At 47.6% G+C, this 130,311-nt stretch overlaps 3 protein-coding genes across 13 annotated transcripts; 1 reads left to right on the plus strand and 2 right to left on the minus strand.

The window, feature by feature from the left end:
- Window positions 1–5,299: 5,299 nt before the first annotated feature.
- Kansl3 (KAT8 regulatory NSL complex subunit 3) lies at window positions 5,300–38,547 on the minus strand. 8 transcript variants are annotated; one of them, XM_032900921.1, is made up of 21 exons: window positions 38,445–38,547; window positions 37,144–37,414; window positions 34,936–35,106; window positions 25,093–25,183; window positions 24,764–24,949; window positions 21,641–21,772; window positions 21,121–21,237; window positions 20,797–20,898; window positions 20,622–20,693; window positions 19,122–19,196; window positions 18,771–18,928; window positions 16,645–16,708; window positions 15,906–16,263; window positions 14,576–14,653; window positions 13,213–13,404; window positions 12,662–12,743; window positions 12,170–12,300; window positions 11,290–11,399; window positions 10,709–10,931; window positions 10,288–10,421; window positions 5,300–6,750 (listed from the first exon to the last, which is right to left on the minus strand). In XM_032900921.1, exons 2-21 carry the CDS (start codon window positions 37,356–37,358, stop codon window positions 6,730–6,732), a joined length of 2,712 nt encoding a protein of 903 aa, XP_032756812.1. In that variant the 5' UTR covers window positions 37,359–37,414; window positions 38,445–38,547; the 3' UTR covers window positions 5,300–6,729. The 8 variants fall into 8 exon arrangements, with proteins under 8 accessions (XP_032756812.1, XP_032756815.1, XP_032756813.1 ...); XM_032900924.1 differs by having other exon boundaries at window positions 37,125–37,414; window positions 38,445–38,466; XM_032900922.1 differs by lacking the exon at window positions 38,445–38,547 and adding an exon at window positions 38,003–38,292.
- A 2,228-nt stretch (window positions 38,548–40,775) lies between these two features.
- On the plus strand, window positions 40,776–92,852 carry Fer1l5 (fer-1 like family member 5). Its single transcript, XM_032900919.1, has 53 exons — window positions 40,776–40,860; window positions 42,363–42,415; window positions 43,222–43,313; window positions 43,851–43,959; window positions 45,346–45,400; window positions 46,242–46,345; window positions 46,589–46,717; window positions 47,649–47,711; window positions 48,748–48,798; window positions 51,536–51,566; window positions 53,565–53,680; window positions 54,012–54,132; window positions 54,799–54,851; window positions 56,149–56,217; window positions 58,035–58,078; window positions 58,166–58,248; window positions 58,341–58,435; window positions 59,565–59,696; window positions 61,158–61,335; window positions 72,108–72,232; window positions 72,981–73,081; window positions 73,735–73,912; window positions 73,997–74,152; window positions 75,176–75,304; window positions 77,764–77,927; window positions 78,173–78,287; window positions 79,230–79,332; window positions 79,753–79,928; window positions 80,025–80,195; window positions 80,380–80,512; window positions 80,611–80,688; window positions 82,018–82,199; window positions 82,410–82,571; window positions 82,831–82,935; window positions 83,935–84,081; window positions 84,157–84,319; window positions 84,498–84,523; window positions 86,236–86,286; window positions 86,393–86,497; window positions 87,133–87,252; window positions 87,710–87,871; window positions 88,061–88,152; window positions 88,489–88,659; window positions 88,822–88,970; window positions 89,204–89,343; window positions 90,413–90,501; window positions 90,723–90,818; window positions 90,973–91,114; window positions 91,312–91,411; window positions 91,492–91,682; window positions 91,845–91,954; window positions 92,206–92,353; window positions 92,464–92,852. The coding sequence occupies exons 1-53, from the start codon at window positions 40,776–40,778 to the stop codon at window positions 92,647–92,649; spliced, it is 6,129 nt and encodes a 2,042-aa protein (XP_032756810.1). The 3' UTR covers window positions 92,650–92,852.
- Window positions 92,853–93,955: 1,103 nt separating this feature from the next.
- Window positions 93,956–117,122, minus strand: Lman2l (lectin, mannose binding 2 like). Of its 4 annotated transcripts, XM_032900929.1 has the most exons (9): window positions 116,912–117,122; window positions 115,427–115,545; window positions 112,014–112,131; window positions 111,176–111,258; window positions 99,780–99,812; window positions 98,645–98,806; window positions 98,451–98,565; window positions 95,568–95,687; window positions 93,956–95,243 (listed from the first exon to the last, which is right to left on the minus strand). In XM_032900929.1, exons 1-9 carry the CDS (start codon window positions 117,099–117,101, stop codon window positions 95,101–95,103), a joined length of 1,083 nt encoding a protein of 360 aa, XP_032756820.1. In that variant the 5' UTR covers window positions 117,102–117,122; the 3' UTR covers window positions 93,956–95,100. The 4 variants fall into 4 exon arrangements, with proteins under 4 accessions (XP_032756820.1, XP_032756821.1, XP_032756823.1 ...); XM_032900930.1 differs by lacking the exon at window positions 99,780–99,812; XM_032900932.1 differs by lacking the exons at window positions 99,780–99,812; window positions 111,176–111,258; window positions 116,912–117,122 and having other exon boundaries at window positions 115,456–115,543.
- Between the last annotated feature and the right edge of the window lie 13,189 nt (window positions 117,123–130,311).

Here is a 130,311-nt window from a genome sequence, read left to right on the forward strand (position 1 = left end):
GCAAGATGAAACCCAACGCTTCCAATGAAAACTATAGACATAAACAAGGCTCCAGCTGTCGCCCCCTCTGTGGTCAGCCTGGACACACACACACCTGAGAACCGACTACAGCGCCACACACCCATTCCAGGTGCAGTGATGTCAGTGAGGGTGGAGGATGAGGGGATCTGCCCAAGCCCGGAGTTAACAAGGCCACAAAGCTCCTCATGGTGTTAGAGGGACACTGTGAGGACAACCATGACCACTTTCCTATTCCAGGCAGGCTAGCATCTGCAGCCCTGCTGGGGAGCCAAAATTCCTCCTGCACCGGAAGTAAAGAGGAGCCTCCGCCCCATGTGAGGGTCCAGGAAAGCCAGGCATCGGTACAGGTACGAGCCCTCCACCCACCCTGGGCAGTCACCTTCAGGGCAGAGTCAGACAAAGGCTGAGGAGACACAATGTCTAAACCAGACCTAGGGTTTCAGAAGTTTCATTCAAAACCACCCTAAGAGCGAAACAGGAACAGATGAAGAAAAATTCTCAGCATGAACAAGAGGACAGCTAACATGCCAACACTGAGATCACACACACACACACACACACACACACACACACACACACACACACACACACATCAAAATCAAAATAGATTCATAATAGGCAGGATGGCACACAAAGCCAGAAGACAGCACAGAGAGACCTATCTCAGAAATTAACAAAAAAAAAAAAAAAAAAGAAAGAAAGAAAAAAATGGAATCACTCGTGCCAGCCTTCCAAAAGTAACTAGAGTTTGGGCTTGTATGTAGGCTGCCTGACACCATCTAGACATACACAGTTATCACGTTGGCTGCCTCCGGTACTTCTTCCAGGCACAGCGTATTTCCAGAATTTTCATTCCCAAAGGATGTTGAAGAATTTGTTGCTGATTGACCTTTAGAAGCATGGCTACATGAAGCTCTCCGAACAGAAGAGGAACAGTGAACAGAGTCCCAGAGCATCAGCAGGAAAGACTCAGGGAGAGGTGAAAATTGGATTAACCACGACACTTTTTTGATTCAAATTATCTCTGACTGAAAACTCCCCCAAGTCCTGCCTGGCGAGGCCCTGAAAGTTCAGACGTCTGTACTGGGAGTGGGAGGAGGGGCCCATCGTGGAGTCTGAGTACAGTGTGGTATGGCACGGGGCTGTGGCAGAAAGCCTTGGCTGGACTTTCAGCACCATAAAACAAGTCAGAGCATATGATGTAACACCTCAGGGTACACATCAGAAAGGCTGTATAAGGAGATACAATCAGAGACACTATAGTTCAATCAAAACTGCATTGTAAAAAAAAAAAAAAAATTCAAGCAACCCACACTGGCAGGAGAAAAGAAAAGAAACAGTACAACAGAAAACAGGAACTAAAGGGCCGACGAGAGTCCTGACATATCTGTAATTATGTGTAACGGGAATAGTCTGCAGCCACCAATTGAAAGACCGTCAGAGGGAAAATCACATGCTGAACGCAGTCAGTCCACTAGACATTCACGTCTCATATAATCATATCGGTAAATTTAAACAGAGAGGGGCCGAGTGCACCTCGGTGTGTGTAGGCCCTGGGCTCTGTCTTAGGAAGAGGGCGTGGGGGCTGAGAGAGAAAGAGAAACTAAGATTTCGGGTGAGGGTTAAAAGCAACACATAGGGACCTTACCTAATGATAACTAGGTCAACCCGGGGAATAAAATAATCCCAAGTGTGTTTGTACAAATCACAGACATGTAAAGACTGTGAGCAAAGCGTACAGAGCTGAAGAGATTGTAGCTGCTGATTCCAACACCACCCTGATGGAACAACATGGCTGACTACCACGAGGGCCGGAGAATATGACTGTGAGCACACACTGACCTCTACAGAACCTAACAGCACCAGCGTAAGCATCCCTTATGTGTCCATAGAACGTGGGGCAAAGTGGATCACGTCCAGACCATAAGCAGCTCTCAATAAATATGGAAGACCAAGTGAGCCACTGTCTGCACACTGTTAGATGGACGAGAGGCATCACGTGCTCATGAGGAGACTGGATGGTGGGTGCCTCATGTGCTGCTGCTGGAAATGTAAAATGCCACAGCCACTCTAGATCACAGTTAAGACAGTTTCTTAGAAAACTAAAACTTTGCCACAGGACCCAGTAGTCTTACTTCTGGATGCTCACCTAAAAACTTGCATGCAATCACTTGCTGCCGCTAGAGGCTTCGAGCTCTCCGGCCCCAAGGCAGAAGCAAGACGATAGAATGTCCTGTTATAGAAAGCATGGGGGGGGGGTGTTGGGGATTTAGCTCAGTGGTAGAGCGCTTGCCTAGCAACCACAAGGCCCTGGGTTCGGTCCCCAGCTCCTAAAAAAAAAGAAAGCACGGGGATAACTGCAGACAGTGTGTTCCTGCTGAGGCTCAAGGAGGGTAAATGGTGTGTCAAAGCTAAGATGCGGGACACTGGGACAAACGTGGCATCTCGTGGGGACAAGAATTCCGTCAGGGCGCGACAGCTGCTGTGGCGACATCCAGTTAATCTTGAAGATTTCAATGATCAATCCTAAAGTGTAATGCATGCTCCTGTCGCAAACTGAGAAAGAGGGTCCGTCAACAGGCTAATGCTCATGCCGTGCCGCACGACGGACATTCCCCAGCAATAAAAGGGACGAGCTATATTAAACCGTCACAAGACTTGGACAGACATCATAGGAATTACACTGAGGGGAAGACAATCTCAAAGGTCATGCTCTGTACAGTTCTATTTCTGCATTATTCTATTTAGAGAGTAGGAGGGATTAGTGCTCGCTATGGGCTGAGGTGGGCGGTGACTATCAAGGGGCAGGCAAGAACTCTGCACAGAGGGAACAGTTAGGTCTTGGCTGTGGTTCTGAGAACAGAGTCAGAGAACCACACACATATTGAACCAACATTCACTTGTTAAAAAAAAACACCCGTATGTACATGTCATGGCACCGTGGTGGTCAGAGAACAGCTACGGGAGCCGGTTCTCACTTCCAACCTTGTTGAGGCAGGGGCTTGTCTCTGGCTGCGATGTTCTCTGGCTAGCTAGCCCACAAGCTTCCAGGCGCTCCTTCCTGTAGGAGTGCTGAGGGTACGTACTCATGTATGTAACCAATCCAGCTTTTTATGTGGGCTCTGGGGAGGCAAGCTTGGGTCATCAGGCTAGTTCAGCACTTTTACCCTGAGTCATCTCTCCAGCCCTCAATTTTCTAATTTTGGTGTACTAGTTAGGTGAAATGCAAGCCCTGGGGGAAAGCTGGTAAGGGTAAGCAAGCCCTATACTACCACTTTTTTTTTCTCCAGTAGCAAGCCTCTTTTTATTATTATTATTAGATATATTTCTTTTTTTTTTTTTTTTTTGTTTTGTTTTTTGGTTCTTTTTTTTTTCGGAGCTGGGGACCGAACCCAGGGCCTTGTGCTTCCTAGGTAAGCACTCTACCACTGAGCTAAATCCCCAGCCCCTAGATATATTTCTTTACTTACATTTCAAATCTTATTCCCTTTCCTGGTTTCCTGTCCATAAGCCCCTATCCCTCCCCATCCCCCCCCTTACTGCCCCCCCCCACTCTTAAAGCACACACAGCAGAACTCGTGTCTTCTTTTACAAAGGCAGTAGTAGGATCTGAGCGACTCATTGGCTTAGGCGACTGGGTGGGGCAAGAACCAGTCCTAAGTGGCTCAGGTCAACAGAACTGTGTCTTTGTGTTTTAAACTGAGAGATGGGGACTCATCAAGAAGTCTGTACTAGACAAGTCCTATGGCACCAGGGAAAAAAAAATCTAATTCTGAGGGGCTGGAGAGATGGCTCAGCAGTTAAGAGCATACACAAGGCAGGAAGCTATGTGAGTTCTGTGCCAGCCTGGGCTGAGTAAGAACCTTCTCAAAATGAGCTGGGAGGTGAAGAGTCCCCACTTAAGGGACTCAACTAGTTTCTGCCTCTCCCAACTACCAGTCCTAAAACACATGCTTGGAAAAGATGAAGGGGAACTAAGACTTGTCCATCTTTCATCTGACTCAGCAATGGATTCAGGGACCCTAGGGAGTAAAAGGGAAGGAAAACAGCTTGCTCTACTGAAGACAGTTTAATGTGCCAAATGTCTCCACCAGAGATCTAATGCCAAGGCGGCCTCAGATTCTGTGTAGCTAAGCTTCTGCCTCCTGAATGCTGGAGTTACAGGTATTTACTGGCACGCTCTGCTGTTTCTCCCTTTAAAGGTGAGGAAGAGGTGTGGGCTGATGTCTGTCTGGGTTCTGAGATGGAAGACCAGAAGGACCTAAGGATCAAAGGGAGGTCTCTCTGCCTGCAGAGACACAAGCAACCTGAAGGTTAGAATCCACTTATCAACCTCTAAGTCCTTATCTTGGAGACAAAGGGGCAAATGCATAAACGTATGTTAGGATGAACAGCGAGAGATCCCACCCGGACTGAGGCCTAGCGGGAGCGCTAGTCAGGCAACATCAATCGCTCTTGGCCTGATGGGAAAACTGTAAAGGACCACATTCTCCCTTCCTAGGCTAGTCTCCATTTCTGGTCTTCTATCTCAGAACCCAGAACAGACGGACATCAGCTGGAACCTCTTCCTCACCTATAAAGGGAGTAAAAGCTGGGTGTGGAGGTAAATGCTGTAATCCCATCGCTCACGAGGCAGAGGCAGAAGAACTGAGAGTTAAAGGCCAGTTCAGCTGCACAGTGAATCTTAGGCCTGCTTAGAGTACATGAAACCTGCTTTTCATTTTTCTTTTCTTTTTTTTCAGAGCTGGGGACCGAACCTAGGGCCTTAGCAAGCGCTCTACCACTGAGCTAAATCCCCAACCCCTGTTTTTCATTTTTCTTAAGAATCACAGTGCCCAGGCCCCACAGCCCAGGATAGCAGCCAGGTGCCTCAGGCACCCTTACTCCATTCAATATCTGTATCCATGGCACAGGCAATTCCCAAAGCACGCAAAGCCAACGAAAACAAGCGGAGGCAACGCAAAGCTCAATTTTGTCTTTTATTTTTTGCTAACATAAGATCAGAACCATCACTCTGCTCACTTCTATGAATTCATCCAACCCAAATTATTATAGTAACACAACCAAAGGTTGTTGTCTTTGCTCCTCAGCGACGCCCTCCTCTGGGCATTACAAGCCCTGTTGCCCAAGAGACCGCAAAGCCTTCCTGGCCCTTCCACATACTCATTAGAGTACTACCTTCTGAGGCTACACCTCAAGTCTGCCAAGAGGTGGGCGGGGTGAAGTGTCTCCACATTCCAATTTGAGTGGCTCGAGATGGGACTTGAGGAATGTGGGCTACAGACTCCAGCCACTTCCTTGTTGGTCAGTCCCTCAAAGGTGACGATCAGTGTGCTGCAGCTTCCCCTCCTCAGTGTTGCAGTTCTTCAAGGTATGTAAGCCATGCCTCAGAAGTCACCCATGGGATGCACACAGATTAACCACCAAAGCAGGACACACAGGGGCAGCATCTTTCTTTGGTTCCAGAACACAGGGGCAGCATCTTTCAGGAGCAGCCCCTCCAGTGTTGTTCAAGCTGTCCTCCTAAGTCACAAAGGGTTGTTCAGGGTCCTCTGCCAACTGAAATGACCCCTCAAAGTTCACAGAGCCCCCAGTCTTATCCTCTCTTGGTGGTTCTACGCTCTGGCCTATGAAGCTACCAAGGCCCCAGCACTAGGCACCTCATCCAGGTTTCGTACCTCTTCACTCTCTGACGCCTTCTGAATCTCAGAATACAGCTCTACTCTGAACCACTGTGAGTGCAGCTCCAGAGCCAAGGTCTGGAGACCTCTCTACTCCTACCACACGTCTCTGACCTGACTTGCCCGGGGCTCCTCAACACTGTGCATCCACTCAGATTACAGGTGAGGGGGCTTTGGTGTAGCTGTATATGGCCCCGTGAACCAAATCACACTTGAGTTGCTTTACTTCTCATCTTGACGGAAACTTTCTAAGTATGAAAGGGAACACAAGCCGAACTCCAAGCTCCGTCTGCAGTGTCCTAGGAAAGGAGACTGCCCCATCTTCAGTGTCCACATCACAGGACCATGGTTCTGTAAGGCTCAGGCTGCCCAGAGCCTCGCACAGTAGTCAACAACCTTCCTACTTCTGAGCAGAAAGACAAGTTCTAAGAAGGAAACTCTGAAGCACAACCTTCCCTGTCCTTCTGCCCAAGCTTCCTGGAAGAGCAGAGATAGCACGGTAGCTGGTCAGTTGCTCCATCACCAGGCAGCAGACAGGACTCTCAGGGAGTCGGGGTTTCCCTCTGACTTGGTAAATTCCATTTCTCTGGCTAATCTTGGGCCCTCACGTGTCACACAGAGCCCCAAGCCCAAGCTGTCAGCAGCATAGGGTCCTCGGGCATGTCTTGCCAACTACTTCCTGTGCTGCTCCACCCCTCACCGAAAGTCTTAAGGGCCAGCAGCCGACAGCCACTTCTTCCTGCCTTCATCATGAGACTGCAGTGAGCCGTTCTATACTGACACTGGGGTCAAATTACATCAGTGTTGGGGTAGAAATGCCAACAATCCACACATGGCCAGACCTTCTGGCCCTATGTCACCTGGCCTAATGTTTTCTCAAGAGCCAGAGGCCCAGCTCCAAAGACAGCTAGTAGAGAGATGAAAATGGCTGTCTTAGGGATGTCTTCACTCAGCCGGCTCAGCAGGACCACACGGTTCACCTTGAGGCAGCTATCACCAACCTGGTAAGGACATTTTGCTGGCATATTCAGGGTGCTGGAGGCAGGCGCTATGGCAAAAGAAAGGTGAGAAAGGGTCAAAGTTTGGCCAAGCTAGACCCCTCTGACCCAGTCATCCCACTCTGAGAATTCGACTCAATGTAATGATAAATAGGAAGTAAGATCTCTGCTCTGGTGTTATACAGTCAACAGAACTTGGATCCTACAGTCAGGCCCACTGGGCTGCACCTTAGGGTAAGGACTCACTGGCTCATGGGCTGTGAGTTTCCTTCTCCTCACCTGGGACACAAACGGCAGCACCTGCTTCCCAGGAGTACTGCAAGGACTAAGTGAGATGGCCTGCACAAAGCACCAAAAGGACAATTCACACCCAACCACAGACATCAACTCTTGGTTATATTTACCCCAGCCAAGGACAGGAAAGGAAGACAGAAAATAGGAAACAGGCGCATCACTAGAGACACTGAAGGGGAAATGTCCATGACTGTCACAATAGTACCATTTTTGGGTCACAGGAATTTTGGATGTTGAGCCCTGCAGCCTGGGAAGAGAGCACAGGCGGAAGAATGGCATCTGCTCTGTTAGGCTGCCACGTTTCTACACATCACACGCTCAGAAACCCCAGGAACATAGTGAAGAAGACAAAGAGCATGGGAGGGAAGGATGAAGGGGTTGATAAACTCACTTCCCACATGCTTACAGAGCCCCAGGACAGGGGTGCACACAGGAGTCACTATCCTGACTTAAGTGAGTGTAACTGAGCAGAGACAAAACTGACAGAAAATAAGATGAGATGGTTTGTGCATGCAGTCGGTGGTCTTAACCGCTGAGCCATCTCTCCAGCCCCGTCCTTTCTCTCTACACTAGCCTTTTGTTATCTGACAATGCAGATGCCCTCTTAGAATCATCTACATGAGATGTTTGAACATGGGGCTGGAGAGATGGCTCAGCAAGTTAAGAGCACCCACTGCTCTTCCAGAGGTCCTGAGTTCAATTCCCAGCAACCACATGGTGGCTCACAACCATCTGTAATGAGATCTGATGCCCTCTTCTGGTGTGTCTGAAGACAGCTACAGTGTACTTATATATAATAAATGAATAAATCTTTAAAAAAAAAAAAAAAAAGAAAGAGAAGGGACAAGGTCATACAACAGGCTCACATGTGGAGTAACATGGAACATTAAAGCAGAGAACTTCAAACGTTTATTAAGGATAAACGGACTCACCCTTTACTTTAGTAGGTGAAAATGTGAATGAACTACAGCAGGGCATGGTGGTGCATGCTTGTGAGCATGGTGTGCATGCCAGTGGTCCCAGGCCTCGCAAGGCTGAGGCTTGAGAGTCTGTCTACATAGTGAATGAAATGCTGCCTCAAAGACAGAAATGAGGAGAGTCAAAAGGGCAGTCTATGCTGCCCTTCTATAGGGAAAATTGTGAAAAACAAACAAAAATGGCTGTGTATATTCTAGCAGATGTGGGTGATCTCAGTCAATTTGAGGCCAGCTTGGATTACATTATAAACTCCAGGCCAGCCAGAGCCCTATCTCAAAAGAAAACTTTTTAGCTGTATGCATGTAATCCTAGCTACTTGGGAGGTTGAAGTAGAATGATCACAGCCTTGAGGTAAACCTGAGCAATCCAGCAAGATCCTGTCTTAAAAAATAAATCAAAAGGGGAACTGGAAAGATGGGTAAACGTTGAGTAAGCGTGAAGACCTGACTTTAGATTCCTGTTCATAAACACTCACGGTGCACACCTGTACTCCTGGGGTCTTGAGGTCTGGCCAATCTTAGCACAAATGATAACTTTCAGATTCACTGAGATATCCTGTCTCAAAAACTACAGTGGAGAAGTGAATCAAAAAGATAACCAAAGCCAATCTCTGGTCCCGCCACACAAGTGTGAGCACAAAGAGACACACACACACCCCATACTAGATGCAGAAGTTAAAAGTCAACTATTGAATAGAAAGATAAAATGGCTTGGACTATAGTTCTGGCAGGGCAGTGTCTGCATGGGATGCAGGGTTAAATCCTAAGTGTTATTAAGAACAACCAGGAACTGAGGGAAATGACAGGCATGCACTGTAGTTGGAGAGTCAGGAGGTGGGGAAACAAGGACCAGGAGTTCAAGGCAATCCTTAGCTCTACACCAGGCGGGCTTTGAACTAGTTCCAGGAAGCTACACAGAGAAACCTTGTCAGAAAACAACAAAAACAAAACACAAAATAGGACACAGAGGTGCTTCAGTGGGTAAAGGCTTTTGACACTAGGTCTGATAACCTATTTGGTTCCCAGTCCCTATGGTAGAAGGAGGGAACAGGTTGTTCTCCAATCCACACATGGACCATGGAATGGTGTGTGAGCATACATGTGTATACATACACACACACACACTGGGCATACACCATGCATGGGAAAAAGGAAGTTAGGAAGGAAGGTAGAAAGAAGGAGGAGGAAAGGAAAGAATAAATGAATGTAGTAGATGCTTTCAACCCCTTTTTCTTTCTTTCTTTTTTTTTTTAAAGATTTACTTCATGTATATGAGTTCTCTGTAGCTGTCTTCAGACACATCAGAAGAGGGCATCAGATCTCATTACAGATGGTTGTGAGCCACCATGTGGTTGCTGGAATTTGAACTCAGGACCTCTGGAAGAGCAGTCAGTGTTCTTAACCGCTGAGCCACCTCTCTAGCCCTCAACCCCTTTTTCGTAGAATGGCTCAGGGTCTGTTGGGTGCCTGCAGTAGTACCCAGACAGGTTGGTTCTGGGGGAAAACAGAGGAACTGGGCCCACCGGCCCACCCACCCGCCTGCAGACTGAATTCAATCTGTGCTCTCCTCATATGCAGACAGCCTGTGTGAACCAAGCTTCTGAAGAAGAGTACAGTGTTGGACCAGGACATTTAGCCTCCTATTTCTGGATGGTTCCTTATATCAACATTCATAGATTAGGAGCATTTACTTTACTTTAAAAAGCCATAACAGGGGTGCTGGAGAGATGGCTCAGCGGTTAAGAGCACCCGACTGCTCTTCCAAAGGTCCTGAGTTCAATTCCCAGCAACCACATGGTGGTTCATAACCATCTGTAACGGAATTCAATGCCCACTTCTGGTGTTTCTGAAGACGGTGACTAATATAAATAAAATAAAATCTTTAACAAAAAAAAAAAAAAAAAAAAAAAAAAAAGCCATAACGGAAGTCAGCTAAGAGGGATCGATGACTACTTCCTGGGTAAACCCTAAAGAAAACTAGCCATACCCAAAAGACAACAATGCAGCCATGGTCTGAGAATCAGTCTCTACTCACAAGCTCTGAATGATGAAACCAAGGGAAGGAGGAGAAAGGGAAGGAGAGACATACTCAAAAACATTGTGCCCAAACATGGGTGCACTACCTCAATCTTCACAACAGCCAACTCAAAGAGGTCCTGCCTTGCTCAAAGTGACAAGGCTAGAAACCTCAGGGTCCAAATTTGAATGCAGTCTGCTTACAAACGCAGTGCAATGGTAGCTACAGCCAGCCCTTTGGCCAGCCCCACATTTACCTTGAACTGGAGCTCACTTCCTCGTCTGCCCAGGCCAACTCACCTGTGAACTAGAGGGCAGCATCTGGGAGTTGGGCTCCTCGGATGCTGCTGCTCCTGAACCCATAGGGCTTAGTGTAGTGATTCTGCTTGGCTGGCCGCGGAGTGTCAGAGTAATGGTGGTGGGGACCTTTAAGCCTAAGTAAGAGACAGACAGCACAGAGACAGGAAGACAGGGATTGATTTCTGGCCTCTACTTTCAGATAACAGTTTCTTCCCCAAACAATGTCTTGGCTTCCTTCCTGGGTAGGTGTAGGTAGGTCCACGTTCTGTCAGTAAATTTGAAAGGCACAGCCTGTGTTCTCTAGCCCGTTCTGAGGGCAGACTCCACAGAGCTGAACCCAAGAATCAAGGAGAGGACACCTTGCCTATGAGATCTGGAAATACCTAGATCTGGAAGTCCCCATCTTTTTCATGAGACTTACCTGATGCTTGGTTGGAAATTTGAGCCAAGCCAGGTAGGCTGCTTGCCAACTTAGCGAGGCCTCCATTGGTCAGCAGCTGGTGGATGGCAGTGGGCTTCCCACCAGGGGTGGCAGCCAAGGAGGAAAGAGTGGTGGCCACAGGAATGGTACGGACAATGGTGCTCGTGCCTGTGGTGATGGCACCTAGGCTCTGCATGGGGGTTGGCAATTTCACACTGGTGGCCTATTGGACACACAACCAGATGATTAGAAGTCAGCACCCAACAACAACATTGGAGCCTGGAGAGCCACTTAGCACATGTTAAGGTACTCTTCCAGGATTGTTTACGATTTCTATTCATCTTTATATTCTCTTTAATCATCACAAATGTATGAGGGAGCTAATATTATTACTACCTTACTTTATAGATGAAGACACAAGATAGAGATGCAAAGAAACTGACCTAAGCCCATAGAGTAAGTCATAGATTATAATGTATGGTAGCTTCTTGACTATGCATTAGAACCCACTCACACCAGACAGAACCTCCCTTCCCTAAGTAGTCCTGATCCCACACTGTCCAGTACAACAGATGATGTACCTGTGGGGCTGGCCCTGGGGAGGGACTCCCTGGGAGACCAGTGGTCTTGCTGCTAATATCCTGCAGGCTGAAGCTGAGGCCTTGGAGGAGGCTGCTGGCTGACGCGGCCCCTAGGAGGACATAGCAGACAGCAGCAGATGTCAGTCTGTGTACTGGACCCCAAGCAGCCTACAATGCTTTCCACTCTTCAACAACTTAAACCTGCCCTTAAGTACTGCCCTGCCCTCAGAAAGATACCAGGAGAGCCTTCCCAGCACACAGCAGCAGTCATCACACCAGCACAGGGGCCACGCCAGACACTGCCTTGGATGTGTGCTCTGCAGCCTGCTCTAAGATCACACAGCAATCCTGCACTCTGATCAGCATTAGGAATCCTACTTTTCAGAAACACAAATTCAATTACTTCTACAGAAATAGAAAGACTAAACCAAGTGGACTCAGATACCTGAGCACATTACACACAGTTCAACAATCTCAAAGTAAAATCTTAAAGGAAAGGTAATCCAGCAATGTCCTAACCCATGTGTCAGGCAATCAGCCCTTCCAGGCAAGTTGGGCTCAGCAAAGCAGACAACAAAGAGGTAAAGCACATCTCACTTTGCACCACCCCCAGCTTTATCTAGTTGGAGGTATTAAAAAGAAGAAATACAACCCGGGCATTGTCCATCCTCACAGTAAAGGACAAAGCCCCTATAGACAGTAAAGACAAGGAGTTTCCCTCACTCAAGCTCATCCCAGCTTCCGTTAGCTTCTGCCACCAGCAGGAGAGCAGAGCTACTCCTTCTAGCTCCAGTTCCAGAACTCCTGGTCTAAGACCACCCACCCTCAAGCAGCAGATCCAAAAGGCCCCCGGTAGAGGGTGTGATGGGCTACAAGATACCTGGAAGGGAGCTGCCCGGAGAAGTGGCCACCAATCGGCTCTGCAACGTGTGGATGGCATTAGGTGTGGCATTGCTGGAAGCCACAGATGGTGCTGCGCTGGCTGTAACTCCACCTTCAGAAGAACTTGACCTGGAAACAAAGGAAGGAGCCCTGTTATCCAAAGAGCAGCAGCCCACAGCCACAAGGGGGGTATTCCAGTGAAGTCCAGCAAGGAAGACTCTTTTGTTGCTTTGTTTTAGCTTTTAAGCCCCACCTCTATCTAAGCCAGGCCTAAACTAAGAATTCAAGTCTTAAGTAAAGTCAGTGGATGCTCTGCAATCTCCTGAGGAAAAATGAACTCAAAGCTGACAGATATGAAAGCAAGCTCCAATCAGGAAAGTCACACACGGACAACTGACTCCAGAATCTCTCAACTTCCCTGAACACCAAAAGAAGCAGAAGTTGAGCGAAGAGAGAGAGGGACTAGGAGACCAAAGGCAGACAGACTCACTTGGCTGTAGTGAGAAGTCCAGTGAGCTCCTTGGCTCCTGCTGAAGCTCCCAGAGTCATGGTGATGGGCTTCCCTCCAGCAGCTGCAGAACAACCAAGACCAAGGTCAGTCCTAACTTGCTCCTAAACCAAGGCTGAATTTAAGATGGAAGGTGAAAAAGAACAGCTATGCTATTACAGGAGAGTTGGGGTTCTACCTTCCTTCCATCTTTTTTTTTTTTTTTTGGTTCTTTTTTTTCGGAGCTGGGGACCGAACCCAGGGCCTTGCGCTTCCTAGGTAAGCGCTCTATCGCTGAGCTAAATCCCCAGCCCCTCCTTCCATCTTTTAAACTTGCTAGAGTATCATATTACCTTAATTGAAACCCCCAATGGACACAGTATGTAATGTTCTAAATGGTCTCCTTTCTTGAGACAGGTGACTACCACTTTCCCACTATGTGTGACTTCAAACCATCTCTGCTCCAGTTGTCCATGGCACTGACAGAGGTTGGGTTGCCTGCCAAGTCTGGAAACACTGACCAGCCTTTACCAAACACACTGCAAAAGACTCACCTTCAGGAGTTCCACCTTGAGAAAGAGTACAAGGCCCCCCAACTGTGTCCCCTTGGGAGATCAGGGACACTTTGATCTTCGGTCGCTTAGAAGGCTTTGCGCCAGGAAGAGGACTGGAAGGATGGTGCCTCTTCAGCTGGACCCGAAGCTCTTCTTTCTCTACCTCCTCCACTGGTTCTGATGAAATGGGAACTAAGAAATAGAGCTGAAGTAAGATCTTCCATAACTTATAAATACCACAGGCCAAGCCAGCCAGAAGAGCCATGTGGAAGATGCAGAGAAGTGACACAGGTACAGGTCACACTTAAATTTCTATCTCAGGTCCCACCCACTGAGGACCTGGCTTGGAGCATCTAAGAGATAACTTGGCCCATTTCAGCTGCCCTGGTATAGGGAGACAAGGGGCCTTGAGCTGCTGGGAACCAAAGGATAAAGGGCATGCTGACACTGTCTAGCAAAACCAACACCATCAGAGAACTAAGTAAACAGTCAGTTCTCTCAGCTTTTCCTTGTTATACACCTTCTCCCAAGCTGTCCTATAGTTGAGGACAGTAAACAGCCTATGAGGAACATACACAGGCAGGGCACCTAAATCTCTGCATAAGGGTGTTTTCACAAGGCTTCCACAATCTCTATTATGCATTAGAGGCAGAGGGGTTTGCTTGTCAAATGGAGGTAGGGCAGACAGACAGTTACCATGACATGCTGGCTCTCAGAACTACTGGATGAGGTAGTATTTGAGCTGCTGCCCAAACAAGGAAGAAGTGGCCTGTGTCACAACCAGCTCTGGGGATATGGGCTTCCATTAACTCAAACAGATCACTGTGCATAAAGGCAAGCTTTCTAGACGTGCTAACCTTTAGGCTTTCTCAGTTTCCTACTCTGTAACCTCAGAAGTCTCTCTTTTGTCCTTCTTAGCACGCACAGAGTAGGGAGCTGGGGTAGGAGCAAGACAGCAGGCCAATAAATATGGGCATGGTTGCTGGCATGGGGTTATAGTGAGGGAATCAAGGTGCTTTGGGATGAGTGTGCCAGCCTCAGACAGAGGAATGCTCTAAGTGGTTCTCGTACTTGCGGTAATCAGGATGGAAACAACCACGGCAGGGAGAAAACAGACAAGGAAATGCAGGCTCACATGAAGGAAGCAGGCCACAGAGAGACTCAGAGCCAAGAAGCATGGCAGAAAAAAGTAAGAAAGCAAGACACACCAACAGGAAGAACACAAGCAAGGGAGCACGTACAGGGAGCTGTGAGAGAGAGAGGAAGAGAAGACATAGAGTGGAGAGCAGGGAACACTGAGAGGTAGGCAGGCTGGGAGGAGAGTGCAAGCCTAGGTAAGCGAGCAGGTGAAAGCGATACTCACCAAAGAGACAGGAGGAGGTGCCGGGAGGAAAAGCTTTCCTCACCAGCATGTTTTGTTTCAGAAAAGCAGCAAACTGTGCTGGAATGAATCAGAAAGAATTATAGAATCACAGCCAGCCAGAGAATGGAGAAACAGAGTGGGAACAAAGAAAAGATGAACACGGTCAACTATTCTTTGTAAGGGAAACACATGGATCTGGAACCTACACAGGGCTATTGCCGAGCCTCAACAAGAGAGGGCAAGTCAACTCCAAAGAGAGGGGTCAGCAGGCAGTGAGAGCTCTGTTAACTACTCTCTCCCACCACCCATTAGCTCTGCCTAAGCAGTGGCTGTAGGGACACTGCTGTCCTCACTGACACGCTTGGGTCCCACCTTAAACACAGCTCACCACTCAGCCCTCCAGGTCACCTTACATTTCTCCACAAATCATGCTACCCAGAGATACAGCAACCTGCTGGCTCTGCCCTCACCAAACTCTACAGGAATCCCACCAGTTCCATCACCACCTACAGAGCATCCGCACAAACCCCGGGTACCCAGTCTCTTTTGCTGCCTTCACCCGCCCACCCATTCATACTTGTTAGCAGCGTTCATGAGAAGCCTGAGTTTAAGTAATGGAGCCTTTGGCCTCATTGAAAGTAAAAAAGGTAGTGAGCAGAGGACCATGTTGGGATGGAGAGGCATTAGGGACAGAGCCACCGATGCTTCTCTTGACTCACTGAATTTTTCCTTTTTACAGCTCCTCACTCACATAGCCCTTGGGTCCTCTGCCTAAGCCATGGCTGTAGGGATGCTGCTGTCCCTGATGTCACTCTTGGGTCCCACCAGGGACCTCCATTCCCAGATTTCAACAATGCAAATGTTTCCCAGTCTCAACTGCAGAACACTGCCCAAATCTGTTAAGTGTCACCTCGTGGAACTCTTTATTCTTCAAGACCAAATGAGAAGGGCAAGGTGAGCTAGCCTCATCTGAAGAGGAAACCAGTCACCCTGTGCCTATCATCTGGAAAGCCCTCTAACTCCAGGAATGGTTGGCAAAATACACAGCTTCTCCAATTAGAAAGGAGAATAAAGGTCAGGCTACTATGCAAGTCAGCTTATAAGCTCACCGTCTCCAGCACACCAGGACGGACAGCAGGGCGGTGACTAATGGCAAAATGCCTATTATCCCACAGCCTCGACTCATTTCAACCTGCGTTTGCCTAGAGGCAATACGAGAGCCTCTCAACTGCCCTGAAAAAGTTGCAGAACTAATACTTCCCAACTCCACACAACACTAGCTGCAGGAGGCAGAGCCCCTGGGGCTGCCGTGCCAGGAGACCATCTATACCTTGGGCTTGTCTGTGGGTCAGCACAGCTTCCGTCCTCTGCACATGTCTTTTCAGCAGCTGGGAGGTCCCAATCTGACTGGACTTCTGGGCAGAGGTCACTGTGGTCCCTTTGGTCTTAGGGCTAGAGGTGGGGCTGCTGGACACACTGGAGAGATCCTCTGAGCCTGAGGGGGATGTGGGAAGCCTGGCAGCTGGGGAAGCAGGACGACTGCCTCGCTCAGGAATCTCAAAGGCCAGGTCTCTGCGGGCCAAGTCCCGGGGTTTCTTCTTCTTCTCAGCATCCTGATCCCGAGGCTCAGAGCCCACGTGACCCTCAGCACGAGTGAGCACTCCAGTCAGGAAGTCCACAATCTCATCCTGTGTAAAAGGGGAAAGGCCTTGGTCCTCTCAGGAGAAAAGGACTCTCCTAGATAGCATAAAGACAAACAGAACTCTACTCTCTACCAACGGTTCTTCCCACCTCCAAAGCCACACAGAGGCCAAACTTGGCTGCTACACCTGGGGAAGACCAGCAGGTGCCTGGAGAAAGCTCTGGGCTTATTCCACACCCCAATCTGCTGAGACGCCCACCCATATCTCAGTTCACCTCTCCTCTGCTTGTTTCTCCCTCTCCCCCTTACTCTGATTGTAACTTAGGTCTACCACAGAGCCTACTGGATACCCTTCATGGTCCAGAGTGAGAAAGGCTGCTGCCAGTAAGACAAAACCTGACAACAGAAAGGAGAGCAAATTATTTACCTGAATACACCTGTCCACCATGCTTTGAGTCAAGCCCTCTGATTTCTTCTTTGCTTTGCTTATTCTAAGGAGCAAAAAAGAAACAGTAAGACAGTGAGATGACCGAGTGGGAAAAGCGCTCACAGAGAGAACATGATGACTGAGTGTAAACTCTGCAGCCAGAGTGGAAGGGACCTGACTCTGAGAGTGGTCCTATCTCACACAGGTGGGGGTTGGGGTAATGGGTGTAAAAAAATTACCTCCAAAATAAATTAAATGACTTTAATACAAATGCTACCTATGTTTATGTTGATCCTCCAAAATGAGTTGGTCAGGTCTAAGAGAGAACTCACTCCTTCATGAGGTCCTCTGACCTTCATGAAGGTGTCAGGGCATGGAACACCTGCACACAAAACCAGTAATAAAAATGTAACTCGAAAATTCAAAAGAAACTTTTTAACCAGGTGAGGTGGCATACAGCTTTAACCTCAGCAATCAGGAAACAGAGGCAGGCAGATCTCTGTGAGTTTGAGAGAGTTATAGGACAGCCAGGACAATAGACTAGATCTCAAAAATATGAAAAAGAAATACTGACGGTCCCGACTCTCAGTGCAATGACCTTCCAACCGTGCCAATGTTTCACAGCAGCCTCACAGCACAGCTCAAGTGTGCCAGCACCCCATCCTTCCCCATTCCCTCATGGCAACTCAGTACACACATACTCTCGTGAATAAAATCACTTGAGTATCTGCAAAAATATTTTGTTTAGATGAGAACACTGCTTTGAACATCAACAATAAGTGGCAAATGACAAAGGTCAGAAAGACTCCTCCAAACCAGACAGGAGCAGGTATTTGCCTAAGTTGTTCAGTTAAAACAAACAAAGTTGGACATTGTGGATCACACAGTTAATTCTAGCACTCAAGGCAGAGGCAAGTGGATCTGTGAGTTCCCGGCCAGCCTGGTCTACATAATGATGGCTCCAAGATAGCCAGGGCTACAGAGTGAGATTGTTTCAATAATCTCTGCAGGTAAAGATGTTCCCTGAGGATTGAATGGTTAATGAGCATGACTGCTCTTCCAAAGGTTACAAATCAACACTTCCATCTGTAATGAGATTGAATCCCTCCCAACATTTAAATAAAAAAAAAAAAAAAAAAAAAAAAAAAAAAAAAAAAGATGTTCCTGAGGATTGAATGAATGACCAAAGTTACAAATCACCTTCCCTTAAATCCCTCCCAACATTTGGCTTTGTTGATACTTCATAATGTAGCCAGTCAGGCTTAACACAAGTAAATCTATGTTCACACTGGTCCTCAAGGAATGAAATTTTTAAAAATACCTACTCCAGGAAAAATTTGATGACAAAGAATCTCAAAATATGTTCTTCCCACAAGATGACTCCTAATTACAAAGGGGAAACAGTAATTTCATAGTGGAGAGCCTCACAGTAGCTATCTCAACTGTGTGATCAACATTATTATCAGTAGTAACAGGACAAATTGAATCATGTATCCTCTGACACAATACTCTGGGAAGCTACGTCACCTCTGTGGCATTCCTGACAAAGCTAATCATCTTCAATGTATCAGAAGAAAATATGTAAAAGAACTATTCATATTATAACTGTTCAGCTGTCTTCAACAGTGTCAAGGTTAAAAAAACAGACATTGAAGGCTGGACATGGAGACTCAGGAGGTTAAGGGCAGAAGGATCGTGCTCAAGCCCATTCTCAGCAGCATTGTCAAGAGCCTGGGCTACATGAAATCCTGTCTCAAAACAAACAAGAAAAGGAGAGAAAGGCTCTCCCCCACCCCTGTCTCCCCGTCTCCCCATCGGGACATACTGATGAAATCTAGGTTTGTTATTTGGACTAGACAATACTATCAAGTCAACATTATCTCATCATTTTGAAAGCTGTATCTTGGTTATACAAGAAACTCTAGGTGAGGGATAGATGAGATTTCAGATTTCTTATATTAGGTTCAAGGGCCAGGTGGCTTTTGCTTCAGCCTCCTGAATATATATTGGAATTATAGGATGCAAGTTTAATTGTTCCTTCAGTCAGACTGTCATTATACTGCCATGAACAAACATTCTCGAACATTCTAATATGTTCCCTCTCATCTCTAGGGAAATAGACCCACCTGAGATTATCATCAGCTCCTCCAACCACCACCAAGCTATTTTCTGCTCGAATCTTTTCCCGGAAGTCCTCCATGGCTTCAGGGTGACACTGTAGAGAATTCTGACCAATGACAAAGAGGACTGGAGTCTTCATGTCCAAGAGGGGGTCATCCACATCCTGAAGAGACAGCAGTTTAGACTTAACCAGCTGGGTCTCAGGAAGCACTGGTCTTGAAGCTGTCCAGAGGGTCAGTTGTGACCCTGCAGGAGGCCTCACCCCACCCAGAATGCAGCATACACTCCACTGACCCACATTCCTGCTATCTCCCACTCCCACTGCCAAAGACCAACCAGTTTCACCTCGCTCTTACCCCCCGGGGTCCATCCACAGTAAGCAGAGGAAACCCAAGGCAGACAACAGCAGTGACGTATTCCATCACAGACACCTGTACATAAAGACATCATTCAGTTTTAGGGCAAGTAATACACCCCAGCTTCCCCAGAATGTAGGTGGGTCTGGGAGTCCAGTCCCAGTCAGTCCCAGCTTTTCTTGCTTGCTCTAGCCTTCAGTTTTTCAGCCATACATGATTAAGTGTTCAGAGCAACACAGGCAGTCACCACCTAGACTGGACCCTGATAGCACTTCCACACACATACCTGGGCCCAATGGGAGTGGTCACACTTCAGCCCCATCAACAACCAAGCCTAGAGCCCTCTTTACTTACTGACTTTGTTCTTGAGAACAAATATAATCAAAAAAACCACAGATGGTACCAGGCTAGGAGACACAGCTAGGACAAAGGAGCACACTTAAAACCATGTGCAAGGCCCTGGGCTCCATCTCTAGAACACACAGAGAAACACACCAAACACAGAAAAAACACAAATGCCAACTCTTAAGTAAAGAACTCTCTCATCAGTAGTTTTAAGGGACACTCCCACACAGCCAAGGCTTCTCAAAGCATGTGGCTCCTGAGAGTTTTGTCCCAGGCATGGAGAGTAGCAGATGCTTGTTCTCACTACTCTAGACACCACACTTGACTATGGGAAGACCTGGGACTCTCAAAATTCAAGCACACTTATACAAACTGATGTATACACACAGGAAAAAAATGTCCCTTGATGTTTATAAAGGAACCAAACATGAAGACAACATGAAATTCAAAACTAATTTGTACCTATTTGAATGTTAAAGAGAGAGTACAGTATGTATTTAAGTCTTGCAGGGGTTGGGGGTGGGGCACCTTTTTTCTCCAGAGATACATGCTCAAACATATATAAATGAAATACATATTTGGAACTTTTAATAGTGTTTATTTTCTTCTCCTAAGAAGTCTGGAGTAGCCTAGAACTTATATAGTCCAGGGTATCCCCAAACTCATGGTTCCCTTCAGGCCTCACCCACTAGAGCAGACATTACATTTGCATTACTCTTTGGAGGTTTCTTCGAAGTAATCTGGAGCACAGAGAAAGTGGGCAGGGTAAGTCAAGCAAATCTGACTATGAACTGGTCACTGAAAGGCTGGGTGAGGAGGTCACAGAATTTCTTTACTGCTCTACTCTTCCTAGTGTGACACTTCTACATATCATTCAAACACTGCACTTCAGGGGTTGGGGATTTAGCTCAGTGGTAGAGCGCTTGCCTAGCAAGCGTAAGGCCCTGGGTTCCGTCCCCAGCTCCGAAAAAAAAGAAAAGAAAAGAAAAGAAAAAAAAAAAACCAAACAAACACTGTATTCACAGTTCAGATGTAGTTTCCCATGCAAAATACCTAGTACTAAGACAAATGGATCGCAAAGAAATAACAGCAGCACTGGTCCCAGAACCACCTTCACGTTTTCAGTGACCTCCAAATACAAGAGAAACTACTCACATGACAGGCCACCAAAGCTCCTGTACTCCATCCAATCAAGATGATGGGCTTGTGTGGGAAATGGCTGTGAATCTTCGGGGTGAGAGAAAGAAGACAGTAAGATCGGAGACTCTATGGCACAGACCAGTCCCATACTGTGGTTACATCTCAGTGAACTAAACCTGGGTATTCTCACCTCCAGCACTTTGCTTCTCACTGCCCCAGTCATGTGTTCAAGGCACTGCAGAACTCCTACTCCACTGCCATTGTTCAGCAGGTGGGTAGCTACAGGGATGACCTAAAGCAAAGAAAGAACATTCGTGCCAGGAGTGCCAATCAGACCTCGATTCTGCTTAACACCCCACATCTCTTAGACAAGTGATACCTAATGCTAAATTAGAGTTAGGGGAATGAACCACATCTGAGTTTAACAAACCTGACCTCTCCCGCACACTCTTCTCTTTAATCCTCCAAGACTACATACATTCCTACCCACAATTCCCCTTGCCCTTACAATTACCTTGCCTAAGCAGGAAAGCTGGGACTGCCAGAAGCGGTGGCGGCGTGAGGCAGGGAACACAGAGCTGGAGGGACCAGAGGAGGCGATGAGAATCAAAGGAGAACCAGGGAGTTTGCTCTGAGGAGACAGAATCCCACCCAAGAACCACTGAGTGAGAGGTATTCATCTACAAGCTCGCAACAACTGTATCAACAGTTCTTGTACCAAGCACTGATCTTTTGCTTATGACTAGAGAGGTGGGGCAAGCAGGAAGAGCACACACTGTTCTTCCAGGAAGCTGGCTGCAGCTCTCAGCACTCAAGTGGCTCACAACAGCCTGTAAGTCAGTGCCAGGGATGTGAACCCTCTTCTGACCTCCAGGAGCACATGAGCATCATATGCATATGCACAAGCACACGGCGTGCGCGCACTCGCACTCTCTCTAATAATAAGGAAAGTGAAGCCACTCCTCTTCCTCCCACCAAGCCTATGTGCACTGAAAGGCTGCTGATGCTAAGCCAAGGCTGAACAACCAACTTACTGGTTTGTTATGTGAAAGCACACCAACAGCAGGGTCCCAGGGCCTCTTGAGGAGAAGTGACAAGGCCTCGGCTCCTGCTGCCCCAGTTTTGGTGTTGGACGACACAAGCATCCGGTCTATCAGAGTTGGGATCTATGAAGAAGGAAGAGCAAAGATGTTTCCAGTGTGAAGTGAGAAACCTTCCCTGCAGTTGTCTGCAGGAAAAGTCCCACTGAGCTCCTAGCTCTTATGCACAGTTTACAAATCAGTGCCCAGCCAGAACGTGCACTCCTGTGGAAGCAAGGCAGAGCTGATCCTCTGGAAGGCAATCTGGTGAGATGCACCAAGCGACAGTGCATTCCGCCATCCTTCTTCCAGATGACTGTACTTCAGGTACTTTCTCACATCAGAAGACAGACAGAAATCAACCTTAGCTATACTAGGGGTGGGGGTGGGGAGCACTACCGGCCTGGGATACAAAAGACCTGCCCCCTGCCTCAACAGACAAATAGCCTTCAGGCTGTGATATGTATAAGGAACCGTTATTGCCCAAGGAACCCTGTTATTGCCTGCCCCCCGAATATACCCTACTATATCATGTATATTTGCTTTATATCATATCCTGTTTTTAACTATCCCCCCAAAAAGTGACCTCATCAATATATAAATATAGGTTTCAGACATGCTGATGCTTATACTGCAAAAAATTTCTTCATAAATCCCACAATACCCACAGAGAAGTCAAAACAATCTCTAGGAAACAAAGAGTTCTTTAGTGTTAGAGATCATTTTCAGAGGAATTTCAAAAGGATTTTCTAGAGAAGAGAGAGAGAGAGACAGACATGCAGAGTCAGAAAGATTGATTTGAAGCTGGGAGTAGCTTATCTAGGATTTGCAAGGCCCTGGGTTTAATCTCTAGCACACAAAATAACTAAATTAAAATGGACAATGTGGTATGTTACTTGAAGTCCTTCATTTGTCCTTCATATAAATATACTTCAGATAAGTTTTTTTTTTAAAGATTTGAAATCTGGGCCCAGCGCTCAGGAAGCTGAGGTAGGAGTTTATTTAATTCAAGGCCAGAAAAGGGAAACACTGCCTCAAAACAGTAAAGGGAGAAGAAACACTGAAAGGGAACTGTGCATGACATTGTGGAGAATATAACCTCTAGACTGCCTCAGTTAACTCAGGTAATCTTACAAAGCACCGAGCTAATCCTGCAGAGCCATTTACTCTCAAGGGTGAGAAAGGCAAACCAAGTTGGGGGTGGTGGGAAGGGATGTGCAGTGCTAACACCATGGGGGTGAGGGTGGGGGACAAGAAGCCCACACTAGTAATAGAGGCATCCAACAGAGCAGGGAAAGTGAACAGAAGTCACATCTGAAGCAGTAGCACATAAGGTGACACAGGCTTAGGAGAGACAGGACTCCACTGTGAGATGAGGTATGAGCTATAAGCCAAAGGGATGGCTGGGTATGGTAGCCCATTCCCATAATCCCGAGCTTGGGAAGCAGAGGTAGGAGAATGAAACAAAGTTTAAGCCTGTCTGGTCTACAAAGTTAGTTCCAGGCCAGGCAGGGTTACCCAGTGAGACCCACTCTCAAAACAACAAAAATCAAGGACCCAAGTAGATTTAAGTACCAGATTCCAACAAGGAAGGCGTATGCAGTGACAAAGGATCACCCCCAAATGGCCTTCCTTTCTAACTCCCTTTAACCACCGAGGGTGTGTATAAAGCTTGCTCAGGCACGGTACCTGTGAAACTGAGAAGCCCTGAGGCATTTGAGTTAACTGACTGACTGCCACCTAAGAAGACCAAGCTTTCCAGCCTCTCCAGCCCTGTATGCTTCTGTCTCAACACAGGGAAGACCCTGAGTTGGCCATCCCTTCTCTGCTAGGGGAAAGAGCTGGGCAGGAGCCAGCCAGGTGCTGTCTAAAGCCTACCAAGTATTTTAAACAAAATAACCCCCATGCTCATTAACAGCTCTAAGTCTGGAGGTAGAGGAGCCACCAATGGAGAGCACAGCCCAGTGCAGAAGGTACCTATGTTCAACATGCTCACCGGCTAGTGTATCAGGCACGTTTGTGCTGTCCCAGCTAGCCCACACTGGACTCCAACAATATGTCCAGGTAGCACTGGCACTCGCTGTGAACACTGGGAGTCCACAACAGGGGTCTGTCACTTTTTTTTGTAACTTAAACCAAAAGCCTTGTCTCTTCGAGCAAGGGAACTGCTTCTAAATCCTGGCCATGGCAAGTGTGACAGAGCTACCACTGCCCCGGGTACTACCCGCACTCGCCCCTAGAGCATACTATCCACCAACTAAAGCACACGACCAGCTTCTAATAAACACAGAAATCTGTAACTGAAAAAGATTAATATTAAGAAACAAGTTTCAAGGACATGACTCTGTGAACATATGACTGAGCAAAATGCAAGGACCGGGGCTCTCCCCAGTACCACCATATAAAAGAAAAGGAAAGTGAAAACCTGAATTAAGAACCATTACCTAAGACCATCCTGTGCTGGAGCAATGCACACACTCCTCAAACCCCTATGAGCCGCCTACATAACCCCAGTGGTTACTGTGGACTTCCGACACGCTGGCTTCTGTGTCAAGAACGCCACCTCATTCATTAACTCAACCCCTACAGAACGAGCTTGCAGTGCAGACCAATCTAACAGTGATGGAGATCCACCTTTGCCTCTACGGTTCTGAGATTAAAGGTGTGCACCACCACACCCAGCCCGCAGTCCATCTCTTCCTGAGGAAGTTAACTCAGGCAGCTCCCTGCTCTGTAATCCCTGGTCCTGAGAGCTACAGAGCTGCCTCGCATACACCTTACCTCGGTCCTCCTCGGTTTACCCTCACCTCTCCCACCACATTCAAGTCAGGGATGACTTGAAGCGAGAACTGCAAGGGTACAGGTGAGGTATGTTTTCAGGTGCCACACTTTACCAAAAAATAGCAGGACTGAAGACAGTTATACCACACAAAACCCAAAATGATACTTTTTCTATTTTTAATAGCTAAATTGTTAGCCTCCATGCTGACCTAGTCACATGGTCCCGTCCAAACCTACATTCTTAACTCACAGCAAATACTGGCTGGTGCCACTAGGCCAAGCCAACCACAGCCTTACCTTTCCTTTCAGTGTCTGCAATGCATCCAAGTAAGCAGCTAGCATGGGCAGGCTCAAGGTCTCCACAAGGGTGGTGTGCAGCCACTGGATCAGCTTGGTGTCCCAGCTGACACTTGCCAGTGCCTGCCGCACCCTCCTTGCACACTTGTCCACAGCGACACGACGCAGCACAGGCTCATTGCAAGCCTGAATGGTGTTCACAAAAAGAATAAAACACGAGTCACACTCAGTGAGCAAGCCGGGGACTGTGGGGAGAGACCACGAGGGACACAAACAGCCAGTGAGGGCTGAACTAAGAGTCAACCATAGACAGATTTCAGATGTCTTACCCCTTCATTGGCCAATCGTGCGAGCCGGTCAGACTGCAGGGCTTTGAGGATCTTGTTAAACAGCTTATTCTGAGCCACTGTCCAGCCAGTCCTATAACAGAAACTCCAAGGAATTAAAGTGTAACCCTGAGGACGTCCCCATGGATGTCCACCGCATAAAGAGATGCTGTCATATTTCTGTTCTCATTATGAAAGAGTCTAAGGTCACTGAGCTAAAGCACAAACTCAAGGCATGACAAATCATGGAGTCTTTTCAGTGCTCAAAAGCATTTATCTGGTGGCTAAAATAATCATACTAGTAATTAAAACATGCTTCAATTCTATTTATTTCCCAGTATGGTCTCACTTCATACTGTACCCAAACTCCAACTCCTCTCCTGCCTCAGCCTCCATAGTGCTGGGACACATGCCACAACAATTGATCAGCCTACATTTTAATGTACTAACTATAGTGGAAGTAGGAGAGTAAGGTGAGAGCTCTATTTAAACCAGTTTGCAGAGCAAAAATGGAACAGAACTATAACAACTCTCCAGTGCCGCAATGCTGTACCCAATACTAATGGTTTTCCTTTTCCAGTTTTGCCTTTTTGTCACACAAGTGTGAAATAATGTTAATATTTTCTTATCCCAGCACATCACAACACACAAATGTCTGTCTCCTTATGGGCAGGCTCTAAGCCCAGCTGTAAACTGCAATCACAAATATTGCTCTCAACCCCACCCCACTGCCAACAGAGCAGGTCACTCCTCACCTCACGCCCAGCAACTCAGCAGTCTTGACATCACAGCTGTGACTAGCAATCTTAAGAGGCAGGAGGAGAAAGGCAACAGAAGATATTTCAACTCTATGTACTCTGTCTCCAATCAAGAAACTCCTAACAAGCTGGACATGGTAGTACATGCCTTTAGTCCTAGCACTCAAGATGCAGACATAAACAGATCTCTGTGAGTTCAAAACCAGCCTGGTCTGCAGTGACTCCCAGGATAACCAAGATTATTACACAGAAAAAAAAACCTGTCTCAAAAATAAAACTCCCAACAACTGGGAACAGAATACAGTTATGGGGGGTTGGGGATTTGGCTCAGTGGTAGAGCGCTTGCCTAGCAAGTACAAGGCCCTGGGTTCGGTCCCCAGCTCCGAAAAAAAAAAGAAAAAAAAAAAAAAAAAAAAAAGAATAGTTATGGGCTGATGAAATGGCAGCACCATGGGTAAAGCAATTATTGCTGTGCAAGCATCAGGACCTGAGTTTATATCCCTACCACCCACATAGAAGCCGGGCAAAGTGTCACTTATCTGTAACTCAGTGCTGGGGTTGAAGGGTGGGCAGAGAAAGAAGTATTTCAGGGGCTTGATGCTCAGCCCACCTAATCAATCAGCAAGCTCTAGGTTTAGTGAAAGGTTATATCAAAATATAGAGGCAATAGAAAAATACCAGATAATCTCGGGCCTCCCCCTATATAAACACAGGTGAGCACAGCTGTATAGTCCACATGTACATTTAAATGCTTAAATACACATGTACATGCAAAACACAGACACACACACACACACAAAACAAATACATAAAATGTAAAAAAAAAAGTTACAGTTCTGCCCCGAGCTGTGTGGATCCAGGATCTCCCCAGTCTCATCATCTAATGCCATTTAATGTCACTCTGCTTAGTTCTGTGTGCTCTTCTGTCCCCGATCAACACCTTCCATTCTCCTACATAGACCTGTGTGCACCAAGTGCAGTCCTGTACCTGGACCCTTTTCATTCATTCCCTGAATTCACACAGTTGTGCCCTCTGTCCTTCCCTTCACGCACTGTTAACTATCACCTTCTACTGAGGCTTCCTAGATCCCTCTTATCCCACCCTGGGATTCTCTAGCTCCGCTTTTCAACTACTTCACCACCTCACATTCTAGCCATTCTATGTGTCTGGCTTCCTTTGCTAGAATGCAAAAGACAAGAAAGCCAAGATTTTTTTTTTTTTTTTTAAAGATTTATTTATTTATTATATACAAGTACACTGTAGCTGTCTTCAGATACACCAGAAGAGGGCATCGGATCTCTTTTACAGATGGTTGTGAGCCACCATGTGGTTGCTGGGAATTGAACTCATGACCTCTGGTAGAGCAGTCGGGTGCTCTTAACCGCTGAGCCATCTCTCCAGCCCGAAAGCCAAGATTTTTAAGGTTGTGTTTTAATGCTATATCCTCAGTACACACAACAAGTGCCTGACACACTGAGGATTAAAACACTGCCGAATGAACAGAGCGACTGCACACACAATCTAAGTGCTCTGAACAGCTGGGTCCATCTGGTCCCCACACATAAACAACAGGAACAAAACAGCATGGTCAAGCTGCAGAGAAGCTGCTTAAAGGGGGTCAACAGTCTCCACCTGTAACTTCACAGAGGAGCAGCAGCTTTTCCATCACACCTGACCTTACTTAACAAGAGACATCCACAGGTCTATAACTACAAGTATCATGGCCCAGTGAACACACAGGAAGGGCAAATTACCTTTTTAATTTACTCTGTTCAACTACCTGGTTCCCCAGGAACTAGCTAATATTTACTAGAAACTCCCTTTCTCTAAGTAAATTAAAAAAATCTCACCTACCACACAACCTGCATGGTACAGAAGAAGCCTAACCAAGAGGCAGGATGTTATTCCACTCTGTAATAAGGAGCAGGCTATGTACCCTGAGTCTTCCTGTCTAAAAGACAGACATGGACTAGATGACTTAATTCAAGTTAGCTATGAACAATGAGAAGGTTTAGAGAGAAAACCAGGGGGTTGGGGGTTTAGCTCAGAGGTAGAGCGCTTGCCTAGCAAGCACAAGGCCCTGGGTTCGGTCCCCAGCTCCGAAAGAAAAAAAAAAACAAACCACTTTTAGAGAGAAAACCAGGCGTTCCCTCTTCAGAAATGCCTTCATTTCCCTCCTGGATAACAGATCTAATCCAGCCAAGTATATCCTCAGATCTTACTTTTGTGAGACAGACTCTCAAACAACTCAGGACGATCCTGAACTTGCTATGTAACCAAGGTTCATGTCAAACTCAGGAGTCTCCTGCTTCTGGCTCCTAGATGCTAAAATTACAGACGTGCAGCATCACATGTTGCTGGAGTGCCATCCATCCATCCATCATCTATCTGTGAAGCTTTCCTTGCTACAGATAAATGCCTGAGTTCCCAAAGCTACTCACCCTCTTCTAATACTGTGGAGGTAACTAGAAAGAGGCTTAGGTTCTAGATTGTGCTTTTTTGCCTTTTTTCTCCCAGTTCTCTTGGCGTGACCTCATCAGAATTATGTCTATTGTTAGAGACAATTGGATTTCGGAGATAGACGGAAAGCCTTTACTCCACTTGGATGGGAAGGCTTGATGGTCCCTAGCCCTTTGGTTCATACTCTTTCCTTCACATTACTGAAATGCACAGCATATTTACCCTAGTAGCGTCTCCCCATAAACAGTGATTCTCAGGTGGGCTTGAGACATGCATGTGTAGCAGTGGAAGGAAACAGAATGTTCAAAAACAGTATAGAAAGGTTTTCCAGAGACAGGTGCAGTGCCATTTTAATGTACTTCTTAGTTTTTAAATTCTGCCCTGGTTTGGTTTGGTTTTTCAGGATAAGGTTTCTCTGTGTAGCCCTGGCTGTCCTGTAATAACTCTGTGTAGACCAGGCTGGCCTCTAAAAGAGATCCGTCTGCCTCTGTCTCCCAGTATTGGGATTAAAGAGGTGAACCATCACCACCCAGATAATTTCTGCCCTATTTGTAAGCACTAAGATTATTATTTGTGTGTGTGTGGTGTATACACGCATATGCATGTGAGTGGGGTGTCCAAGTGTGTGCATGAAAGCCAGCGGTTGAATTTGGGTGTCTATCTTTTTCTGTATTATTTATTTAACAGTCTCTCACTGACCCTGGTACTTTATGCTTAATGTTTGACTAAATGGTTGGCCAGGAAGTTCCAGGGATCCCCCATCTCCTTCTCCTCCAATCTTGGTGCCACAGACTTGTGTCTCTTTGCCCAGCTTTTTTACATAGATGCTAAGGATCTGAGTCCAAGACCTGAGCATGCCCAGCGAGTATTTTATCCTGAGTCTCTCCTCAGCCCTTCCCTAGTCATTTTTTTAAACTTGATTTCACTATGAAATCAAAATGGCATGAAGAAAAAATATGATCTGAACAAGACTATTTAGAAACAACTACAACAACACATGAAATTAAATTTAAAAGCCACAAATTTTGAGTCTAAAAGCTCAGAAAAAAAATTCTTAGGGTTACTGTTGCACATACAATTAAGTGACCCAAGAATTGAAACGTGTTCTATGCATTGTCAGCTTCGTGGGAGGCTAAAAATTTAAAGATCTAACCCAATATTAAGATAAAGAGCACGCTAAAGATATAATTTAGGAGCTGATGGGAACTGTGTGAGTCAAAGGCCCCTCCCTTGGGCCTGACTCTGTTTACTTTTCATGAGTGCAAGAAATACATTTTCTCATTTTCATAGATGACATCACAGTCTTTTGTCTTCCTTGGTCTGACCAATCTGGATGATATGCTGACCTCAGGCTCGGCCTAGTTGAAGAAAGCAAGAGAGCACACTGGTCCTAGAAAGCCTGACTCTTTTTCCTTTCTCCTTTTTAAGAGACAGGGCCTCACTGTGTAGCCCACACTGACCACAAGTGTGGCCCACTCTGCCTCATTTCCCAAAGGCTAGGGCTATGGACACATGCCACAAAGCTGGCAAACCCAGTGCTTTCAAAGGTAGTTATTAATTCCCTGATTCTGTTCCAAGGGAGACAGATTCAATGCAAAAAATGTCTAAAAGAATTAAAAAGATTTCATCTTATGTATATGAATGTTTTTGCTTTCATGTAAATGTGTGCGTGCCTGATACCCGCAGAGTCTAGAAAAGGCACTGAATGTCCCAAAACAGAGTTAGGGTGGCTGTAAGCCACCACATGAGTGCTGGGAACAGAAATCTGGCCCTCTGCAAGAAGTAAAACTCTTAACTGCTGGACCAGCTCTCCAACCCCAGATTTAAAAGAAAAAAACGTTTTTAAAAGATTGTGTGAGAATGGGCAATGTGTGGTATATTTAGAAGGGGGCATATGCCATGGCACTTGTGAGATCAGACAACAACGTTGTGGAGTGATTTCTCTCCTTTTCCCTTACATGGGTTCCAGCAATTGAGTTCAGGTCATCAGCCCCTTGAACCAGGTTTGTGTTTTGACAAATGCTATCTTACTGCTCCTGTCTAAAGGAATTTTTTTAATCTTATTTTAGTTTTTTGTGACACAGGTCTCTCTAAATCGCCCTGGCTGTCCTGGAACTTACTAGGTAGACCAGGATGGCTTCAAACTCAGAAATTCTACTGATTCTGCCTCCCACCCACTGGAAATCAAGGTGTGCACTACTATGCCCAGACTACGGGTAAATTTTAAGTGAAAGTCAAACAGGATAAGACAAAAAACACCAGAAAAGCTTAATTAAGTCACACAACTAAGAAAATAAAGACTTAAAAAGGGAAAAAGAAAATAGGTGGGCTGGAGAGATGGCTCAGCGGTTAAGAGCACCGACTGCTCTTCCAGAGGTCATGAGTTCAATTCCCAGCAACCACATGCTGGCTCACAACCATCTGTAATGGGATCCGATGTCCTCTTCTGGTGTATCTGAAGACAGCTACAGTATACTTGTATATGAAAATAAATAAATCTTTAAAAAAAAAAAAAAGAAAATAGGTAAGAGGTAAGGAACGAAAGAAAGGGCTAGAGAGATAGCTCAGTGGTTAAGATCATTGACTACAGCACTGATTGCTCTTCCAGAGGTCCTGAATTCAAATCCCAGCAACCACATGCTGGCTCACAACATCTGTAATGAGATCTGATGCTCTCTTCTGGTGTGTTTGAAGACAGTTACAGCCATATATAATAAATAAATCTTTAAAAGAAAATAAGGAACGAACGAAAACAACTCAAAGCTTTTGGACTTAAACACCAAAGATCCAACCTGATATATACACATACATATTGTAGTATGTAGCCACACAACATAGGTGTATGTATATATATATGTGCACACCCACACACCCACACACCCACACATAGTATTAGACAGTTATACAAAGTTCCAGAAGGACACTGGGAAGGCTCTTGGTTGAAATTCTAACATTATCATTTCTTTTAAAAAAAAATTTATTTTATATATATGAACACACTGTCACTGTCTTCAGACACACCAGAAGAGGGCATCGGATCCCACTACAGATGGTTGTGAGCCACCATGTAGTTGCTGGGAATTGAACTCAGGACCTTGGGAAATGCTCTTAACCTCTGAGCCACCTCTCTAGCCCTAACGTTCTCATTTCTAAGATAAGACAGACTACTTTCTAATACTAGATTGTTTTGAGCTAAAATATTAGATGTTTTAAATGTTATTTGGCTGGGCAATGGTGTCACATATTCTTTAATCTCAGGACTCAGGAGGCAGAGGCAGGCAGATATCTGAGTTCCAGGCCAGCCAGTTCCAGCCAGTTCCAGGCCAGTCTACAGAGTGAATTCCAGGTCAGTCAGGGCTATACAAAGAAACCCTGCTTTGAAAAACAAAAACAACAAAAAACCGACCTCACCCAAGCAAGTGAATGAGTATTTTGTCAAGTATTTTCTCAAAGGCAAAGCATCTAAAGCAGCTTTCCATCTGATGAACAGATGGGGCACAGGAAGGGGTGGGAGGCAGCAGGAGAGGAGTGGGGATGGTGCTGGTGGCCCAACATCTTCAGTACTATATATATTACTTTGCCACCAAACAAAATTTTCAAAGATCCCAGAATCATGACTGTGATACACAAACATTAAACATGACCCAAACCCAGCCGGCTAACTTCTTTTTTTTTTTTTTTTAACATTTTTATTTATTTTAGTCATATGAGTACACTGTCACTTTCTTCAGACACACCAGAAGAAAGCATCGGATCCCATTACAGATGGTTGTGAGCCACCATGTGGTTGCTGGGAATTGAACTCAGGACCTCTGGAAGAGCAGTCAGTGCTCTTAACCTCTGAGCCATCTCTCCAGCCCCCTAACTTCTTTACTACAGAGTTAACATAAGAGGGTTATAGAATATATGGTCTCTGACACAACTACAAAACTCTTGTTTGTGCAAAAACAGTCATGGGCAGTAGCTGTATTCCAATAATCATTATTCATAGACACTGAAGTGAAAATTTTATGTGTCACAAAATACCTCTTTTTCTCCAGCCAACTTAAAAACATAAAAACTATTCTTAAGGCGTACAAAAGAAATGGACCAAATCTGGCACATAGGTCAGTTTGGCAACTCCTGCCTGATCTAGACAAACACAGAGACTGAAACCATTTCATACAGTATCCACTCTCATTAGAGAAGACTAGGATTGGGTGGTGGGAATAGATTTTGTTTCCTATACACAAAAACGATCTGTAGGCAGTTCCTACCGAGTAGGAGCCGCAGTGGGAAGAGCCCTAACAAAGAATGGAAGTCTCTCACTCTAAAGACTCAAGCCACCCAGTCAGTAGTCTCTGAAGATGAATACCTAGACTCTAGAGAGCTGTCTGATAGAGGTGTCCATGGAGTTCTCAAGTGTGGGAACCTATAAATGTCACATGCCCTACGCAGACAGAAAGGAAGCAGCACTTTATCAAGGGAAAGAGGGCAATAAGATGATCATAACCACAGCAGAGGCAACTTCCAAACAAGCTAGACAACAACACTCACCTCTTCAGTTAAGGTAGTGTGTGCTAACAAATAATGGAGTCAGCTCTCTGCAAATGTGACCTTCCCAGAGAGATAGCCGAAGGGCTGCTGCTAATACAACCCTCCCAATCTTACTGAGACACAGTAACAGTGTATCAGTGTGCAGTCCTAACAGAAGAATGAAGGCTCACTCTAGAGACCTTAGGTGAAGGGCACCCTAGTCTACTCCTGTGCCCATCTTTCTTCTATAAACTCTCTACTCACCCACCCCAGTGGAACAAAATGGCTTCTCAAGACTCTCTACTGGGGACAGGCAGTCTGGCCCAGCACTCCAGTGTCTCTTCTGCCTAGCAGTTTATCTTTCCTTATAAATTAAGAAATTAGTGACCACGCTTGATAGCACAAGCCTCAGTTTTGACAGTAAAACAATATATAAAAATAACAAAAGGCCTGGGACTGACACACCTATAATCCCAGCACATGAAAGGTAGAGGCACAAGGATCATAAGTTCAAGGTCAACCCTAGTTACTAGGGAGTATGAGGTGGGCCTATGTTACACCAGAGATCTCGTCTCAAAAAGAAATCAAGAAAGGGGTTAGAGACATAACTCAACAGCTGTGAGCACCTGCTGCTCTTGAGAGGACTAGAGTCAGCACCCGGCATCCATATCAGGTAATTCACAAGTGCCTGCAGCTCTAGGGGAGCCAACCTTTTCTGGCTTCCAAGGCACCCCGACGTGGCACACCCTGGCATACTCTCACAGACATACACAGTAATATAAAATGTATCTTTTAAATGAAGGAGTGACTGAAGGAAGGCATTATTATGTACTATAAAGTCTAATGACTAGCTCCCAGACCTCTCAATCATAACCAAGGGTTAACTAACTTTAAAAAGTGCTTCAATTCTCTCATACATGTATCCCTCAGGTTTTTTAAATATATCACTTTTACTTTACATTCACTGGTGTTTTGCCTGTGTAAGGTTGTCAGAAGCCCTGGAACTGGAGTCACAAACTGAGCTGCCATGTGGGTGCTGAGAATTGAATCTGGTCCTCTCAAAGAGCAGCCAGTGCCCTTAACCTCTAAGCCATCTCTCCAGGCCCTGTTTCCCATATTTATTAAAGCTGTATGTTTTTTAATTATTTACTTATTTATTTTATATATGTGAGTGTATCTTCAGAGGGCATCAGACCCCATTATAGATGGTTGTGAGCCACCATGTGGTTGCTGGGAATTGAACTCATGACCTCTGGAAGAGCAGTCTGTGCTCTTAACCACTGAGCCATCTCTCCAGCCCATAAAGCTGTATTTTTAGTAGAGAGAGAGAGAGAGAGAGAGAGAGTGTGTGTGTGTGTGTGCGCACGTGTAGGTATGTGTATGCAGGTGCCAAAGAAGGCCAGAAGCATTCCCCCTTGGTCCTCTGAAGAGTACTACACCCTCTTAACCTATGAACCATCTCTCTTGCCCTCTCATCATTTTTGAAAATGGAGTTCTGCCATGGAGTTATATCTCCAACCTTGCAAAACTGTTTTAAAGCATTTCAAGCTATTAGCTTCACATATGATTCCAAAACACTTATTATCTCAATTGTAGATCATGTCATATCAATGCAAATCTCACAAACATAAGAGTTTCGGTAGCTCTTCCTGCAAAGTTAGTCATATCTATATCCAGCAAGTCAATTGTACAGTTTTGTGGTGTTGGGGGCCTTACATATGCCAGGAAAAGGCTTTACCTCTGTGCTACATCCCCAATCCCCTACTTGTTATAAAAAGATTAAAGTTTCACTCTGCTGCCCACACTTATCTTGAGTTCAACTCCTCCTCCTGCCTAGGCCCTCCACGGTGCTGCAACTGTGACATCTGCCACTGTGTATGCTGAGTAATGAGCTAGAGTTAGGACAGTAGTGAGGCAGCTCACTGCAACCCTCCTGCCATGCGCTGCACAGCAGCGAGCAAAGATACAATGCATGTGAAGAAAACGTCCCACTGCATGACTGTGAGTGGAACAACATGAGCTCCAGTCGATGTTTCAAAGACGATGATAATACACAATTACCAAGTACTAAAATTTGCCCCAAACTGGCCAATCTATCCAGGACTGGCCTACCTGTTGACGTGCTCTTCCCAGTCTTCTGGTGGAGGAGGAGCATCTGCATCTGTCCTGGCGAAGATCACATGCCGTTCACACTCGTTCATCACACTTCTTGCCTTCTGATTGTCATAGAGTGGAGCAGGAGTTGCCGTGACAGTCTCCACATCTATTGGAACGTCTGACTCACTGTAAACAGGTGAGGAAATAGGACCAGGCCACACACACTTCACACAACACACATGCTTAACCATCAGCTGGTTGCCAATGTTTAAAACATGTCTAATCAACATGATCAGCTTTAAATGATTTCCACATCCAGTCATGACATCCTCTCATCTAGCGCTCCCCTCCCTGCTGTGTGTCTGGGAAAGACAGGGTCATTACACTTCTTGTGGCTTCGGTTTTTTTCTTCTTAAAGTTTCATCATGCCTGGAGTTGACTATGTTGCCCAGGCTAGCCTTGAACTCAGTCATTACTGTTTTTTTAAGATTTTAAATGCATATATGTGGGTACAGTGTCCACAGAGGCATCTGACATGAGTGCTGTGAGCTGAATTTGGGTACTCTACAAGAGCAGTATGTGATCTAACTGCTGACCCATCTCTCTCCAGCTCCTAGCCTTAACCTCTTGACTCTGCTCTTGCCTCAGTCTCACCAAGTGCTGGAATTATAGGCACAAGCTGCCATAACTGGCTCCAAAGCCTTTTCAAGAGCATTTGCTGCTCTTGCAGAGGACCCAAGTTTGATTCCTAGCACCCATGTGGGGTGACACAATGCCTAATCCTAGCTCCAAGGGGATCTGATGCCTCTGACCTCTGAGGACACTGGTATTCAATGAACATACTACACTCATAAACACAATTAAAAATAAATTTTCCAATACAGTAATTCAGTTCCTAAATCACTGATTCTTGTTTTTTTTTTAAAAGTCATTAAATAAAAACACAAAACAAGAAGTTTTATACAGTTAAAAAAAATTTCAAATTTTACTTAAAGTTGGTTTTCAGTTATGCCCCAGGCCATAAGCTAAGAATTATGCTAGAATCTTCCCCTAAAGTCACAGATCATGGACACTGAGGAAACTGAAACCAAAAAAACACTAATATCATTAGGAAAAAAACTCCCCTGAGCTGGGTTGATTACAGGTCTGCACTTGGGAGGCAGAGGCAGGCGGATCTCTGTGAGTCAGCCTGGTCTACAGAGTTCCAGGATGGCCAGGGATACATAGAGAAACCCTATCTCAAGAAAGCAAACTACATTTCTAAGCCACAGAAATGACTGCAATCTGAATGTTGGGAGGCTGCCAACCTGAACTACATAGCAAGCTCAAAGCTAGCCAGGGGTACACAGTATGACCCTGTATCAACAATCCTAGCACCTGAGAGGTACAGGCAGGAAGATCAGAGTTCAAGAATCATCATGTCTGGGGGGGAGAGAGAGAGAGAGAGAGAGTGTGTGTGTGTGTGTGTGTGTGTGTGTGTGTGTGTGTGTGTGTGTGTGTGTGAGAGAGAGAGAGAGAGAGAAGAACCCAAACACAAGATCTCAACTCCCAACAACAAAAAAATAACCTGTGTTTGTTTGAGGGAAGATTAAACTCAAAACAAACACAAAAATCTCATATCCAAAGACTTGTAATGATCAGAAAAGAGCAACTCAACAAATTCTGACATGGGTGAAATCAGAAGGTGCAAAACAATTAACTAGTTAGTCAAATGTAACCAATTCACTTATCAGAGGGTAGATTTCTGAAATGTTCTTACCCTCTACTGTAGGGTGGCTGGAAATACAGAGACTTAAGGAGGGGTTAATCTAAACCTTGGCTTTCTGAAAGGAGGTAAGGGTGACGGCAATGTTGTGGGAACTACCTCCCAATTTGTGCACTGAAGTCAGAGACTCAAGAATAGTTTGGGGGGGGGTTGGGGATTTAGCTCAGTGGTAGAGCGCTTGCCTAGTAAGCGCAAGGCCCTGGGTTTGGTTCTCAGCTCGAGAAAGAAAGAAAGAAAGAAAGAAAGAAAGAAAGAAAAAAAAAAAAAAAAGAATAATAGTTTGTAGCCAAAGGGAGGGGGGGGGGGACCTAATTCTTCAGCTTCCCCTTCCAAGCTCTCCAGTCACCCCACAGCCCCAATCACTCTCAAGAACGTCTATGCCCCGCCACACTGCCATGGTCAGGCGGAAGTAGCCCTTAAGAAGGAAACCCAAACTCACATGGTATTCTCAAACTCACATAGTATTCTCCTGCTGCCGACGGGGAGTTACAAAGAGCATGCGGGTGGGGCGGGCGCTGCTGGCATCTGGGTGGGCACTCCACGGTTTTGCATAGCTATGATCCAGAAAAACAAGGTCCAGTTCCCGCTCATGCACTGAAAGCTGGAAAAGCAGGGAGGTACCCATCCGACGAGCTGAAGTCTGGAAGTCCCTCTCCCCACCCCGGTGGGCCATGTCAGTAGTCAGGCAGCCAAACCAAGTCAGGGTGCGAATATCTGCATGCTAGTCACCTGCGGTGAAAAGGGGCTTGTCAACTCAATAGCTTCCGTTTCTCCCAAGTTTCCCTATCAAAACATGCCTTTATGCCCATCATTCATCGATTATGCATACCACTACCGAACAGAAAGGTGGCAGGTGCCATACACAGTTTTGTGACTGTAAACTGACAAGACTCCACAGTTAGCAAAAATATGACCTTTCTGGGCCAAGGCATGGTGACGCACGCTTTTCGTCCCAGCATTGGGGAGGAAGAAGCAGACCTATCTCCGGGAGTTCGAGGACTGCCTGGTCTATAGAATGCGTTCCAGGACAGCCAGGGTAACACAGTGAGATCCCATCTCAAAAAAAAAAAAATTTTTTTTTTTTTGGCTGAGCAATTTTTTTCCTGGGTGGTAAAGGATTTTGCAAATCAGAGGGATCACAAACATGAATTCTTCTAAAGCTAGAGGAAGTGCGTGGGGACGGTCAGCTCGAGCACGCCCAGCACAACAGGCGGGCACCGTGGGCTGAGTGCAGCCCAGGGCTCCAGACATCATCGCTTTGGCCTGAGGTCAAGGGGACTTTCCTAGGGTCACATTCTACCCAAGGTCTGCACCGACCTCAAGGTACACCGGAGTTTTGAGAGAAGAAAAACCAGAGCCCGCCCTCAGCCCGGCCCGGGCCTTAGGAGGCCTCAGGAGGCCTCTTCTCCTTCGCCCTCCCTCAGCGAGGCGCCCGGCAAACGGCCCGCTCCTCCGTGAGGTTCCCGCCACGGAACCGCAAAACCACAAAACGGCCCACCCGGGCGACTCGGCCAAGGTCATCCCGAGTTCCCGGCGAGGAGGAGCCGCCCGGCCCCTGCCTCCCCTCCCGGGGCCCCTCCTCGGCCTGGCGCCTCGGGCGCTGGGGCGGCCGCCTCGGCCTCCCGCGCCCCGCCCGGCCCGCGGCTCCAGCCCCGGCTCCCTGCAGGCCCGCGGAGCCCGGAGGTCTTCTCCGATGCCGCCGCCCGCCGCCTGGAACCCCACGGGCCGCCACCCGCGCCGGGACGGACCCGCGTCTCACCCGCAGTTGTCGGCCGCGCGCTCGCCGGAGCTGGATCACAGTGCGCGTGCGCCTCACCGCCCGGCGCCACGGGCTCCGAGGAAAACGCGGAAGTGGATTGCTCTTCCGGAACTGCGCGGCGGCGAGCGGCAAAGCCTGGAGCGGATCCGCGACCTCGCTGGCCTGTGGGGAGCGCCGTGAGCGCGCGCGCGAGCGCGCGACCCCGGGATAGAGACGTCCTTCCTCTACGTTTTCTGTGGGGAAAGTGAGGGCAAAGAGCTAAGCAGTTCAGACAGCCCCGGCGCTGGGTGTTCCCCGCCACAGTCAGTTCTCCTCCCCCGACCTATTACAGAGCAGGGTTCTATCTGCAGTGGGCGGGCTCAGCCCAGCGTTGAGACTTTGTTTATAATTCCAAGGCAGGAGGCTGAGACAGGAGAATCTTGGTGAGTTCCAGGACAGCCTGAGCTACATAGCGACAGACTTGTCTCAAGACCTCGACCACAAACCAGAGAGATGGGGAGAGAAGAGGGAGGGAATGCTTTGCAGAATGTCCGGATACAATTCTAGGGCTCTGCGGTGTTTAACGAAGAGAAATTGGTGGAGCTCAGACTAGGATGAGGTAGAAGATGAGGTAGAGGAGAGATGTGAGGTTCAATTTTTAACCGCCTGGCCCACAGATCCCAGCAAGCAAAGTTTCCGCCCTTTTCTCATCTCGAAATGTGCAAATACCTAAACCCTGCCTCACCAGGTTGCCAGGGGAATACAGTGGATTATTTCCGCCACCTGTCAAGAGCTCAATTGATTTCTTGATGGCAATTACTGCAAGCTACCCCTACCTCCAGGTGTCGTTGGTTGTTTTTATTTACTATTTATGGAGGGATGGTGAGACATGGTCGCATGTATCTCAGGCTGGGCTTCAAGCTAGCTATGCTGCCAGAGAAGACCTTGAATTTTATTGTTGGTTTGGTTTGAGTTTTGTTTTGTTTTTGTTTATTTGATGTTTTTTCTGAGACAGAGCTTCTCTGTGGAGCCCTGACTGTTCTCAAGCTCTGTAGGCCAGGCTGACCTTGAACTCAGAGATCCGCCTGCTTCTGCGCATGCCCACCACTTCCTGGTTAACATTGAATTACAGACCCTCTGCCCCTCTCCCTTTCAAGCGCTGGGATTATAGGCCTGCACTACCGGGCCTAGCATAGAGCAACGTGTTTTAGACTTAGACTTGACTAAGGAGGAGGGTCAGGAAAATTAAGCAATGACAAAAGGTTTCGTAAGTGTGCAAAGACTGAAAATTAATTCAAGGGGTGTTTCTGACAGTTCATCCACAATGTCACTGCATCCTTGGTTCTGAGCACACAACAAGCACCACTTTCATGAGGCTTGTGCCATATAACTATGGCGCCAACAAATGTTTTCGAAAACCCCTTGGCTCAGACTTTAGACTATTGTATGTTATCAATTGCAGTGTTTTTGCTGTAGACACAAAGTTTCCTGCTCTTAGAGAAACCTGATAACTTTATTATGGAAAACAAAGGCTCTTAATACGTTCCTCTCTCTCTCAGCATGCGTCAAAGTAACATTTCTTTGGATTGTGATAGATAGAATGCTTGGTTTTAGAAACTGCCATCTGAATGGCTGACTTGAGCTTCATAAAACAATAATTAAATGAATTTTAGCTTGGGATTAAAATAGACTGCCCAATCATTTCTGAGATCACTTCTGCCATTTTGTAGCATGTCTTTATTTGAAGTAGCTTTCTTAGCATTAATTATTATAAAATCAAAATACTCATCACCTCAGAGGCAAGAAAATCAGGAATCCAAGAACAGCCTCAGCTATATAGTGAGTTCAGAGCCAACCTAGGCTACTTGAGACCCTGTCTCCCAGATTTAAAAAAAAAAATCAAACAAAGGGGAAAAAAACATGCCAAATGTCTTGCTTCTCCATTAAAAAGCCCTCCCCTGAGGCATCATTGATTTCCCTGTATATGGATTTTGATGGCCTCACCTCTTGTATTTTCTCATCTACATTGCATGTCTTTGCCAACAATTCATTCCAGACAGAAGAGAATTCTGTGCCTGTTGTTGAAACTCTAGAGGTCAGCGACAAAAGAAAGGAGTCCTCCTCAAAGCGGCAAGGTTTTGTCTGTGTATACCTCGGGCCACTTGTTTAATCTACACTCTGTCACAGTCCTTTATCTCTTCTGGAGATTCTCTTCGGAACCAAGAACCACTTATCTCTGTGATGTTCCTCTTGTTGCTAAGCTCCCTCACCCTGTGAACCTGGAACAGAGGAGCTCCAAAGAGCAAGAGGTTGTCCTGTGCAGGGAAGGAGGGGAGGAAGCAAGTGTCCAAGATGCTCAGGGTTGTCGTGGAGTCCGCCACAATTAACCCTCCCCTCAGCCCCACACCCAAAGCCTGTGTAACTGTCTACTTCAGAGGTGAGCGCCCAGTTCCGAAAGGGTACCAGGAACCTTGCTAGGTATCTCATGGTCAATTCCACTACGTGAATAATGTCCTGTGCAACACATCCAGGAGGTAGATTGTTTCAAAACCTGTTACCAAGCACCTAGCATCTTGGGAGTGAGAAAATCAAGTCCATAGAAAAGAAGGCAGTACTGTTGGCCCTCCATATCTATGGACCCTATGTCTGGGAACTCAGAGTCAGAAATATTTAAGGGCAGGCAAGATGGCTCAGCGAGTAAAGCAAATCTCATTCCTATACTCCTTTGGCCAGAATGAATCATAACCCCACAAGACTTTGAGACTCAGGGCACTATGTACAGAAAGAAAGGAGAATGAAATTAGAGTTACCTGCTGCATGTGGGGGGGACTGGGTCCCCATGCGTGCTCTTTGGTTGGTGGTTCAGTCTCTGTGAGCCCCATGGGCCCAGGTTACTTGACTATGTAGGCTTTCTTGTGGTGTCCTTGACCTGTCCTGCTCCCTCAATCCATGCCCCCAACTCTTCTACAACATTCCCTGAGCTCCTTCTAATATTTGACTGTGGGTCTCTGCTTCTGTTTCCATCTGCTTCTGGATGAAACCTCTCAGAAGACAATTATACTAGGCTCCTGTCTGTAAGCATGGCAGAGTATCATTAATAGTGTCAGGGGTTGGTTCTCTCGCATAGCACGGGTCTCAAGTTGGGCCAGGCATTGGTTGGCTATTTCCCTCATCTCTGCTCCATCTTTCTCCCTGCACATCTTGTAGGAAGGACACACTTTTGGGTCAAAGGTTTTGTGGCAGATATGCTGCTTGATCTTCATGTGGGTCCCCTAACAATTGAAGTGGGGGCTCTCTCTGACTCTGTTGCCTGCCTTTGGACCCCCTTTCCCCAGCTGGGCTGCTTCGTCTGGCCTCAATAGAGGAGAATGCACTTAGAACTGTTGCAATTTGGGCTAGAGAAATGGCTTAGCGGTTAAGAGCTCCAACTGCTCTTCCAGAGGTCCTGAGTTCAATTCCCAGCAACCACATGGTAGCTCACAACTATCTGTAATGAGATCTGGTGTGTCTGAAGATAGCTACAGTGTACTTGTATACATTAAATAAATAAATAAATCTTAAAAAACAAAAAACAAAACTGTTCCAACTTGATGTGCCAGGGCAGGTGGTACCTAGGGGGGCTTGCTTCCCTTCCCTGAGGGGAAGGGGAGGGAGTAATGAGAGAAAGGGGGCTTAATGGGGGGAGGGGTTTATGAGAGTGGGGACTAGGAGGAGGGGGGCTGCAATCAAGATGTAAAGTAAATTGATGAATGAAAGAAAGAAAAGAAAATAGGGTCATCTATCACACCAGTCAGTAAGTTTGAAATACCTGAAAAAGAAACCATAGACACTATGTTAAGGTGCCAACGTAGGATACACTACCTCCCTTGACCCCATTCAGACCCAGACACCAAAATACTTTCCCTGACTTATACCAGGCCCCGCTTGGTGTCTTTACAGAGATGAAGAAAAGAACTCGTGTGGAGGAAGGAAACGACCCCATATGGAATGAGGTAGACACACTGTGGCAATCCTGGAGGAGGAATGAACACCTCGGAGAGCAAAGGGACAGGGCTAGGCACTGACCAGGTGCCAGGGGTCTAAAGAGCTCCAGGAAGTCTCACCCAAGTTTCTTAAGACTGAGGCAACCTAACCAATGTTAGCCTCTAATCTGACAGGGCTGCAGAAGTCCACAGCTGTTCTTGATCTCTTTCTCTCTTTGTCTCTGTCTCTGTCTCTCTGTCTCTGTCTCTCTCTCTCTCTCTCCCCCTCCCCCTTCCTCTCACCCTCTGGAGACACACCACAGCGTGGTCCATCCACTACACTAATCCATCGACACCACTCTGACAGACCTAGAATCCTGAAGCACAGACAAGGCTCCTTGTGCAGCATCATCTTTTCTTTTGGTCACTCATATTGTCTCACCTGACAGTCACTCAACTCCTAGCATGCCCAGGAAGCTTCAGCACAGGAGCACAAGTGGGATGTCCCACACGTGGAACAAGGTAGCAAGTGCACTCTCCTTAGGAAAGTAGACATAACAGAAACTCCTAAGGTCTAGCACATCCTACACTTCCCCTCACTTCCTAGAAGGGTGGATGATGAGGAGGAGGTAAGGTGCCTAGCTTGGTGTCCCACACTCCTAATCCCAGCCCTCCTGCAACTGAGGTAGGAAGGTCACTGAGCTCCAGGCTAACCTGGCCTTCCTAGTGAGTTCCAGGCCAGCCAGGAAACATCATAAGGCCCTGTCTCAAAACACCCAACTTAAAAATAAAAGAAAATAGAGATGGGAAATGCTGGTTTCTTTCTGCCCCCACAGACCCTAATCTGGCACCTCTGGAACCAGCCGCTGGGAAATGACTCCTTCCTGAAGGTCATACTTCAGGATTCAGGCTTTAAAAAGAAAGAAAGGTAAAGCAGAGAGAGATAGGGGGAGCCTGACTCCCTGACCAAACCTCACATGGGGGGCCAGCAACCCTGCCACACAGCTAAGGAAAATTGGAGGGTGGTATTAAAGGAGAACCAAGAGGTGAAGATGGCGTCAACTTGGGTACTGGCAGCAGCTCTGTCTTGAAGCCATAGTTCTTGAATATCTACCTAATCCTCTATCAAAGCCCAATTCTAGTATCCAACCCAGACTAACATCCCCTCAGGAGTGAAGCCACAGCACACACCACGGGCCTTTCCCAGCACATAGAATCTGATGGGTCCATCTTGGCCAGGTGCCCACCATCCTTGATCCAATGACGGAGTTTTTTGGGATTTCCCTAGCAGCTTCCCATAGAGTGTGGAGAGACCCTATCCCCACCGGTCTCTGTGGATGCTCTGCTCACCTGGATTCTTTAGGCTGTGTGTGTGGGGGTGATCATCCCCAGGACACAGTCTGGGGCACAGGAGGAGCCCTCTACCCTGCCTGGGGATCTCACACCTACCCCTTGCCTCCCCCAGGTTCATTGGCCTGGCCACTGTACTGCTCAAGCAACTGGTGCAAAGACCAAACGAAGTCTTTTATGTGAAGAACCTGACCCTGCTCAACCATTCCATGAACCCCACTGATGTGAGTCAGGCACCAGGCAGCCCAGGCAGGAGGAATACGAGCTGCTGGTGTAGCTGAACTTCTCGCTCCAGGAGCACCCAAGTGCTCCCCCACAAAGGAGTCCTTTGCACCCTGGGAGGGCCCATCACACTGCTGTCATCACCTGGTTCCCTTCACGCCATCCAGCTAGACACTGGGATTCCAGACTGGATGTTGGTGGGCAGAGAGGAATGGGGAAAGCTTTGTGGGAGAGAAAAGAGAAGGCTTCAGTGTGCCCCGACTAAAGGCTGCTGCTCTGGGGAGAGCAAAGACAGGCTCACCCAAACAACTGGTTTGAAATTCATATTTGGCTTTTCTCTGTGGAACCTATGAGATGGAAGCCTAGCAACCTGAGTTCAACCCCAGGCCCCACATTGGCGTGAGGATACTGGCTTCTACAAGCTATCCTCTGACCTCCACACTTGCACCTTGACACAAACTTGCCCCCCTCACCTTACACAACATAAATAAGTAGGTCATCTGCCATCTCACTGTTTATCACACCCTGGCCATTGGGGGATGACAGCCACTGTGTGGCTCCTTGGCTTGTTATTAGAGATGGCAAACTGACTTCCTAGAGTCTGGCATGGGGCAGGCTGGCCTCCTGGGCTGCTTTCTGTAGTTAACAGATTGGTCTTCTGGACTGGTGGCCACAGTGAGAATCCTGTTAGAGATGGTGTGGTCACCACCCATGTATACAGCCAGTCTCTCAGAAGGACATGAGTTTGTCCACTGGTCAGGAGAGGCAGGTCCCTCCTTGGTGGTGCAAGGGGGAGGTGTAGACAAAGCTGGAACCAGAGGCAAAGGGGCTCGTGGTGTGTGCTGCTGAGACTTATTTCTAGTCATTCAAACAGGTGGTGGGTATTCTGTGGGCAATCCTGAGGGATGGTCTGAAGATGGTGGGTAGGTGGGTGAGGTGTTTTTGAAGGAAGGATGTCAGTTAGGAGGTACTGATAGGAGTTTTCCTCAATCAGGAGACATTAAAATTGCCATGGGTGGACACCCTAGTTTAGTTAGCACCATGGTTCAGGACTGGTCCTGAGACATGGTCCCGTCTCCTCAGCAGCCTCTTGGGTCTTCTGCCATTGATATCAGTATAATTCAGTTATCTTCCAAGTCCCTTTCATGGTAACCCATTACTATCACTTCACCTCTGTGGCTGAAAACACACACACGCATGCACACACACACACACACACACACACACACACACACAGATGCACAAACACGTACACGCCCACATGCGCAGTATATAGCCCTGTCCCGTGGGAGGAGGGGTCATGAACCCAGCCAGAGGAGAAAGGCTGGTGTTATAACCTATTAAGGGTTTCAAGATGTGGCTTCCAAATCCTTGCCTTTGCTTTGCAGTGTACCATCACCCTACAGGTGGCCCAAATAGATGACCAGGGTACCAAGATGACAGGTATGTCTTTTCCTAGGGCATTACCAAGCGTATCTGAATAAGCCCTTTGGAACCTTTGAGACCCAGTTCTTAAGGTCCACCGAAAGACTATGGTCAGTTAGGGGTCCCTGGAGGTTTTATGGACCTAATGGTCAGATCATCTTCCATCTGGCTAATGCCACTGTTGTAGTTTGATTTCTATTTCTATGGTAAACACTACGACCAAAAGCAAGTTGGGGAAGAAAGAGTTAATTTCACCTTATAGTTCACAGTCCACCATAATGAGAAGTCAGGGCAGGAGCTCACAGTGAGAACCTAGAGGTAGAAACTGAAGCACAGACTGTGGATGAGTGCTGCTTACTGACTTGCTCTCCTCAGTTTGCTCAGACAACCCAGGACCACCTGCCCATGGGTGAAACCAATGGAGTAGGCTGGACCCTCCTACAGCAATTGTTAAGGGAAAATTCCCCCATAGACTTGCTCATGGGTAAACTGATGGGGAGAACCTCTCAATTAAGGTTCTTTCTTCCCAGATGACTCTAGGTTTGTGTTAAGTTGACCAAACACTAGCCAGCAGAGACATCCATGTCTCTGTCTCTAGTTCTCATCTCTGGACGTAAGACTTCTCTCAGTAGGGCCAGAAAGACACATGGATGGCCATTTCCAAGAGCCCCATGAATGGAGAGCGGGGTCCAAGGGTCCCTTACTGCTTAGAATGAGGCAGCCCATGAGCTTGTTCATGGAAAGACATACTCTATTGGGGTCAGGTTTTTAGTCAGGAGTAGGTCATGGAGGGCAGAGTGATTAAAAGGGGAAAGGCTTGAAAGCCTTCTAAACTGTCCACCCTGGATTTTTTCCTTAGGCCATGGGGAGCTCCTGGACTCAACTGTAAATGAGGTGACCCAGAAGAATCAAATGGTCCCTGGCTTCCCCACGCACCTGGCTTCCAAGCCTCAGCACTTTCAGGTGAGAGGCTAGAAAAGGGGACTGGAGAGATGGCTCAGAGGGTCTGTATGGTAGCTGACCAGACCCTTGATAACCCAAGCCTGTTCCTTAACATTCAGCCCCTTCCAGCCTCCTTCCGTAGGACCTCTCCATCTGTAGTACCTGGCATGTTGTTCCTCAAAAGGTTTGCTCATGAGAGAAGGGTCCCTTGGGAAGAGAGAAATCCACGATTCCATGGACATCTCTTGGGTGCCCCCTCTGTAGGTTCGGATGAAGGTGTTTGAAGCCCGGCAGCTCCTGGGTAACAACATCAAGCCTGTAGTAAAGATAAACATCGCGGGCAAGCAGCATCTCACTCGGATCCAGATGGGAAACAACCCTTTCTTCAATGAGGTAGCCTGAACAAGCCACGTAGGGCAGGGGAGCCAGCCAGAAGCTGGGCATTCCCTGGAAGCAACTGGCAAGCTTGCTTCCTAAGTAGACTGTCTATAAGGTACAAACATTTATTGAGCACCTACTATACACCAAGTATCACGCCCAGTGTCAGAAAAATAGGGTGGGTTGATTCCGAGAATTCTGCATTTTGGGGAGCTAGTGCTCTGATAGCAACCCAGCATGTGAACCCACAAACGAGTCCAGGGCAGAGCAGACAGGTCCGGAGAGCACTGTTAGAGGGACTATGGAAGGAAACCCCAGCTTACACATCTCTTCACTGCTGAGCCCCATAGCACGGTGTCAGGGACACAGAAGGTGCTGGGCAAATGCTTGTGAGATTAGTTGGTGAGTCGATAAACGAAGACAGAAGCCACGAGGACCAGGTGCTGGGGCAGTGGAGAAGGCCTAGGGAAGGCTACAAAAACTATAAGGAAAGAATTTCCCGGAAGATAGAGAGGACAGAGAGGTAATTCAAAGACTTGGAAGCAAGAAGCAGATTTGAATTGTTTTAATGCCAAACTGTAGCTGAAGGGGGTGTCTGGGAGTGTGCAGTGCAGATGAGGGTCCCACCACAGATGGCACTTGACAGCCATGGAGGACTTAAGTCTGAGGGTGACAAGGAGAGTCCTACAGTTAGGTTCTCTATTCGGTTCTCTAGAAAGGCCTTGGGGGAAAGATGCTTCCAGGAGCCTAGGAATCCTTTGGTTCTGGGGAGTCTGTGGGTGGTCATAAGCAGAAAGAGTAGGCACGTAGTGAAGGAGAGGGGGAGGCTGGAGCAGCAGCAGAAGCGCATTATTCCAAAGCTTCAAGTGTACCAGGTCCTTGGATAAAAGGACTTCCTCGGAGTGGAAGAAACCGCCTACCCCGCCCCCGATTCTCTCTGCTCCAGATATTCTTCCAGAACTTCCATGAGGTTCCTGCAAAGTTCTTTGAGGAGAACATCTTAATCGAGGTAAGGGATCGAACCGGCCTCTAGCTAAACAGGACCATTTTCCTGTCCTACCTCAGTATCAGAAAACACTCTGAGCTGGAGTCACTTGTCTGGATGTCTCCAAGGCAGCATCTCCAACACTTTCGTTCCCCTGTGGTCCAAACACCTCTTTTGTTCATTCATTCATTCATACATTCATTCATTCAACCAGGATTATTCAAGATTGCCAGTTGACAGGTCCCGAGCTACACGCTTGGGTGAACAGGGAAGCCAAATTCTCTTGTCACCAGAGTGACATACCCCAGTCCCCCAACAAGAGGGATCCAGCAACAATGGTGACTTTACGTTCATCCAGTGCCTTCTGGGTGGGTGTCCAGCTCACGGCTGAGGGGAACTAGGACGCTTCCCCGTAGACCATTTTCTTGTTCTTGGGCACAGAACACAGTGGAAACGACCAGAACGGTGTGCACTAAAAGGAGTCTATGGCAACAGCTTACTTTGGGACAAGTGAATTGATCTCTCTGATCAATATCCTCATCAATGAGATTAAATTTAAAAGTGTGACCCTCACAAGGTTCCTCTGAGAACTACCTAAGAAAAATGACACGCAACTGCTCCATTAGGAAGCTCTTGGGGCTGGAGAGATGGCTCAGTGGTTAAGAGCATGAACTGCTCTTCCAGAGGTCCTGAGTTCAAATCCCAGCAACCACATGGTGGCTCACAACCACCTGTAATGGGATCTGATGTCCTCTTCTGCTGTGTCTGAAGACAGCGACAGTGTACCTATATATAATAAATAAAATCTTTAAAAAAAAAAAAAAGGAAGCTCTCAGTGAGGGGGTGTAGTGGCCCACACCTGAGACCCCAGAGTTCCAGAGGTGGGGGGCAGGAGTGTCTGTAATCCAGGGTGATTTTTGGCTACACAGTGATTTTGAGGCCAGCCTTGGCTACATGAGACACCCCCCCATGCCCCAGCTATATCCTTGCTGTTGCCCCTGCAGAGGGTAGGTATAATTGGCATTGTGACTGATAAGATCTTTCTGGAAACTCCCTGCAGGTGGTGGACTCTGCTGCATCGAGATCTAAAGCAGAGATCGGGAGATTCCAGGTGAGCCCTAATGAAGGAGGAGGCTGGGAAAACTGTTCTGGAAACCCACTCTGGGCTCCAGGATCCCATCCTGGGAAAAGGACTTGGCATTTCACACAGATCCACATGTGGATCTCAGCTGTCGGATGCTAATAGCGGTAGCAACGATCCTGACACTGGGCCCAGCCTGAGGGAGCTGTGAGAATTGACGTGTGTCAGGTTCAGATAAGGATTGTTGCCCACTGTCGTGTACTGTGGACACTGGGCGAGCCTCGGCTTCCGTTCATGGACCCCGAAGGTCACCCCAAGGGCCAAAGAACTCCAGAAAGAGATCGATGGGGGGGTAGGGGGTTGGGGGGATATTTTATGACATAGCCCAAACTGGCCAAGAACTCACTATGTAGTTCAGGCTGGCCTCAAACACACTGCCATCCTCCTGCCTCAGCATTAACTTTAAATGTTTTTATTTTTAAAGATGAAGGGTTTTATTTATTTTTTTCATTTTGTGTATGTTTGTGTGTGTGTGTGTGTGTGTGTGTGTGTTTGTGTGTGCTTGCATGCATCTAACTTTTATACAAGCTCTAGGGATTAAGCTGCAGCCCTTGTTTAATAAGTACTTACCCACTAAGCCATCTCTCAAATCTCCAGAATTTTTTATATTATTTATTATTTGTGTGCACACATGTGCGTACATGCATGTGCTACAGTATAAAAGTCATGGTGCATGTGTGAGGTGAAAGGACAATTTTTGGGAGGTTGGTTCTTTCTATCGTTAGATCAGGGGATGGAATCCAGCATTTGGGCTTACAGCACCTTTACATGCTAAGCCATCTTGCCAGTCCAGTTTCTGTGGAAACAAATGGAAGGACCCCAGTGTAGCTAAATGATGTGTTTCCATGGCCAAAAGTCACAAGTTTCTGTTTCTATGGTCTAGGAGTGGGGAGGTAGCTCAGAACTAAAGGACTTGCTTGGCATGCAGTGTCCTAGTTCAGTCTTCTACACTAGGGGTAGGGGAGAGAAGAAAAGCCATTTTAGTAAAGTTCAATGTATCTGGGTTTTCATGGGTTGTACATTTTGTGTGTGTGTGTGTGTGTCTGTATGCCATCTGTTTTGTGTGCAATCTGTTTTGTGTGCATGTGTGTGCATGTGTGTGCATGTGTGTGTGTGTGTGCATGTGTGTGAGTGTTTGTGTGTATGTGGTGTGTGTGTTCATTGTGTGTGTGTATGTGTGTGCATGTGTATGTATGTATGTGTCTCTCTCTCTCTGTGTGTGTGTGTGTGTATGTGTGTGGTGTGAGTGTGCATGCATACATGTGTATGTTGCTAGGGATTGAACCCGGTGCATTGTATATGTGTGTTGGCTGGGAATATGTTCTAGTCTAGCTTATACTTTTTGCTTGTTTTTTTAAAGATTTATTTAATTTATGTATGTGAGTACACTGTAGCATCTTCAGACACATCAGAAGAGGGCATCGGCTCCCATTACAGATGGTTGTGAGCCACCATGTGGTTGCTGGGAATTGAACTCAGGATCTCTGGAAGAGCAGTCAGTGCTCTTAACTGCTGAGCTATCGCTCCAGTCCACTTTTTGCTTGTTTTTATTTGTGTGTGTGTGTGTGTGTGTGTGTGTGTGTGTGTGTGTGTGTGTGTGTGTGTGTGTGTTAAACTTTTGCTTATCTAATACAAGCCATTGAGTGAATTTGAAAGCAGGTCTGTTATGCAGTCTCTCTATTGATCAGTGGAACCTGGGCACTGGCTCTATTCACACTGCTTCTTCTCCTGTAGCATCTCCCTCAGCCTAGGCTAATTACCTCTCCCAGGAGGAGAAAGGAAAGCCACCTATGGTCTCTACCAGAGACCACTCAATCATCCTTATCCCAGCATAGAGCTGCCCTTCGCCCCCCAGGGAAAGGGGAAAGTTAGTGTATATTCTAGATATTTGCAGCACAGGCTTCCTCACTGACTGGCTGTTAAGTCTCGAAAGCCATCTTTCAAACTCAGTAGCCTCTTCTATATCAGGGACTACCACTTTTTTCTACAGGTTTTAGACTAATTTGACGCTCCAGCACTGCTCTAGTGTGGCCACTGGGTTAGTTGGAATTGCAGATATCTTGCCTTTTGTTTGTGCTGCCTGACTTTCCCTTGCTAGACCAGATACCAGTAATATTCAGCATGGAATGAGAAAGGGCTTATTTTGACTTTCAGTTACAGATGTTAGTCCCGTTGCTTTGGGCCTGAGGTGGCACATGTATTAAAAAAGAGTACAGCTGAGCAAATGGGAAGACAGTAAACAGGGAAGAATGGGTTTCCCAAAATCTCCCTCAAAACAATGCTGATCAGTAACCCACAAACCTCCCACTCAGCCCCAACTCCTAAAGGCTCCACCATCGGGGTTTGGGATTTAGCTCAGCGGTAGAGTGCTTGCCTAGCAATCGCAAGGCCCTGGGTTCGGTCCCCAGCTCTGAAAAAAAGAAAAGAAAAAAAAAAAAAGGCTCCACCATCTCCACATGGCCAAGGTGGGGACCAAACCTTTACTGCATGGTGCTTTGTGAGGTCGGGGGCATTTAAAGTCCAAGCTTACTGGGCACAGTAGCCGATGCCTTTAATCCCAGCATAGGGAGATGGATCTCTTGTGAATTCAAAGCCAACCTGGTCTATGTTGTAGGATCCAGGGTAGCCAGAGCTATATAGTGAAAACCTGTCTAGAAACAAGAACAAAAGCTATAACTAATCTTCATTTTACTCTTATCTTTTTCAGATAGACATTGGATTTATCTACCATTCCCCAGGTAGGTGACAAATATTGCAAGCATTCGAGCCTTGTGGGAAAAAGTAGGCCAGGAGTCAAAAATCCCTCAGAATCCTCAGAAAATGGGGAGAAGATATCACAAAGTATCCATCTGCTTGAAAATATTTACTTTATGGTAAAGTTTATCATAACATGTACTAATAGCATCTTTCTCTGAAAAGCTCAACACATTTGGGGGTCGGGGGAGTCAAATGCTCAATTCGTGTTGAACTCTAAGGTAGATTTCTAATGTGTGAAGCCAGTAACATCTTTGTTGTTTTTCAGATTAGTTGTGTTGTTTTTCTTGAGGCTGGATCTTACTATGTAGCCAAGGCTAGCCTGGAACTCATGAACCAAACTCTGAGTTCTAAGATCACAGACAAATGTTCCATACCATGCCCTTTTTAAGCATACTATTTTAATAGGTAGACAGACAGACAGACAGACATAAGTTAATTAAATGAGTTGACATTTTTACAACACACACATAACACTTGCTGAATATTTTCTCACCCACCCTCTTATCTCTCTTCCACCCTTGTCTACCCTGCCCCTCCCTGTCTTAGTCAGGGTTTCTATTGCTTCGATGAAACACCATGGCCAAAAAGTTGGGAAGGGAAGGGTTTATTCAGCTTACACTTCTACATTGCTGTTCATCACCGAACGAAGTCAGGACAGGAATTCAAACAGGGCAGGAACCTGGAGGCAGGAGCTGATGCAGAGACCAGGGAGGGTGCTGCTTACTGCCTTGCTCACCCTGCTCTCTTATAGAACCCTAGACCACCAGCCCAGGGATGGCCACCACCCACAATGTGCTGGGCCCTCCCCATTGATCACTAAATGAGAAAATGCCTTACAGCTGGATCTCATGGAGGCATCTCCTCAACGGAGGCTCCTTCCTCTCTGATGTCTCTAGATTGTGTCATGTTGACACAAAACCAGCCAGGACACATCCCTATAAATTTTTCTCGTATTCATATGTCTATTTTGTTTTGCGATCCACTGAGTTTAAGCAGGGCCTTCTGTGTGACCACAGGTTTAGAGTTATCCATTAGAGCCTGATGGGCTCAATGGTGAATGCTCAACTAAAGGCAGTGACTCCATATGGCCTAGAGTTTATCAACAGCCACTGGTTCAGCAGCAACAGAAAGGGGGCCATGAGCTCCTCCTCCATCTGTGACTGACTGTTAATAGGGCCAGCCTTCCACGGGCTCAGAGCTGGTAATCACTGCCACTGCGAGTTCACGATCATAATGTCGTGCCCGGTGGATGGCAGTTCTCAGCCCACCTCCCTATCCTCAGTCTCTTCCTACCTCTCTTCCACAAGATTTCTTGACTTTTCAAGAGAACAATAGAGGAGCGGGGTGTCTTGTTTAAGGCTGAGCCCTCTCTGATATTTTGACTTTGGTTTTTGTTTTTTTTTTTTCTTTTTCTTTTTTTTTTTTTGAGACAAGATCTCAAGACCCAGGCTGGCCTCCCTCTTGCTGTCACTTCTTCGTATTGAGAATGTTCAGTATCTTCTCTGTCGTTTTGAAACACACAATTATTGTCAACCACCATCGCTTTGCTGTAGTGATCCCATCCCTTCCTATCCCACTGCATCCTGTGCCCACTAACATCCTCTCTCTGCTCCCCTTCTTCCTCTCCAGCCCAGCTCTGGTACCCACGAGTCTATAAGAGACTGAGATTGTAGTGGGGAACTGTACCATGAGCTGGCCATGACACGCATACCCGGTTGGCACTGGGTCTGGGGGGGTGGAGAGGTGCTTGTCGCCATATGTCTGGCATCAGGTCAGGGAGCAAAGAGGGTCCTTCTTTCCCAGACGCACTTGCAGACTTGTGCAGTCGTAGAGAGGACTTTTGTTCTCTATCATTGGATGAGAGCCTGTGCATGCCCTATTTTCCCGGGAAACAAAGTCTGTTTAAGGAGAGACAGACAAACAGATTGGAGGGTCTCACAGACAGATTGGAGGGTCTCACATTGGCTCTGTCTCCTCAGATCACACACTTCAAAGGAAATGGTTAGGCCTCTGCCAGCGAAATAAGACCATCAGTGGAATCAGAGGCTACTTGAAAGTGACCATCTGCGCGCTCGGTGTGGGGGATGAGGCACCGGTGAGGCTACCACCTCCTTCCCAATCCCCAGTAATATTTCTTATGTGGCTACTTCCCTGAGGACCTCTGAGCCTTCCAAGCGGCCGTTGGCCCATACCACCTTTGTTCGGTGCATCATAAAGGGGCTGTCCAGGGGCTAGGGATTTAGCTCAGTGGTAGAGCGCTTGCCTAGCAAGCACAAGGCCCTGGGTTCGGTCCCCAGCTCCGAAAAAAAAAAAATAAATAAAGGGGCAGTCCACTCTCTGTGCATCAAGTGGAAAGTCAGGAAAGTCAAAAGCTGTGCCTTCCCTGCCTATGAGCCTGACCCTGTCCTACTCTCTGGCATCTGCAGGTAGATCAAAAGCTGCCCTATGAGGATGACAGCCAGGTCAAGATCTTCAAGTCAACACAAGTTCCAGTCAGCCTGGCTTACTTACAGTTCTTCATCTACTGTGCAGAGGACCTCCACTTCAGTTAGAGTCTGTGGGAAGGCAGGGGGGAGCTCCACGATTCCCTGTGACAGGCACCTCAGATCCGTGCCAGATTCTCCCTCTCTCTCTCCCCCCCCCTCTCCTTTTAAATATCAATTTAAGATTTGGAATGGGGGATGGGAGGCACTGAAATTCACAAGTGTTTCTTTTCTCAGCTTTTTTGAGACAGGATTTCAGTTTGTAGCCCTGGCTGTCTTGAAACTTGCTTTGTAGACCAGGCTGGCTTTGAACTTAGAGATCTGCTTCCCTCTGCCTCCCACCTGTTGGGATTAAAAGCGTGCACCATCACTGCCAGGCATATAATTCCCACAGATCCATTTTCAAGACTCCAAGCCATTTACTTGGTTTTGGTGTCTAGGTGCAGATATGAGCTTTTCTACAACATCCTGACTGCACACATGCATGTATAAACGCACGAGAGCGCACACATACCACACACATGCACACAGAAAGGGGGAGAGAGAGAGAGAGAGAGAGAGAGAGAGAGAGAGAGAGAGATAACATACCCTGGAACCATTGTGTAAAAGCTGGGGGGGCATGGCAGGGGCAGATTAAAAGTTGTTCAGTTCCCCCGTTTCCTCTTCCTGACCCCCTCCCCCACAAAAAAGATGCATCTGTCTTAGAAGTCTTTTTAACCCCCTGTCCTAGGGAACCCTCAGTCGGCCACTCCTGCGTTGGAGGTTGAACTAACTGGGGACAAGGTAGGTACAGAAAGGGTGTGAGACTAGAAAAAGTAGCACCTAAGAAAAAGCACTGCATAGGAGAGTGGGAGGAGGAAGGCAGAACCAAGGCCAGCCTGGGCTACATATATAGAGTTCCAGGCCAGCCTGGGCTACATAGTGATACTCCATCTCAATAAAATACAATACACATAAAATATGTGCTAGGCATATGATATGTAGTACATGCCTGTAGCCCCCAGACTTTGGAGGGAGAGAGAGGAGGACCAGGAGCTGGAGGCTAGCCTTGGCTATATAAGACCTGCCTCATTTTTAAAAGGGAGGGGGAGGGGCTGCCACCAGCCATGTTCTTTGGCCATTTTTTCTGTTGAACTTGATCTAACAAATCCTTGGTAATATGCCTCATGGAGCAGAGCTGGCAGTCCTATCTGGGAGGTGGGAAGATCGCTGCCAATGCCAGGTTAGAGCCTGGAAAATATTGAGTTCTAGGCTAGTCAGGGCTACTTAGTGGAACCCTGCCTCAAAACAAAACAAAGTTAGGGCTGGCTTGGAAGTTACACATCCTGGCTACTCTTCCAGGATGGTGGCTCACAACCATCTGTGACTCCAGTTCCAGCACTAACACCCTTTTCTGACCTACTCTGACACCAAGCATCATGGGATGCACAGACATCCATGCAGGCAAAACAACCACAAGTAAGGTAGAAGAACACCGCCTGTCTTAGCTAAGCTTTTACTGCTTGGACAGACACCATGACCAAGGCAAGTCTTGTAAGGATAACATTTAATTGGGGCTGGCTTACAGGGTCAGAGGTTCAGTCCATAATCATCAAGGTGGGAACATGGCAGCATCCAGGCAGGCATGGTACAGGAGGAGCTGAGTTCTATGTCTTCATCTGAGGGCTGCTAGTGAAGACTGACTTCCAGGAGCTAGAATGAGGGTTTTAGCCACACCGACAGGGACACACGTACTCCAACAGCTACACCTTCTAATAGTGCCACTCCCTGGGCCAAGCATATACAAACCATCACACCCCCCCAAAAAAAAGCCCACATTCCTAGCATGTGTAAAGCTGTGGGTTTTCGGTCCCCAACACTGCTATAAAAAGGTATGGAGACAATCCCTTTAAGATAGTGAAGAGAATGAAGCTGGGCCTCGAGAAATCATTGTCTGAGGATAACTGTAGGCCAAGGGTTAGGAATTAGCTCATTCATCTAGGCACTGCAGGAAGTGGACTGGACAGGGAGGTGGGAAGGGAAGGCCAGTAGCAGGAGGAAGGGACAGGCTAGCACTGACTGACCCTCTGGATGTTCTCAGCTCAGGACATATCCAAAGAGCCAGTCCGACAGCCCCATATGGAACCAAATCCTCACCTTCCAGATTCAGGTATGGCTGCCCAATCATGCTCACCCTCCCATTCCTTGCACTCCAAAGGGAAATTCTGGTGTTGGTATGGATGAAGGCTAGGGTGAACTGGGCACAGCAGAAGAGGCTCTGCCTGGTAGGAAACACGAGGAAGCCCAGGGCAGGCTACTCAGTCCAGTAGAGAACAGTAAGGCCATACAACGGAAGTCTGGAGATTTAGGTATATCCTTTCACCCACATGAAGAAAGAAGTTGGGATGGGGTGGAGACATGGCTTAATGGTCAAGGATACCACAAGAAGAGCTACAGAGCCAAGTAACCTGGTCCCACAGACTCACAGAGACCGAACTACCAACCAAAGAGCATGTGTAGACTGCACCTAGGCCCTGTACACATATATAAAGAGGAACAGCTTGGTCTTCATGTGGGTCCCTGTCTTAAGCTATATATTCCTGCACAAACATCATGACCAAGAAGCAAGTTGGGGAGGAAAGGGTTTATTCAGCTTACACTTCCACTATGCTGTTCATCACCAAAGGAAGTCAGGACTGGAATTAACGCAGGTCAGGAAGCAGCAGTTGATGTAGAGGTCATGGAGGGATGTTACTGCCTTGCTTTCCCAGGCTTGCTCAGCTTGCTTTCTTATAAAACCCAAGACCACCAGCCCAGGAACGGCACCACCCACCATGGGCTGGGTCCTCCCTCCTTGATTGCTAATTGAGAAAATGCCTTACAGCTGGGTTTCATGAAGACATTTCCACAACTGAGGCTCCTTTTTCTGTGATAACTCCAGCTTGTGTCAAGTTGACACACAAAACTAGCCAGTTCAGTCCCCCAACAATTGGGGGTGGAGGCTATCTCTGACTCAGACTCTGTTGCCTGCCTTTGGATCCCTTTCTCCTAGCTAGGCTGCTTTGTGTGGCCTCCATGGGAGAGGATGCATTTAGTCCTGATGAGACTTGATGTGCCAGGGTGGGTTGGTACCTGGGGTAGAGGGGCTCTCCTCCTCAGAGAAGGGGAGGGGGAGGTAGAAAAGAGAGGTGGGAGGGTGGAACTGGGAGGAGAGGAGGGAGACCACATTGGGATATAAAGTGAATAAGTAAATTAATGAGGGAGAAAAAAGAGCACATGTTGCTCTTACAGAGGACCTGGGTTCAGTTCCAAGGTCACCCATGGCATTGTATATGTGTGGGGGAATGCATGTGCCAAGGACACAAAGAACAACTTGAGGGAATTGTCTGTACTAAGGGGTTGAGCTCAAGTCACTGGGCTTTCACACCAATCCCTTTTACCCACTGAGCCATCTCACCAGCCCCAGCCCTGGAATTTAAACTGCAGACAAGCTAATATCAAGAATACAAGACAGTCTGAGGTCCACATCATAAAAAAAATACAAGACAGAGTCTGGAGAGATAGCTCTGTCGTTAAGAACTCCGGTCCCTATTGCAGAGGACCCAAGTTTACTTCAAATACCTAAGTGGAGGCTCACAACAGCTGGTAACTTCAGTTCCAGGGCATCCAGTGCCCTCTTTAGACATACACGTGGTGCACTTACACAGACACAGGCAAACACTCGTCTATACAAAATAAATCTTACAAACCAAATGAATACGACACACTGTTACAGCATCCCACGTCCTTACCAGCAGCCCCTGAATGTGGGAAGCCTGGGAGCCCAAAAGTGCCCAAGCACCGTGATAAATTTGGCTTGTCTGTGATTGAATATGGACTGAGGCAGCCACTCCCAACTGCTTACAAGGTCCCCTGAGGACCATGGCCACACTAGTGTACCTTCACTCTCCTCTCCCTCCCCCCTCCCGCTCCCATCTCCCCTCGCAGCTGCCCTGCCTCTCTAGCTACATCAAATTCAGAGTCTTGGACTGGTGAGCAAATGGGTTACAGGCAGACCCATGTTCTGGGGAGGAAGAGGCAGAGATGGGCCGGGGCTCAGCCTGCAGCGTGTTTCCCAGCTCCAAAAGCAATTGCCCGGATGAGATTGGGTCTGCCAGCTTGTGCCTCAGTCAAATCTCGTCCACCGGAGAGGAGATCCAAGGCAAGCAATTCATGGGATCCCCTCCCTTCCTAGGATCCTTCCCTTTGCACCTGTCCCACCCAAGCCCCTGAGTGTGCTCTATCTCCTTCCAGGGATGTACTCTGGCTTCCTGCCCTGCTTTGGTCCCAGCTTCCTGACTCTCCGTGGGGGTGAAAAGCCCCGTTTCAGGACCACAGAGGAAGGCACTGTAAGCTTTTCCTGTCAGCTTGGGTGAGGGGTAGGGGGCAGTAGAGGTAAGGTTGACTGTAAGTGAAGCACCAGAGGATTAGCAATGTCCAGGGGGGACTCTGCCTGGCTTCTGTCCACCTCCTTCCAGAAGAGGATGGGCATGGGTATATAAACAGCCATGAATACAGGAGTCCTAAGCTGAGGTACCAGAAAGGAACAAATGGGATGCCTTATCTAGTCACTGAGGAACACTGAAGATGAGACCTTTGGTAGGTTTCCCACAGCTAGGAAAAAAAAAAAATACAGGGTCGTTCAACATTACTGATTTGTGCTGGAAACCCAACTCAAGCTGGCTTAATCAAGAAGGGAATGAGAGCATTTGGGAGGCTGATGCAGGAAGATCATGAGTTGAAGCCAGCTAGACTGCAAAGCAGTACCTTGTCTTTAAAAGGGGAAGCGGGGGGCTGGCAAGATGGACCAACCAGTAAAGATGCTTCTTGCCACCACACCTGTGACCTGCATCCAATCCTGGAACCCACATGGTGGAAGGAGAGAACCAACTCTGAGCAGTTGTCTTCTGATCCCCAATCTCGTGTCGTGGCACACCCCACGATATATAGAAGGGAAAGTGTGGGTCTGCTTGATAAGGCTGGAAGGGAGTTTGTGAGAGGAACTGTGACTGTCACAGTGTTGTCTCGTCCTCCTTGTCACCCCATGGCTCCTCAGCCTTTGTCTCCCACCAGTCAGCTCTTGCTGGGAATTTGCCCACAAGGCCAGGGGATCCCTCAGTTGGCCTTTTGTGGGGGCTTTTGTGTTCTTCTTGGATCAATTACTTTCAACACAGAGGGAGAGCATACATTGACCGGCCAGATAGGGAACCCTCACTCTGGTAAGAGGTTACCATTCCCTCCAAGCTCCAAACAAACATTCGGGTAATTCAAGTCCTTCCAGGTCAGCCAGAGCGAGCAAGAGGGGCACTCTTCTACACTGAAGCATCCTGGGAATCTTTAGCAGAGCTGTGGGTGGAGCCATCCCCAAGCAGACTGTCCGTGGATAGTCTTCCTTTGCTGTGTGGATTCCAGAGAGATCCGTTTACTCTTTTTTTTTTCTTTTTTTCCTGTCATCCCTTTCTCTCTCTGTTGCTCTAGTGCATCCTCGATGCTGTTAATAAGGATGGTTTAGCTTACCGTGGCCGAATCTTTGTAGAGATAGTCACCAAGATCAAGTCTCAGCAAGACTCTGTGATGAAGGACCTGTCTCAGGAAGTGATCAAGGTGGAGGTAATCACAGGAGACAGGTAACCCAGGGAAAAAAGGGTTTCTCTGCATTCCCCAGATCTACTGTTTGTGGAGAGGGGGGCACATTTCTGACACTGCAAGGGACACTGGTCACCAATCTGTTGGGAACATAAGGATGCTTGGTCAGTCTACTGGAGGGTTCCCCAAGCGTTTTCCAGGGCTTTCATGCTGAGCCAAATCCCTAGTGGTCAGGAACCCTGAGTGTCCAGAGACCCCTTGCAAAGAAGACAAAAGTGAGGCTGACTCCCACAAGCTCTGCCTATTTTTAGTCTTGGGAGATGGTGTGGTCAACAGTGTCTGCCACCAAGATGGGCTCCCTGAATGAAGAAAGGAATATGGGAGGTGACAGGTCCTATCTCTGGTATGGGCTTCTGAGACATATACATAGCTCAGCCTGGAACCTGCCAGCTACATAGGCAGTAAAAAGCACATCACAACTGAATCTGAGGTCTTGGAACAAAGGCCCAGGAAAAAGAGGACTGAATAGAGCTGAGACCCTGACATGGTACCACAACAGGAGAGGAGGGGGAGGCAAAGAAAGCAGAGATCTAGAGTGTGTGTGTGTGTGTGTGTGTGTGTGTGTGTAAGAGAGATACAGAGACGGACACAGAGAGAGGGAGAGGGGGGAGGATGGAGGGAGAGGGGGGGGGGGAGAGGGGGGAGGGGAGAGAGGAGAGAGGCAAGAGGCAGGGAAGGAGAAAGACAGACTGGAGAACCTGGTGGCTGTGGTAGCTCATGTCTGTAATCCTGTCACTCAGAAGGCTGAAACAAGAGAACCATCATAAACTCAATGCCAGCCTGGACTACACAACAAAAATGTCTTTTTAGAAAAGGAAAGAAAGAAAAGGAAGAAGGGAAGAGAGGAAGGGAGGGAGTGGGAGAAGGGGAAAGGAGGTAGGGGAAGGAGAGTAGAAGGGAAGGGAGGCAAAGGAGGGAGGGAACAGGGCAGATGTTAGCAATAGGAAGGAGCAGCTATTGTATGCAGGACCCAGGCAGGAACAGACATAATTAGGGGACAGTTGGTAGCTGAGGCTGTAGTAGAAAGGGGCAGCCTTTTTGTATAAGAGAGGATGACTTGAGAGTCACCAAGAACAGGGCTCGTGTGTGTGTGTGTGTGTGTGTGTGTGTGTGTGTGTGTGTGTGTGTGTGGTGTTGTTCTACTTCTCTTACCTCAGAGCCAAACCTGACTATGAAGAAGACCCTCCTGCCCAGCTTCAGAAAGGGAGGGAATGGGCCAGCTGGGTGGAGTGGAGCAGGTGACGGAGATCCTGGGAACAACTGCCCTTGATCAGCCAGTGCACAGTCTCAGGAATGGTCTGGTTCATCCTAAGCCAAGTACAGAACACTTGATCATGCTCTGTGATCAAGGGTGCCCTTCCTCTGCCTGTCAGGACAGCCTTACTCATCCTGTATGTACTGAGGTGTCTGTGGTTATCGATTTAGATGCAGCAGTATCGTCAGAAGTATGGGCTGTGCGTTGTCTTCCTCTCCTGTACCATGATGCCCAAATTTAAGGACCTGATTCAATTTGAGGTCAGCATGGGCCACTATGGAAACAAGATGGATCCAAACTACAAGCCTCTGGTGTCCACCACACAGCACAGCCCGGTGATATACGATGGTAACTGTCAGATTCAAGCAGAAACTGAAGTAGCCCATGTGTGTGTGAGGCTCTTCTAGGGGCATTGGCCCATAGAACATTTCCTGAACATTCCCAGTTGTTTTTACTAGGGTCTCACTATGTAGTCCAGGCTGCCCTTGATCTCATGATCCCCCTGCCTCAGGCTGCAAAGTGCTAGAATGATAGGCATGAGCAGCACATCTGGTCACTTGACACACATTCCACACAGGACAACGACGAAGTTCAGGATGGTAAAGTCACCTGCCAGACATTGCATAGCTAGGGGGTGGTGACCTCTAGAATAGAAAACCACCAGCCACCCGATTATCTACTGGTCCTCTCTCTACTCTCCATCCATCTCTCTGTTTAGTTTATTTCTGCGTGCAGTTGTCTGTGCACATGTGTGAGCTTCTGTGTGCATTTGTAGAGGCCAAAGGAGGATGTTGGATATCCTATTCTGTCACTCCATCTTACTCTTCTGTTACTGAACCTGGGGTAAGGCTGGTGGCCTTACCAGTACTTAGTAGTGCCCCTGTCTGCATCATGCATGGCACAGCCCCAACATGGCCACAACCTGCTCTTTAAACAGTATCAGAACTCAGGTCCTCATAGGTGTGCAGCAAGCTCTTCTTATCCATGGAGCCATCTCTCCAGGCCCCAATCCATTTATTGAGCCATTCAACTTTCATCTGTCCACTCTCCCAGACACCCCATCCACATCCATCCATCCATCCATCCATCCATCCATCCATCCATCCATCCATCCATCCATCTCCTCATCCATTGTGAACTAACCAGGAACCTTACCTGTCCACTACAGCCCCTGGGCCAACAGCATCAGCATGTTAAAAAGGCAGATTTTTGACCCACTCCACCTATAAATATCAAAAGAATCTAAGAAGAGAGCCCAGCGCACTGTGGGGGCCCACAGGTGATGTGGGTTCGTGTTAAGATTTGAAAGTTCCTGACTAGTCTCTCCTCCCCTTTGTCAGCTTCACATCTCAGCACCCCTCAGGGTGCTTTCTGTGGGCCCCACTTCCCTACCTACACTTTTAAATAAACGCTCTGTTGAGACGGAACTCCCATAACATATAATTTGCCCCTTTTGAAGCGTACAATCGCATGGATTTTAGGATATTCACAGTTATGCAACCGTTACTGCAGCCTGTTTTAGAATGCTTTCCTCTCTCCCCAAAGACACCCTAGGCCCATTAGCCCTCCTCCTTGCTCTCTCACCTTCACAGCTGTAGACAGCCACTAATCTACTTTAAGTCTCCATACATATTCCTTGTCTGACATATGGTCCTTTCTGACTAGCCGGCTTCTCCCATTTCACAAAATTCTGCTGTTTTTAGAGTGAGAAATATGTATGCAAAAAGCACTAAAGATGCATATGGACCATTTATAGAAGGGTAAAGTGACTTCTCACAAATTTATCACCCGGCTAATACGCAGAAGGCTGCCATGGCCTTAAAAGGTCCCTTCGTATGATTCCGTCTCTTAGGCTCGTCAACCTTTCTCTCTTGCTTTGACTGTCTGTGTACGGAAGCCAGGAGCAGCATGCTCTTCTGTTGTATTGGACAGGACTCCATCCATGCGTATGCATCTGCCTTCTGCCTTCTGCCCAACAGGACTTGGCTCTGGGTAGCTACATTTTGTTTCCATTCCTGAATGCATCCCACTGTGTGATCAGACCACAAATTATATAGTGTATATAGATAAGCTGGCTTGGTATAATAACTCTGTTGTAAGCATTCTCATACATGTCTTCTGGTCACAAGGACAGGGGTTCCTCTAAATTATATACCTAGGGGTGGGGGGGAGTCTCAGAGCAGAAGCGATTACACCAAATTACACTCCCAACGGCATGGGATGAGAATTCCTTTTGCTCTCTGTTCTCACCAGTACTTGATGCTGCCAGGGATTTAATATTGCCACGCTACTGGATGTGAGAAACCATCTCACGTGACTGCAATGTGCTCTTTCTCGCTATAGACAAAGGTTGAGCATGTGCGTATACAGGTCATCTTCCCTTACCCTCCCTCTAGCTTTTCCTCCAGTGTATAATCATTTGGCTCTATCTTTCTTAGTGGTTTATACATCTGTCAGATCTGTGTATCGTGCACTTATCACTCCCGTTAAAATACAGACTAGCCACCCCCTTTCTGTTTTGTTGTTTGAGATAGGGTTTCTAGAGGTCCAGGCTGGCCCCAAACTCATGATGTAACTGAGAATGGCCTTGAATTTCTGATCTTCCTTACTCTACTTACTTTCTTTCTTTCTTTCTTTCTTTCTTTCTTTCTTTCTTTCTTTCTTTCTAAGATTTAGTTATTTGCAAGACACTGTAGCTGTCTTCAGACACACCAGAAGAGGGCATCGGATCCCATTATAGATGGTTGTGAGCCACCATGTGGTTGCTAGGATTTGAACTCAGGACCTCTGGAAGAGCAGTCAGTGCTCTTAGTCACTGAGCCCCCTTACTCGACTTCCTGACTGCTAGATTCACATTCATGTGCCATAAGACCCACTTTATGTGGTACTGATGGCCAAACCTAGGGCTTCTAGAATGTGAGGTAGAGTTGGTACACGCCTAGGAGCTACACCCCTAGCCCTACACATATCTACTGAAAGGACTGTTTAAGTCTTTTGCTTATCACATTTTTTTTATTATGTCTGCTTATTGTGCGCGCCCATACACACACACACACACACACACACATGAATGTACATTTGTATAAGTGAAGTCAGAGACAACTTGGGGGAGTTGGTTCTGGGTCCTGGGGCTCAGGTTGTCAGGCTCAGTGGAAAGTGCCTTTATGAACAATGCATCTTAGAGGTCAGAGGTCCCTAGAGGTTTTTCTTATTATCTTGGGTTTTTTTTGGGGGGGGGTATGACTTTGAACTCAAGATCCTCCTGCCTAAGCCAGGTGCCAGATGGGAGAGCAGGTGTGCCACAGTTTGCACACATGCATGTGGAGAGGAGAGAACAGCTTTTGGGAGTTGGTTCTCCCTTTCACATTCCAGAAACTGAACTCAAATCATTAGGCTTGGTGCAAAGCGTCCTTACCCACAGGTCCTTCTCATTGGTCTTGACTTAGTTTCTGTATGTTGTGTGAGGGGAGGGGTTGAAATTCATTGTTTCTAGATAGACAGCCAACTCAACACTATTTGCTGAGAAACATTTGATTTCTGCATTGAATTACTTTGGCACCATACCTAAAGGTTAATTAGACATATATTGTGGTCTCTTTCTAAAATGTCTATCCTATCTCTCCCCCTTTTAAGGTTATTTTTATAGTTTTGTTTTTGTTTTTTGGGGGTTTTTTTTGTTTATTTAATTATGTGTCTGTGTCTATGAAACCAGAAGAGGGCATCAGGTCCCCTGTAGCTGGAGCTTCTGGCTGTTAAGAACCATCTGACATAGAATGGAACCAGGACAAGCAGGAGGCTCTCTTAACACTGAGCTGTTTCCCCTGCTCTGTCTGTCTCTGTCTGTCTGTCTGTATTGTTTGAGTTTTTGTTTGTTTTGAAGACAGGGTCTCTCTGTGTACCCCTGGCTGGCCTTGAACTCACAGAGATCCTCCTGCCTCTGCCTCCCAAGTGCATGCTCTACCACCACCACCCCCCTTTTTAATCTTTTGAAACGTCATTTTTTTTAAAATTTAGGTCAAATCCAATTTTTCCCCTATGGTGTCATATCTCAAGAACTTGGCCTTACCTTAGGATATAAAATTTTTTCTCCTATTTTTTTCCTTCAAAAATGTTTGGAGGGTTTGTGTATCTAGTTCGATGACTCATTTTGACTCAATCTGCACACACATTTTGTGGTGTCCACCTACTGTCTTAGTTAGGGTTTTACTGCTGTGAACAGACATCATGACCAAGGCAAGTTTTACAAAGGACAACATTTAATTGGGACTGGCTTACAGGTTCAGAGGTTCAGTCCATTATCAGGAAGGTGGGAGCATGGCAGTATCCAGGCAGGCTTGGTGCAGGAGGAGCTGAGAGTTCTACATCTTCATCTGAAGGCTGCTAGCAGAATACTGACTGGCAGGCAGCTAGGATGAGGTACTTAAAACCAGTGACTCCAAAAAGGCTACAACGTCTAATAGTGCCACTCCCTGGGCCAAGCATATACAAACCATGACATTTCACTCCCCAGCCCCTATAGGCTTGTATAAACATGAGAGTCTATGGGGGCCATATCTAGCCATAGCATAATAAAAATATATTTTTAGTCTAGTTTCCAGAGTCCCCATAGTCTATAGCAGTCTCAACAATGTTAAAAGTCCAAAGTTCGGGGCTGGGGATTTAGCTCAGTGGTAGAGCGCTTACCTAGGAAGCGCAAGGCCCTGGGTTCGGTCCCCAGCTCTGAAAAAAAAAACAAAAAAAAAAAAAAAAAAAAAAGTCCAAAGTTCAAAGTCTCTTCTAAGATCCATCCAATCACTTAACTGTAATCCCCCAAATCAAGACAGAAAACCAGGAGGGCAAACTCCAAACTCTGCATCTCCATGTCTGATGTCAAAGCAGTTTTCAGATCTCCAACTCCTTTTTCATGTTTGTTGACTGCAACAAACTTCTTTTTCTGGGCTGGTTCCACTCCCTGTTAGCAGCGCTCCTCAGGAGATATCCTATGGCCATGGCAACTCGAAAATCTTGGGGTCTCCAAGGCAACTTCAATGTTAAAGCTTCTTGCTTCAATGTCTGGGATCCACACATGATCTTCTGGGCTCCTTCATAGGGTTGGTGTCACTTCTCCAGCTCTGCCCTCTGTAGTACTCTAAGCTCAGGGTGATCCACTCCACTGCTGTAGCTGTTCTTGGGGATCATCCCATGGTACCGGCATCTCCAATCCACTGGAGTCTTCCGCTGCAACTAGGCTTCACCAGTAGCCTCTCATAGGCTCTCTTCATGGTGCCAAGCCTCACATCCTTTGCCTGACCCCATCAGTCCTAAGCCATCAATTGCAGCTGAGGCTGCACCTTCGCCAATGGCCTTCCATGGCCTCTCACAGTGCCCAGCCTCAGCTGCTCTTCATGGCCCCTTCATGCCTTCAAAACCTGTACCACCTGGGTGACTCTTACACATCACCAAGTACAGCTGCAGCAGGAGGTACAACCTTGGCTATCTCTGGAACACAACTTCTTTGTGCTCTCAGAAAACGCTTCCCAGATTACACCTCACTAATGCTGGTCTCTTCTTAATCACTGCTAATTCTTAGCTCCAGCTAACCAGCATCGATTGTGCCAGTAGTCGATTTTATTCTGGACTCTAAAGTCAGAGCCACATGGGCGAAGCTGCTGTGCTCTGCTGTTTGTAGGAGCTGGAACATGGCCCCCTTGTTCTATTTCATTATCATTAGCTTCCTCCTTTCCAATTCCTTCACGGCCTAAGCTGGCTGCCTTGGCTCTGTAGACTAACCTTGAACTCAGAGATCTGTATGCCTGTCTTTTGGGATTAAAGGTGTGTGCCAAATCCCTGGATTTAAGCTTTTTCTTCACCTAAAACTTGTTCTGTCCCAGGATGACCTCGAACCCAGAGATCTGCTTGGCTTTATCTCCATGGCGGTGTGTACCACCGTGCCTGGATCTACATTTAGCTGGATAGGGTCTTGCCCCAAAGTCCCACTCCCTTAATCTGCACTCTCCTAGAGCATAGGATTCAGCTCCATTCTGCTTCCCGGAGCCCCTTTAATACTTAAACCATATATTTTATATTTTTCCTTTCTCGGCTTGCTCCTTTTCACTAAAATGCTCTTCGTAAGAGTGGATTTTAATAACCACACGACAGAATTTACACCAGGCTGTTTTGAGACTTCCTTTTTCAAAGCAATTAATCTAAACCTCTTCACCTTAGCCTCAGGCAGACTCTTTGGCCAATGGCAAAGCAGTCACATTCTTCACCAAAATACCACAAAAATAGTTTCTAAGCCACATACTGAAATTCTTTTCTAGTAAAACCTCTTGGGCTGGGTCTGCCCAGTTCAAATCACTCTCAGTAATAAAGTCTTCCACATTCTATATTCCTACTAGGATAGCCCATTAAGCCCCACTTAAGACATTCCATGGCGTCCCAAATCCACATTCTTCCAAACGAAAGCATGGTGAGGCTTATCGAAGCGATACCCCAGTCCAACTTTTGTCAGGCAGCCAGGATGAGGGACTTAAAGCCCATACACCCACAGTGATGTACCTACTCCAACAGGGCCACACCTTCTAGTAGTGCCACTTCCTGGGCCAAATGTATACAAACCACGATATTTACTGTCTGTTTACAGCACTGTCCTTACCTTGACTGACTAGCTTTATGTTCTGAGGTAAAGAACTCTTCTGTGCCTTCTTCTGGGGCTGCCACAAATGGGGTTCCCAATTCCCCTTGGTTCTCTTCTAGTTAACGTTTTCTCCCCGGCCCCCTTTTCCCCATTAATTTACTTGTTTATTCACTTTCCATCCCAATCGCAGTCCCTCCTCACACAGCCCACCCCTACCCCCCTTTGACTCTGTCTTTCCATTTCATTTTGGTCACTTGAGAAATTCTTATGCCTCAGTGAATTGTCTAAGTAAGTAAATGTCACTCTGGGGCTTCCCAAAGTTGTCTTTCTCAGGTGTTTTTGTTTTCTCTTGGCTGTTTGCCGAGCTCACGTTTCATCCTCAGAGCCCTGCTTCCTTGGGGAGTGAACTTTTTTCCCAGACCTCCTCCCAGCAAGCCTTGTTTCCTGCTGTGGCTCTTGCTTTCGGTTGTCTTTGCTCCTCAGGGCTTCCATGGAAGCCAGATTGCTTTTGCAGTCCTTATGTGTATTTTGAGTCTATAGGTTATCTCTGTCTCCCCGATTGCTGGAAATGGACTTATTTCCCATCTCGTTGCATTTGGAAGTTCTCCAAGAACAGCAGAAGAAAGTTGGCATCTTGGATCCTGGGCTCCTACTCAGAACCTAAGTTGTGGACCTCTTTTTATTGATTGTGAAGCCCATTCATGCCCCTATTTTTAAGTCTCTTGTCCATATCTTTCATACTGGCTCTCTCCAGGCTACATCTGGAAACTTCTAGATCCTTTCAGAAAGGCCTGTCCGTGCCCGCCTTCCGCCACTTTGTTCTTCTCAGCGGCATGTTCGACGGCCACACACTCTGCACTGCAAACGCTGGCTTTGTCCTTTTTGTCCTCACTGTTTTTCTCTGTGCACATGATACAAATGGCAAACTGTATTCTTAACAATTAAAAATACTTGTAGTTAGCACAAGTTCAACACCAGCCATAGCCCTAGGACAGAAAGACAGCGGGTGGCTTCCTCTACCATCCTGTTGAGCAGGGCAGTGCTATTTTTCAATTTGTTTTTTAAAGTAAAAATCTGATTCAAGAATAACATACTCTTGGAAAAACCACACAAAGCACAGAGCTCAGTGACCAATCCTGGGGTAAGCACACCAAACAATAGCACTCAGATGACAAAGGTGATGGAATATGGACACCCTAGTGGCCTGTGCCCGTACCCACCAAGGGCCACTGTACTCCTAACCTCCATCTCCTCCTCCCATATTAAAGAACATGTATTACACATATTTTTTTGAAAGGCTTTACCTTCTTCACCAGTTTGCAAAATGTGGCCGCAGATCAACATATCCTTGGATATAGCTGAAACTTATGTTCACTGCCGTGTACTTAGTATTCTGCTGTGTGAATATAGTCAGCCATGTGTAAGCATGTAGACAACCAGATTAAACTAACCGGGCATCAAAAACACTAAAACAAACCAGGTGTCGTAGTGCAGGCCTTTGGTCCCAACATGTTGGAGGCAAACAATTCAGGTGAATTGTTTGAGGCCAGACTGGTCTCCATAGAGCGTTCTGGGACAGCCAGGGCTATGTAGCGAGATCCTGTAGACCAGATAGATAGATAGATAGATAGATAGATAGATAGATAGATAGATAGATAGATAGATAAATAGGTAGATAGATAGATAAGAGATAGATAGATAGATAGATAGATAGATAGATAGAAGAGAGATAGAGAGATAGAGAGATAGAACGAACCAGCAATGTATACACAAGTATTACAATGTATGTATACCATGTATAATTATAATGTATACATAAGAAACATTACCTGAGACAAATAAATTGAAAAATACCAAAACAAGAGCTGGTCCGGCATTCGGAAGGGAGGGCTTGCTGTGCCAGCCTGAGGATTGGAATTTGTATTATAGTTCCCCTATAAGAAGCCTGCAACCTGAGGTTAGAGTGGAGACAGGAGGATCATTGGGCCTGGTTGGTTGCCACCTAGCCAAGTAAATTGAGCTCTTCCGGGAGAGATGGCTCAGTAGTTAAGAGCATTGGATGCTCTGTCTTCCAGAGGACCTTGGCTTAGGTTCCCAGCACCCATATGGTGGCTCACAACCATCTATAACTTCAATTTCTGGGGACTGGGTGCTCTCTTCTAGGCCCTGCAGGAATCCAGCACAAATGTGATAAACAGACAAGCACAATAAAATAATTAACAAGACAAGCTCCAGGTTTTAGGACAGCCCTTGCCTCAAAGGAATAGGCAGAAAATAAAAGAAGACATTTGGGACTCATATTTGGCACTCTCTTCTGAACTCCCCATGCTGTGCACAAGCACCAGACTCATACGTACTCTGCACAGACCGAGATTGCATACAAACACACACACACGCGCACGCACACACACGCGCACACACACACACACACACACACACACACACACACAGATGTGCATTTGTGCACAGGTACTCACACATGAACTCGCATCTGTGCTGAACATGTGCAGATTGTTGTTCTTGTCACTGTCCTGTAAAGAATGTCACATAGCAGAGTAACAGGTATTTGCATAGAATCTGCCCTGCTCGGGGTAATAATAAACACTCTGCAGATCATGAGTATAGGGACGTGAAGGGAGATCCTATGCAAATGCTACGTGTTTATTATAAGGGACTTATCAGGTGTGGATTTTGATAACACAGGGTGTCCTCAAACCAGTCCCTCGACAGCCCTAAGGGATGGCTGATTACCATAATTCTAATGTGGAGGGCACGTTAGCGTTTTCCAACCTCTTCCCATTCCAATCACAGCTGCTACACACGCCTTCTCTTCACATCTCTTAGTAAGGCGGTATTCGCCTCCCCGTGGGGTATTTACAGCAGAACTGGAATTGCTGGGTTAGGGGACGCGTGTGTCATTTTTAAACTGCTAATTTTCTCTCCATGTTGTGGGAATTCTTTGAGGTCTGGCTCAAATTTCATTCTCCAGGGAAATCTGTCTGTCCCTTACTCCAGCGACCTGGCTCCTGCCAAGGAGCCACATCCAACCTGCTTGTCTGGCACCCTTCAGACTTCAGTAGTAGCTTGTCTCAGGATGCTAAGCTGAGTTATTTGACCCCATCACCGAGAGTCATAGTGGAGATGGGCAGGCGTCCTCACTGTCCCCTTGTGGGCGATGGGCCATCTCTTCTTCATCCTGACCCTGAGAGCAGAGGTTTTCGGGTATCCGCATTTCATTCTCGGTCTGACATTACCTTGTCCAAGAAACTGGGTGGCTTAAAATGGCGACTCTGGAGTGGAGAGATGGCTCGGTGGGCAGAAGTGGTTACTGTGCAGGCCTGGTGATCTGAGATCAAATCCCAGAACCTGCTTGGTGGAAGGAGAGAGAACTGACCCCTAAGAGTGGTCCTCCAACCGTCACCCTCACACACATGGGAAGGCCTGCGCTCACACACACAAACCACGCAAGCACGAGTAACGAAAAGAAGAATGTTAATTTTAAAAGTTTAAAATAAGACAACAGGAGGCTATGGTGGCACACACCTTTAACCCTAACACTCAGGAGGATTAGGCAGACAACAGTTGTCTGTGTTGAGGCCAGCCTGGTCTACAGAGTGGGTTCCAAGACAGCCAGGGCTACATAGAGAAACCCTGTCTCAAAAATAAAACAATAATAACAAAAAGATAATAAGGAGGTGGAAGTTGGTAGTGAGGGCGGCACGGTTGGTTCTCCAAGACAGTGCTAAGGGCAATCCTTGGTGTTCTTCATCTTGCAGATGAGTCATTCCGTTCCCTTGATTTTTCCTGATGATCCTGGGCCTTCACAGGGACACTATCTTTCTGTCTGCCTTTCAGTCATATTGGCTGAAGGACCCACCCTACCCCACAATGAATGGCCTCCCGTCAACTAATCATATCATCAGTGATCCTATTTCCATGTTAGATGGTATATTGAGGCAGCAGGGTTAGGACCTCAATGTATCTTTCAGGATTCACAGAACATAGGGTGTCCTGTTAACCTGTCCACAGTGGGTAGAGCCCACCTTTCCGCCGTATTCCCATGCCAAAGAAGCTCATCAACTTTTCAATTTGGGTATTGTCCTACTGGGTTTTCTTCTGCTTAAACATTTTGAGCACTGGTGATTGTTTCTTTGAGGCCAACCCAGCAGGGAATTGCAGAAAAAGATTACTGTAGGGAAGGCGGCTCTTGTTGCTATTCCAGTTCCCAGCACCCACATCAGCACCAACCCGATTCCCTACCTGTAAACCAGGGGCTTTGGAAAACCACATGACACACTGAACACGGTATATACCCGGTAGGAACCAGCCATGTTCAAGTGCCCACTCTTGCTTTGAGCTTGAGTACCCACTTGGCATGGCTAGCCGATCCTTGAGAACCAAGGTAGCCCAGGAGCAATTCTTTAGGAGACAGTGGTTAGGACCTTCTAGTTTGGTTCTTCACATATCCCACCTCCCTCCATCCTATATCTCTGTGTCACAGGGACTAGCTACCATTATGTGCCCTGGTACAACACAAAGCCCGTGGTGGCTGTGACTTCCAATTGGGAGGATGTCAGCTTCCGGATGAACTGCCTTAACCTCCTTCACTTCGCCCGGGATCGCCTGGTAAGTGTGCAGGAGGGAGCTGGGGTAGTACTAGGAAACCAGTCACACCCCTCATATGTCTACAGCATGATATTGGGACCCCCACACCACTCAGAAGTATGCCAGATACAGCATCGGGCACTGAAGTCACAGTGATCGATAAACAGATTTGTCCTCAGTGGCTGCAGAGGTCAGAGATGCAGTTACTGTGCAGTGCAACTAGGGTTGCCATGGAAATACAGGAGCCAAGAGATTTAGGATCAGAGAGATGGGGATGGAGAGGGGAAAGAGCACAGTTAGAAGGTGGTTAAGAGGGCAGTAGGGCTTTGAAAAATTCATAGGCAGTTTTGGGGATGGAAGCACAAAGCTAATAATATGTATGAAGTCACAGAGGTGCACAGTGTTTGAAGCCATGAGAGGAACTAGGGCCACAGAAGTACTGCGGAAATCAGAGGGGCTAGGAGGGGCCATATCACAAAGAGCTTTAGATTCTTGTCAAAGAGCACAGGTCCCAAAAGGCCTGTGTGTATAGCACCTCCCTCTAGTCATGCCATTCTACTGTTTGCAGATGGGCATCTGCACATGTCCATCCCCCATTTCCTCTGTTGGATATGGGAAATCGGGAAGACAGGGTGTTCTAGCTTTGCTAGGGCATGGGGCAGTCTGGAACTGACATCACCAGGTTACTGGCCTATCAGTCTTTCAGCCTATCTCAGAGAGCTCCAGGCTGAGGCCTGTTCTTTCCCTCTTTCTCTCTCTCAATGGGCAGAAAACCAACCTGGACATCCTGAAATCCATACGGAACCCCAGGGATCCAGCTCTGCTCCAACAGTGGGAGAAACTGCTGAAGGATCTGCAGGAGGACTGCCGGTAGGAATGAGTACCCTGACTGAGGCTGGCTTGGGCTGAGCTGGGTGAGGCTCGGACTAGAAACCGGAGGCTCTGCGGAGTGCCCAGTGAACCCTTACCCCACAGGAACACTTCTCAGATCTCCCTTAGCTTGAACCCACACGTGGCTACTTTTTCGGCCCATGTGGAACATTCCTGAACTCCAGTCCAGTACAGACTCCATGCCCACACTAGAGGTCTGTAGCACATGGACAGATCTCCGTTGCCTAGAACAGCCCACACTATTACCATGCCACGCCTCTCGCACCACGCCTCTTGCCTTTGCTCATTACATCCAGTATGCTGTTTCAAGTTCACTGGGAAGCCTCTCCGTGCCCAAACCCCCACTTCCCCCAATGGTTAGGTTAGGCTCTTCTCTAGAAGAGGAAAACTTCTACCCACAAGAAGTCTTTGGGAACCAACCTAGCACCCACAGGGCTTCAAGGGGGGAAGAGGGCAGCGTGAGAGTCTAAGTCAGGCTCACAGAAAGCTAGCTTCCTAGGGAGAGAGCTAAGCATCTCTCTCCCAGGTCAGGCCAGCCATGGGTCCGGTAGATGCTCCAGGCTAGAAAGGGAACATTGGCCTGCAGTAGGACCGTGTACACATACCTTCCTCCTAACCTGTCCCGGCCTCAGGGGCCCTCTGCCTTGTATGACTGATCAGCCCAGAGCTAACAACTTAGACAAGAATAAATGGAAGCTTCGCAGCTATCTCCTGCAGCAACTTGAGCAAAGGGCCAAGGAAGCCAAGCCAGTGAACATGGTGGGCACGGCAGAGGACTGGTTGCGCCGTCTCAACACTGTGATCCCTGAGGTGGGCACTGGCTGCACTGGCTGGATGGTGATGGTGAGACCCAGAACTGACCACACAGGTCCTGATGTTCTCCCACCTTGGCAGCCCCAGGAAAGCCTCCCGGATGTGCTGATCTGGTTGATGTCTGGGCAAAAACGAGTGGCCTATGCTCGGATACCCGCCCACACTGTCCTGTTCTCCACAGCAGGACCCATGAGCTCTGGCAAGTTCTGTGGGAAGATTCAGAACCTCCTCTTACAGGTGGGAAAGAAGGGTGTCTTCCAGGGAAGATGTGGTCCCCCAATACCCCAGAGAGAATCCCTGAGATTCCTCGAAAGCCATGTGGGGACCCCATCCCCCCCCGAAGCCCCTGAGGACATGGCCTACATGTTCTCTCCCTCATCCTGCATTAAGTAGAACTGAGCTCATACAGTCCCTAGAGGTAGGGAGGGGGCTGCACCTCTCTGGGTGTGAGCTGCTGCCCAGCCCACATCCGTGGTAAATGCTCCTCAAATCCCCCACCCCCTTCATCACTCCCATGCCTACCACTTGGTCTAATACCTCATTATCTCTCCTTCGAACCACAACTGGATGACTTCCAGAACATTCTGTGAGTGTAAGATTTGGTATAGGCTCCTCAGATCAGAAGCTCCTATTCCCTCTCAGAGAAAATCCAGCCTGCCTGGCCTGCCCTAGACACCTGTATCAACCCTGTCAACAGACAAACCACTCTGGGCCTTCCCAGATCCCAAATATGCCTGCTCTCTGCCCTTTCTACCAGCATGCAAAGCCCCTTTCCCCTTTTGTCCAGTACCTGACTGAATCCTGGCCTCAGTGTGTTCCTTGGGCCCATGGGCTTGGTGACACGCTCACTGGGATATGAGGACTGGCGTGCTTAGCAAAGTACTAGAGCATGGTGATGAAGCAGTAGGCAGTCGATGGCAGCTAGCATCACCAAAGCTACCATCATCACCTTCCTTGGGTTCCCCAGGCAGCCTTGCCTACTTTCCACACCCCTATCTTTTTTCTTTGCCTGCCCTTTCCCTCTGTGAATACCAGGGCAGAACTCAGTCACCTTTCAGTACTGGCAACCAGCCAAGAGCTTTGTAATATTGCAGACTCTTTGACTCCAGCACACAGTTTGATGGGAGGGCCCTTGCTCCCAGGACTTGGTCAGAAGGGGTCGATGTGGCCCATTCCCTCACCCTCTTCCTCCCCTATGCCCCTCCTCCCCCACCCCCGGGGAGTGACACATCCCATGGGATTGATCTGCCTCTGGTTCAGTACCCAGAAGGGGAAGGACAGAACATACTCCCAGCCTACCTCCGGGTCTGCATGTGGCTTGGCAACGTCAAACACAGCAAGAATCTAAAGCTGCTTCAGCAGGGCACCATGGTGGTGTATGCAGAGACGGTGAGCAGACGGACAGACGTCCAAGGGCAGTTGGAGGTTGGGGTCGAAGGAGCCAAGGCAGAGAGCCCAAGGCAGGGAAAAGGAGGCCTGACAGAGGGACATGTGGTTCAGGAAGGAGGGTAGAGAGACAACATATTGGACCCAATGTGACAGAATTCTGTGAGGTGGCAGTGATGACAGCGGTTGTGGATGGTGCTAGTCTGGTGTCCCTGCTCACATATTCTAAGAAATGAATGTGTGGCCCTCTGATGCCTGGCCACACTGTTCCTGGTGTAAGTTCATTGAGAGCTTCTGCCTAGCTTTTTCAAGGCACGGGGACAGATCAGGGCTCCAAACTGTACGGAGTCTATTTGTCACCAAAGGGAACTTAGGACCCCTGCACACCCTTACCCAGATCTTCAGACCAGTCTGGAGGTCATGGGAGGTGGGGAGAGCCCAGGAAGTGTGAAAGGAACTTGAGATGGGGCTTCTGCTCACAGCACATCAGAGATTCGGGGGAACAGCTGGGCAGACTGCTCTGCTGAGGGCAAGGGGTAACCTTTGCTCTTTGGGTGAAATCTGGCTCAGGAAAGTATCTCTGCCAGCAACAGGAAGTAAGGGCTGAGCGTCAGACTATTGGCTATTGTGTAACCTCTTCTGGGAAGATGTGAACAAATGCCTGTCCACCTCAGACAGGTGACCCTTGACAGAGCAAAGAACCGGACACACACACACACACACACACACACACACACACACACACACACACATATACTAGGGAAGAGAGATGACCATGAGCCTTGTAAGCTGCTCATGAACCCCAAAAAAAGAACAGGGGCCCACATCTTGCTAGTTTCCCATAGGTAGTCACAGCTGACCAGATTTCAGGACAACAATAGTGGTGTCATATCTGGAAGACAGGAGTCCACAACACAGGCTTTTTTAAAAAAGATTTATTTATTTATTTATTTATTTATTTATTTATTTATTTATTTTATTTATTATATATAAGTACACTGTCACTGTCTTCAGACACACCAGAAGAAGGCATCAGATCCCATTACAGATGGTTGTGAGCCACCATGTGGTTGCTGGGATTGAACTCAGGATCTCTGGAAGAAAAGTCAGTGCTCTTAACCACTGAGCCATCTCTCCAGCCCAACACAGGCTTTTTAAGTTATAGAATTATAAGGGTTTTGTATGTGTGTGGGGGGGTATTGTTTGTTTGTTATTTTGATTTTAGTTAGTTAACATCTATACATAATCTCAGCTTCACTTGGGAAGCTTAGGCAGGAGTTCATGCCTGCCCCGGGCTACATAAGAAGTAACAGGCCAACCAGTGCTATGTTACAAAAGAAAAGTAATGCATTTAAAAACATTGTTATGTTTTTAAGATGCATGTGTTGACAATATATCATAACACAGTCAGCTCCCTATGTCAACAGTATCTATATTACTGAACCAGCCATGGCTTAAAAATGCAGTTAAGTCTGTGATGGCTGCATATCTACTGTCTTAGGATTTTACTGCTGTGAACAGACACTATGACCAGAGCAACTCTTATAAAGGACAACATTTAATTGGAGCTGGTTTACAGGTTCAGAGGTTCAGTCCATTATCATCAAGGCAGGAGCATGGCAGCATCTAGGTAGGAATGGTGCAGGAGGAACTGAGAGTTCTACATCTTCATCTGAAGGCTGCTAGCAGAAAACTGACTTCCAGGGAGCTAAGATGAGGGTCTTAAAGCCCATACCCACAGTGACACACCTACTCCAACAAGGCCACACCCACTCCAACAGGACCATACCCACTCCAACAAGGCCATATACCTTCTAATAGTGCCATTCCCTGGGACAAGCATGTTCAAACCACCACATATACCAAGCATGAATATACCTGTTTCCTTGTCACTGTGACCTTAACTACACACTAGAACAACTGCTAACATAGTGATGATGTTGGATTAGGTCTTATGACACATACAGATGATTTAAAGTGTATGTTACACATAGATACTAGGCCATTTTAAAGTGTAAGGGACTAGAGCATAGCTTGTGGTACCCAGGGACATTCTGGAACTAATTCCCTGAGATTGCCAAGGGACAGCTGTATCTAAGCAGTCCTGCATAAGGTAGATGTAGAGGTAGATAGAAAGAGTTGTACGAGAAAAGACCTGGGGTAGCACAGAAGGGTGACTGTATAGCAGGACTGGATTTTTCATGTCTGCATTTGACTAGGGAGTAGGCAGGTCACATTGAGGATGCAGACTTTAACCAGCCATCACACTACTTCTCTGATAGTTGAGCAACGTCAGGTAGTGTTGACTACTGAGTCTCAGTCTCCTAGATTCAGTAGAGCTATGACCCCATCTTCCCTGGCTACTACATTTCTAAAGGTCAGGGATCAAGTGTGTCAACATCCCCAATGCTGGGAGGTTGGTGAAGGAGGTATGGGCACTGACTGGGACTCTCCTTCCCCAGTATGAAAATCAAGCCAAGATCAAAGACGATTGGGGACAGCAAGGGCTATACTACTGCCCCAACTTCTCAGATGTCATGGGACGCAAGGCTCTCCCCAAGACAGACTTCAGGGCTCCCCCAGAATGGCATTGGAAGGCCGACTGGGTAATAGAGCCTCAGAGGAGGTAAGGACGGTGCAAGCCCTGACCATGTCTCGCCTGCGAGGGCTTAATCAGTGGGCCCCAAGCCACTGTCCTAGTCCCCGTGAGTGGGAATACATAGGGCCAACATCACTACCCAATACCCTGTCTGTGTGCCAGGCTCTGCCTTGCTCAAGGGAGGTGGGATGTCACATAGGGGTGCTTAGCTAGCAGAGACAACCCTGAGTGTTCAGACAGCTCTAGGAACCTGGGGTATCACTGCTTCCCAGACTCCTTCTGGACATAGACATCAACAAGAGCCAGGTTCTGGAAGAGGTGTACGAGAACCAGAGTCGCAACGCTACAGGTGCCTGGGTGCCTGCAGCTATCCCCAACACGGACGTGGTAGGTGGCTCCATTTTGCCCTAGGGTACACGGGGAATGGCAAGGACCAGATGGGAAGAGTCAGAAATTGGGGTAGCTCAGCAGCTAGAGCTCTGTCTGAGCCTTGTTCTACCTAAGCTGTGGGACCCCAGATAAGCATTCTAGCCCTGGATGCCCTCTTCTAGCACCGATAAAGGGGCTGTACTTGAGGATGGCAATCTGCAGATAAGGTAAATAGGATGACAGAAAGAACCAGGCACTGTGGTACCTGCCTCACAGTGCAACTCTTCTGGGAGGTGAGGCAGAAGCATCACTTGAACCCAGGAGTTAGAGTTTGACCCTGAGTTGTGTCCACGGTGCCCATATAAAAAGCCAGGCATGGCGGTACAGACTTATGATCCTAGCAGTGCAGAGGCAGACACAGGTAGGCCCCTATCGCTTGCTGGTCAGACAGCCTAACTTAGCAGGCCAAGCCCCAGATCCCAGTAGAAGGCACTATCTCAAAACCTAAGGTGGATGGGCTTCTGAGCAACAAGAATGATAGCCAGTTTCCACATGCATGAACACATGTGTGCACCAGCCCCAACTCCCACATGCACACACAATCACACACAATCTTACACACACACACACACACATATACACACACACATTTTATCATGACAGAAATATTTCCTCTTGAGCACAGGAAAGATGGCTCCACTATATAAGAGCCAGCCTTTGAATTGTGTTTCATTTTAATGGAAGCTACAGGTCACTGAGTAGAACCATGCAAGTCTAACCAACCCCCAGTGCAGCAAGGAGAGAGCCATTCACCTCTCATAAAAGCGCCATGGTGGCTGCAGAAGGAGCAAGGTTTTCTGGTCTAGAGTGACTGGAGGGTCAACGATAGGTATGTATGTGAAAATGAGCGAAGTTTCATCCACCTCACATGGACCTCCTTCATCCTCAACATCCTTACAGAATGGACAGCCTGTGGAAGCCCCGGAGAATGTGAAGTGTCCCCAAGGCTGGCACTTTAAGAAGAACTGGATTGTGGAGCTCAACCATGCAGTGGACAGTGAAGGTCAGTCTCCGGACAAGTCAGGCTTGCAGGCCTGGGAGCCTGAAGCATTCAAGTCTGGTTCTTCTGGAAGCTCTGAGTGGCCAAGCCCTCAGGCAGGGTGTGTCTGAATTTCTGGGGTTCCCAGTCTCTAGGGAATAGAGCCTCTGTCATTTCACAGATATAGACCCTAGTGTTGAGATGCAGCAGGCACCTCCCAAGGTCTGACCCTGAGCAAACCTGGTGGGTGGATGCATGGACACAAGCAATTGCTGCAGCCGGTTCCTGATAGTCTATATTATACAATTCGAGCACACCTTCCTGGACAAGGGGACTCCTCTGTCACCAGGACCTGGCTTTCTAGGGCCCTTTCCTCAGGCATGTCAAAGCCCCCCAAGTCTGCAGGTTCAAGTGGACCCAGAAGCCATGATGCTGCCCCTGCAGGCTGGGAGTATGGAGTGGGGATCCCACCCTCCGGCCTGCCCCAGATCTGGAACTCGGTGGAAAAGACTTACCACTCGTGCCGCCGGCGACGGTGGGTGCGCGTGCGCTTTCGGAATCACAGGGAGGTGGGCCAGAAGCTGAGCCTGGAGGAGGAGACCCTCTCCTTCCTGCAGATGGTAAGGTGTTTGGAGCAAAGGTCCTGGTTGGGACTGGGGTGACTTGTGAAGCAGGGACAGGAGCACAATTCTGAGGTTCAACGTCCTTCCCTGCAGCAAGACCTCTCTGAGGAGGGAAAGGAGGGCTGGGAGTATGGCACATTCGGCTCTAGGTTCCACCTGGACCCTCAGCCCACAAGCCGGTTCCGTCGTCGCTGCTGGCACCGACAGCTGGCGCCCAACGAGGACAGGGGTGTAGCTCCCATATTCCTCCTGGAGGGATCTTTGGTAAGGCTTCCCCGACTTGGGTGACATTTACTACTCCACATCCCAGAGGATCAGGGACACACATCCCTGATCGGGGCCCAACTTTGCAAGTTTGGCAGGTGACATCTGTACAGGGGTTGTGGATGGCTAGGACCTGGAGAGGAGTCAGGGTGGCCTGAGAACTTACAGGGCCTTCTGGGTACAGGAAGTGGAGCAGAAAAAACAACCAAAGAAGGAAGTGGAGAGGACATGGGCGTGGCAGCACTGGAAGGACTGGAGGCGTGCCCCGGAGGACCCCCGGATCCCCACCATGCCTTTCATCTACTGCACCCTCAATAGTAAACAGCCTGAGAGTCCAGGGCCTGAGGGCAGGGAGTAGGGAGGAGCATATGAGGAGACTGGGGACAGGTAACGAATGAGACTTCTCTTTACCCAGAGCCTCACTACTACCAGCTTTTCTGTTACATCTACCAGGCCCGGAATCTGATGTACAACCAGGTCCTGACCTTTCAGGGTAGGAATGCCCCTTTGTCCTTCTGCCCTGTCTCCTATTCCTCAAGGCCTGGCGACATAACACTGTGATGAGTATGTGACAAAGATGGAGACCCCCCCTCTCCCAAAAAAGCTTGTCTCAGTTGGGGTCGCTACTCCTGTGATAAAATACCATGACCGAAAGGAACTTGGAAAGAAAGGGTTAATTTTCTAAAGCAGTGAGGGCAGGAACTCAAAGAGACCAGGAACCTGGAGGCAGGAGCTGATACAGAAGTCATAGAACAGTGTTGTTTACTCCCTAGAACCCAGGACCACCAGCCCGGGGGATGGCCACACACACAATAGTTTTGATCTTCCCCCATAAATCACGAATTAAGAAAATGCCCAACGAGCTTGTCTACAGCCTAGTCTTATGGAAGCAGTCTCTCTCCTCTGCAGTTATTCTAGCTTGCATCAAGCTGATGAAACACTAGCCAGCACAAAGCTTATAACTGTCGTTTGGATGGGGGAAGACCCCCAAGCAAAAACTACAAACCCAGGGTGCTCTTGAGACATGACCCCAACGCCATGAAAGTCGGAGGGGAGGAGTTAAGGAACTCAGTGACTTCACTGAAATTGCTTAGTAGGCCTAGAAGAGGGAGGAGCTTGTATGACAGACTGGAAGAAGAGTGAAGCATGGGATGTTGAAGGAGAGTGATAAACTGGGCTGGAGAGAGAGTTCTGTGGTTAAGAGCACAGGCTACTCTCCCAGAGGCTCGGGGTTCAATTCTCAGCACTGAAATGGCTGCTCACAATTGTAACTCCAGTTCTAGGGGATCCAGTAGCCTCCCACAGATATATACGCAAGCAAAACACAAATGCACACAAAAGAAAAATAAATCGGATAGATAGAACCATAGAACCATTTAGGAGGTGAGTGGATTATTCCTCCTGTGTCCTGTTAATGGCACTGTTTATGGAAGATAAGCAATGGCTGGCAGGGATCTAGGATGTTTGCTGAGGTCTGTGTCCCTTGAGTATCACCAGCCATTTCAACGGACAGTCACTGCTGCTGTGGGCAGTCAGTAAGGAGAAAGCTTATCCCTAGACCTCTTCCATCTCTGTGAAAGCCAGGCTGAACCACCATGGGCATGGCATTGCCATGGATGGAAGCAAAGGTTCCCCTGGTCTGTGGAGCAAGCACAGGATCTGCAGCTCCTCATTCTAGAAGGGCTGTACTTTACAAGAGCTAGCAGCTGCTGGGGCTGCCTGTCCCGAGTCTCCTAGGTCTAACGGCTGCGTCTACAGAGGAAAGGAGAACCTCGTTTGGCAGTTTGGAGCTGTGACGTCCTGTCCTCCCTCCATGATCTAGAGTCTTTCATCCAAGTGGTCTTCCTGAACTACAGCTTGTGCACCCAGACCCTGAAAAGCTCTGCAGCTCCGACCTGGTCCCAGACGCTCATCTTCCAGCACCTTCTGCTGTTTGAAGACCCCAGAGATACCAGAGAGAACCCCCCACTTGTGGCACTAGAATTGTGGCAACATGACTCACGGGTACAGCAGGCTGTGTTTGAGGGAGGAAGACCTACCCCTCAGCCTTGCTTTGGGATAGAGGTGTATTTTAGAACAAGGTGTTGGTGTATTTAGCGAGGCTAATGTTCAGAGGCCGTGTATGTGTGTTACTGCAAGCCCCCTTCCTCCTCAGAAGCCCATGCTAGTAGCCTACCTGGTCTTCTACATCCCATGAGCTCCCTTCTCTTCTAGGGAAACAAGATCTTGTGGGGACGGAGCATGTGGCCCCCAGTCGTCTGGCTGAGCCTCCAAGACTGGGTCTTTACCCCCCTGAGGTGGCACCCTCTTGTAAGAGAGTTGGGAGAGGAAGAGGGTGAGATCTTGGCATCCTGTGAGCTGATCTTAGAGACACGGGTACGATGGAAAGATCAGGGCTCATGCCCATCCCTGCCCCACCTCCACCTGCAGGTTTCTGCAAACACCAGGACCCTCCCCTTCCCCTCATGAAAGGTCTGAGGCTCAGGATGGGTTTGGTGATGTCAACCTGGCCAACCTCTCACTTAAGTCTCCTCCAACTCCAACCCACAGATTCTGGGACACATTAGGTGGGGGTAGGAGCAGCAGCACCAGCTCCCAGGGCCTCATGCTCTGACTTCCCTCTCCTGCCCTCCAGAAGCTGAAAGAGTTACATCTGCCAATCCTAAGTGTCCCCTGTAAGAACGGGATTTACATGCTGCCCAAGAACATTCGGCCTAACGTGAAAATGATGGCCATTGAGGTTTGTACAGATGAGGAGAGGTGAGCAGGGAGAAGCCTTTCCCAGAGCAACCTAGAGCTCTCGGTGGGGCTTTTCTGACAACCTGGCCCAAAGTTCACGAAGCCTAAGAACACATTCTCAAAAGAGAATCGAGGGCAGAGGCTTAAACAATATGGTGAGACAGGCAGCTGGCAGGAGACCTGGGACCCTCTTGTACTGACCCCTGTGCATCGGGGACTGGCTTCCTGGGGAAGAAATTGAGGCTCAGAGATGACATATTGCAGACAGAGTGATCAGAGACTAAGTGACAGACCACGATTTAAGTCCATCCCTGCTTGAGGCCAAATGGATGCCCCCACATTGGTTATTCTGTGCTGTGTTCGATTTGTCAGACAATAGTCAAGTAGTCCAGGAGCTAGTGACTCCTTGAGACCAACTGATGTGGTTTGGCCTCCATTCAGCCCCCAAGAAGGGTCTTGTGAAGAGTATAGAAATTTCTTTGTCAGTTGAGAGAGAAATTACAGGGTGCCAGGTCACTGGTTGGTCATGGAGCTGTCTGGACACAAGCCAGTGCTAAGCTAAATGTCCTAAGGACTTTCAAAAGTCTGAGCACCATCTGCTACTATGGACCCTAGAGGCAGCCAGCCAGCCTCAGGACCTCAAAGTCTAAGAACTGTCTGGAGCCAGCAAGCCAGCAGTGAGCAGGTTTACCACTTATCAGTGTGGAGGGCAGGGCGGGCGCGGGGGCGGGGGGGATGGTGAGTAGCAGATTCAGCAGTTGCTTAGATGACACTTTTTTAACAGAGAGAGCAGCCAGCAGCAAGTCTTGAGAACCAGCCTGTCCCCTCACAGGGCAAAGCAACCTGGGGGAGCCTCATTCCTAACCTTGCCATGCTTCCTGCCCCATGTCACTTCCAGTTACACACACACACACACACACACACACACACACACACAAACACACACGCGCGCGCGCCATAACTAAGAGGTACTGTCTGCCCCTTGCGCTGGTTTTGACAGATTATGGCCTGGGGCCTTCGGAACATGAAGAATGTGCGTTACCCCCAGCTCTTGCTGGAATGTGGGGAAAAGTCCCTGAGGACAGAACCCATCAGCAACTTCCAGGAGAATCCCAACTTCCCTACATCCACCTTCTTCTTCACGGTGGTAAGAGGCCCTGGGTGGGGGCTAGACAGTCTCCATCCCTGGAAGGGCCTCACGTTCCCCTCTTTGGGCTTGTAGTTCATGCCTATGGAGGAGTCCCACGCACAGCCCTTGGTGGTGAAAGTACTGGACAACCAGGCATATGGCCAGCAGACTGTGGTCGGTCAAGCCAACATTGACTTCCTCCAGCCCTATTTCTGTGACCCCTGGTCTCTCAACTACACAACTGTAAAGCTGCCAAGTATGATCCTTTCTCCTGCCCTGTCTCTTCTCTCTCTAGTGGGACCATGCCCTTGTCTCTTCTCTCTCCAGGAAGTCCTCAAAAGCAGTAGGGTGGGACCCTGGCTCCTTTGTGGGGTTCGTGCCCCTCTGCCCTGGCTTCTCCCTTCCTGAGGCTCATGACTATGTTCTCTCCACAGCACTGTCTATTAAGAAGCCTAACACCGTGAGTAAGGGTCCCGGGCTACCTTCTCCCTTACCTTTTATGTGAACGACCTTGTCCCTGTAGAGAGCTGTCTATTAAACTGTTCCCATGAGGGGGCTTAACTCATGGGCTTGGTCCTCAGTCAGGTCTACATGTGAGAATCACCTGAGTGGGGGCGGTGCTAGGAGGCAGTTCTGAGACAGGGCTGCATATATTTATGGCTGGTCTTGAACTTGTGACGTGGTAGGGGATAACCTTGAACTCCCAATTTTCTTGCCTCCTCCCAGGTACTGGGATTGCTGGTATTCATCCAGCGTACATCTGCTTTTATTATTGTGTTCATCTGTGTGTGGGGTTCATGTGGTGTGTGTGTGCGCGAGTGCATGCATGCGTGCATGCGTGCATGTATGTGTGTGTGCACGTGCACATAAGCCAGACATAACTCCACCTTGCTTTTTGAGACAGGGTCTCTCCCTGGCCTAGAAGTTGCTAATTAAGCTAGGCTAGCCAGTCAGCCCAAGGGATCCCTCTGTCTTCACCTCCCCAGCACCAGGATTGCTAACATATACCACCATTTTTACCAAGGTTCAAGAACTTTAGATTCTTACACTCGGGAGACTGTGATGGTTAACAGTGACTGTCAACTTGACAGGATCTAAGATCACCCAGGAGTCAAGCCTCTGGGCATGGCTGTGATGGTTATCTAGATGAGAGTAGTGGAAGTGGGAGGACACACAGTGAATCTATCTGGACAGCAGCATCCTGTGAGTTGGAGCCCCACATGAAATCAAAAGGAGAGAACTGAGCAATGGCTTTGAGCACTGCTTCCCAAATTCATATGCAATGAGACCATCTGTCTCAGGCACCGGCCCTATCTCTACCTCACCATGATATCTTGAGCCAGAATAATCCCTTCTTGTCAGGTATTTGATGACAGCATCAAGAAAACGAACACACACAAGCATTGTGTGGACTAAGACCTCCTTACCTGAGCCCCTGGCCCCAGAAGGATCCTGATAGAGTTGCCGGTTATTAAGATTTTGCCCCAAGTCTCTCTACCCCTAACATTTCATGATAATAGCTCTCAGACGAGAACAGCACATTCTAACACATAGCAATCCCTAAATGCCTTCAGATGCTGCCAGACATAGTGCTATGTGCCTGCATTCCAGCACTCAGGAAGACGGGACAGGAGATTGCAGGTCTGAGGCAGCCTAAACTACATAAGCAGGACACTGTCTCAAAAGGACGAGGGCTAGGGATGCACCCTGAGGGACAGGTTGTTGGCCTAGCATGGACAGACCCTGAGTTCCATACCTAGCACAAGATATCGGAGGGAGGGAAGTTGATTTTGCTGGGTGGGCCATAATAGTTAGGCCTGTGATCCCAGCACTGAGAGGCTGAGGCAGGAGGATCACTGCCTAAGTAAATGATGAGGAAGGGGAGGGGCAACCAAAGAGAGACAAAGAGAGAGAGAAAGAGAAAGGGAGAAGGAAAGATTCTGCCTCCACAGGTTCAGATAGTGTGAGGTTCTGCATTTCTGAGCACTTCTGCATCCTGTCCATATGGATGGACAATGAACCCTAGGAAGCACAATTCCTCTCCCTCACCCCTCCCATCCCATCTGAACTGAAAGGCCTATGTAAAGGCCATGGGGAGGTGGGGTGGAAGAGCCAGGGTGAGCGTGCTCAGCCTGTTCTTCCCATCCTTCTCTAACCTTCTCCACTTTTCAGTTCCTAGACTTAGTCTACAAGAAGTTCTGGTTCAATTCCAGCAAAGACGAGGTAAAGCAGACTCAGACCAAGGAGCAAGGGATAACCCCCATCAGTTCAGGGAGGTGGGGTAGGCTCTAGCCCTCCTGAGAGCCAGCAAAGGCCTCTTCTCGGTCAGGGTGAGTATGAGCAGGACGTGGACTGGTGGAGCAAGCTATCCTGGGCCACGGGCAATGAAGACAAGTCCCTGAAGTACAACTACAAAAGCTACCATACCCTAAAGGTTTGGAGGGTCCTGGGAAAGGGGTAGAACAGAGCCTCCATTGGGAGGGGCTTAGAAACTTACTTAGCCTTGCTTTGTCAGGGAACTACCAAATGGCAGAACTGTTTTTGCCTTGTCTGAAATGAGATCCCATGTAGTACAAACAGGTCTCCGGCTTGCTGGGTAGATGTAGATGCCCTTGATCTCCTGAGCCTCCTGCCTCTACCGCCTGAGCACTAGAACTGCAGCCATGCATTGAGCACTAGAACTGCAGCCATGCATTGAGCACTAGAACTGCAGCCATGCACCACCAATTCAGCTTAGAGCAGGGATCCTGTTAGACAAGCACTCTCCCAGGCCTTCGAACTTTACCAGAAGCCCAAGGGGGATGGCCCCGTGATAGGGGAATTCAAGGTGTATCTATAGCAGCTTGGCTCCCTGTCTCTCTGTAGCTCATCTGTTACCAAAGGAGGGGGACTTTCTATATTATCCCCTAAGAATACCAGGGACCCTTCCAAAAGCTGTTCCATCTGAAGCAGACAGTGGAGCTCCTGACAGGGCAAACTCTGAGGGAAAGGCTTGGGTGCTCGTAGTCTCTTCCTCTCAATTCCCCAAATGGTTCCTCAGCAACCCACGTCCTGCACACACCCCTACAGGTATATGACTGTGAGCTGGAGACCATTCAGGCCTTCCAGGGCCTGCAGGACTTTTGCCAGACCTTCAAACTTTACCAAGAGAAGCCCAAGGTGGACAGCCCTGTGGTAGGGGAATTCAAGGTATGTCTATGCTAATTTGGCTACCCGTCTCTCTGTAGCCCACCTGTCCCCAAAGTCTCTAATAAAAGCCCTGACACTCTGCACATCCCTGAGGATGCCAGGGCCTGAGAAACAGCTCCAGAAGTAGAGCAACACAGACCGGTCTATGCAGGCAGGGACTAAGGAAAGCAGGACCTTCAGACTCCCAGGTCTGGCTCATGCTGGTCCCCTAAAGACACAGATGTGTTCAAACCTGAAGGGATGGGTGTGCAGAGCTGACATCAGCAGAGTCTGGGAACACCTAGTAGCTTTGAGTGCTTTTGCCCAGTGTCCCTTTAAACTTAATGGTCCCTTCCTGAAGACTCCTGCTGCTCACCCTTAGCCCAACAGCCCCCTTCCCCAGTTATACCCAGGCGGCTGGGGTTCGGGGGCACTTTACAAAGTTAGCCTAGCACTGCCAATGCCTTCTCACCCCCAGGGCCTCTTCCGAATCTACCCCTTTCCTGAGGACCCAGATGCCCCTAAACCTCCACGTCAGTTCTCGGCTTGGCCTGAGATCAAGGACTTCCCTCAGATGTGCTTGGTACGAGTGTACCTGATTCGAGCCATCAACCTGCAGCCACAGGACTACAATGGCCTGGTAAAAAAAAAAAAAAGAAAAAAAAAAGGCCCATCTGTCTCTAATGGCCCCCACCGCATGCCCAAATCACGGTGATGCAGTGCCTTAGGCTGTTTACACCCACCCAGCCACCCCCACCGGCATCGCCTGCTCCCACGTCCCCACCTCCCTGACCAACCTTGACTGACTCCCCTCCTCCTTCCTTCCCAGTGCGACCCTTATGTGATCCTGAAACTGGGACAGACAAAACTCGGCAGCCGGGACTCATACCACCCCAACACTCTAGACCCCATCTTTGGCACGTGAGCTGCCGCCCAGTCACCCATGGCTACTTTGTAGTCCCCCATGCTGTGCTAGTAGGCAGAGGCATTCCCTCAGAGCCTCCACGGTCCCTGTAAGCAGCATCTCATTGCCTCTTAGGGGCTCCATAAACCGATGATCCCAAAGACAGGCACTCCATGCTTCAGCCATCTTACTTTCAAGTTACTTTCAGCCATGTTCAGGGAAATGGGATGCTGGGTAGACAAACCTGTCCTGTGCTCCGCTGCCTACGTTCACTGTGGATGGTGGAAGAGGTGGAACAGGGACACTCAAGCAGAGTGCATGCTCACAGCCACTCTGCAATGCCTTGTCTCTAGGATGTATGAGCTCACCTGTAACATCCCACTGGAGAAGGACCTGGAGATCCAGCTGTATGACTTTGACCTAATTACTGCTGATGATGAAATTGGAACTACAGTTATTGACCTTGAGAACCGACTTCTGTCTGGCTTTGGGGCCCGTTGTGGGCTCTCTAAATCCTACTGCAAGTAAGTGAGGACCCATTCGGCAAGCAAGCGGCTTCCAGAGAAGTAGCTGGGACCTGGGCTAGACCTGCCTCTCTGCTCATGCTTCTAGCACCTTCGCCTGAAGCGCAACACAGTGGGAAGGACCTGTTCCTTCCTATCTGTTTCTCTTGCATATTCCCACAGGTCAGGGCCCTTTAAGTGGAGGGATCAGATGACCCCGAGCTACCTTTTGTACCGATATGCCAAACAGAAAGGGCTGCCTCCACCCGTATTTGACCTTGAGGGAGATTCAATTTACTACAATGGGGAAAAGTTCAAGTTGCAGAGTTTTGGTGAGCCCAGCACACTTCCAGACGGCACAGGGGTAGGGTAGCCTCAGGGAACTAGTAAGGACTGGGGCAGAGGGAGAGAAGGGCAGTTTGCCCTTGGGTAGAGAGCCACAGACATTTTTCCAATTTTCCCCTTTCTTCTCATAGAAGGCGACCATAGCCAAACATCCTGGCAGGGCTGGGGAAGGTGCTTAGATGGGAACACTAATGACTTCATGAGCCTGTCTCCCATCCAGAGCCCACACCCCCTACCTATGAGAATTTGGGGCCTAAGAAGGAGCGCCTGGCACTGTACATCCTAAACACACAGGGGCTGGTTCCTGAGCACGTGGAGACTCGCACACTGTACAGTAACAGCCAGCCAGGTATCGACCAGGTATGTGACTGGAGAGGCTATTGCTGCCTCCTGTGGACTGGACTGGACCAGGAGATATGGGTCACAGTCCACAGGCTGACGCTCACGTAGTGCACGGACAGAAGCCAAGCATGCTCTGCACGTTAGCAGAGAAGATGCTCCAGTGGAGAGGACTTCACACCCGGAAGGCCGTGAAATGGAGGCCTCACGACAGTTGTGGGAAGCTCTCGGCTGTCGTAGAAACCATCAGTGCCACTGTTTTGCTCTCCTGGGTGTAGGGAGGTGGTATCACAGATCAGAGGGCACAGACACACAAACCGCAGTTCTGGCTGTTTAACTGCAGGCTGTCTTCTCTGTGAACCTGGGGACACAGACACCCCACCACCACCACCAAGAGCACCTTAATTATCCCTCACTGTCCCACCATCAAGATGGCTTCATCTTCTATAAATCTTTTATATTCATCAAGTCTTATGTTGAGAAAATTTTAAAATAACCATCCTCATTAAACTGACTTTCTCAAAATGGGTCAACTTTGAGAAATTTAAGTGGGTCAGGTGGTTTGACAGGCAGAACATATTTACCTGTTTCCCACGGCTTGGGGAGCCACCCTTTCCCTTCCTTCTCTTACCATTTACACCACTAATTCTCATATTGTCTATCCATCTGTCTGTTGGTCTGTCTGTCTCTCTCAACTCTCTACTTTGTGGCTGACTTAGTATCCTTAGGTTGTGGCCTTCCTATCTAGTTTCCTCTACTTAGGGCTTCCATGCTGTGAGAACACGAGGCCCAGCCCCAGCACGGATCCTACCAACCGTCTAGCATGACCTCCTCCCCTACTACCCAGCCATAAGTGAGAGCTCAACGCCCATTGGTGCTCTCCGAGCCAAATCCTTCACCCTTACTCACTTGCCTTCCCAGCCAAAACCTAAAGGAACAGGCAGGTAGTCACTGTCACCTCCCAGGAGGTGATACTTGTCACTTGTCATCTCTAAGCCCTGTCCCTGGGTGGTGGATCAGTCCATGTGCCACACTATTCAAGTCCAAAGGGACCAGCAATCCCCGACCAGCAAATCCATTCTGACTCTAGGGAAAAATACAAATGTGGGTGGATATCTTCCCCAAGATGCTGGGGCCTCCTGGGCCAGAAGTCAACATCAGCCCCAGGAAGCCTAAACGGTGAGTATGCTAACACTCAGTTCCTGAGCATGGGGCTCCAGCTCAGCCCCCAGGGTGCGGGGTGCCTCTGCCCACAAGCCCATGCAACAGGAATTCCCAATCGAGTTTAGAAGGAGCTTCACTGCCCAAGTCCAGGACCCGTGGGCAGCTCCTCCCTTAGCGAGGCTGTTTGTGGCTGTGGGGCTGGTCCTCATCCCAGCCTTAGAACACAGTGGCTGCAGGTACCAACTGCGTTGTATCATCTGGAGCACGGCCGAAGTGGACCTGGTCCAAGAGACTTTCAGTAGAGACAAAAAGAGTGATATCTACGTGAAAGGGTAAGGCAGGCGGGGAGGAGGTCTCCAGAGGGCCTCCTAGTTCCCTGGTTCTGTTACCCTGCTGGAGCTCCCAAGGGGAACACCTCTGCCACCACCTGTGTCTAGGGGATGGGGACCACACCCAGGAGCCCAGGTGAAAGGACTCTGTCCCCAGGTGGCTCTTTGGGCTAGAAAAGGATGCTCAGAAGACAGATGTCCACTATCACTCCTTGACTGGGGAGGCCATCTTCAATTGGAGGTTCATCTTTAACATGGACTATCTGACGACGGAGCGGGTATGCGTCCAAAGCCAGAAGGTAAGGAAAGGGTGCCGAGGGGAAAGAGTCTGAGGCCCCAAGAGATCTCTCCCTCCTTTCAGAGACCTGCAGGCTGTTATAGGATGTGTCCTCAGGCAGAACCCCTCTTCCTTGATAGTCTGTCACTAGTGGACCAGTGGGTATCTGAGGGAAATGTCCAAGAGGCAGGCCTCTAACAGCCTTCTACTGTCCTTCAGGACTACATATGGAGCCTGGATCCCACATCAGTGACGTTTCCAGCTCGACTTATCATCCAGATATGGGACAATGACTTCTTTTACCCAGATGACTTCTTAGGTGAGGTTCAGATGTAAGGAACTTTTGTAACAAGGGATAAGGAACTCCTTTTGCTGACAACAATCTTTCTCTGGGCTCAGGGGTCTTGGAGATGGATTTATCAGACATGCCCCTTCCGGCTAAGAACAGCAGGCAATGCTCCCTCAAGATGATGGAGACGGACTCCAAATGGCCCTTTACCCCACAGAAGCATATCTCTCTCTTTAAGAAGACCAATGTAACTGGATGGTGGCCTTGTCAGGTCCACGAAGATGACAAGTGGCGTTTGTCGGTAGGGGCTGGGGAATGGGTTTGGTGAATAGGATCTCTCCAGCAAAGTCCTGGGGGCTGTAGCCAAACCTCTTCTCCTTTGTGGAGGTAGGAAGTGGTCCTGAAATGACCTTGCCCTACTGTCTGATGCAACAGCCCCTGCTCCATCCTTTGGTGGTCCTAGGGTAAAGTCAAGATGACCCTTGAGATGCTGTCAGAGAAGGAAGCTCTAATCAGGCCAGCCGGGCAAGGCCACTCGGAACCCAACCAGTTCCCTACACTTCATCCTCCTGAGTAAGGGCCCTGGAGGGTGGAGGCACAAGCCTAGATTTTTCCTCCTTGGTATAGGGTGGTAGCTAGTGGGCCTCCATGTGGAAAGGGACAGCTACTTCCTCCTCCATGGTTAAGTTGACATCAGAAATAAGACTTAAGGTTGAGTATAAGGGGCTCCCCCATCGGTTAAAAAAGGGAAGCCCTTTGCTCTCGATCACTTGACCTGAAGATTGCTCTTGCCCTCCATTCCCGGCATCTACTGTCACGGGCAGGCGAAATGACTCCTTTTTACTGTGGTACCGGTCACCTATTAAAAACTTCTGCTATGCTGTCTGTAAACGCTACCGCTCCAAAATCATTTGCTTGGTGGTGATCCTGATTATAGGGTTTATATTGTTCAAATTCGTCTATTCAGCTCCGGTGAGTGCCAACCCGTGGGGAAGGGACAGAGGTGGGGGCCACTCTGGCATTAGTTCTCAGAGCACACTGAAGTTGCTACTTTAGGCTACTCTGGTGTCTCTTTTCTCTAGAACTATTTAACCTTGAACTGGATCAAACCTAAACTTCGGATGTATCCGCCCATTAAAATAGTCAACGTCATCGGGTCGGTGAACACCAGCAGCCTCAACTCGTCCTTGTTTACCATGGAAGGCTCAAAGCTGAAGCCTTTAAAAGACCAAGGGCCAACATTGGTCAAGTACCCAGGAATCACGTAAGAGATGTCTTCCCAGAGATTCCAGCTCCTTCCTCTCACCAGCCAAGCATCAAGCACCCTGTGTCTTGGGCTTCCAGGCAGATCCTTGTTTGAGTTTTGTAGGAAATGCCCGAGGGGCTGTGCATACTGACTCACATGTTTAGAGACCACTTCTGACAAGAGCAAAGCTATAATTTTCTACTGAAATAAATGTTTTTTCCAACAGAGCCACCTTAAGACTTGGGGGTTGGGATCGAAGACAATGTGAAAGGCTGAAAATGGCATCACTTTGAGAGTTGGGGAGCAACATTGCATTTAATCACCCTATCTAGTGTGAGGTAGGAGAAGGGTAACTGTGTACCATACACGGAAGCCATGGCTTCTACCTAAGTTTGAGTGCACAGGAGCCACACCACCTCCAGAACACTCTGGGGCTACAATACCCAGAAAGACAGCCTCTTTCATCATGGAAAACATTTGCTTCTGTAACAAAAACCAAGAGCTGGGCAGGATGCTGATTGGGGTAGGTTTTGTTTTTCATTTGTTTGGTTTTTTTGTTTTTAATTTTTCAAGTCAGGGTCTCTCTGTGTCGTTCTGTCTATCCTGGAACTTGCTCCATAGACTAGGCTGGCCTCAAACTCAGAGACCCACTGGCCTTTGCCTCTAAGTGATGGGATTAAGGGTGTGTGCCACCACACCTAGCATGGACGGTTTTCTTCTACACGTTTCTCAAAGGGGAAAAGTTTAGTTCCCAGGCAATGTGGGGACTGTAGAGCCTATCTTCCGGCCTTCTTCCAAAGCATCAAGGCGCTTACGAGCAGTAGTCACACTAACCTGACTCACTCTCTCTTTTCCTGTGAGCAAATCCTTTCAGTCCCATGGCTGAGAGTCCTCTCAACAGGCCACCCAGGTCCTCTACCACAGGATTCACCCAAGCTCCCTTTGAGCTCAAAACAGACAAAAACTGCAATTACCTTTCAGTATTCTGATACTAGGGCCAACCTCTCTGTCCCAGTTGTCCCTGGCTTCCCCTTGCTATTCTGCTACTGGGGGCTGGTGTGAGGCTTTCTGCACCCCATCTATTTTTCTCCTGCATAAAGACAACACAGACTATCCTGATTAATTAAGACGGGGCTGAGAAAATGAACTCTTCCCTGCAACCAAATGACCCCTCCTCCTAGTCTATGGATGGATAGGGTGAGGGATGGGGTGAGGGCTTCCCCAACCATCCAGCGGGGACAGGGTAAGAGCTGACACACCTGGGGCTCAGGAGAAAGGCTGGAACCTCCCAACCAAGCCCACCCTACAAGAAGGCCACTGAGCCAGGATTCATGATTGGTTTCATCGGCTACTTTATGAAGACTTTTCCTCAGGCTACAGAGAACTGTGTCAGGCCCTCCATTGAGACTAGCCTGTAACCAATTTAACCACAGGGCGGATAGGTGAGCAGCATGTGACACTCGTAGAATAAGGCAGTGTAGTAGGTGACACACAAGGCCACTCAAGCTGTGCTGCTGCTCGATGACCAGAGCTTTTCCAGGCACAGAGGATGAAGGGCTTTCGCTCTCAGAGATTTGTAACGTGAGATCACCAACTGTTTCTTCTCATTGAGAGGCCAAATGTCTCAGGGGTGTGTCCAAGTCCAGGGAATAAGAAGAAAGGTGCATTTCACTTCCAACATTCAAAGCAGGATCCCAAGAATCAGGACAAACACAAAGCATGCGACTAAGCAGGGTCCAGCAAGTCGAGAAACTCCACATGGTCAGATGCAGCCAATAGCTCTGAGGCACGCCTGGACCGGGATGATTTCACAGTTAACCTCACATCTGTGAATTGTCCACGCATCTCTCGATTTGTAACAACGTTTAGCCAAACCATCCAAAGGCCTGAAGGGTTGGCAAGGAAGCTGAAGACCCAGCAACATTCAGAAACAAGATCCACCCAGCAGAGAAGAGGCTGAAGCAATGAGCTACTGCAAGAAACACAGGGCTGCCTGATGTAAGCAGCAGGCTGCTTCCCTAGCTGAGGATGCAGATAAGGAGGGTGGTGAGTGGAGGGAGACAGGCAGGGGCGGGAGAGTCTCCATCCAGGCTGCCAAGGAGCTCCTGAAGTAGAAAGAGGTGTGAGCAAAAGCAAAATCTAGTAAGCGATTTTCCAGAGGGTACAAGTTCTGGTTTTCTACTTGGGAGTTTTAAAATGCAGTGGAAGGCCTGCTGTGTCCAGTCTGCGCCTGGGCTGCCGGCCTGATTCTGTAGTCGAGGCATCACAATAGATAGTGCTCCATCCATGTCTCTTCACCCCTAAGTGGAAGGACTCCAAGGAAAGGCACACCACAGCCGCTTGGCCCCGCGGGTGGTAGCCTGGGCCAGTGAGATGTCCCCGTGTACGACCATGAGGATGCAGGGTCCCTGAACAACAGGCTGTGTGCTCACACCCACACCTCATGGCTGTGGAGGGGCTGATAGCAGCGGGCTCAGTAGAAGCGTTTCCGGCTGTGGTCCTGCCATTTGTTGTAGAGTATGATCCCAATGACAATGGCAAATACGGAAAACACCAAGGAGAAAAATACAATAAGGAAGAGAGCCAGGCCACTCAGGGGCGTTGGTGGTTCTGTCACTGAGGAAGTAAAAACAACAACAGTAAGGAATGCGGAGCCCACCCTACAGTGGGCCAACAGCTTGTCCAGTCCCTAATTTCTGATGTCCACTTCTGAGGAACCAGACCCCTGACCTCCCTCTTTCCAGGTGGCTGGAAATGGAGCAGCAGCCCACCTACTGCTGCCTTGCCTGTAACAGAACAGATGGGAGGCAGTGCAGGCATTCCTTGTGCCTCACAGGAGCACAGAAGGACTGACAGCTGCAGGTGCCAGTTGTCCCAGACTCTACAGACACTGCAACCTCCTCCCCGAGCACAGGCCACTTCCCAGAATCCCACACTCACTCTCCGGCAGCTTCAGATTGTCCACTGAGGGCAGGAACACGTCTCGATGTAGCTTTTCTTCTTCTGGGGTCCTCACTCCAGTCAGCTCAAACAACTTCAGGGAAATGACATCATGGTTATCTAAAGGAGAACAGAGGGTTACTCCCTTGCCCTCAACAAGAGGGCTTCTGCAGCTCGTATCTTGCGTCAAGGCTCTGATATAAGCCTCTCTACCCCATGACAGCAGTGGAAGAAGACCTCTCAGGAAAGTATGGAAACTAACAGAAGGGAGGTGGAACCAAGGCATGGTAATGGGGGCACAAATACAGCAAGCATGTTTTCTCTCATAAGCAGAATGTTGATTTAAATACACAAGTGCAAAGGAGGGACAACCTGGGGGAGGGAAGATCTGCAGGAGGAGCAAGAAGACAGGGTACAGGGGAAGTGAGGATTAGCTAAGGAAATGACATAGTCGATCAAAGTGTCCTGTGAGACCCTCTGATGGTGTATGCCTGCACTTAATTAAAAAAGAAAAAAGCCAAGTGTAGTGGCACAAGCCTGTACTTCTAGCACTGCAAGGCAGAGACAGGAGGACTGGCGCAAACTCAAGGCACTTGGACAACACAGATGCAGGTGAGCCAGGGCAATACACTAAACAGCATCAACAGCAAAACCCAAACTTCTTTAAAAGTTAAAGCTTCATAATTTCCTTATCTAAAAGAATAAAGAATTAGAGATAGTCTATGTATTCTACTGGTAACTATGCATTACTTATAGAATTAATTAAAGATAATACTAAAAATAATTAGGGCTAGGGTGATAGATGGTCAGTGGTTAAGAGTGTTTGCTGAGGGCCAGAGTTCAGTTCCCAGCACATATCCCATGACTCCCATCCCATGTGGCTCAAGCTCCAGGGGACCTGGCATCCTCTTCTGGCCTATGCAGGCACCTGCATACACATGTACACACGCGTCTCCTTGTCTGGTTGGTTTTATGAGACAGGCTCTCAGTAGGTAGCATGGGCTGCTGGCCTCAAGCCTGTGACTTTCTAGTCTCGATCTTGTTAATGCTAGGATTATAGGCGTGAGCCCCTGTGCCTAACTCCTCTTTTTTAAAGTTTTTGTTCTTGTTGGGTTTGGGCTTTTAAAAATTTTGTTAGTTTGAGACAGGGTCTTTTTATGTAGCCCGTGTTGTTCTAGAACTTAGAGATCCACCACCCCGTCTGCTGAAAGCTGAGACTAAATGGCCTTCAGGCTGTTCTGATCTCTAGGCTTGTAAGGTTTCCTGCTGCAGAAGTAGTGTCAGCTCACTCCTGATGAAGCTCTGCTCCCTTCAGTGGGGACTGACTTACTTCCTTTGAGGACAGCAGTTGCCAGAGGCCAATTTTTGAGTGTTTTTGTTATCAGGGCATATCCACAGCTCCTTGGTCTGACACAGTCTTCAACCTTTGTCTAGAAAATGTTTATGCTGTTGGAACTAAGTTTAAACTACAGGACAGGATAAAAAGCCAGGGTAGGCCAGGCATAGTATCATGCACGTAATCTCAGCACATGGGAGGCCAAGGCAGAAAGAACCAGAGGTTCGAGGCTAGCCTGGACTACACAGCAAGTTCTAGGCCAGCCTGGGCTGCATAGACCCTATCACAATACAAAGTAAAACAAAGAAACAAATAAAATATCAAAGAAGCTATGCAGAAAACTGACCTTCCCTTTATTTCCTTTCTTTTTTGAGACGGTGTCACTCTGTAGCTCAGACTGGCCTGACTGTTAGGCTCCTCTTTCTTTTCTTCCTTCCTTTAGGCAGGTCTATATAGCCCTGGCTGTCCTAGAACCCATTATGTTGACCATGCTGGCCTAAACTCAGAGACCCCCCTACCTTGGCCTCCTCCTCCTCCTCCTTTCTCTTGCCTTTCTGTTGTTCTTTCTTTCAGAACTAATGTTCTACAGTGTAGACATCAGAGCCTGGATCAGATGAGAGCTAGCTGAGCTTTCTCAAGGAGTCCTTGAATTAAAACACACACACACACACACACACACACACACACACACCCCAAACAAACAAACCAGACAATGCGGGGTGTGGTGGTGCGTGGCTATAATTCCAGCACATATAAGGTTGAGGCAGGCTATATCACTAGCTCAGGGCATGGGTACAAAGCAAGACTGTCTCAAAACTAAAATAACTAAAATGTGAATAAACCAACAAACAAAAAGCCAACATTAATGACCACAACAAAACTAGACTTCTACAGGTTAGAAGTTTATAAATTTTTAAAAATTGGCTGCCTAGGCCAAAACTAAGTGTGGTGCTGTATGTCAGCCACAGAAGTAAGGAGCTGCAGTGCTGGTGAACTCGGCCCGGCCAGAGGAGGACAGAGACAGTGCGCTGTGCATAGGGGGAAGCAGACACCACAGGTCAGAACAGAGCCAGGGCAAGGCTCTCTCCAGCGTGGACCAGTGCAGATGGCACAGTAGACATTTACAGTACCAAGAGCAGCTCAGGAGGAGGCAGATGGCTAGCAGACTTGTACACAAGCTTCATTCAAACATCTGAACAGAGAGGGGGAGAGGGTTCGGGGTTGGGGTTGATTAAGAGCAGGTGACGAGTCAGGGAGCAGCTGCAAGAAGGGAAGCTAGGCACAGCAGCCAGAGCCGGGAGAGGGGCACAGGCCGGAGAGCTGGGCAGACAGGCGCGCACACTGCCGGAGGGCAGCTCAGGATACAGCTGTCCCAGAGGAGCCTGGGCGGAACTTTGACAGATTCGACAGAAGTGTGCAGCATTCCTAAACCATCTGAGTGGCTTCCCACAGCTCTCTATCTAGCTGTCCTCTGAAGGGCCTCACCAAGTCTGGGGTCCTGACAAAAGGGGTCAACTGAGGCACAGGAAGAAAGAGCAGTGCAGTACCAGAGAGATCCCCAGTGATGGAGGATGTGCCGAAGTAATAGCCCCGGGGGAGCCGCACCCCAGGCATCTCGATGCAGTCCCTCCACTCATGTCGGCCATCAATGTCCATCATTATCTGAAGCAGAGCAGAGACCAGGGTCAGCCACTGGAGCAGAGGCAGGACACACCACCAGCTGCTCCAAGACGGGACTCACCGTCAGATGCCTCTTGACATAGCGAATCACAAGGAAGGTGTCATAACGGATATTTCGGACAATGGCTGTGCAGCCCCCCAGCTCCGTGGGCCGCCCGTCTCGCTCATGATCATAGCTGAGGGAGCCGTTGTTCACCATGGCTGAGATGTAGGGGAATACCCGCTGGAACACAGGGAGCAGAGAGCAGACAGGAAGAAGACTCAGCACTGCCTGCACTACTGAACCCCCTGCCTCATCTTAAGCAGCCCACCCCCAACAGGACCCACATACAGATGATCATGCACAGGGCGCATGGACTCAGGGAGCACGGACTCCACACTTGATGTTAGTAACTCTCCAGACCAGGGTAGACCTGAAGTGGCCCTGCAGGATGCTGGGATCCACTCTACTCCCAGCGATCACTGTTTGGTACTGCAAAGCAAATCTCTTCCACATGGATAGCTACTTTTCTCCCCAGCTGCAGCTTGAAAAAAAGGAAAATCATCGCCCAGGTCTCCACTTCAGCCCTAGCCCTCTGCCCAAGTGAAGTGTTTGGCACACAGCAGGCATTCTCAAAAATACGTTTGAGTGGTCAGGGAATCTTTCTAGTCTGGATAGCTCCTTTCTGACCCTAAAATCCTGCCAGTATTTGATGTTAACTGATTCCAGAAAGCACTGCTAGGACAGGCTCTGGGGGGCTTCTCTAGCCACAGCCACTGTTCTTAGTCAAGACGTCCAGCATCCGCACATAACCTCCCCCAAAGATACCAACAGTGAGAGGGCAATGTTTCACATGTAGGAAAGCTTAAAAATGTCCATGTTACCTACTTGGGTTCCCACTACTTAAGAGATGCCTTCTCTCCACAGAGCGGTGTAAGCAATTCCTCCTCTAAACTGGTGAGCTAACCATTCCAGAATGATCCCAGTGCAAGTCAATGTAGAAAGGTTGAGTGATGAAGGGGGAAGGGAAGATGAGGCATGCGTTTCTTGGACAAGCTCCACACTGTTCCAGACAGTCAACATGCAAGGTAGAAATGCAGTCAAGACCAAATACTCAGAACTCCTGAGACAACAGCCACATGGTCTCTGAGCAGCCAGAAACGTCAGCTGGATGGTGAAAATCAGGGGTGAGCACAGTGAGTCAAGAGCCCAGTACCTGAACTCCTGGGGAATAGCGCCTCTTCTGGGCCTGAGTGGGTCCAGCAGGTTAGTACAAAACAAGACAGGACACAGAACACAGGAGACCCAGTCAGAAAGAGACAGCCTTGGGAGAGCTATGACCCTGCTGTGGTAGACGAGTTAGCAGCCAAAATCCTCACACAGAATTTCAGGGTCCACAAAGGGCTCCCAGCAAACTCTTGAAGCTCTCACAATATATGCAAAGTACCTGCCCAGGTGCCTGCACACTGCTGTGAGGCTGTCCGGCTACCTGATATCAGACTCTCAAGGAGCATACTACAAAGGCCTCTCTACTGCATGGAGGGAGGGACCTGGGGCTTTCAGCAGCTTTGTGAAACAAAACATCTTGCATTACCCGAACACAACTGGGTTATGTCTCCCAGACCACTGTATGTCTACAGCACAGGGGGGAAAGAGAAACCAAACAAAACCAGAAAAAAAGTCAACTTTTCCAAATTTGAGATGTCTTGTTGTACTGGCTGGTTTTGTGTGTCAACTTAACACAAGCTGGAGTTATCACAGAAAAGGCGCCTCAGTTGCAGAAATGCCTTCACGAGACCCAGCTATAAGGCATTTTCTCAACTACTGGACAAGGTGGGAGGACCCAGTTCATTGTTGGTGGTGCCATCCCTGGGCTGGTGGTCTTGGGTTCTAAAAGAAAGCAAGCTGAGCAAGCCAGGAGAAGCAAGTCAGTAAGAAACTTCCCTCCATGGCCTCTGCGTCAGCTCCTGCTTCCTGACCTGCTTGAGTTCCAGTCCTGACTTCCTTTGGTGATGAAACAGCAACGTGGAAGTATAAGCTGAATAACCCTTTCCTCCACAACTTGTTTCTTAGTCATGATGTTTGTGCAGGAATAGAAACTCTGACTAAGACAAATTGGTACCAACATAGTGGGGTATTCCTATGACAACCTGACCATGTTTTGGGGCGGACTGTGGAAGGACTTTGGAACTTTGAGCTAGAAGAGCTATTGGGATGTTAAGAGCTTCTGTAGGAGCTTCGAAGATAATGTTGAGAACTGCACTGCAGAAGATGGCTTGTGAAATTTCAGAGGGAAGATTAAAGACTCTTATTAGGGCCATGTTGTTTTGATTGTGAAGATTCTGTGGTTTTGGTTAGCTGGGGCTGAAGAATCAGCTATGATTAACAAGATACCAGAACTACTAAAGCAAACCTTTGAGTTACCGTGACTATTGATGCTGGTCAGCTGGAGCTAAGAAATTAGTGGTGATTAAGAAGAGACCAGCATCACTGAGGTGAAATCTTCTGGAAAGTGTTTTCTCAGAGCACAAAGAGGCTGTGTTCCAGAGATAGCCAAGGTTGTGCCTCGTGCTGTGGCTTGGTAATGTGTGAGAATCACCTGGGTGGTACAGGTTTTGAAGGGGTCATGAAGAGCAGCTGAGGCTGGGCACTGTGAGAGGCCATGGAAGGCCATTGGTGAAGGTGCACCCTCAGTTGCAATTGATGGCCCAGGTCTGAAGGGGTCATGCAAAGGAGTTGAGGCTTGGCACCGTGAAGAGCGCCTGTGAGAGGCTATTGGTGAAGCCTAGCTGCAATGGAAGACAGCAGCATTTTGGAGACGCCAGTACCATGAGATGACCGCCAAGAGCAGCAGCAGCAGTGGAGAACAGGCATCTGGCGCCTAGAAGACAAGGTGTGTGCTACAAAGGGCTGAGCTGGAGGAGTGACTCAAGGCCTTGGAGGAGCCTAGAAGATCGTGAGTGGATCCCAGACATTGAACAGTTAGTTTGATTTTGCTTTTGATTGTGACTCTGCCCTGATAATTTTCTCCCTTAAAGTAAGAAAGTATTTTAGTGGAGCCCACAGTTAAGAGACTTTGCATTGTAAAAAGACTTTGAACTTTAAAATATATTAGATATTTTAAAGGGATTGAAATTTTAATATGTAAAGACTATGGGACTTCTAAAGTTATTTAGATCTTCAGGATCAATAAGAAAGTAAGAGTTGAGGCTTAATAGTGATGTTTGTGTGTCAAGTTCACAAGGGGTCAATTGTACTGGCTGGTTTTGTGTGTCAACTTGACACAAGCTAGAGTTATCACAGAAAAGGCGTCTCACTTGTAGACATACCCTTTATGAGACCCTGGGTTCTATAAGAAAGCAAGCTGAGCAAGCCAAGGGAAGCAAGCCAGTAAGTAACATCCCTCCATGGCCTCTACATCAGCTCCTGCTTCCTGACCTGCTTGAGTTCCAGTCCTGACTTTCTTTGGTGATGAACAGCAACAAGGAAGTGTAAGCTGAATAACCCTTTGTCCCCAACTTGCTTCTTAGTCATGATGTTTGTGTGGAAATAGGAACCCTGACTAGGACACTTGTACTGCTCAGGTCTCAAGATACAGCTCTTGCCCAGAAGACAAAAACTCTACTGTACGAGACCATAAAATTAACTCTAATCCAAAGGGATCATTTGCCCTCTAATTGAGCCTCACGGACATACATCCCAAATAACTGTTGTCACTCTGACCTACAACAGGGAAAGTCTCCGTGGGAGCGCGGCAGCACAAGCTTAGAAAGTCACTGGCCAAGCTTGAGGCTCTTTAGCTTTGCCTCAGCAGATCTCCACAGCTCTCAGCCACCAGCCCTGAGAGAAGCCTCACATGCTCAGCTCAGCCCAGTTCATAGGAGTGTGGGGGAGGGGCTCCCAAAGCATGCACTCCTCTCCTCCTCAGTAAAGCCAACTATGCTAAGAGTCAGTACTGTTTGAAATGCTATGGTCCAGTGGGAAATATTCCACCAGCAATAACTGCTCTGGAAAAAAAGAGGCACTAGCAGCCGGTGAGAGAACTGTGCTCTGGGTGGGGCCCAGGTGGTCAGAAGGACGGATGTAAGAAAGAGACTGGTGGGAGGCAAGGCAGAGCATGTCAGGGCACGTCAGCCTCATGGACCAAGGTAGGGGAGCCCCTCCACCCCCCAGGAGCTTCCCAGCAGTTGTGAATCACCAGCATAACATATGTGCTACAGGACCCCAAAGGCCATGTAGTCCATCAGTGGATGATTAAGCCACCATAAAGTTACTCTTATGCAACTGTCATTTAGAGCAAGGTAATTGCTAGCGTGTTATTAGGTAATTCTCAGAAATGGGTTCTGAGAAAGCTTGTTACTTCAGTGAACAATTAAGGAAAGGAAGGGATTAAAAAGTGCCCTAGGGTCCTCTGATGACCCCTAGATTCGCCTTATTCATCACTTCCAATCACACGATTAACTTAGAATTTTAGAATGCTTAGGACAGCAATCCTTTGGCAAGGCTACCCAACTCTTCCTAAGGCTGGTGTGACAGCAAAAGTCAGGCAGGAAGCTGGATCCAAGTTGCCCTGGAGGAGCCTTTCATCTGTGCACACATGAAGGTACTCCAGTCATGGAATTTCGCAGCAGTCTAGAATGGGGCTGGGGTTCACTCTTGGTTTTGTTTCTCTGAGGCATTTGTGCAGCCCTGGCGTCATCAGACTGTGTATCCAAGGATGACTGAATTCTCTACCTGCACTTCCGAGGTGCTAGGAATAGAACGCTGCCTTTGCCAAGTCCACAGCAGGCTAGGGATCAAACCTAGGGTTTCCTGCCTGCTATGGAAACACTGAGCTACATCCAGGAAGACTGTGACGCACGAAGTGACACTGAGCCCATGACTCCATCGCTTCCATCTGTAGCTTCAGCAGCTCACACTATGGCAAGGCGGGCGTTTCATGCCTGATTTCAGAGTCCCCAAAATAAGGAATTCCCACCTATTGTCCAAGTGAATACTGACTATAGCACAGGAAAAGCTTCCAAACATTGTACCACTGGAACCACTCATAATTTTTTTTTTTTTTTTAAAGATGCTCTGAAGCATTTGCTCATTAACAAGATACTCAGGATTCTTCCTTGGACCCCTCCCACTCTCAGGACCCCCCCATTCTCAGGACCCTCCCATTCTCAGGACCCTCCCCTTCTCAGGACCCTCCCACTCAGGACCTCCCACTCTCAAGATCCTCCCACTCTTGGGACCCTCCCACTCTCAGGACCCCCCCACTCTCAGGACCCTCCCACTCTCAAGATCCTCCCACTCTTGGGACCCTCCCACTCTCAGGATCCTCCCACTCTTTGGACCTTTCCCACTCTTGGGAGTTTCCTCACTTTTCTTAATAAGTCAACTTCTGCTTTAGAGAGAGATGGTAGGGGAGCTGGAGTGTAGCTTAGATGGTAGGATGCTTGCCTGGCATGCACAAGGCCTTGGGTTGGGTGCTCAGCCCCACATAAAACTGAACATGACTGCATATGCCACAGTCCACAGTCATCCTTGGTTACATAGAAAACTCCAGGCTAACTCCCTGTCTCCCCTAACATACCCCCAAAAAGATACTCATGAACTTTTGGTGTTGTGGATTCTAAGCATGTACAGGTCCAAAGCACATAGGGTGGATGCCTAACAGAAAAGTGCATGGAGGGTCTGCCTCTGGAAGCTGAGGCTGGGTCCTAATCATCCCACACTACCACAGCTGCACACCTTCGCAATGTGTGACCTCTACGTCATATCCTTATTGGAATACGTGGAGATGCTGTGTAGAGGTTACAGGGTTAACCATGGGAAGAAGAGATGGGTGGACAACTTGGCACAGTGCCTGTCATTCAGGAGGAAGTCAACAAAACTACAGTCAATTAACAGTTGAATAAATGAATTTTTACATTAAATGTTGTTCAAAGCCAAACATGCATGATCTAGGGGAGTAATCTCCTTGGCTCACATAGACCAGGAAATTGTCTAGAAACATTTGGGAATTAATAGGCTCAGTCTCTTCCTCTTTTTAAAAAGTTGCACTTTAAATATGTTCAAATGCAATGAAAAGGTCATCTATGACACCGAGATACCAGAAGGTGAAGAAGTGTCTAACTTCCTAAAATAAAGCACACTTGAATATTCTTAGCAAACAGGAAAAGTCACTTCTCGGTTCAGAATCTTGGGTGGAAAGCCTGTAGTGCCAGCTCTCCAAGTTCATCAACTGGCACAAGATAGCTGCTCTTCCAGGGCAGTGCTTCCCAACCTAAGCCTGCTACAAACTGCCAAGCTGTGCTCCCAACACTCTGCGATGGGAAGCACGGGGTGGGGAGAGGAGAGGAGAGACAAGAGAAGGCTACACAGCAGCTACTGTCAAGCTGGCTGCCAATCACTCCCGAAGAATCAATCTAGAAGGGTGAGTAACAGCAGTGGCGTTTAAGAGGTCATGTTTTCAGTCCTCTCAGTCCTGTGAGCCAGCAACACCATCTTCCTTCCGGAATCACTTCATTTATTTACTTAGCAGGAAGAGGGCAGAGGACAACTGAAGGGAGCTGCTGCTTCTCTCCTTTCACCTTTTGGGTCCTGGAGGTCAAACTCACTTGGTGACAGGCACCTTTGAGCCAGTGTCATGGTGGGAGAGAACACTGGTATTCAGGAATGTACTTAAGGCATGAAACCAAGTGGCTGAGCTCCAGAGCCTTGTCTCAGTCGTAGTGTGTGTGACATTAGTAACCCATCATATTCTTGAAGGAAGTCTCAGCAAGTATGGTAGGTACCTATGACCCCAGGACTGCCACAGTTACAGACCAAGATACAAAGTAAGACCCATCCATTTTAAAAATCAACCTTTAAAGCACACTTTTCCTTCAAAAAAAAAAAAAAAGTCAGGTATGTAAACAGCATGCTTAGGAACTCTAAAGCACAAAGACATCTGACATCTGACGATGGTTCCAGATTAAAGACTAAGAGTAGGCAGCGATATGGCTCAATGGGGAAAGGAGCTTGCTGCCAAGCCTGACAACTAGAGTTTGAGCCCTGGGACCCACAGGGTGGAAGGAGAGAACCAATTCTAACAACTGTCCTCTGATCTCTACACGTATGCACTCCGCCCATACACAAAATAAATGAGAACGCATGCTCTAATGGCTCAACAAATGTCCATGGGCCTTGGGTTTTCTTCTGCTAAAGGACTCAGAGGAGCACTGAGGACACCCGAGTGAGGCCCAAGACTAGCAGCAGTGAGCTCACCATTTCTAACTCCTCTGCTCTGACCACTATGCTGGGAACAGTCCGTGCTGTTTTAGGAAAAACACACAGGTATTTGACTAAGTAGGCAACGTTCAACAATTACTCTTCACTAGCTGAGGAGAAGAAAATGCTCCCATGTGAGCAAGTGCGGTTATGCCAGGACATAAAGGACACAGGCTGGGGGCACAGTGACACACGACTATAATCCCAGCTACTCAAGAGGCTGAGGCAGGAAGAGCGCCTAGGACCAGAAGTTTGATACCAGCCTGGGATTACCAATCTATAGATCTGAGACTTTTATCAGAATCTGAATCTGACATTCATGCTCTTAGGCTCCCAGTCTCATAGTTATGTCTTTAGACAGTTGCTGAATGGGATGACATTTTCTTTGTAAAAAGAGGCCTATACACATTCGTCTTTCTTCCTGCTCCGTGGTAACAGAACAAATGGCTCCTCCACTAGGTGCTGCTAGGAGGTGGCCTCCTCCTGAGAAGTACACGTGAGCCCTCAGATAGGGGACGCAGTGCTTGCCGCAGCCTCTGGCTGCACCTGTCCCTTTTGTACACCCTACAGGCCCTACAGGCCCTACAATGCTCTTCAGCTAGCCCTTCATGCAGGAACAGAAAGGACCCCGAGTACCTGAGCAGAACTCATGCTCTTCAGAGCAGGCAATAATCAAAGCTGAGACACATGACTGTATGAGCGCCAAACCCACCAGTCTCCTGCTAGGTGACTCTGACCTCCTCTCTTGGCTCCTCAAAGGTTATGGGAAAACCAGGTCCCCAAATGATGCTTATACACTTGGGCATCATCATTATCTAAGAAACTTTTAAAAAAAGGAGTCACGTCTAAGTGTTACAACAAGAAAACTTAAGAAGTCAGAGTTCTTTGAACAAGATTTCCCTAGACGGTGGTAGAACACGCCTCAGAAGGCAGAGGCAGACGGATCTCTAAGTTAGAGGTTAGCCTGGTCTACAGAGCAAATTCCAGAACAGCTAGGGCTACATGGAGAAACCCTGTCTCAGAGAGAGGGGAGGGGGGAGGAGGGAGAGGAGAGAGGGGAGACAGAGACAGAAAGAGACATAGGCCAGAAATAAAAATACCAAGTGAGATTAGTTTATCAAGAAAAGGACTAAGGGAACACGAAGTGTGCACATGTGTGTAGGTCTGTGGTGTTCATGTGTGTGGGTATGTTAGGGACTGAGCTCTCCACTTTCTGGACATGAGTTCTATCACTATTTCCTCAACTTGAAATGTGTTTTTTAAGAAATTAGAGTTTATTTTCTTCCAGTTAAAAGGAGGAAACCAATATATAAGGAGAGAGCCTGGACCACAACGTCCAGGCTCACCTGATCAAGGCAGACTGGGGGGCTGTTCCTCTCACTCCTGGCTGCCTCTCCCTCCCATGCGTGAAGATCAAATGTGTCACAGACAAAACGACGGCCTAGCCTGCAACAGCTTTGCTCTTCTGTGTGGTCATTCTGAAAGTTCCTTGCCACTAGACTCTGGCTTTAACTGAACAAAGACATCTGTGCTACCAAGTTCCTCCAAGTGTTCACCAACATCTGGGTTCACAGGAAAAACATGGCCTTCAGTGGACGGGCTCCTAGGGCCAAAAGGCTATGGACTCATCTTTCAACCACGTCTAAATCAGCAGCGACACAGAGACATCGTCCATGTACCACTTGATCCACCCAAAGTGGGTTCCAGTATGTGATAATTAAAGTGATTATCATAACATCAGAACATTTTTTTTTCTTTTCTTTTTCGGAGCTGGGGACCGAACCCAGGGCCTTGCACTTGCTAGGCAAGCGCTCTACCACTGAGCTAAATCCCCAATCCCAACATCAGAACATTTTTTTTTTAAGATTTATTCTTTTATTATATATAAGTACACTGTAGCTGTCTTCAGACACACCAGAAGAGAGCATCGGATCTCTTTACAGACGGTTATGAGCCACCATGTGGTTGCTGGGAATTGAACTCATGACCTCTGGAAGAGCAGTCGGGTGCTCTTAACCGCTGAGCCATCTCTCCAGCCCCCATCAGAACATTTTTAACCACTGCCTAACTCTGTGCTCACTGGCAGTCACCCTTCACCTCCTTATTTGAGAGCCCCAGCTCTGGACAACTCCTGTCTACCTTATCTCTATAGATCTGACCATATTTCATAGGTACAAACTCACGAGATAAGCATGACTCTCTTATGACCCTCTGTGCACAATGTACAAGCCTTTCATACAAACTTTTATTTCTCTCGGCTACACATACACAAGTGGATTCACCGGATTAGAGAATCTCTTTAGCAGTCAGAAGAAATGCCTGCTTTCCAACTGTATCATTTTACATCCCCACAAGTATCAGTGGGTTCCAAATGATTGCCACATCTCTGAACTTGCGCTCTGTTGCTGTGAGGATTTCACTGTGGTCTCATCTGTGATTCTCTAAGTTAATGACGTAGAGCATCGGTTCATGTTAATTGGCCATCCATTTATCTTCTTCACATAAACTCTACTCAGCCCACGTGCCTATTATTGTATTGGCTTGTCTTTTGACCGTTCTTTATATAGCAAGCAATGGATTTCTAGTAAGGTTTGGATAGATTTTCCTCCACTCTACAGGTGATCCTACTTTCTTGGTATGCCCAGTGTTGGGCTCTTGTGCACATGAGGCAAATACTCTTCTGAGAGACAACACCAGCCCTACTCCTGACAGTATGCTTTGAAGCACTTAGATTATTACTTTAAAAATTAATTTTAGGGGTTGGGGATTTAGCTCAGTGGTTAGAGCGCTTGCCTAGGAAGCACAAGGCCCTGGGTTCGGTCCCCAGCTCCGAAAAAAAGAACCAAAAAAAAAAAAATTAATTTTAGAGCTGAGCATAGTGGTGCATGGGAGACAGAGGCAGGCAGATCTCTGAGTTAGAAGACAGCCTACTCTGCAAAGTGAGTTCCAGGATAGCCAGGGCTACACATAGAAACCCTGTCTTGAAAAACCAAAAAAGAAAAAGAGAAATGTAGGTATGTGCGTGGTCTTCCTGCATGCATGTCTGTGCACCACATGCATACCAACAGATGTAAGAAGGGCACAAGCTGCATAAGTAGTTATGGACAGTTGTGAGCGACCATGTGGATATGGGAACTGAACCTAGGTCTATAAGGCCTGGTGCTTTTAACTGCTGAGCCAGCTCTCCAGCCCCAGGTTCTTCCTTTTGGTGAAGTCCAGTTTCCCTGTGCTTCTTTTTGTCATTTCTGCTTTTGTTACCAAATCTAAGAAGCTGAAGTCCCAGAAGCAGAGATTCTAGAGCCAGCTCTGTGACCTGTGTGACCCCACTCAGCTCTGCAGACTTCCTCCTGCTCTTCAGTCTTACTCACGGGGCAAAGACGCTAACAGTTGAAACAAAGAGTTGCTACAAGTAAATAACAGACGTGGACAATGGCCTGCACCCTTGTATGAGTAAGCAGAGTAAACCACACCATTGAGAAAGTACATCTGAGCTGATCCTCTGAGACGGCCCCAGTTGGTTGGGAGTGGACTAAACAGAAGCTCAAAGAACTTGAAATCACATATCTGAAAATACCTAATGTCTCTTCTCTCTAGAAAGAAATCGATGGACAGGAAATGAGTGAATGGATTCTAGCACCAAAAGGGTAAGCTTCAGGACAGGGAGACCCTACAAAGGCTGTGGCCTTGAACAACACAGCTTCTCTAGTCTGTTCATTCACTGGGAAAGAGGAGTCACACTGTAAATGATCTAACAGCCCAACTAACAACCACTCGGGCACACAGCCTCAGTGTGGCTAGTGTGCCTAAGAGGGATGCAAACAAACAGGACCAGTGAAGCTCATGCAATGTGGAACACAGCGAGGCGTTGGCTGCCTTTCTTTCTAGCCTCTGTATGAAGATCTGTACTTCCTTATCTTCCCTGTCCCTTCCCAGAATGCCTTAGTACATGCTTTCCCTCTCCATGGACCACTGGCTCCTTATCCTTCAGACTTCAATTTAAATGCCTTGTCCTGGAGAAAGGCTCCATTATTGCTGCCCCACCAAGGACAGCCCACTGTGTGCTCTCAAAGGACCCCCAGAGTCTCCAGCAATCTTCACACTACAGAACACAGAGGTGATCTTGCCCCGGCATCTAGCAAGGGTCTGATGGGCCTAAAACAACAAGGAGCCAGAGGAAACAGAGACACAGTTCTAACTGATCCACAACAGAAGGTTACTCACCTAACCCAGGTCTCACTTTTCCAGCTCCTCTAAAAGTGACCTCGGGAGATTCTGACTGCTACATCTGAGTGTGGTACACACAGTAGTCACTGTCATATTTTGCATGTGTTTCTGATAAGTCTTTGTGGGGAGTGAGTGGTCTCCATCCCCAACCCAGCCCTGCCTTCTGAAGGGTACCCAGGACAGCTTGTCAGCAGTTTTCGACCATCTCAGGGCAGCGCCACAGGAAAGGAGGATACAGTCCTTGCCAGTAGAAGGCAGTACTGAAGAACCTCAGAGATAGTTAATGTCTCTACACTGTCTAGACACTGGGTTCCATCAGGATGCTTAGATCTGAGGCAGGTACGGTGGCCCCATTCACAAGCCTAGGACTCAGAAGGCTGAGGACAAAGAGCTCAGGTAACTCCAGGCCAGCCTGGGCTACATAGTGAGGCCTTATTATTATAAATAAGTGTATCAGTTTCATCAACTTCTATTACTCAACCCTTTCTTGTAAGAGATGGGAACTGCTGCTGGAGAAGATAAAGATGCTGGAAACGCAGGGCAACTGGTAGGAGAGAGTCCGCAGTGATGCTTCAGGTCTGGAGCACCCATCTTTCCCCTTGCTCTGGCCTCAACCTAGAAGCCAAGACAGCACCAGGCAAGTGTGCTCAACCCCAGAGGCTGCCTTACAGCAATGCATGAGAAACTGCTGGCACAACAGGAAAACACCCAGTGTGACCAACAGCTGTCCCTGAAGGAGAGCACCCAGTGTCCATAAGTAGTTATGGACAGTTGTGAGCCACCATGTGGGTACAGGAACTGAACCTAGGTACTCTATAAGGCCTGGTGCTTTTAACTGCTGAGCCAGCTCTCCAGCCCCAGGTTCTTCCTTTTGGTGAAGCCCAGTTTCCCTGTGCTTCTTTTTGTCATTTCTGCTTTTATTACCAAATCTAAGAAGCTAAAATCCCAGAGGCAGAGATTTTCTCTCCAGGAAAAGAAAAAGAAAAAAGAAAAAAGAAAACTGCCAAGAACATCATCCTCTGAAGGTCAATGGGAACCTCACTGTCTCTCACATTCCCTCCTGTACTCTGCTCCTAGGGGAAGGGCTATGGTCAGTAGACATGCCCTAGCTCTGACACTTGCCATTACCTCGTGCTGCTTCTCCTCATTGGGATAGGTGTCTACAAACACCCCCAGCCCCACAAATTTGTCCATGTTTCCAAACACAGGCCCTAGAGAGAGAGAACAGATGATGAACAATGACATACAGCCAAGAGCAGACAAAGGGAGAGGATCTTACACGGCAGAGCACAGGGTGATATTCAAACAGCTCCAGTTATTTCCTGAGATGAGTACACACACATGAAAGCACCCAGCAAGTGACCTACATCCGGGTCCATGAGCAGGTATGGAAGCTTGCTGCTAAGGCAGGAAAAGGGGAGGCTACTTTAACCTTGTTAGCACTCTACTCCAAACAGGTTGCTAAGGATCCCCTATCTACAGACTCCTGCTTCACAAACACTTGGTGACAATTATGCCCCCAAGAGAGAACTGAATTCCCAAGTTCTACCTCTTGCAAGAGACCAGGTCAAATCAGGTTCAGCCTGCCATCTACTTGGAGCACCGGCTCCAACAGCAGCAAGGACAACAGAGAATTCTCTCTTGACTAGTGCTGAGATCTGTAAGTGCATATGTGCCCAGAAGAAACTAGCACACCAGCCTCCAGTGTTCCGGGAGAGTGCATTCAGCCAGCCAGTGGCCAGACTTCACAGGAAAACCCAGGAGGAATCAACAAGCAAGGACTCACCCGAGGATGAGCCAAGTTCAGACTGCTTAGGACTCAGACCCTACTCTACAATAGGTTAATATTCATTCACAGATACCACGGGAGAGGGAAAACTTGAAGGAAAGGCCTGTCTCAAAAAGAGGAGACAGGAATGAATAGGCCTGCTACACCCATGTGGGAGCAACCCAGGGTCCCTAATACCTGGCTGCATTCGGTCCTTTGTGTACCAGATTGCCAAGCCGTCTCCATGCAGATTCTTCTTCCCTTGGCCGTGGATCTTGAAGTGCACCTGCAGTTCCCAGTCTTTCAGGAAACATGGCTGATATGAGGAAGACAGGTATAAGACAGGAACATCAACCAGAAGCCCATAAAACCCTCAGAAGTGGTCTAGACTCAGAAAGCGGCTTTGGTAACACACTCAAAGCTAAAATGAAATCTGAGACTTGGAAAGTACTTCTGTCAAAAAACTAGAGGCAGGGTCACTCAACTGTTTAAGGGACTCTGTATAAGAGGCGGACAAACCACCCAATTATCTTCTCATCTTCCGGCAGAAACAGGAATCTGGAAAAGGCACATCAATTTGCTGTGATCCTTCATCTACCCGGAAGTACAACTGGATAAAGGTGATTGAACTAATACCTGTTTGCAACTTAAGGTTATTTTTCTGACAGAAAGACTCTAAAAAGTGGGGCTTCCAAGAAAAGTCAAAATCTCATTTGTTTAAAAAAATAAAAATAAAGAAAGCTAAGTCCTACACAGAGGTTTCCGGAGATAATTAGCAGATGTTATTGAAGAACTCTAATTAGCTAAAGCTGGAATTCGGCCAAGCTGAGGGGCAAGCCTGAGTTCCCAGGAGAACAGAAGAGTAGAGTAAGTTAGGTCCCCCAACCTTTGTGCCATGGCTAGGAAGGATAAATGTGCCAGAGGCAAACACTAGCTTCTTCTGGGACAGCTTCTTGGGGCTGGGGATATTAGGAGAGAGGTGTCATTCAGACTTCTGAGTTTTGTAATTGTATGCCAAAATCTTATAAAAAGGGAGGTGATGAGAGGCTGGCTAAGTGTGTGACATAGTTGTAGTGTTTCCAGGAGAAACGGGGTGAGTAGTCTGGGGAGGCATCCAGTTAAACTCTGCTGTGAAGAAAGAAAGGAAGGGTTGGCTGGGCTCTGCCAAAGGCTTTCCAAATAGATTGTTCTGGGCCTTGAGCAACACACTGCTTCATCATGTTCAGTTTTTCATTTTTAATTTCTGGGACATCATCCAAAAGACCTGGTGTTAGGAGTAGAGAGTCACAGTGGAAAGGGGGTGGACGCTTTCTCACTTAGCAGGGAGCCCTGGTGTCTCCAACAGTCTGCTCTATTCTGTCTTTCCATGTTGAGTTATCTCGCTGCTGTTACATTTAGCTTTCAGGACAAGCTCAAAGCTGTCCTGTAGACGGCAGGTAGTACAATGGCCCTGCAAAAAGGGCAGGCCCAAGAAGCCCACACTAAGTCAACAGGTAGTTGCAGCTAATTCTTGACCATGGGTATCATAATGCTATACGGTTTTGCTCCTGGTGATTTTTTTTTTTTTTTGGCTCATGGTGATTTTTAAGAGTAGCTCTGAAATTTCACTGCATGTTTGAAATCCCAATAGCTAAATCAATAGTGGTGGCTCACACGTTTAATCTCAGCATTAGAGAGGCAGGGGCAGGTAGATCTCTGAGTTCAAAGCCAGCCTGGTCTCTACAGAGCAAGTTCTAGGACAGCCATGGCTACACCGAGACAGCCTGTTGCAAAAAAAACAAAACAAAAAGAAACAAAAAAGGAACAAAAAAGAAAGAAAAGAGAGTATGGTGAACAAACTGCTCCAAGAAAGAGAAAAAGAAAGAGAAAAGAAAAATAGGAAAGAAACCTAATGAGTAAGTTGTGCCCTATTCTAACTCAATCAGCATCCTGGAGTAGACCGCAGACATCAACTCCAGTGGAAGCCAAATCTGAGAAGTGCTTGCTCAAACCATGCATCTTAAAACAGTTCCTTGGTTCATTCTGGTGAGAACATAGGTATCGGAGACTCTTTTTTTTTTTTTTTTTTTTTTTTTTTTTTTGAGCTGGGGACCGAACCAGGGCCTTGCACTTGCTAGGCAAGCGCCCTACCACTGAGCTAAATCCCCAACCCCGGTATCGGAGACTCTTATATTAAGGTATTAAGCCATGTATCATTCAATAACCCACAAGAGCCCTTCAATAAAACCAGACGTGTATGTGTGTAAGAACAGCATGCATTTCCATACCCACTGTAGCAAACTGCAGTCTTTTCATGCCCCATCTGGTTATATTCTGAGGACTCAGATTGGTAAGTTAAGCAGGTATTACAGGTGGAGATCTGCCCAGCGCTCTCCAAGCTGGACTTGGATCCATCAGTTATCTTCTCCCACGACCCACACTGAGCTCAGTACTACAGCCTAGGTTCCTTTACAACTCTTGGATAGAAAGAAATGAACAGGGAAGAGACACAGTCCCTTTTATGAGATCGGCTCAAAGCATCTACAGCTAATGAGAAAAACCACAGTAAAGTGTAAGATTTTCGCACCCTCATTCACAGGAGTCCAGGAGAAAAAAACACCAAGGATGGCAAAGTCATCCCTGACAGTGACCTGGTTGTGCACAGTCAGCAAGGACCGGGAACCTGACACCTGCAGTCACAGTGCAGCAGTGCCAGGTGCTCCTTCCTGCCATCATTCCTCGAGGAAGAGGAGGAAGCTAGAAAGGGTCCAGAGGACAAGCAAAATGACTGTCATGGCTCAAAGTGACTTTCATACGAAGCAGAAACAAAATCTTGACTAAAACAAGGGAAAGCCACTAGGATTATGGGTGGGACAAATGCACTTTGGAATCCTTTTTAATATTCACTTAAGTATCTAGCAGCAGTGTCTGTCCCACTATGTAGCCCAGGCTGCGACTGAGTTTCTGGGCTTAACTGATCCCCCTACCTTAGACCCCCAAGTAATTTGAACTACAGATGTATAGCACCATATCCAGAGTAGAGAGGTAAGGCAGAAGGATCATAGGTTTGAGGGTAGCCTGGGCTATTAAGTTCAAGAACAGCCTAGGTTACATGCTAAGAAATAAATATATAACAATAACAGCAAAAAGCCAAAAGTTTTCTGTCTAACAAAGTAATTAAGTAAGATTTAAGCTATTAAACTCCAAAGTGTGGTATTTCAGAGTAAGGAGAAAATGAATGATTTGTTCTAACTATAGGGCAATTGAGAAATATCTGATTTCTATATTATGAAGTTCACCGTTATCTGTAAAGACTTTTAGTTTCTTTTTAATGATTTATTTATTTTTAACTTTATGTGCATTGGTGTTCTGCCTGCATGTATGTTGTGTGTGGGAGCTGAATGACCTGGAACTAGAGTTGCAGATAGTTGTGAGCCACCTTGTGGGTGCTGGGAATTGAACCCAGGTCCCCAGAAGAGCAGACAATGGTCTTAACTACTGAGTCACCTCTCCAGCCCTCTAAAGACTTTTAATATCTTTAGAAGATGGGACACTGGGAAAAGACAAAATAACGTCGAAGTTATTCTGGACTTTTTAGGACACTGAGGGTCCTAGCACAGGAAGCCTCTTACCACCCGATTCCACAAGGCACCCTGTTTACTTTGCATATCTGGAGTGAGGCGGATATACTGCGTCATCACCATGGCGTTGCCCATCAGGTTCCACAGCGAAGAACTGCTTGTTCCCACACCTATGGGGAGAGAAATATCAGCTTATATTCACCATCAATTGGTTCACAAAGTCAGATTCTCCCCCCTAAAAAAAACAACAAAAAAACAACAACAACAAAAAAAAAACTGGAGCCATTATCTTTCCTCTAGTCTTCATGAATAAATGGTTTTTTTTTCTTTCTGGTTTTTTGTTGTTTGTTTGTTTTTTGTTTTTTGTTTTTTCCGGAGCTGGGGACCAAACCCAGGACCTTGCGCTTGCTAGGCAAGCACTCTACCACTGAGCCAAATCCCCAACCCTTTTTTTTTCTTTCTGAAATGGGGGTTGGGGGGGTCTCAATATTCTGCCTCAGCCTCCTGAATTCCTGGAACCCCAGGTGCCTGCCGTCACACCAAACTTCCTTTAGCTAAGTCCTTCAGCTTCAGAAGATTCCAATGTACCCTTGGGCTGTCACAGTAACGATAGTTGAGACCTCTATGTGTAGGTGAACTTTAGCAAGAATTTTGTCATTTATATCAAAAGAAAATGACCCTGAAAAGCCCATGAGCTTAATCATATTCTTTTAAAAACCAATCTTTCAAGTGCGAAGCCGATTGTCCCCAAGTCCCTTAGCCTAAGTATCTCCAGGGTGAAAAACTCACTTAACATCTAAGTATCAGCAGGGACCAACACTAAGGAGATACTATGCACAACCTGTGAAACAAGGACATCCTAATAACAGTGCATAGCTTTCTGCAGTTTGAATTCTTGTTTCCTGCACCCCTATCCACAGCTCCCCGAGAAAAACAAACTTGTATTAAGCTACAGCTACACTAATTTCTCTTCTTTGTAGACACCTGTGTCAATTTTCTGACACAGAGCTGTGCTTAGAGACCTAGAAATCCCTGAAGAGAGCAATGCTAACCAGCCTCTTTCATCATCAGGGCTCACGGCCTGGGCAGGAGCAGGTGTTCTAACCAGCAAACAGACTTTTTTCCCCCCACTCCTGTCTCAATCCGACCGAGTTCTACCAGGGTTCTTTCTCATGTTTTTATTTCCAGAGCAGCCACCGCTCCATCCCGGACACAGGCTCATCACTAATGGTCCTCAACCATCCCTCATTTTTCTCAGTTCTCTCTCCCCATATTTCTGTCCAACTCCAAACACCCCTTCCTCCAAGCCTGACACTGGTGACATCTGAGAGCCCTACTCAGACCTACTAGAAACTTCTAGCGCTCGGAAAGGGGCGGAGGTGGGGGGCGGACCCCTGTCCTTGGGACCTGTGGCTCTTCAAAGGAGCGGAGATCCTCGGGGCGCCCCCTCCCACCCGGTGACTACGACCCCCGAACTCAATCCCGGCTCGGTCCCCAAGCCCTCCCTGCGCGACCACCTCACCCCGGGCGCCTCACCCTGGTAGGGCTTCGACAGCGAGTGCTCCCGTTTCAAGTACTCCACCGCTTGACCCGCCCTGACATGCAGCGGCCCCGGCCCAGACCCAGACCCCAACAGAAGGAGAAAGAGCAAAAGCCTGGCCCCGTCCCGAGCCCACGCGCGCCGCCGCCACCGCTGCCACCAGGAGGGTCTCGGAGCCGCCGCCATCTTTCCCACCGCCGGCCCTTCATCAAAAAGCCCGCCCCGTGGCCCAACCCATTGGCCTGCGGAACCACCGGCCCGACCTCCCATTGGTTCCTGGAGAGTCCCCGCCCCCGCAGGTGAGTATCCCACCGATTGGCTGGCAAGTAGCAGTTGCCTTGCCAACCCAGGCAAGGGGCGTTGCCGAATGTCCAGACACTCTGCTTTTGAACCAGGCTTCACTAGGCCTGCTAGTAATGGTGAATCTTACTTTGTTTCTGCGTTCTATAGTAAATTTAAAGCGATAAAACATTTTTTTTCCCGATCGTCACTGTCATTTGAACCTACCTGACCTCCAAGCTAACAGTCAAGAGGGCATATAAGTAAAAAGAAAAATAGACAAATCCACAAATAAAATGAGTGGAAGGAACTGAAGACTAGTTGTGTTGGTAAAGAACTGGACTTACAATGTCAGGGAGCATTAGGTCATCCCGGCACTCTGGAGACAGAGGCAGGAAGGTGGGGAGTTCAAACCCAACACAGTGAGTTAGGGAGTGACCTAAGTAAGTCGTTAAAATGAAACGGCTGGCTCCTGGGTGGTGGTGGTCCATGGATTGAATCCCAATGCTTGGAGGCAAAGGTATGTTAATCTCTTGAGTTCGAGGCTAGCCTGGTCTACAGAGAAAGTTCCAGGATAGCCAAGGCTACACAGAGAAACCTTGTCTCTCAAACAAACAGCCAAACCAAACCAAATAAGCAAACAAACAGCTGGCAAATTATAAAACATATAAAGGACAGCCGGGGTTACCTGCTAGGTTGATGAGCACTGTCAACCAACATCACATGATGACACTTATAGAAATTAAATATTTGTCAAGGTGTGGAAAAATTGAAAACACACAATCCATTTTCCTCCTATAGCCTCCTCCAAGCCACCACAACCATCTTCCAACATGCTTCATCTATATCAGTCAACCCTCTAATGGTTTGCCATCATCCTTAGGACGTGGACACATGAAGCTCTCAACGTCTGTCCCTGTCCCTCTGTTGTAGCCAAATTGCCCAGTATTGAGGTTTGGTCTCTTGCTATGTATAGTAATGCTAAATTCTATACAAAAAGGCTATTCTTGGGGTTACAACCTTTTGTTCCTTGTTCCTTGATTTAAAACGACTGGCTAAATAAAATTGGCTACAGCCCATTACCAGAGGGACTAGAGGTAGGTGGGTTTTGCTTTACTTAGTTGGGGGTCGAGAAGAGAGAGGAGGGAGGAGAGACCAGGAGGAAGAAGGGAGAAGAAGAAGCCTCCGTGAGGGGAGATAGACCATGAGCGAGTAGCCAGGAGAAATGGCAAGTATCTGGGGTGCACCTCTGGGGAGGTAGCCAGGCCAGCAGTTAGAAGAGAAGACTAAGGGTTACCCCCAGTAATTGTCAAAGCCAAATAAAGTGACCATAGTCTGAGTCTCATTTACTTGTAAGCTGGTCGGGGATGAGCTTAAATTGGTTGTACTACAGCCCAGAGTCCATATCTCACTAAGTTCCAGCTTCCTGCCTGATTGCTCACTGCTTTCAGAAAATTAGCTTCTTCTTAACTACTTCCTCCTGGAGGCCTTCCTTGACTCCCTCAGGCTAGAGCTTGTGTGAATTGCTGAGCTCTGACTCTGATCCATAGATATCTACAAAGTTTTTATCAGACTTGGGTCTATGTCTTCCCAGTAGACACGGCCAAAGTTAACTCTCTTCTGAACGTGAGTAAATCTGACAGAGAAACAAGGCGTGAGCTTGCCTCAGAGAAGATAAACTCTTGGAAGACGTCAAAGATATCGATCTTTTACAAACTTCACCCAAAATAGATACATGGTGACAGGACTTTATGTCATTCCCTTACCATAAAACCATTCAGGGCCTGCAGTGGCCATAGAGTAAAACTCGGTGTGACCATCAAAGCCCTTTATAAACTGATCAGATCAATCTGTTCACATGTCCTTTACGATGGGTGTCACTGGAGTGATATAACTGAACTAATTGATTATGCATGTCTCCTACCAGGAATGCGGCTCACGGGCCTCAGGCAGCCTCTCTTACTCATTTCCTTTTTTTTTTTTTTAAGATTTTATTTATTATATATGAGTACACTGTCACTCTCTTCAGATACACTAAAACAGACCATCGGATCCCATTAGATGGTTGTGAGCCACCATGTGGTTGCTGGGATTTGAACTCAGGACCTCTAGAAGAGCAGTCAGTGCTCTTAACCCCTGAGCCATCTTTCCAGCCCTCTTATTTCCTATACCAGGCCCTTTCCACTTCCCTATTCACTCAGTTCAAAGTACTATTGCCAGTACAGGGTAAGGGTTCTAACGGTTTTGAAGAATAATTTCTATTATATTTCTCAGTTAACTAGGCTATTTTGATTGTGCCTAAATAATAAAAATTTAACCTCTGATGACTTATTTGTTTGGCTAGCCCTCTGCCTTAGGTTCCCCCCAGCTTGTGATGCTAACGATTAAACCCAGACCTTGCACATTGCTAGGGAAATGTATCAAGCTACATCCCCAGCCCTGTTTATTTCTTTATTGTTTTGCTGTATGGGGAAATCGAACCAAGGATTTCATACATATCAGGCAAGTCGTGCACCTCGAGCTATGCTCCCCTAACCTCCTCTCCTTTAAGACAGGGTCTCGAGTAGCCCAGGCTGGCATTAAACTCACCATGTAGCCTAAGTGGAGCTTTGAAATCCTAACACTCCTGCCTCAGCCTCCCAGGCCCTGGGATTCCATGTGTGAAGCATGAGACCTGCCTCCAGCTCTCCATACATCACACGGTACACCACAGGCTTACTGTAAACCAATGCTTACTGTAAACCAATGAAGGGATAAGGCAGATGAGCAGGCAAGGTGGATTTACTTGGTGAAACCACCACAGATCTGAGATCTGGTCATCAGGACTTTGACTTTTATGACTTCGTCTTTGATCAGAAACCCTGATCGAATCAATGGTTTGGTTTTGTTTTTTAATTAGTGCAGGGTCTCAAGTGTGTTTGACAAATACTCTACCATTGAGCAACAGTCCTTCTTCTTCCTCATCATCCTCGTTCTCTTCAACTTCCTCTCTGTTCCCTGTGTATGTGTCTGCATGGGTGTGTGTGTGTGTGTGTGCACATGCGTGCTGAAAACTGAATCCAGGTGCTTGTGTATGCTAGATGAGTCTATTCTTCTGCCAAGCCAACCTCTGCCTCTTTAGTGCTAAGGAAGCAGAGGTAGGCAGATCTCCATGAGTTCTCGGACAACCTGGTCCAGAGATACAGTTAGTTCTAAGATAGCTGGGTCTACATAGTGAGTTCAAAGACAGTCAGAGCTGTCTATGAATGAATGAATGAATGAATGAATGAATGAATGAATGGTAAGGATGTAGCTCATCCCTACCAGGGACAGCTTTGCAACACAGCCCAAGTTGGCCTGGAATCCAGCTATCCTTTCACCTCTAGTTCTGGGATTATAGGTATATGTCAGCACACCTGACTCTTAATTAGTTTTTCTCTCTTAATTAGAGAAAAGTTTATGGGACAGGGTCTTAGAAGTTAACCTGTAGCCAAGGGCTAGCCTCAATTTGAGACATTCCTTCTGCCTCATCTTCTTGAGGGCCAGGATTACAGGCATGCATCGTTAATCCCAGAAAGTTCTTAGTTTTAAAGATTTATTTATTTTTATTTTATGTGTACGGGTGTTTTCCTGGATGTAGCTGTGTGACCCACCATGCGGCTCCTGGGAATCAACTCAGGTCTGCTGCAAAAAACAGCAAGTACTTTTAACTCCTGAACCATCTCTCCAGCTCTCTCTCTCTCTCTCTCTCTCTCTCTCTCTCTCTCTCTCTCTCTCTCTCTGAGACAGAGCTCTGCTATAGGAACTCAGGAAACTTGTGGGTAAAATGGATGTAAGGATATAAGAAGATTACCACAGGGGGTTGGTAATCCTCAGTGGGTAAGAGCACTGACTGTGTGAGGTCTGAGTTGAACCTCTTCCAGGATCTATTGAATGAGACTCACTGAGGCAATGATCGATGCAATAGCAAGAGGAGTTTAATTCTGACATGTCAGGGTCCTCCCACTTCAAGGGGAGACCACCCAGATAGGGAGTTATATACCTTGCAAACAATTGGGGCAGAATTTGCACAGTGGTAACTAGGCAGGGTACTATGTACATTTGCTGGAGCAAAACAACTTTCAGATCATACTCAGTGTACCCTTCAAGACTTTTCCCAAGAGGGAGTTGGTTGGAAGCCACAGGTAGCTTTGTGTGACAGTTGGGCTTGTAGCTGTTCCAGGAGCTAAACCAGCTTTTTTCTTTCTGGAAGGGAGGGGTCCTTGTGCTCGGAGATTTGTGGTGGAAATTTTCCCACTGGTCCCAGATTGGCCCCAACTCTGGCTCTTTCATCCCCCCTTTTCTTTTAGCATAGCTTCAATCTTGACACTTACAGACCTCTAGCTCAAACTCTTGCTTCCCTGCTCCCAGATGCATATAATGCTGCTCTAAGATCACTAACTGGACTGTATTATAAGCAAAAATGTAGGGGCCAAAAGTCAGAAATAAAAGGACCTTCATAACAGAGGGAATATAAGACACACAGTACATATAGACATATAGTTGGCAGGGACTATAGACTCAGGACTGAGAATGATTCAACATTAACTTGAGGGGGTTGGTGTCCTTTTGAACCCTCTCTTTTAGCTGGAGCCAGGTAGTCTCCTTCAGTGGAGAAGCAGGTCTGGCGTGGTTGTAGTGCACCCAGGTGGTGATCATGGTCCTTTTCACCTGGGTTTAGAAGCATCTTGATGAAATATCTTTATATAGACCCAGTCTCTTTTGGCTTGTGTGCTTCTGGAACTGGATCTGCTTCATGGAGGGCACATAATTTAGGGCAAACATATTCATGAGCCTATTCGGTAGCTCTGACCTTACATATTAAATTATCGTTTTTCAGTTCTGTAATAACCACCAACTGTAAGCTGGATACAATGGGGGCTAGAATATAGGGCAAAGGGTAGGAGATTCTAATGGTGCATGTATTGGTCTACCTTACATTGGGTAGTTGAGCTGCATTTGTCAGGACTCTATACAGAGAAATGCACCAAAAAACTTCTGGTGGTGTGCTGCACTTTCTTGCCACTTCTTCAGACTCAGGTTGATGGGCAGAATGGTGTCAGCTGAGGCAGACACACGTGCTAAGGCAAGACCTGTGGAGGACACATGATATTTGGAAGAAGTATAAAAAGGAATCTATGGACAGTGACAGAGGCTGAGCCTGGCTTGCTGAGAGAGCTAGTTGTGCAATGCTTGTTGGTCTCTCATCTTCTCTGATCTTCACTTCCCTGAGAGAGGCACACCTGAGAACTTCAGGCATTCCTCCTGGTCCCTCTTACTGACTTGTGCTGAGGCTGAGGCCTGGCTGTCTCTGCTAGGTCATGCCACCACTGCTGCTATCTGACACTACCGAACTGGACTGCTGTACCCCTGAAGTGTTTGTGAGCGGATTGAGATGCTGCCGCTGACCTGCGAACTGAACTGCTGATTTCCAGACAATGCAGACAGGAGTTGCTCCAAAGAACCTTTCTAAACAAGTCTACTTCCCCCGTGTCCTTTTTTTACCACTGCCTCTGGTAGGTGATGGTCTACAAGGGAGGTTAAAGCATTTAAGAACCATCATTAATGGGCTGGAGAGATGGTTCAGTGGTTAAGAGCACTGACTACTCTTCCAGAGGTCCTGAGTTCAATTCCCAGCAACCACATGGTGGCTCACAACCATCTGTAAAAGAGATCCGATGTCCTCTTCTGGTGTATCTGAAGACAGCTACAGTGTACTTATATATAATAAATGAATAAATCTAAAAAAATAAAAAAGAACCATCATTAAAAATAGGATTTGAAAAAATCAAAGTTACAGGTACATGAGATTCTGTTATGGCTAGCCTACTAATTCTTTTTCTTTTAGTTCCTTTTTTTAAACTTATTTTTTCCTTTTTAAAAAACTATTTCTTTGAGAATTTAGTACAGTGAGTGTTGATCATACTCTTTCTAGATCCACTTTCCTTCCCTACCCAATCAATTCAATTTTCTCTCTCTCTCTCTCTCTCTCTCTCTCTCTCTCTCTCTCTCTCTCTCTCTCTCTCTCTCGTCATGTCTAGTTTGAGTTCCCCCATATATGCCGAGAAGTGTGGCCTTCCGCATGAGCATGGTCAACCTAGCAGGGATAGTTTTCTTCTACAGTTGAAGAAAATTGACTCTTCCCTCTCCCACAAGGGTCAGTTCCTGATGGATACCCAACTAGGGGTAAGGCCTCATGTCTACCTCCCTTCCTTCTCGCCACTGAGATTTGGTTTAGCTCGAGTTGGGCTCATCCATGTCGCCGTAACTGCTGTGAGATCATAGTCATAGCTGTTCTGCTAAGCCTAGCAAACATTGCTCCACTGTAGCCATCCACTGATTCTGACTCTAACCCTCTTCTCACCCACCCCATCTTCTGCAGTGTTTGATCTCTGAGCCTTGGGTGGAGGAACCACAGTACATGTGTTCCATATAGGACTGGTCATTCTGAAGTCTCTTACTCTCTGCACCTTGGCCAGTTACGGGCCTCTGTATTGATTACCATCTACTGCAAATAGAACCTTTTCGGATGAGGGCTAAGAGTTGTGTTAACCTATGGGTAAAGCCACAGATCATTAGGAGTTGGTTTAAATCATCTCAACATGTGAAGTGGAAGTTTCTTGTCGTGTGATTTGATGCAGACTCACTCATGTGGTATTTTGCTGAGGTAAGACTGGTGGGAGGACAGGTGATATTGGAGAGAGTATAAGTGGGACTCAACAAACAGTGATGGGATGCTTGCATAGCTAGCCATGCAGTTCTTCATTGGTTTCAAGTCTTTGCTGATTTTTGCTTCAATCAGAGAGGCATGGCAGAGAACTCTTGGTCCTAGTCACTCCTGATGACTCGTACCCATTCAGCAGAGGCCTGGCAGTTTCTGCTGGATTGTGCTGCCATTGCTGGTTTGTGTTTGGTGACACTTTTTGAACTGGACTGTTGGTATCCTAACACTACTGAACTGGACCACTGATATCCTGACAAACAGAGGTTGGAATCACCCCAAAGAACTACGTCGAAACAGGTCCACATCTCCTTGTCTTGTTTACCATCGTTTCTTCCCTGCCTTTGGACAATAGGCTAGAAGTGGGGGTTAAAGGTTTTGAGAACCCTTATTAAAATAGGTTTTGAAAAAAAAATCTAAGCCTACACTCCATCTTGAGTTGCTCATTCCTAAACTTGAAATCCTTCTACCTTAGCATCCTTAATGCTAGGATTCCAGACCTGAGCTGCCATACATGGCCCTACACACTTGTGAAATGTATTCTGGGAAAGTGACTCTGGTCCTTTTACAAAAAACTACATGGGAGACCCAGAGAGTACCACGCATCTATAATTGAGGCAGGCAGGGGAATTGCCCTATGTTGGTGTGCATGCAAACACACACACACACACACACACACACACACACACACACACACGACTGACAAAGAAAAGCAAGCTCTCTTTGGGACAAGTGGAAGCCATGACCATATTTATGCAGCCTGGAACCTCAGAAGGCACCCTGGGTCCAAATCCTGAACTTGATGATGATGGTGGACCCCTGAGGTAAGTAGAGGGTGTGGGTTCTTGCAGAAAACTAAGAGGCCAAGGTTAGAGACCAAAAAACCAAAGACTAGGCTCAGCGTGGTGGTGTAATCCTAGCACTAAGGAGGCACAGGTTCAAGGCCAGCCTGGTCTAACTAGTGAGTTTCAGATCAGCCAGTGCTACATAATAAGACTGTTTCAAAACACATAAAGCTCTGACCTCCATAAGCACATTCACACATACACACTCAGAAACAGACACACAGACATACATATATATGCACTCACAGAGAGGCACAGAGAGAGAGAGAGAGAGAGAGAGAGAGAGAGAGAGAGAGAGAGAACCAAACAATACAAACAAATGAAGCAAACTGAAGAAAAATATGTAGAGTCCAATGGTAAAAACTTGGTTGTGTTTCTCTAAACCATACTCTGTATTCCTTGAACATCCAGACTCATATCACTGGGCTTTTGTTTTGTTTTTCTTTGCTCTTCAAAACAGTCTCGCATGGGCACGATGTTCATGATTTTACTCCAGCCCTCAGGGAAACAGCCATCTGTGTGAGCTCAAGGCCAGCCCAGTCTACATAGCAAGTTCCAGGCTGGCCTGGGCTACACAGTGCAATCCAATTTCACAACAGAACAAAACAAATAAAAATGAAAAGACACACAACAATCTCACTTGGTAACCCAGGCTGGCCTCAAATCAATTCTCCTGCCTCAGTGCCAGACTTACTTGAGGAACACTCCTGGAAGCTTTCTTTTTGAGACAGGGTATCTCTGTGTAGCCCTGGCTGTCCTGGCACTCACTCTGTAGATCAGGCTAGCCTCAGACTCACCGAGATCTGCTTGCCCCTGCCTCCCAGGCACTGGGATTAAGGGTATGTGCCACCAGCACCTGGCTCCCAGCTTCTTCTTTATTGTTGTTTTGTACCAACATTGGTAGCCTTGTGAAGCCCACTGTCTACCACTGAGTTGTATCCCTAGCCCATGGCTGTTCCTTAGATAAAGATTTCTGTCTTCTATTGTGAAGATGTGTGTGTCCTTTAGTTTCAACCTTTCTCGATGAATATGACTCCCTGGAATGCTTGGAGATAATCGGGTTTGGATCTCAGCCCTGTGCTGTGCTGGCCTTTAGCAAGGTATTTAAGGTACTTGGCACCTAATTTTTCAGTGTGTAAAAAGGGTGTCTTAGTTAGGGTCTTATTGCTATGAACAGACACCATTTAATTGGGGCTGACTTACAGGTTCACAGGTTCAGTTATCATCAAGGTAGGGGCATGGCAGCATTGCAGCATCCAGGCAGGCATGGTGCAGGAGGAGCTGAGTTCTACATCTTCACCCGAAGGAAGCCAGGAACAGACTGAGCATCCTCAGGCAGCTAGGAGGAAGGTCTCCAAGCCCACCCCCACAGTGACACACAAGGTCACACCTTCTAATAGTGCCACTCCCTGGGCCAAGCATACGCAAGCCATCACAGTGGGTATATCACAAAGACTTTCCATCACAGAATTACCATCGGAGAGAAGGCCGAGTGTCTCGGACCCCAAACTTGATAAGCAGGACTTTGGGTTTGTTTTCTTTTGTTTTATTGATATCATGAATAAAAGTTTCACAGTGAAGCCCTAGCTGGCCTGAAACATGCTTTATAGACTAGGCTGGCCTAGAACCCATAGATTCACCTGCTTCTGCCTCCTGATTGCTGGGGTTACAGCATGCAGCATCATGCCCAGATCATACTTGGCTTTAAAAACATTGTTAATCAATATTTGTTCCCTGTACATGGGATAAACACACTGCGCACTCGTGCAAATGTATCTTTGGTTTTTTGTTTTTTGTTTTTTTAAGACAGTGTGGTTATGTGGTCAAGGCTGACCTCAAGCCTTTAATCGTCCTGCCTGTCTCCCAAGTGCTGAGATTACAGGCATACACTACATACAGCTCCTCTTAAAATCTTTATTACATTTATTTACTTATTGGGAGTCGTGTGTGTATGTGTGTGTGTGTGTGTGTGTGTGTGTGTGTGTGTGTGTGTGTGTGTGTGTAGGTCAGAGACAAGCTTGTAAGAATTCCTTCTTCCTCTACCCTGTAAGCTGTAAGTCCTAGGGATTGAACTCAGGCCCTTAGACTTGACAGCAAGCACCTTTGTCCATCAAGCCATCTTGCCAGTCCACAATATAGCTTCTCAATTGGGCGTCTTCCTATCACACTCACCTAACAGCCTGTCAAACATATTCTTCCAAATTCTTAAGCTCTGTCACATCCATGCCTAAGAACCATCACTCCTCCAATAAGAACTCTTGTCTTACCCTGAAAGGGCTTTTTAAAAAGAAAACCCCACAAGCTGTAGATCAATGCCAAGTCTTTGGCTAGAACTTCAGAAGAAATAGAAAGCTTCTGATAGGTTTTGATCAGAGGAAACATAACTTCCAAATTGTTTGTTTAAACAGTTACTCTGGATGGTGATTTATAAAAAAAAAATAAAAAAATAAAATAAAATAAAATAAATAAAAAGCTTGTAGGGGAACCGGATGGAAGGAGAAAGCCAGAAAGGCGACAGGTGGTAATCTGAAGGAGAAAGGAAGGTGGCTGGGCTGGTAGTGACAGACAAGTAGGGAAATCTTGTTTTTAGATTTTATTTATTTTGGGTGTTTTGCCTATGTGTGAGGGCTGCATGTGTGTGCAGTACATGTGGAGGCCAGAAGGGGAAGCCAGGTCCCCAGAACTGAAGTCAAAGACAGTGAGAGCCACCATGTGAGTAAGCAAGTGCTCTAACAAAGCTGTACTGTTAGCCCCAGGTGTCTAGACGTTACATGTATGGTCTGTGCTTTCTGCCACAGGCTAGCTCCATAGGTCTCCCTGTGTCACAGGCTAGCTGCATAAGTTCTCCCTGCATCACAGGCTAGCTGTGTAAGGTCTCCCTGTGCACCCTAGACTAGATTTGCCCACACAATCTTATTGCCTCAGATTTCTGAGTGGGATTACAGCTTTCACTACCACACCTAGTGAAAATATTTTCAAAATTTTCTTCTGAGGGGCAGAATAAGGTAGTCACCACCAAGCCCAAGACCCCTAGTTTGATCTCACACAGTGAAAGAAAAGAACTGAGTCCAAAAGTGTCCATGGTACACATGGGCACACACCCAGACCACCACCCCACCGACACACACACACACACACACACACACACACACACACACACGCTGGCTGCTCTTCAAGAAAACCACGTTCTATCCCCAACACTTGCAAGGCTGCTCACAACTGTCAGTAACTCTAGTTTCAGGGGTTTTGACACCTCCTTCTGGCCTTTCTGGCACACATGACACATGCGGGCAAAACACCCATACACATAAAATAAAATTTAAAAGTAGAAAAAAAAAATCCCATAGCTGGAGAGATGGCTCAGTGGTTAAGAGCACTGACTGCTCTTCCAGAGGTCTGGACTCAATTCCCAGCAACCACATGGTGGCTCACAACCATCTATAATGGGATCCAATGCCCTCTTTCGGTGTGTCTGAAGACAGTGACAGTGTACTCATATACATAAAATAAATCTTTAAAAAAGAAAAAAGGGGTTGGGGATTTAGCTCAGTGGTAGAGTGCTTGCCTAGCAAGCGCAAGGCCCTGGGTTCGGTCCCCAGCTCCGAAAAAAAAGAAAAAAGAAAAAAAAATCCTACATCTGGCTTTGTTGGCATAGACCTGTAATCCCATCCACTCAAGTTCGAGGCTTGTCTGGGCCACCAGCAGGCAATTTCAGACCAATCTGGGCAATGCAGAAAGAACTTCTTTCAAAATATAAAGGGGTAAGATGGGTTGGGTGGCCCTGGGGGCTAGAGTTCAATGGAGGAGCACTCACCTAGTGGGCAGGTGGCACTAGATTCAATCCTTAATATGGGTAAATATTTAAATAACATCTGAACTACCTATATAGAGATTTATCTTGTAACCATCCTGTATACAACTGTTAACACAAGATTCATGCCGTGTTAGATGTCAAATAATCCAGAGATGGTTTAAGGTCAGTGGAGTGAGGACTGGGCATATCAACTCAATAGTGGAATACTTTTGTAGCATGCAGGAGGCTCTGTTTGATACCAGAGCTTCAGAGAAGAGAAGGGTGAAGAGAGGATATAGGAGAATACTCATTCGTGGATTTCAGTGTCTTCCAAAGGTCCTGGGATGTGAAGTGATAACCAGACTTTCAATGTATGGCCACCATGGTTTGTTGACAAGACGGACAGAGAGAGAGAGAGAGAGACAGAGAGAGAGAGAGAGAGAGAGAGAGAGAGAGAGAGAGAGAGAGAGAGAGAGAGAGAAGCATAACCCCAAGAGATTGTGCCATGGTAATGGGAAAGATAAACTTGTCCTATAGAAGGAGGATTATGGGAAAAGCTGAGTGTTAGAGTACATGTGGTAGTGGTGGATTCGGAATCTCAGCCCTTGGAAGGCTGAGGTAGAATGGTTGAGAGTTGGGAACCAGCCCAAGCTACATATGGGATTCACAACTGACTTGGGCAGCTAGTGAGACCCTATTTCAAGATTAAAATGCTGCTGCTGCTGCTGCTCCTCCTCCTGATGATGATGATGATGACGATGAAGGTTGGGGAGATCTCGCAGTAGGTAAGAGTGCTTGCTGTGTGCTGACTTTCAATCTCCAGCATCTATGTAAAAAGCCAGCACACGTGGCCATGCAGGCCTGCAGCCTAGCGCTGTGGAGGAGTAGGCGACTGGAGGAATGCTTGCTGGGGCTTTGCTAGTTGCCAGCCTAGCTAGGTTCAATGAAAGACCCTGTCTCAGGAAGTAAGGCAGGGAGGGGAATAGAGCAGGACAGCTAGCGTCCTTTTCTGCCCCGCCCCCACCTGCATATTCATGTGCACAGACATAACACCGTGCATACATACAGCAGCCGCAGCAGCAGCAGCAACAACAACAACAACAAAGTTTGTAAGTAAAAGAGAACTGGGTTAGCACAGTGATAGTTTGCTTCCCTATTGTGCACGGGGCTCTAGATTCAGTCCTCAGTATAGAAAGGAGACAGGGGAGTGCGTTTCCAGGAACTTAGAGAAAGAGTGGGAGTTTCGTTCTCATGTTTCTAGGCTTCTCTGTCTACTGAATGCCTAAGCAAAGAACGGTTGCTCTACTAAAGCCAGGTTTCCAGCCTTTAACAAGAAGCTACTGGGATCCCAGGAGGAGGACTCCCAGCAGGGTTGGTCCATGGTTACATTCCCATTGCTGTGGCTGAGTGTCCAACAGGACAGTTTAAGGGAGGAAGGATCTATCTCAGTCCACCATTATGGGGAAGGCAAGGCCGCAGAAACATGTGCTGGCTGCTGTTCGCATGGTGCAGACAGAAAGCTGGAACCGGAATTGGGTAGAACCTTCGTGACCGACCACCACCAGCCAGGTTCTACCTCATGAGGCCCCACAGCCTTTACAATGGCACCTCCTTTGGAGACTGGTTATTCAAGATGTGAGCCCATGTTAAAAATTCAAGGCAGCCCCAGGCACTGTGGCACATGCCTTTGTCTCAGCATTTGGAAAGCAGAGGCAGGAGGATCCCTATGAGTTTTGAGGG

Source organism: Rattus rattus, chromosome 4 (assembly GCF_011064425.1).
Source record: "Rattus rattus isolate New Zealand chromosome 4, Rrattus_CSIRO_v1, whole genome shotgun sequence".
NCBI lineage: Eukaryota > Metazoa > Chordata > Mammalia > Rodentia > Muridae > Rattus > Rattus rattus.

Bases quoted from the DNA above. Each gene is read 5' to 3' on its own strand.
- Kansl3 (XM_032900921.1), bottom strand. From the start codon at position 37,358: ATGGCCCACCGGGGTGGGGAGAGGGACTTCCAGACTTCAGCTCGTCGG. The intron at 12,744-13,212 runs GTGAGTCTTTTG...GTTGTTCTGCAG, and splicing joins TCAAGGTGGAACTCCTGAAG to CTGCTGGAGGGAAGCCCATC. The intron at 11,400-12,169 runs GTATCTTGTAGC...ATGTCCTCCTAG, and splicing joins TCCGGGCAGCTCCCTTCCAG to GGGCCGCGTCAGCCAGCAGC.
- Fer1l5 (XM_032900919.1), top strand. From the start codon at position 40,776: ATGCTCAGGGTTGTCGTGGAGTCCGCCACAATTAACCCTCCCCTCAGC. The intron at 58,436-59,564 runs GTAAGCTTTTCC...CTGTTGCTCTAG, and splicing joins GGACCACAGAGGAAGGCACT to TGCATCCTCGATGCTGTTAA. The intron at 72,233-72,980 runs GTAAGTGTGCAG...CTCAATGGGCAG, and splicing joins ACTTCGCCCGGGATCGCCTG to AAAACCAACCTGGACATCCT.
- Lman2l (XM_032900929.1), bottom strand. From the start codon at position 117,101: ATGGCGGCGGCTCCGAGACCCTCCTGGTGGCAGCGGTGGCGGCGGCGC. The intron at 99,813-111,175 runs GTAATGGCAAGT...GGACCCACTCAG, and splicing joins ATGAGGAGAAGCAGCACGAG to GCCCAGAAGAGGCGCTATTC. The intron at 98,566-98,644 runs GTGAGTCCCGTC...GCTCTGCTTCAG, and splicing joins ATGTCAAGAGGCATCTGACG to ATAATGATGGACATTGATGG.